The sequence below is a fragment of the Schistocerca piceifrons genome, chromosome 1, assembly GCF_021461385.2.
Source record: "Schistocerca piceifrons isolate TAMUIC-IGC-003096 chromosome 1, iqSchPice1.1, whole genome shotgun sequence".
In the NCBI taxonomy this organism is placed as follows: domain Eukaryota; kingdom Metazoa; phylum Arthropoda; class Insecta; order Orthoptera; family Acrididae; genus Schistocerca; species Schistocerca piceifrons.
Genome location: NC_060138.1, coordinates 1,212,199,627 through 1,212,343,805, shown reverse-complemented (window position 1 = coordinate 1,212,343,805; position 144,179 = coordinate 1,212,199,627).

The following is a 144,179-nucleotide window of genomic DNA, read 5'->3' as shown; positions in this document are numbered from 1 at the left end:
TTTGGGTGCATAGATCCTGATAAATCAGTACCCAGAACAACCACCTCTGGCAGTAATAACAGCCTTGATACGCCTGGGCATTGAATCAAACAGAGCTTGGATGACGTATAGAGGTACAGCTGCCCATGTAACTTCAACACGACACCACAGTTCATCAAGAGTAGTGACTGGCGTATTGTGACGAGCCAGTTGTTCGGCCACCATTGACCAGACGTTTTCAGTTGATGAGAGATCTGGAGAATGTGCTGGTCAGGGCAGCAGTCGAACATTTTCTGTATCCAGGAAGGCCCGTACAGGATCTGGAACACGCGGTCGTGCATTATCCTGCTGAAATGAAGGGTTTCGCACTGATCGAATGAAGGGTAGAGCCACGGGTCGTAACACATCTGAAATGTAACGTCCACTGTTCGAAGTGCCGTCAATACGAACAAGAGGTGACCGAGCGTGTAACCAATGACATCCCATACCATCACACCGGATTATACGCCAGTATGGCGATGACGAATACACGCTTCCTATCTGCATTCACCGTGATGTCGCCAATCACGGATGCGACCATCATGATGCTGTAAACAGAACCTGGATACATCCGAACAAATGACGTTTTGCCATTAGTGCACCCAGTTTCGACCTTGAGTACACCAAGACAGGCGCTCCTGTCTGTGATGCAGCGTCAAGGGTAACCGCAGCCACAGTCTCCGAGCTGATAGTCCATGCTGCTGCAAACGTCGTCGAACTGTTCGTGCAGATGGTTGTTGTGTTGCAAACGTCCCTATCTGTTGACTCAGGGATCGAGACGTGGCTGCACGATCCGTTACAGCCATGAGGATAAGATGCCTGTCATCTCGACTGCTAGTGATACGAGGCCGTTGGGATCCAGCACGGCGTTCCGTATTACCCTCCTGAACCCACCGATTCCATATTCTGCTAACAGTCACTGGATCTCGAGCAGTGCGGGCAGCAATGTCGCGATACGATAAAACGCAATCGCGATAGGCTACAATCCGACCTTTATCAAAGTCGGAAACGTGATGGTACGCATTTCTCGTCCTTACACGAGGCATCACAACAACGTTGCACCAGGCAACGCCGGTCAACTGCTGTTTGTCTATGAGAAATGGATTGAAAACTTTCCTCATGTCAGCACGTTGCAGGTGTCGCCACCGGCGCCAACATTGTGTGAATGCTCTGAAAAGCTAATAATTTGCATGTCACAGCATCTTCTTCCTGTCGGTTAAATTTAGCGTCTGTAGCACGTCATATTCGTGGTGTAGCAATTTTAATGGCCAGTAGTGTATATATACGGTACAAAGCCATCCTCCATCGTAAAGAATGTGCAGGAAGTTTGAATCACGTATCTTTTTTTGGTGTGGAGTAAGGAACAAGACGTTCTCCTTTTAGCGCCTGCACCACAGCCCCTCGAGAGGAGATGACGCGGTGAATGGGAGGTGCGCTGAGGAAGTGTTGGGACGGCGCGCTATTACGCAGCACAGCTGGCGATGCCGCCTGCTCCATACACAGGGCGCTCTTTGGGCGCCTCGCTTCCCCTCTCCTCCACCAGGAGCGCTGCTGCGCTGTACCCACACCGTGCATTCAGCAGGCGGGCGCTCCTATCAGCTGCCCTGAAAGCCCGCTGCCAGCAATAGCACGGACCAGACCTCTCAGCCTCTAATGTCGTCCAGCATCCTCCACCCAACACGAACCACACTTCTCTTTCTCTGCACGTACTAACACTTGACGGTGGTCACTCCCCACCTGGCCAAGAAGTACACAGGTGGAAACAAAGGAAAAGTTAATCACCCAACTTTATTATTACCGCACAAAAATTGGAGACCTGACAGGTATTAATCCAAGAAATGTTAATGTACTCACGTCAGTGCTAGATGTGCCATTCCAGTTTGTAAGCATATCAGGAAACTCATCGAGGAAACAGGAGTTAGGCAACGGATTCCACAACACGAAAACTCTTTTCACTGTGCAAAGAAGAACTTTCCATAAACTGGGAAAAAAGACCAACGAATACATTTTGATGGAAGGTATCTGAAAAACCCTCATTTTGCTATGAACTTTGCATGGGGGCTTAATTAAAAAGTAAAGGACTAATATTAATGAATAAATACTATAATTTTTGTAGCTGGGTGACCAGTTACGAAGCCTCTTAACCGGTTGGCCCTGGCTACTATTAGCACGCAATCTGATTGCATAAAATAAAAATAAATAATAACAAGGAATTTCCATTAACACAATTGATTAATTAAGTCCCCTGCAACTATAAAAGCTACGAAACAACAAAGCACAAGTGTAACTGTAGTGTGTGGTAGTGTGACTCAGTACGACAAAATATTTTAAACACCATTTACAATGAACTAATTGAAAAACCAGAAATACTATAATTGCACATAGAAACCAGATTACAAGTCTAATAAATGAACACGAGCCAGATGCTTTGTTGACTGTACCTGTGAGCAAGAGGGATTGCCATTAAAGAAAACTGTAATACCTCTTTACGTCATTATATATTGACGAAAATATTCCATTACACCTGCATCATAAATCAAAAGCCCATCTCCTTCCTCAAATATATTCTGACAACTGCCACTTCTTCCATCTATACACTCGACTAACCGAACAGCGTCTACTCTCTCGCCCAACAGAACAACAACTGCACTCGACATCCTCTGAACTGCTACTGCCCAGTGGAGGCGGCGGAATAATAATCTTTGGCGTAATCTCTGGCGCTGTGACTCAGTGTAGCCACCTTTCAACTTGTCATGCTAGCGTCTTCTACAGACGAACTACAACGACTGGAATAATAGTAATAATTCTGGAGAAATGTGTAAGCAACGAACGCAGGAAACTATTGTAAAGATTTTGGTGATAGTCATAGAACCAGTTGATGAGTTCCTGTGTTCATGGCAGTTGAAGAGAACGACAGGAAGGAAAAGGAAAACATAGAAAGAAGAGAAAAAATGCACATATTCATTTCTCATACTGAACTGCGTTTTCATAATTACGCTTGTGTGAATTTGAAAGCTTGTGCTGGATTTCTATTACGTTTTGAGTAGCGATATTGAGCACTGGTAAGAGTTAATTATTGGCCAGTCGAGGGACTCATATTGGGAAAGACAAACAAGCAAACGGATCAGTGAACAATCTGCACTGGATATGTAATTATGAACGTGAAGAAAATTAAATGGGACTGAGTGAAACATGTATCCACGAGAGTGGATGGTAGACAGACGAGGGAAGTTCTTTACTGAATTCGAAGAAGTAATGTCTGAAATATGAACTAGAATACACATGGGTAAATGAGCCATAGAAAAGGTTAAACGTTTGTTCGCAGCTGAAAGAACACAAATGGAACTACGAAATGGGTTCGACGAGAGTTTTGATTGTTGTGTTACATGGCATGAAATCAAGGGAAGTCACTAGGGAAAAAGGTTCAAATGGTTCAAGTGGCTCTGAGCACTATGGGACTTAACTTCTGAGGTCATCAGCCCCCTAGAACTTAGAACTACTGAAACCTAAATAACCTAAGGACATCACACACATCCATGCATGAGGCAGGATTCGAACCTGCGACCGTAGCGGTATCGCGGTTCCAGACTGTACGGCCTAGAGCCGCTCGGCCACTCCGGCCGGCGTGAAGAAGGAAAATAGTTACAGATTCGAAATGTGATAGTGGAAAAAATTTCTTATAGTGACTTGGGCTGACAAAGTGACAAGGGAAGAACACATTTTAAATCTACAAGACGAAAGTAAACTAGTGAAAACATAAATAATGCGTAAACCATATTGGCTGTGACGCGTACTGTGAAAAAAACTGTCTATAAAGAATAGTCATTGAAGGAAAGATTGCGGGAAAAGAGGAGAGAAAGAGAACTTGAAATGATGGATAGTAGCAAGTTGAGGGAAAGACTCAGCACGGAACAAAGTCAAGAGTTCCCGTCGATACCTGCCCTAAAGCAGGTGCACCAGAGTTGATTATATACAGAGAGTATATACCAGTTGCCCCATATGCTCGATTCTTTAAAGGGTCGACCTCCCTTGTACAAACCACGTTCAAAGTCTGGTGGAAGTGGCTAAGTGTTCTCATTATGATACACTGTATGAGTATAGTCTGGATAATTTCCACTTCACGTATCTCAACGTTTATGACGTTATATCACCTAAACAAAGTGTCATACAGTGATACACTGGAGAGCCTAATACCGTGTGGGGCCCCTGCAAGCACACAGAAATGCCGCAACACAATGTGGCATGGACTTGACTAATGTCTGAATTAGTGGCGGAGGGTCGAATCCTGCAAGGCTGTCCATAACTCCGTCAGAGTACCAGAGGATGGAGATCTCTTCTGAAAAGCACATTGCAAGGCATCCCCGATACTCTAAATAATGTTCATGTCTGGGGAGTTTGGTGGACTGCGGAAGTGTTTAAACTCAGAAGAGAGTTCGTGGAGCCACTCTGTAGCATTTCCATATTTGAGGGGTGTCACATTGTCATGCTGGAATTGTTCAAGGACAACGGAATGCACAACGGACATGAATGGATGTAGTTCATCAGACAGGATGCTTATGTACATGTCAACTGTCAGAGAAGTACCTGGGGTCCCATATCACTCCAAATGCACACGCTGTGGGGCGGCGGGTGGGCTGATTGTTATTCAAATGTTCGCATTATTTATTTAATGCTGTTGTTTGCCGTTCTCAACATTGGCTCTCTAACTACGATACTGGCAACCAGAAAGTGATTAGCAAAACGTGAAGCCTGTAATTAGAATTCCTAGTGCCCACTTCATCTGAGAAATACATTTATAGCTACAGCTTATAGCTCTGAGGAATTAGGAGATTGTCTGGGATTCATAATCAAAAACCATTCTCTCTAAAATGTCTACTATGTTCTGAAAGTCACAGACCGAAAAGAATCTACACAATCCAACTAACAGGGCAGTTCAGAGTCTAATGCGCTGATGCAACTATAACTGTTTAAATTAAATGTTTAAGTTAACGTTCGCCATAATTTGATGATAATGTTCATCAAACGCCACACTAAATAATGGTAGAATGTGTCCCACGACGGCACGTGAAAATACGACATACGCAAACTGAAGATAGATCATTAAAGTCATCCCAGAATTAACACTTCACTCGAAAACGATTTCAGGGTTATGTGTATGCATAGTAACTTATTACGGCATCCAAGGCTGTTGATAGCAATGATACAGACGCGACGCGATTCCCAGCACAGGTGGTGCGCTAATCAGCGTCTGGAGAGAACTGGGGCCTTTTCCTCTCACGCAGTGTTCTTACATATAAAGCTACGGTGCGGACGGCTAAGGGAACGCCTGATCAAATTTGCTCTCCCGACTAGCAGCTGGGCTAGTAATGCACCACTTTAAGTTATCGAATAAATCATTGCTTCCTTTGCTGATGGCCGATGAAGCTCTCAATTTAAATGTGCAATCAGCACACAGGTAAGTTATCATAATAAAAGTCTGACGTGGCTAAGTCAAATACTTTGGGACAGAGAATTAATTTAATTACATTACACATAGTAGACAAGCTCTGAACTTGCCCTTTGGAGATACGCTATCGCTATAGTTTTATAGTTATTCAGTTGAAACTTCTCACATCTTTATGATTATAGCGGATCTCCCTTCTTCTTAAATTTAAACATCCTAGCCTTATTTATTCGCCTACTTAATCTACCTTGCTTCCTTAATTTCTAAGACCAAAACCTGAAAATCATGAATTTCAACTAAAATTTTAATTTGTAAGATCCAGAATACTGTTTCTACTAAATTATTATGCAAAAGGGGTCTAAAAACAATTTTTTAAGTTTCTAACTCTTTTCTGTCGCGCCAATAATTTTTACAGAAAAACGTTCAAATTTCGAAAATGGTTAAAGTTATTGAACTGATATTCAACATATAATGATTTATTATTACTTCTGACATGCTAGAAACGTTTCAGGTTATTTACTTGATTTTTAAAGTACTGTGCAACATTTATGACGTCAGAGCTAGTTACAGTGGACTAGGCTGGCACACAATGGAAAGACTGATGTGAATTTTATAAGGCGTGAGTATGCTGCTTCCGTTCATCACCCTCTACTTAATTTTTTTTAATGTAAATGGGAAAAAAATTAATTACAAAAAGGGAAGCAAGAGTACAGCTTAACTCCCTATGAAAAATTAAAATTTAAATGTAAACATATAGAAATATTAAAAGAAAACTTATTACCTATTTCAATTATTTAAATTGCTGGCATTTTCAATGCCTCTTAAGCAACAATATCACTCAAAATTTAAGCAAAATCAATGAAACAATTTGGCATACATATTGCCTTAGACAGACAAACACATAAAATTATGAAAATTTTAAATCCATTAAATACATTTTTACATACACAAATTCAAAGAAATAACGCAGTTATTCATGATACATACACAGGTAATTATATCTTAGCAGTCTTTTCTAAACCCGAAAGAAAATTTCACAAATCATGACAATTTCATTTTTACATACGTGTTTGTAGCCGCTTTGACTAGCGTTTTACACTTCCATTCACAAGGGTAGAGGAGGGGAAGTTGCTATGGTGTGCGTCCTTCACGTTCACTTCTAAATTACATGGGGTAAGGGAGGGGTCACTGTGAGTTGTGTCCAAGTCACTCCACGCTTTCACGCAGCTACCAGGCTGCCATTATCTGGTTTGTCCTGTAGAACAAACAAAAAGAGTGCCTCAGACTCTGTTCACTTCATATCTAAGGGTGGGTCACAATGAAATGGGGATATATACATTTTATCTTTCAATATGTTACTGGAACAAAGTTAACAGAACTTTTTCAATTTTACTGTCATGGTTAGTTAACTGTCATAAAATCGGTAAACAAATGGCTCAAAGTGCCGTTAGTCACGTACTAGAGAAAAATTATGCTCAAGGCATACAATCATAAATCCTATTTAATTTCAATTTATTATTTCTGGGCCGGAACACTGAACCAATGCTCGGTACATTCTTGACACATTTGTATTTTATTTATTTAGCTGACTCATCTTTGATTACCTTATTCTTAGAGATAGTATGAGTATATTTGATTAGTAGGTGTCTTCTCAGCTTCTTTGTACATGTGAGTAAGTTGTGGTAATAGTACAGCTCTGAGTGTTCAAAACACACTACGCTTAGTTGACTACTAAATCCACTTATTGGTCCTCTGCTGCTGTGTCAGTTCCACATCTGCAATTATGTACTTACTTCTTCGAAGTCTATTTCTGCTGAGCTATAAATAATGTTTCACGTCTGCCATTATGTTACTCAATTATGTTGCTACTGTATGTACTTATTTAACACCTACTCTATTAACATTTAACGCATAGGAAAGCACATTTGTTTCATATCTATAGTGTATTGCAGCTGATCAGTTTGCTCACGTGGCAATCCATTTCCACTCGATTGGATGCTGAAACCACAGGTAGTCTCTCTCGACCTAACACTAAAGTGCATTAAGTAATTACGGACGAACGTAATGCTAAAGTCCTTAAACCTATAGGACACCATGAGCTGCTCTGTCTCATCTAACATAAGGGTACCTATGGTCGCATTCACGCCTCCAACTCATAACCTCAATACATGTAGGTGTGTCCTGTCACACACTACACCAAAATAACGGCCAGCTCCAACCTTATAAATATTTCAAAGACGTGTCCTTCACGTCTCAACCACAAACACTGTTCAATTTTATTACACTGCCATTCCTTGCTACACAAAGTGAGTTCATTCTTACAACTTATCTGCATATTTTTCATACCACTAAGCAATCTCTTTTACTATTAATTAGTTAGCTCTACATCATACAATAGGTTTCACTGCCACTTCAGATCCTGCTTGTACACGAATTTGTATATCTTTTTAAATTACTGTTGGTGGACCATTTCCAATAAAACAACAACTTTGTACTTATAATATTACCAGGGTTCTATACATACTTGTTACTCAAATATATTTGTATCTTAATTACGTCATACTTCTCTATTGTTTATGTCACTGTTAGGTTTGTCACATTAGGTATTTTCTTCACTAATCGGTGGATAGAATGGTTACAGAACTCATGGCTTGAGAGCCATAACTGAAAATTTTTGTATTGCAAAGAAGGAGTCGAAACTTTGGTGGATAGGAAAGATGAAGAATGAGTAACACCTGAAAAGGATAGAAGATCTCACACAGCTGGGACTGCACAGCTGCCACAAAGTGTAGAGGTTACGGAACAACCTCCTCCCTAAGGAATTCCTTAGTTTATTATTGGCTTGATAACCATAACGGAAAATTTAATGTGTTGGGAAGAAGAGGTCGAAATTTTAGGTAGATAGAAAAGATGAAGAGTGAGTGAGATCTGAAATGTGAAAGAAGATCTCACACAGCTGGGACTGTACAGCTGCCACACTGTGTAGAGGTTACAGAACAACCTCCTCCCTACAGAAATCATTCACTACCTATGAACTTCTTTAGGTCGATCACGTTCCTGAGACCTAATATCTTTTTACTCTTAGGGTACTGTAGCCTATATGCATTGGCGTGTGGTTTTCCTACGATCCTGAAAGGTCCTTGGTATACGAACATGAATTTCTTTGTTTCTGCATTTATTTTCTTTGATTTTTCCTTGGTTTTGACAAGGACTAACTGACCTATTTCAAAACTGGTGGGTACAGCTTTTGCGTCATGACGCTTCTTCCTTTCTAATGTGTTTAGCTTACTTTTACTAAGATTAACACTTTCGTCCCAATATCTCCTATTTTTCAGAACTCGTATAGGCAGCTCCCAAGTTTCATCATTAGTTACTACATGTTTATCAAAAAAAGGTACCGTAATCACCCCAGTTATTGCCAAGACCAATTTTAACTGGCTTCTTTCAAAGTCAACAACACTCTGATATTTCGACAAAAAATCTATGCCAATTAAAACCTCAATACTGAGATTATTTACTATTAAGCATGGATGATCAATTAAATTACCATTAATGTTAAAGGGCAGCAAAGCTTCTTGTTTTACCGTTTTTGACACCTTGCCAGTGGCACCAATTATTCTTAGTCCTGACACCCTCATTACTGTAAGCTTGTCTTTACCAGGTAATGCATCAAAGAAGGACTGAGATATCGCACTCACCTCACTTCCACTGTCTAAGAGACAATGTACATTGATACCCAACATATTCACTATTATTATAGGGTGGCTTATTATAGTTTGTACAAGTGGTTCCACAAACTCATCCAATAGTTCCTTTTGGATTTGTCTCCAACTAAAGTGATCGACATCTGTCTTCATTACATTTAGGTCAAAGTATGTAGGGGTTTCCTGAATTACATTTTCAGCTGCCTTTTCCAGTCGGTCTATTAATTTCAAATCGAAACACCGCACGACTTCATTACATTTAGTTTGCTGAACATGACCCAAATTACTGTAGTCTGAGCGATTCTGCGCCTCCAGACCGGGCATAACACTAGTTACAGCTAAACCACTTGCACCATTATCGTCGGGTTCCTTCTCAAGTGACAACTGGTCACAGCTACTGGGTTCATCGACCCACAACAGACTAGCCTCTACATTCTCACTTACCTTCTGTCCTAAATCTATTAGTACAGTATCAACATCCTGCACAGGCACTTTAGATAAGAGCACATCATCCTCATCGTAAATATAAGCACGAATCTCTTCTGCTTCTTCACCTGACAATTCAGTATTTTGTAGCTCTTCCCTACCGTTACACTGCCGCGCCTTCTCTTTCTCTTCCCACTTAGAAAGCTTCTCTAACACGGTATCTATCAAATACTGTGAGTGATCTAATATTTCTGCTTTATCCTTAGATGCTACCGACTCCTCATCCACATGTTCAGACTGAGTATTCTGATCTGTCTTGTCAATTACTGTAACTACTGGCTTAGGAAAGGAAAAGTAACCGCCTGGTGAGCGCCAGTGTCCTCATAGACGGGAACTAGCTTTCCTGCCTCGGCCTACTACTGTTTCCTTTATTTCCATTATAGTTAACTGGCACAGCATTGCTTTCCACACTGTTGTTTACCTGCATAATTTTGTTCGGAACAAAATTACTATCATTTGGATGCCATTGTTGGTTCTGATAATTATTTCTCCAATTCCTACCTCTCTTAGGATGGCGAACACCTACTGTTCTGATGTTTATATTGCCATTCTGCTCGTTCTTAAAATTACTACTAGTGTTATTGCCATTTCTGTTATTACGTGCTTGCTCCTCATTGGCAGCAACACGCTCTACACGTTCCAAATATTCAATGAAACGATCAAGATTGTCTCTAGGGGCAGATATAATTCTAGTTTGCCAATACCACGGCAGTTCGGCTTCAAGACCTAGTATTATCATTTCAGGTGTTAGCTTTTCGACCAAATGTGACAAACGTGAAATCCATGACCTAGCAAACTCTTTAATAGATTCCTTGCCTGCATTGAAGCGTTTTCCATTTCAAAATTCTCTCAACACTTCATTTTGCTTATTACTAGGCCAATACTCATTAATGAAAGCTGTTTTAAATTCCGCTAATGTTTTACACTTCAACATAACATCAGCTGACCAACGCATGGCGTCACCTGCTAAATGGCTTCTAATAAATGAGATTTTCTCTCGTTCAAACCAAGTTGGTGGAATCAATCTTCAAAATCGTTCCAGAAATCTAGCGGGTGGATATTTTTATCTGGATCGAACAGCAAGAACTGCCGACATCCGATAAATGCGGCGTTTGCAGCTACAACTTGTTGTATACTACCATTACCAGAAGTTACTGAAGCTACTTTACTCTCAATGTTAGCAACGTTAGTACAAATATTTTCTACTTTCATTTCAACATTATCTACTCTTTGCACAATATGAGTAGTATCAATTTTGATTGCATCTACTTCTGCTTGACATATGTTTACTTTTATATTAACATCTTTAAACCTATCTGAGCACAGTTCAGATTCCGCCTCGATCTTTTATGTTAACTTGTGCTCTAGCTTCGCATTTTCCATTTGGAAGTCTCTGCGAACTTCAGCAACTTCGGATTTTACTGTTTTATACATTTCAGAAAATTGTTGAGCAACCTTTTTCTTAATATCTTCACGATTATAATCAATTTTATAATTCAAACCGTCCAGATCCTCTTTCAACTTATTGCAACCAGCCTTGAAGGTATCGTCCATTACCTCCAATTGTTTATCAAAACTAGTTTGGCTGGCCACAATCTCATACTTCATTTCAGCTGTCATTTTAGGATTACTGGTAGCTATTGCTTGTAATATAACATTTAAATCAATAGCCCCAGTATCTTTGGGTTCTTCACTAGCTGGTTTTTTATCACACTCCGGTGACGAAAAACAGGCTCCAATACAGAATCATCAAAACGACATGAAACATCTGATTGATCAGTCATATCTAACTTATCCTTTTTAAACTCTTCCAATCTGATGACTGTTTCGTTTTAAACTCATCAGATAAACTATCAACCAATAAATTAACAATTTCTAATATCTGCTTTACTACAGGGCTCTCTATTATTGAATCATTGCCCCTTTTCACACTACTGTCAGGCGAAAATACTTCATATTTCACTTTAACATTACTATTTTCATGCATACTTACACTTGAACCGTTGTTTGGATTTACAGTTTCCTCAACAGACATAGGCTCTGATTTAAGTTTAACCTTAGTTTCGTCTGGCGGTTCCATCGCCGACAGTCTTTTAGTGCAGGTTAGTAAAATTTTTAACAGCTTTTCACTTAACTTAGTTCCTTCTGCACGACGTATGGCGTTGCCGGAGCTGCGTACCAGGATTACTGATGTGACACGGTGCGTTGAACTGCAGACGGCACTTCGACGGCTGCTGTGTGTTTGCGTGGCCCGCAACTGCAGGCACAGCTCCGGTTGCTGCGGTGGACAACTGCGGTGAGGCGAAACTGGCTTCTCGCGATGCCGGCAGCGCCGCTAGACTCAGTGCCAGCTCCATCAATCCAGATGCATTGTTAATCCAATTGCGTCGTCCACATGCACACGTAACACTAACACTGTTCTATTACTCAGTTGTGTGTCGCATTTCACTCCCGAATCCGAATATTTAAAAATCACTTTCACTTTTACTCAGTATGTTTCTTTCCTGGCCGATGCACCATACGTGGGGCGGCGGGTGGGCTAATTGTTATTCAAATGTTCCTATTATTTATTTAATGCTGTTGTTTGCCGTTCTCAACACTGGCTCTCTAACTACAATATGGTCAACCAGAAAGTGATTAGCAAAATGTGAAGCCTGTAATTAGAATTCCTAGAGCCCACTTCATCTGAGAAATACATTTATAGCTATAGCTTATAGCTCTGAGGAATTAGGAGATTGTCTGGGATTCATAATCAAACACCATTCTCTCTAAAATGTTCACTACATTCTGACAGTCACAGACCAAAAAGAATCCACACAATCCAACTACCAGAGCAGTTCAGAGTCTAATGCGCTGATGCAACTAAAACTGTTCAAGTTAAATGTTTAAGCTAATGCTCGCCATAATTTGATGATAATGTTCATCAAACGCCACGCTAAATAATGGTAGAATGCTGTCCCACGATGGCACGTGAAAATACGACGTACGCAAACTGAAGATAGATCATTAAAGTCATCCCAGAATTAACACTTCACTCGAAAACGATTTCGTGGTTACGCGTATCCCTAGTAACTTATTACGGCATCCGAGGCTGTTGATAGCAATGATACCGACGCGACGCAACTCCCGGCACAGATGGTGCACTAATCAGCGTCTGGAGAGAACTGGGGCCTTTTCCTCTTGTGCAGCATTCTTATATATAAAGCCGCGGTGCGGACGGCTAAGGGAACGCCTGATCAAATTTGCTCTCCCGATTAGCCGCTGGGCTAGTAATGCACCACTTTAAGTTATCGAATAAATCATTGCTTCCTTTCCTGATGGCCAATGAAGCTCTCAATTTAAATATGCAATCAGCACACAGGTAAGTAATCATAATAAAAGTCTGACGTGGTTAAGTCAAATATTTTGGGCGAGAGAATTAATTTAATTACATTACACGCAGTAGACAAGCTCTGAACTTGCCCTTTGGAGATACGCTATCGCTATAGTTTAATAGCTACTCAGTTGAAACTTCTCACATCTTTATGATTATAGCGGATCTCCCTTCCACTTAATTTTAAACATCTTAGCCTTATTTATTCGCCTACTTAATCTACCTTGCTTCCTTAATTTCTAAGACCTAAACCTGAAAATCATGAATTTCAACTAAAATTTTAATTTGTAAGATCCAGAATACTGTTTCTACTAAATTATTATGCAAAAGGAATCTAAAAATAAATTTTTAAGTTTCTAGCTCTTTTCCGTTGCGCCAATGATTTTTACAGAAAAACGTCCAAATTTCGAAAATGGTTAAAGTTATTGAACTGATATTCAACACATATTGATTTAGTATTACTTCTGACATGCTAGAAACGTTTCAGGTTATTTACTTGATTTTTAAGGTATTGCGCAACATTGATGACGTCAGAGCTAGTTACAGCGGACTAGGCTGGCACATAATGGAAAGACTGATGTGAATTTTATAAGGCGTGAGCATGTTGCTTTCCTACAATGCTCCACACCATTACAGAGCCTCCACCAGCTTGAACGGTACCCTGCAGACATTCAGGTTCCATGGATTCATGAGGTTGTCTCCATATCCGTACACATCCATCCACCCGATACAATTTGAAATGAGACTCGTCCAACCAGGAAACGTGTTTCTAGTCATCAACAGTCCAATGTCGGTGTTGACGTGCCCAGACGAGGTGTAAAGCTTTGTGTTGTGTAGTGATAAAGGGTACTCGAATGGGCCTTCGTCTCCGAAAGCCCAGATCGGTGATGTTCCTTGAATGGTTCGCACGCTGACACTTGTTAAGGGCCCAGCATTGAAACCTCCAGCAATTTGCGGAAGGGTTGCACTTCTATCGCGTTGAAAGATTCTCTTCAGTCGTCGTCGTCCTGTTCTCGCAGGATCCTTTCCCGGCCACAGCGATGTCGGAGATTTCATGTTTTATCGGATTCCTTATATTCACGGTAGGCTCGTGAAGTGGCCGTACGGGAAAACCCCCACCTCATCGCTACCTCCAATCGCTCGTGCGCCGACAATAACACCATGCTCATACTCACTTAAATCTTGATAACCTGTCATTGTATCAGCAGTAACCGATCTAGCAACTGCGCCAGACACTTGTTGTCTTATGTAGGCGTTGCCGACAGCAGCGGTGTATTCTGCCTGTTTACATATATCTCTGTATTTGAATACGCATACCTATACCAGTTTCTTTGGCGCTTCAGTGTACAGTTTTGCAAGCACATTCAGTGGCTTATGTCAATACCATCTGAAAGATATGTTCCATATAGAATTAGAAGAAATTAAGCTAAATGTCACTTCTTACGCTGAGGATTTACAGCACGAACAGCGAAAATGAAGTTGCTGTACATCGTCCATTGGCCGACTACGTTACGCTTCCAGAACAACACCTTCGCAATGCGGGTTGCTTACTCTTGGTCCGCAGGCGTATCTCCACCAGAGACTACAAACAGCCCAAGGGCATCGCGTGTTGCAGATGCGAAACTGTGTACAGGCAATCTATTGATACACAGTCTGTTACAGACTCCACCAGGCGCATCGGGCATGCTTCCGAGCAGCGCGAGCATCAGAAAATCGGTAGCGCTAGTGTCGAGGAAACAAAACAAGTACGTTCTCACGACAAGTGGCCGCGGACGTGCTTCCGCCCGCTGGTTACGTGCGGCGAAGCGTAACCTCCAGCGGCAGCATTCAATTACTCAGACCCGGGTCAGCAGACGGATAAACCTCGTGGCTCGACAATCGGAACTCGCGGAGAGCGGACTGGACGTTCGGCTGGACAACGCACCGCTTCCCTACTGCTTCACGGTACCCCACCCGCAGCGCCCGTCACGGACGCCGCTCTGCAGCCACTCTTGATTAGGGTTCCCTCGGAATTGGTACCACGCTGTCAAACTTTGTTTCTGTTATTCTGAAGCGATGACGTTAATTTTTATTACAGCTAAACTTTATTGTGAACTTGCGCCCTGAAAAAAAAAGGTTTCTTTATTTCCTGGAAATCGTCATTCACTGTAGCGTGTAAGAACCACTCGAGCCTTAACATTAATAAGTAAAATTTTCCCTTTCATTATTGGTACAGTCAATAAGGGCATGTACCAAGATAAGGGACACCAACAGTCAGACAGGAAGGGCTTGGAAACTTATTCAACATCGCTTGTTACTTAGCAATTTTTATCACCAATTTATTGAACGTCTAAACTCTTAACTAACATGTTACAATGAAATGATAATTAAATCAAGACCGTAAGCTGTCGACAGGCCTTGATATACATCAACGGCGACAGCTGAAAATGTGTGCCCCGACCGGAAATTGAACCCGGGATCTCCTGCTCACATGGCAGACACACTATCCATATGAGCACCGAGGGCACAGAGGATAGCGCGACTGCAGTGTCTTATCCCTTGCACGCTCCCAGTGAGGCCTACAAACCCAAATTAATGTCCACACACTACGTTCGTAGTGCTCTTGCCCACTGCACTCATTACTCGCGGCAGACAATCTTACCGTGTCCCGTAAGAGTTCGGGCAATGGGTGTGCATCCAGCACAGAAGAAGAAGGTCAATGGCTGGTTAGCCTTAACTATATGAATATGGTATCTTTTGTTTCGGACATGTCCGAAAGAACAGATACCATCTTCATATAGCATTTTACAAGGTCCAAGCGTAAATGTCTATTCTTTAGAACAAAATAAACATTAAAGAACGCCAAGGATAAATGTGTCTTTTCTTTAGCACCACTAAACTTCAAGGAAAACAATTTAACTCGAGCCTCACTAATGTTTAGTCATGCTTCAAGATTTTCCTGTCGCAAGAAGGAAGTATCTCAAACACGAATAAATCACAACTGGTCGGGTCGAAGTCTGCTCGTGGCGAAAGCCTGGAGGCGACACAGTAAACTCAGAGCTAGACCTCGGGCATCAGACTCCGGCCCCAACGTGACAAGCAAATAGAAATGCGGGCGCTGCAAAATTCAAAATTACTAAGTCATTAAACATAGAAAGCATTAAACACGCCTTAACAAATGGAAAATTTGGCCTCAGAAAATAGTCCCCACAAACTGCAAGGACCTAACAATAAACCTTTGGCCCTCACTAATGATACCACACTTACGGCAAATACGAAAGTGTGTGGTGCTAAATTCAAAATTATTAAAACATTAAACACTGAAAAGATTAAAGCCACCTTAACAAATGTAAAGATAGACCTCAAAAAGTAATCCCCACAAGCTGCAAGGATACAATCATAAACCTCTGACCCTCATCAAAGATACCACAATCAAGGAAAATGCACATGCGGGCACAGCAAAATTCAGAAGTTAGTAAAGCATATTATCTAATATTAAAACGATCTTAATAAATGAGAAAACATCCTTTAGAAACTAACCTTCACAAGCCACCAAACTCCTTAACCATCGCTATGTGAACTCTTCTAGGCTAACCAGATGTTGTTGTGGTCTTCAGACCTGAGACTGGTTTGATGCAGCCCTCCATACTACTCTATCCTGTGCAAGCTTCTTCATCTCCCAGTACCTACTGCAACCTACATCCTTCTGAATCTGCTTAGTGTATTTATGTCGTGGTCTCCCTCTACAAATTTTACCCTCCACGCTGCCCTCCAGTACTAAATTGGTGATCCCTTGATGCCCCGGAACGTGTCCTACCAGCCGATCCCTTCTTCTAGTCAAGTTGTGCCACAAACTTCTCTTCTTCCCAATTCTATTCAGTACCTCCTCATTAGTTATGTGATCTACCCACCTAATCTTCAGCATTCTTCTGTACCACCACATTTCGAAAGCTTCTATTCTCTTCTTGTCCAAACTATTTATCGTCCAAGTTTCACTTCGGTACATGGCTACACTCCATACAAATACTTTCAGAAACAACTTCCTGACACTTAAACCTATACTCGATGTTAACAAATTTCTCTTCTTCAGAAACGCTTTCCTTGCCATTGCCAGTCTACATTTTATATCCTTTCTACTTCGACCATCATCAGTTATTTTGCTTCCCAAATAGCAAAACTACTTTACTACTTTAAGTGTCTCATTTCCTAATCTAATTCCCTCAGCATCACCCGAGTTAACTCGACTACATTTCTTTATCCTCATTTTACTTTTGTTGATGTTCATCTTATATCCTCCTTTCAAGACACTGTCCATTCCGTTCAACGGTTCTTCCAAGTCCTTTGCTGTCTCTGACAGAATTACAATGTCATCGGCGAATCTTAAAGTTTTTATTTCTACTCCATGGATTTTTAATACCTACTCTGAATTTTTCTTTTGTTTCCTTTACTGCTTGCTAACTAGATAGTCTAGACAAATTTTAGGCGCTTCAATTATCTTTAGAAAACTGCTGCTGGAACAGTTCAGCCAGAAACAGAGCAGATGTTGAAACCTTCATAGCATTAAACAGAATCTACTACTGACCATTGGATAAGGTGGCTGTGGAACATGAACGCAGGTTATGCTACTAAGTGCAAATAAGTTGGCTGGCACAAGGCAGAGCGGGCTGTTCTTCTTAATCGAACATATCTGAAAGATAAGATCTCACTTACAGCAGAGCCCGGCACGCTAGGTCTTAAAATTGAAAGCCAAGTACAGTTATTTAACCGTAACTTACAACTGGGCGGCCACAGTTTTAGTAAGAGCAACAAACTCTAATAGGCAAACTAGTTGTTGTACGGGAGAGACCTGAGGAAATGCTGGCGATTCGTTTAGCAAAGAACCATTCCATCACTGTGTGGCCGTATGACTGCTAACTTCAGACCACACAGGAATGTAGGCAGCCAGCAAGCTGCCCCAACACAAAATTCTGCCCATGACACGGACAAGTTTTTCGAGATCGTCAACAGTGACAGAAATGTAAATTAAATAGCAAACATATGTACATATTCCAGGCCACTGATGACGCCTTTCAGAAATTAAAGGGGAAACGTGTATGGCACTAAAATTGTGTTTTATTCAGTTGCTGTCAGACGGTCCATAAGCAAAAATTATCAATTTACCGTAATAAAAGTTTTTCGAGAATTCTCTCAACGATGCTGACTTCTGAGTAAATGGTGGCCAGCCGGGGGCTCTGTTCAAAGCAGGAACCCAAGAAAGATAAGGCCTGTTGCTGCCCGGGCAGCAATAACACTGACAAGCAGACCACGACAACAGCCAAACTGCTCCGACCCAGGTCGGCTCTCAGTACTTCTTTAAAAGTGCTTGCGTCGGAAGTACTGTCCATACCACCAGAAGAAACAACTACACTGGCCCCTGCACTCTCATGTCCAGACTCTGCTCAGTCAAAGATCCTGTCATGAGCGAGGACAACAACCTACTGGTTACTGATTTATTTTGGTAGGATGCATCGGCGAAAAAGAATTTCGGAAAGGTGCGAAATTATGAGTAAGTTAGAATCTGGGCCGTGGTAGCTTGTTCCACTGCCCAGTATCGATAGCTTCTAGCTGGCGTCTCAGCAGGTGGCACGTGATACTTTCTTGTGAGGTTCCCGCTGCCCCGGCTATGGTTCGAAAACGGCTGCGAGAGTGGCGTCGACAGAGGTCAGAGCAGGCAGCTTACGTGCGGTCTTAGCACAATGTGGACCTGTGGGCAGCGTCAGCGCTTGGAGCAACAGACGCGCGGTGGAGATGGGCACGACGCCATTTCCGGGTCGTCGTTCACTCTTCTTCGCCAGGACTGGGTGGAAGGCAAAAGGATTGGTTCATCTACATCTACTTTTATACTCAGCAAGCCACCCAACCGTGTGCGACGGAGGGCACTTTACGTGCCACTGTCGTTACCTCCCTTTCCTGTCCCAGTCGCGTATGGTTCGCGGGAAGAACGACTGCCGGAAAGCCTCCGTGCACGCTCGAATCTCTCTAATTTTACACTCGTGATCTCCTCGGGAGGTATAAGTAGGGGGAAGCAATATATTCGATACCTCATCCAGAAACGCACCCTCTCGAAACCTGGACAGCAAGCTACACCGCAATGCAGAGCGCCTCTCTTGCAGAGTCTGCCACTTGAGTTTGCAAAACATCTCCGTAACGCTATCACGCGTACCAAATAACCCCGTGACGAAACGCGCCGCTCTTCTTTGGAGCTTCTCTATCTCCTCTGTCAACCCGACCTGGTACGGATCCCACACTGATAAGCAATACTCAAGTATAGGTCGAACGAGTGTTTTGTAAGCCATCTCCTTTGTTGATGGACTACATTTTCTAAGGACTCTCCCAATGAATCTCAACCTGGCACCCACCTTACCAACAATTATTTTTATATGATCATTCCACTTCAAATCGTTCCGTACGCATACTCCCAGAAGTTTTACAGAAGTAACTGCTACCAGTGTTTGTTCTGCTATCATATAATCATACAATACTACTGTGTATTCGCAATACATTACATTTGTCTATGTTAAGGGTCAATTGCCACTCCCTGCACCAAGTGCCTATCCGCTGAAGATCTTCCCGCATTTCACTGCAATTTTCTAATGCTGCAACTTCTCTGTATCATCCGCATCATCCGCATCATCCGCGAAAAGCCGCATGGAACTTCCGAAACTATCTACTAGGTCATTTATATACAGGATGAGTCACCTAACATTACCGCTGGATATATTTCGTAAACCACATCAAATACTGACGAATAGATTCCACAGACCGAACGTGAAGAGAGGGGCTAGTGTAATTGGTTAATGCAAACCATAAAAAAATGCACGGAAGTATGTTTTTTAACACAAACCTGCGTTTTTTAAATGGAACCCCGTTAGTTTTGTTAGCACATCTGAACACATAAACAAATACGTAATCAGTGACGTTTGTTGCATTGTAAAATGTTAATTACATCCAGAGATATTGTAACCTAAAGTTGGCACTTGAGTACCACTCCTCCGCTGTTCGATCGCGTGTATCGGAGAGCACCGAATTACGTAGGGATCCAAAGGGAACGGTGATGGACCTTAGGTACAGAAGAGACTGGAACAGCACATTACGTCCACATGCTAACACCTTTTTATTGGCCTTTTTCACTGACGCACATGTTCATTACCATGAGGGGTGAGGCATACGTACACACGTGGTTTCCGTTTTGAATTACGGTGTGGAATAGAGTGTGTCCCGACATGTCAGGCCAATAGATGTTCAATGTGGTGGCCATCATTCGCTGCACACAATTGCAATCTCTGGCGTAATGAATGTCGTACACGCCGCAGTACAACTGGTGTAATGTCGCCGCAGGGTGCCAAAATACGTTGTTCCATATCCTCTGGGGTTATAGGCACATCACGGTACACATTCTCCTTTAACGTACCCCAGAGAAAGAAGTCCAGAGGTGTAAGATCAGGAGAACGGGCTGGCCAATTTATGCCCGTGTTTGTAACAACACGAAACTGAACGTCGGAGGTTTCAAGCGTCAACTTTAGGTTACAATATCTCCGGATGCAATTAACATTTTACAATGCATGTTCAGATATGCTAACAAAACTAACGTGGTTCCATTTAAAAAACGTAGGTTTGTGTTAAAAAACATACTTCCGTGCATTTTTGTATGGTTTATATTAAACAATTACACTAGCCCCTCTCCTCAAGTTCGGTCTGTGGAATCGGTTCGTCAGTATTTGATGTGGTTTACGAAATGTATCCAGCGGTAACGTTAGGTGACTCACCCTGTATATTGTGAAAAGCAATGGTGCCACAACACTCCCCCGTGCTACGCCAGAGGTTACTTTAACGTCTGTAGACGTCTCTACATTGAGAACAACATGCTGTGTTCTGTTTCCTAAAAACTCTTCAATCCAGCCACACAGCTGGTCTGTTATTCCGTAGGCTCTTACTTTGTTTATCGGGCAACAGTGAGGAACTTTATCGAACGCCTTCCGGAAGTCGAGGAAAATGGCATATACCTAAGAGCTTCTATCTGATATTTTCTGGGTCTCATGAACAAATAAAGAGAGTTGGGTCTCACACGATCGCTGTTTCCGGAATCCATGTTGACTCCTACAGAGTAGATTCTGGGTTTACAGAAGTGACATGATACACGAGCAAAAAACATGTTCTAAAATTCTACAACAGATCGACGTCAGAGATGTAGGCCTACAGTTTTGCGCATCTGCTCGACGACCCTTCTTGAAAACTGGAACTACCTGTGCTCTTTTCCAATCATTTGGAACCTTCTGTTCCTCTAGAGACTTGCGGTACACGGCTGTTAGAAGGGGGGCAAGTTCTTTCACGTACTCTGTGTCGAATGGAATTGGTATCCCGTCAGATCCTGTGGACATTCCTCTGTTGAGTGATTTCTGTTGCTTTACTATTCCTTGGACACTTATTTCGTTGTCAGCCATTTTTTCGTTCTTGCGTGGATTTAGAAGGAACTGCAGTGCGGTCTTCCTCTTTGAAACAACTTTGGAAAAAGGTGTTTAGTATTTCATCTTTGTGCGTGTCATCCTCTGTTTCAATGCCATTGTAATGTTGCTACATGAATTTGCTATGCTGATCAGTGCTAATAGCCAATGAAAGCGGGTTAAAAGCTGTGAGCTGTCTGGGGAGAAGTTAACCGTGCATTACTGCGCAACTGTTTCACCAGGTAACTAGTCTAGGTTTACCACATTACCAATCAGACTAACATTGATTATAATCTTTTACAGTCATACAACAACCGGTAATATATCTATATATAAAAAGGAGAATTTAAATAAAAAGAAAGAAATCAGTTTACATTTGGAAATTTATTTTAAGATTGTTCTTTAAAATTTCAGCATATTATACGTGAGTTATAACTGAGCTGGTGCCTTGTTTAAGGATTGTAAAAATGTGAGATTTTAATCTTACGGAACACATCAAATATGGAGCCAAGATTGGGAGACAGCATACAACCCTGCATTCACAAAACAACACCCAAAGAACGTTGAAACATAAGCAAGAAGAAATTAACCACAACCTACAGATTCAGTTTTCACCCAGAGAAGTTACGTTCGTAACACAATCCTGTCCGTCATGTAATTACCACACACTGGTATACTAAATTCATATTAACTCTTTGTGAAATCTTCCCAAAAAGAATAGCTGAAGGCAACTTTGATGATTACACCACATGCTCCACGTGGTCAACTTGGTTTACACAAAGCGTATAACTCCACAGTAATTTTGATAATTAAAATAAATTCGATCGAAAAGCAATTGACAAAAGAAAAACCTTGAACTGGTTACTAACGTCTTACTATTAACCTGATGGGTCAAACAGTTATATAAGCACGTGGTACTGGTCTCGCAAAGTACACTCCACGTGGGTTGAACATAAAGAAAAGCATAAAGAAAAGTTGCTATATTGTAAAATATTGTCAAGACGAGACGTTATAGTCGCACAAGCATTCACATTTAAGATTGATGAACTTAGTTAGAGTTACTGATCAACACGTGGTTCCACTTTACTCACAAAGTAATGACAAAGCAACTACCGCAAAATAATCTGAACTTCACACGAGAATTACACTACGCTGCAATTTAAGATAACCTTAGATATTTTAGAGCTAAACCCGAAATAAAGATGATTAAATTTTCAGTTAGGTTGAACTTAACAAATCCATTGTCCTATGGACTTAGCAGACACGCGCTTAGCCGGAGATCTTACCACTTCAGACTCTCGCCACGGTCCCCCAGCAACTGCCTACTGCCGAGCGTGCTTCCTGAGGGTGGCTCACAAAGACAAACGGAAGTGGCCAGAGGGGCAGCTTCCTATACCAACATGACAACGGAAGGACAGAACCATACTAAGGATAGAAACCTCTTTGCTTTTAGGAAGCGTAGCTACCTGTTCCGTCGTTGGTCCTACTGTTCTCTAGCAGACAGGCTTGTCTGCTACCCTCAAGCATGCAACTACAAATACATTTGCTCATTCATACTCTCACACAGAAGGGAAGGGGGATGACATTATCTTATCGTATACAGTATATAAAAGAAAGCGGATGTAGGTTCCGTATGAGACTGTGTGACATGAATTACATATAAACTGTGTTTTAAAGTGTAGTAGTGTGACAGATCGAACTTGTTTATGAGTAAAAGTAACACGTTCCACTACTCAATCTCCTCCCAGATAGTCAGAAACGCCACAGTAAATTTAGGAGAGGAATTTACTCCATAAATGACAACAGATTCAAGAAATTAAACATGAAAGGAATCCAACAGAGACCTTTCATAACCCCAACGCTCCGGGAAAAGACTGTGCAGGGAATTTTCTGGCCATGCTAGGACATTCCCAAGCAGGCTTCTCACACCCTACTTAAACCAAAAATGTAAAAAAAAAAGGCAAAAGGTCACCAGCTACTTGCTAAAACACAATAATTTCAACAAATCTTTAAAATCTACCAATTTCAAGGAGGAAACAAAAAAAAACAATCTGTGACACCTATTTAAAAGATATTGTAGACCTAATTCGGTCAGCAAGTAAAAACAATGGTTCCTGTGTCATTAATAAGAAAACAATTTCTGGTTGTTACCCTTATGGAGTTCACTAGTATTTGCTCATTGCAAGAGCCAACTGATCACAGGAAAATTTATGACTGTTTATTAACAAGTAAAATTTATGAAAATAGCAAAGATGCCACAGCAATTAAAAAAAAATCAAATAACATCGGTATTATAAAGCAGAACATTACAATGCACAATCCGCAAAAGCAAAAAAATGATAAGAGAAAAAACATGTTTTACAAAGTGGTTATCGCAAAAAAATTCTATATCGTATAAAACTAGTAATTTGTAGAATTAAAATAACTATGTGGCACAATTTAATCACTCTCCTATATTTCAATTAGCTAGCAAACAATGAGCACTGTGTCATTATACTGAAACTTAAATAATTATGTGATTGTTACCCTTAAGGGGTTCCTCACAATAAATATGCCCCATGCAAAGGCTAATCGATCACAGTCCAATGAGAATGAATAGCAATCTGACTGATAAACTATGCAATGCCACATGAATGAATTTACGAAACAAAATAACACAAATCTAATACATCACACAAGAACAAACATTGATCAATAAAACAGTACACTAGTCAACATCTAAAAAAAAACACCAATAAATAAAACACCTTGCAAAATACAAGAGTCAAAGTCTAAAAAGAACAATAAATAAAACACCTGCAAAATACGAGAGTCAAAGTCTAAAAAAAATAATAAATAGAACACCTGCAAAATACAAGAGTCAAAGTCTAAAAAAAAACAAAAATAGAACGCCTGCAAAATACAAGAGTTAGTCTAATAAACACCAATAAATCGAATCCCTGCAAAACACACGAGTCAAAGTTTCTGTGACAGAAACACGTATATGCATTGAACTAAGAACCGTATAATCACTGTTCACTGATACACTCACTAGTTCCACTGTTCCGAGGCACAGTATAAGGGGTGGGGGAGGGGGTTCGTCGCCGCAGCTGTCAGTAGGGATTTTTGTCCATCTGTTGCGTGCAATCCCACCGTCTCTGCCCTCTCATGAAGTTTCTCTTGGTGGTCTGTGTCACGTACATCTCGATTTGGTTCCATGTTTGTGTTGTCAAATTCGTGCGGTATCCTCGATTGACACGCCAGGTTGATATTCCTGGACAAGGATGACACTTAATGGCTCCTCTTTTGTGCCACCCTTAGCGACCAGAGAACATCGAACCATGATTTACTGTCGCTTGACAGTGGGCATCCGTCAGGAGATGTTGATAGGCGTCGTTGAAGTCTGCCAGTTTCTCTGGACAGTATGTGTCAAAAGGCTCCACGCCCTTTGTGTTGTTACATTCTTGAGTTATCCTCAATTGACTCGCCGGTTTGATATTCCTGGGCAAGGACGACACTTAATGGCTCCTCTTTTGTGCCACCCTTAGCGACCAGAGAACATCGAACCATGATTTACTGTCGCTTGACAGTAGGCATCCGTCAGGAAATGTCGATAGGCGTCGTTGAAGTCTGCCAGTTTCTCTGGACAGTACCTGTCAAAAGGCTCCACGCCCCTTGTGTTGTTTCTCCGCGGCCGTCTCGTCACGGTCGCGTGCGTGTGGTGCGTTGCCAGCAGATGGATTTCCGCGCGGTGGACCGCTCGCCCATCTCAGGTCGTCGCCTTCAGGCAGGGTCGCACGGGGCGGCCGCCCATTAGCTCCAGGTGCAAGGGAAAGTGTTTGCCGCATGCCCTTCTTTTGTGGTCGACCGCGCTCCCGAAGTGGCCCGGTTGACAACGTCCCCCGCTGGGAAACCCGCCAGTTTACAACTAGTCCGGCTGCTCCCGCTGTCTCGTAAGAGTTTAGCCGGTTCGCTTTCACGTTCTCAACTGCATTCACAGAAAAATTTTTTATCGTAGTTATGTGATTACACAATGTCATACATAATACCACTTAGTATTGTCTTTCACAATTTTTAAGAACGAAGTGAGACTTTATTTTTATAAAAAAAAAATTATTAGATGAATCGACAATATAAAATAAAGTTTAAATGACTTGACAATGTAAAAAAATAAAAGTGAAATGACTTTACAATGTAAAAAAAAAATAAAAAATTAAATGAACTGACAATATAATATTTAAATCCACATCCCTAATGTGGTTCACTTACGTTTTAATAAATCCAATGCTACTGATTAATTCACTAAAATGAATAGGATTATGCCTTGTGCAAGTATAGGTCAGGACAGCACAGGGTTCACATGTTATTTACACACACATACATGCACACCTGTTGTCTATTCTACAAACTAACTACCCATAAACATGCATTACTCAATATTCTACTTCTATCCACTACTAGTTAAGCCAATAAGGTACTTCAATGCTATTTCAACACCGTGTATATACCACTACAACATTGTTCTAATTCGTCCTCTTCTTGACGCTCGCGGCATACGTCTTGTCACATGATAAATATGGAGAAACTTTCCTTAAACATACACAGTAAAAAGAACAATGGTTATTTACACACCAAAACATTTATACCAGTTCGCACACCTGAAAAGAGACTCGCAATTATACATTTATCATACTCATATATTCACACATAAAACAGTAAGAAAATTTCATCTAAAATTACGTTATCACAAGATTTAATCACACAGATGGCTCTGAGAACGGTAAAAATGTCTGCACTATACAGGTTGTACTACATTTTCTTACCCATTTTGCTGCGATTTCGTTCCTTCTTTAAGTTACCTCTCGCTTCCAAATCAGTCATTTCGCCTGTGGTGGTTATTCTGGATTCATTTCTCATGAATGGCAAAATTGTGGTCACCTCTATTCTGTAAAACAGTATCATCTTAACATATTGAACTTACAACAGACACAAAAGATCCGAATCCTTCTGAAGTTTAAATGACAAATGTTTTGCTTCATCCTTATTACCTTAAACCAAGCTTTCCTTTGTTCCCATAATCAAAATTATTTACTCTTCCTCTACATTCAAGTGGGAAATTTCCTCAGTACAAATCATATAGGCTGCAGTGCATCCCGCACCAGCAAAAACAGTAAACTGTAATGCTCACAGCATCAGCAAAACACATAAACGTCGCTTTTCTAGGACAAGTATTAACGCAGAATAAGTTTTCCAGGCTTTGGCTCAACATCAATCATGACTACAGAAAGGATCCATATTTCTGTACCATTCTCCATTTGCTGAAAAACTGCTCGTATTGACTGCCATTTTAATATTTCAGAGCCACGTAAATTACACAAACCACAATTCTTCTTTCACCTTGAAGGGAATCAATATACTTACGAAATCCACAGACAGCACTTTACGTACTCAGCTATAAAGAACAAAAAATACATATATCATCAATATTAACATATCATCGCATATTGGGAAGCCAATGGTTAAACAATCGTATTATCGCGTCCTGTTTTCAAGATTCCAGATTTACTCATTCCTTTCTCAGAGATCTCCTGTCTTAAAATATTCATATAGCACGCATACTATAGTAAGAGATCCTCATTTATACTGACAGATATAGAATAGTAATAGATAGATAGTAGCACTGAAAGCAGAAAATCGGAAACAAGGCTACTAACAGCTGGGGACCTGGGTTTGCCAGACCCATAATACCCACAGATCGGATATTCCCCTGAGTTTTTGCATTAATTCAACACAGATCTTGCTTCCCTCAGGAGCGACTCTTTTCAATTTACACAAAAAAAAACATAAACAGCATTTCACTCGTTCACAAGGAAACCTTTTATCTTTACGTTTGAATCAAACTAAATCCTAATTGCACAAGGAAAGAAAACAAATTAACAACATCACTTCAATCAATCACATAAAAACATCTTTATCATTAATTTTTACCAACCTATTATTCAAAATGCATGTCACAAACTTAAACTAATCAATTCTTTCTCCTCACCGTCCTCTCTACTTCTCACTGTCCTTTCTACTCATTTGCCATGTCACTCATTTGTTCCGACTGGGCGCCTTCTGCGCTGATCATTTATCATTGTCGGTTTTGTTCATTTCCATTTGCTGGATTATGTCTAGGGTTGGCCGGCCGAATTTCAACATCATGAGGTGCTCCGCCTACAGTCCTATTCCCACCGTATTAATCGTAGTATCGATTCTGGTTGCCGTACCTGTAGCGTTCACGATCTTGTCCACGTCCTCGATCATTTCTGTTGTTCCACCTGTGTTCGCGACTGTTACCCCAGTTTCTATACGGCCGGTCCCGATTATTGTTCCGTTCGCGTCGCGACGACCAGTCACGCCGTTGATTAGTACTACGGCCACGACTGCGATCGCGCTGCTGTGCCCCGTAATAACTTTGTGCCTGATTAGGCGGGCATTCTGCTGTATTATATTCCAACTCTTGGAGAAGTGTTTTAAACGTTTCCACGTCCTCTTTGCATCGTCCCGCAAGAATGACGTGCCGCAAGTGCATCGGCAATTTGGTGATGCATATCCTAATTACACTCCTGGAAGTTGAAATAAGAACACCGTGAATTCATTGTCCCAGGAAGGGGAAACTTTATTGACACATTCCTGGGGTCAGATACATCACATGATCACACTGACAGAACCACAGGCACATAGACACAGGCAACAGAGCATGCACAATGTCGGCAATAGTACAGTGTATATCCACCTTTCGCAGCAATGCAGGCTGCTATTCTCCCATGGAGACGATCGTAGAGATGCTGGATGTAGTCCTGTGGAACGGCTTGCCATGCCATTTCAACCTGGCGCCTCAGTTGGACCAGCGTTCGTGCTGGACGTGCAGACCGCGTGGGACGACGCTTCATCCACTCCCAAACATGCTCAATGGGGGACAGATCCGGAGATCTTGCTGGCCAGGGTAGTTGACTTACACCTTCTAGAGCACGTTGGGTGGCACGGGATACATGCGGACGTGCATTGTCCTGTTGGAACAGCAAGTTCCCTTGCCGGTCTAGGAATGGTAGAACGATGGGTTCGATGACGGTTTGGATGTACCGTGCACTATTCAGTGTCCCCTCGACGATCACCAGTGGTGTACGGCCAGTGTAGGAGATCGCTCCCCACACCATGATGCCGGGTGTTGGCCCTGTGTGCCTCGGTCGTATGCAGTCCTGATTGTGGCGCTCACCTGCACGGCGCCAAACACGCATACGACCATCATTGGCACCAAGGCAGAAGCGACTCTCATCGCTGAAGACGACACGTCTCCATTCGTCCCTCCATTCACGCCTGTCGCGACACCACTGGAGGCGGGCTGCACGATGTTGGGGCGTGAGCGGAAGACGGCCTAACGGTGTGCGGGACCGTAGCCCAGCTTCATGGAGACGGTTTCGAATGGTCCTCGCCGATACCCCAGGAGCAACAGTGTCCCTAATTTGCTGGGAAGTGGCGGTGCGGTCCCCTACGGCACTGCGTAGGATCCTACGGTCTTGGCGTGCATCCGTGCGTCGCTGCGGTCCGGTCCCAGGTCGACGGGCACGTGCACCTTCCACTGACCACTGGCGACAACATCGATGTACTGTGGAGACCTCACGCCCCACGTGTTGAGCAATTCGGCGGTACGTCCACCCGGCCTCCCGCATGCCCTCTATACGCCCTCGCTCAAAGTCCGTCAACTGCACACACGGTTCACGTCCACGCTGTCGCGGCATGCTACCAGTGTTAAAGACTGCGATGGAGCTCCGTATGCCACGGCAAACTGGCTGACACTGACGGCGGCGGTGCACAAATGCTGCGCAGCTAGCGCCATTCGACGGCCAACACCGCGGTTCCTGGTGTGTCCGCTGTGCCGTGCGTGTGATCATTGCTTGTACAGCCCTCTCGCAGTGTCCGGAGCAAGTATGGTGGGTCTGACACACCGGTGTCTATGTGTTCTTTTTTCCATTTCCAGGAGTGTAGTTCCGCAGGCCCGTATGGGTCGCATAAAAATTGATTTTCCTGCAGCATGTGGTCGAATAGGCGTGCAGGGCTGCCGAAACGAGACTGGTTCAGCTCGTGAATCGCTAAACTGTTGTCCGCTATTGTGTTGCTAACGGACGTGGGACAATGCGTTTCCGCCTATTGGACCCTCGAGAGTACCGGCTGGTGTTTCCTTTGGCATTCTTCTCTCAGCACTTGGAAATTCCTAAGTAGATGTTCTTCGCTCTCTTTAGATTCGGCATCGCCACTCCGCTTGCCCTGTTCTACGGCTTGCAGACGGTCATCGATTTGTTCAAATGTACGGCCTAATTCTTGGATCGATTTTTCTGATTTCTGCATCATTTGTTCGCCTAGCTCTCGGATCGATTTTTCTGATTTATGCGTCATTTGTTCGCCTAGCTCGCGGATCGATTTTTCAAATTTATGCGTCATTTGTTCGCCTAGCTCGCGGATCGATTTTTCAAATTTCTGTGCGTTTTCTTTATTTTGTTGCAATAAGGCTTTCATGAGTTCTGCCAAATCATTTTGGTTAGTAGGAGGCAAATTAATTTGTGGCTCTGATGTAAGCCCGTTCGTGCTGTTCTGCATTTCGTCTGAAGTATTTCCCATTGCATTTTCGGAACCGCCCGATGCGTTAACATTCGAAATCAAATTATCCCCTTGGTTCATGTTGCTTAAGTTGTCGGACCGCTTACTTTTAGTTTGATTACGTGTCTGCATTAGTTCAATTTATACCTAGTACGCAACACACTAATCACAGTAAATGTATCCCCCAAAAATTTCTACAGTTACACGAAAGGTACCCAACCTAGTACTCACTTTTTCACACGCAAAACAAATTTTTATCTTTGATCGAAACAGTGGAATTTACAAGCGAGAAAAAAAAAACCACACACACATATAAAACACACAAATATAGAAAACAAAACAACAAGACAAACAACACAACGCCGCTCAACAACGCAGTGAATCTTTAGAAAGTCTCCTCAGAAACAACGCAGAAGTTGTTTGAGCGCTGTAGGGAAAAAAAATTAAGATTATACAACGCTTGCAATCTAACGTCTCAGAGATTCCAGAGTCTAGCGGAATCACAGAACAGGGTCGCCATGTGTAATGTTGCTACATGAATTTGCTATGCTGATCAGTGCTAATAGCCAATGAAAGCGGGTTAAAAGCTGTGAGCTGTCTGGGGAGAAGTTAACCGTGCATTACTGCGCAACTGTTTCACCAGGTAACTAGTCTAGGTTTACCACATTACCAATCAGACTAACATTGATTATAATCTTTTACAGTCATACAACAACCGGTAATATATCTATATATAAAAAGGAGAATTTAAATCAAAAGAAAGAAATCAGTTTACATTTGGAAATTTATTTTAAGATTGTTCTTTGAAATTTCAGCATATTATACGTGAGTTATAACTGAGCTGGTGCCTTGTTTAAGGATTGTAAAAATGTGAGATTTTAATCTTACGGAACACATCAAATATGGAGCCAAGATTGGGAGACAGCATACAACCCTGCATTCACAAAACAACACCCAAAGAACGTTGAAACATAAGCAAGAAGAAATTAACCACAACCAACAGATTCAGTTTTCACCCAAAGAAATTACGTTCGTAACACAATCCTGTCCGTCATGTAATTACCACACACTGGTATACTAAATTGATATTAACTCTTTGTGAAATCTTCCCAAAAAGAATAGCTGAAGGCTACTTTGATGATTACACCACATGCTCCACGTGGTCAACTTGGTTTACAGAAAGCGTATAACTCCACAGTAATTTTGATAATTAAAATAAATTCGATCGAAAAGCAATTGACAAAAGAAAAACCTTGAACTGGTTACTAACGTCTTACTATTAACCTGATGGGTCAAACAGTTATATAAGCACGTGGTACTGGTCTCGCAAAGTACACTCCACGTGGGTTGAACATAAAGAAAAGCATAAAGAAAAGTTGCTATATTGTAAAATATTGTCAAGACGAGACGTTATAGTCGCACAAGCATTCACATTTAAGATTGATGAACTTAGTTAGAGTTACTGATCAACACGTGGATCCACTTTACTCACAAAGTAATGACAAAGCAACTACCGCAAAATAATCTGAACTTCACACGAGAATTACACTACGCTGCAATTTAAGATAACCTTAGATATTTTAGAGCTAAACCCGAATTAAAGATGATTAAATTTTCAGTTAGGTTGAACTTAACAAATCCATTGACCTATGGACTTAGCAGACACGCGCTTAGCCGGAGATCTTACCACTTCAGACGCTCGCCACGGTCCCCCAGCAACTGCCTACTGCCGAGCCTGCTTCCTGAGGGTGGCTCACAAAGACAAACGGAAGTGGCCAGAGGGGCAGCTTCCTATACCAACATGACAACGGACGGACAGAACCATACTAAGGATAGAAACCTCTTTGCTTTTAGGAAGCGTAGCTACCTGTTCCGACGTTGGTCCTACTGTTCTCTAGCCGACAGGATTGTCTGCTACCCTCAAACATGCAACTACAAATACATTTGCTCATTCATACTCTCATACAGAAGGGAAGGGGGATGACATTATCTTATCATATACAGTATATAAAAGAAAGCGGATGTAGGTTCCGTATGAGACTGTTTGACATGAATTACATATAAACTGTGTTTTAAAGTGTAGTAGTGTGACAGATCGAACTTGTTTATGTGTAAAAGTAACACGTTCCACTACTCAATCTCCTCCCAGATAGTCAGAAACGCCACAGTAAATTTAGGAGAGGAATTTACTCCATAAATAACAACAGATTTAAGACTGGCAGGGTCGCCATGTGTAATGTTGCTACATGAATTTGCTATGCTGATCAGTGCTAATAGCCAATGAAAGCGGGTTAAAAGCTGTGAGCTGTCTGGGGAGAAGTTAACCGTGCATTACTGCGCAACTGTTTCACCAGGTAACTAGTCTAGGTTTACCACATTACCAATCAGACTAACATTGATTATAATCTTTTACAGTCATACAACAACCGGTAATATATCTATATATAAAAAGGAGAATTTAAATAAAAAGAAAGAAATCAGTTTACATTTGGAAATTTATTTTAAGATTGTTCTTTGAAATTTCAGCATATTATACATGAGTTATAACTGAGCTGGTGCCTTGTTTAATGATTGTAAAAATGTGAGATTTTAATCTTACAGAACACATCAAATATGGAGCCAAGATTGGGAGACAGCATACAACCCTGCATTCACAAAACAACACCCAAAAAACGTTGAAACATAAGCAAGAAGAAATTAACCACAACCAACAGATTCAGTTTTCACCCAAAGAAATTACGTTCGCAACACAATCCTGTCCGTCATGTAATTACCACACACTGGTATACTAAATTGATATTAACTCTTTGTGAAATCTTCCCAAAAAGAATAGCTGAAGGCTACTTTGATGATTACACCACATGCTCCACGTGGTCAACTTGGTTTACAGAAAGCGTATAACTCCACAGTAATTTTGATAATTAAAATAAATTCGATCGAAAAGCAATTGACAAAAGAAAAACCTTGAACTGGTTACTAACGTCTTACTATTAACCTGATGGGTCAAACAGTTATATAAGCACGTGGTACTGGTCTCGCAAAGTACACTCCACGTGGGTTGAACATAAAGAAAAGCATAAAGAAAAGTTGCTATATTGTAAAATATTGTCAAGACGAGACGTTATAGTCGCACAAGCATTCACATTTAAGATTGATGAACTTAGTTAGAGTTACTGATCAACACGTGGATCCACTTTACTCACAAAGTAATGACAAAGCAACTACCGCAAAATAATCTGAACTTCACACGAGAATTAAACTACGCTGCAATTTAAGATAACCTTAGATATTTTAGAGCTAAACCCGAATTAAAGATGATTAAATTTTCAGTCAGGTTGAACTTAAAAAATCCATTGTCCTATGGACTTAGCAGACACGCGCTTAGCCGGAGATCTTACCACTTCAGACGCTCGCCACGGTCCCCCAGCAACTGCCTACTGCCAAGCGTGCTTCCTGAGGGTGGCTCACAAAGACAAACGGAAGTGGCCAGAGGGGCAGCTTCCTATACCAACATGACAACGGACGGACAGAACCATACTAAGGATAGAAACCTCTTTGCTTTTAGGAAGCGTAGCTACCTGTTCCGACGTTGGTCCTACTGTTCTCTAGCAGACAGGCTTGTCTGCTACCCTGAAGCATGCAACTACAAATACATTTGCTCATTCATACTCTCACACAGATGGGAAGGGGGATGACATTATTTTATCATATACAGTATATAAAAGAAAGCGGATGTAGGTTCCGTATGAGACTGTGTGACATGAATTACATATAAACTGTGTTTTAAAGTGTAGTAGTGTGACAGATCGAACTTGTTTATGTGTAAAAGTAACACGTTCCACTACTCAATCTCCTCCCAGATAGTCAGAAACGCCACAGTAAATTTAGGAGAGGAATTTACTCCATAAATGACAACAGATTTAAGACTGGCAGGGTCGCCATGTGTAATGTTGCTACATGAATTTGCTATGCTGATCAGTGCTAATAGCCAATGAAAGCGGGTTAAAAGCTGTGAGCTGTCTGGGGAGAAGTTAACCGTGCATTACTGCGCAACTGTTTCACCAGGTAACTAGTCTAGGTTTACCACATTACCAATCAGACTAACATTGATTATAATCTTTTACAGTCATACAACAACCGGTAATATATCTATATATAAAAAGGAGAATTTAAATCAAAAGAAAGAAATCAGTTTACATTTGTAAATTTATTTTAAGATTGTTCTTTGAAATTTCAGCATATTATACGTGAGTTATAACTGAGCAGGTGCCTTGTTTAAGGATTGTAAAAATGTGAGATTTTAATCTTACGGAACACATCAAATATGGAGCCAAGATTGGGAGACAGCATACAACCCTGCATTCACAAAACAACACCCAAAGAACGTTGAAACATAAGCAAGAAGAAATTAACCACAACCAACAGATTCAGTTTTCACCCAAAGAAATTACGTTCGCAACACAATCCTGTCCGTCATGTAATTACCACACACTGGTATACTAAATTGATATTAACTCTTTGTGAAATCTTCCCAAAAAGAATAGCTGAAGGCTACTTTGATGATTACACCACATGCTCCACGTGGTCAACTTGGTTTACAGAAAGCGTATAACTCCACAGTAATTTTGATAATTAAAATAAATTCGATCGAAAAGCAATTGACAAAAGAAAAACCTTGAACTGGTTACTAACGTCTTACTATTAACCTGATGGGTCAAACAGTTATATAAGCACGTGGTACTGGTCTCGCAAAGTACACTCCACGTGGGTTGAACATAAAGAAAAGCATAAGAAAAGTTGCTATATTGTAAAATATTGTCAAGACGAGACGTTATAGTCGCACAAGCATTCACATTTAAGATTGATGAACTTAGTTAGAGTTACTGATCAACACGTGGATCCACTTTACTCACAAAGTAATGACAAAGCAACTACCGCAAAATAATCTGAACTTCACACGAGAATTACACTACGCTGCAATTTAAGATAACCTTAGATATTTTAGAGCTAAACCCGAAATAAAGATGATTAAATTTTCAGTTAGGTTGAACTTAACAAATCCATTGTCCTATGGACTTAGCAGACACGCGCTTAGCCGGAGATCTTACCACTTCAGACGCTCGCCACGGTCCCCCAGCAACTGCCTACTGCCGAGCTTGCTTCCTGAGGGTGGCTCACAAAGACAAACGGAAGTGGCCAGAGGGGCAGCTTCCTATACCAACATGACAACGGACGGACAGAACCATACTAAGGATAGAAACCTCTTTGCTTTTAGGAAGCGTAGCTACCTGTTCCGACGTTGGTCCTACTGTTCTCTAGCAGACAGGCTTGTCTGCTACCCTCAAGCATGCAACTACAAATACATTTGCTCATTCATACTCTCACACAGAAGGGAAGGGGGATGACATTATCTTATCATATACAGTATATAAAAGAAAGCGGATGTAGGTTCCGTATGAGACTGTGTGACATGAATTACATATAAACTGTGTTTTAAAGTGTAGTAGTGTGACAGATCGAACTTCTTTATGTGTAAAAGTAACACGTTCCACTACTCAATCTCCTCCCAGATAGTCAGAAACGCCACAGTAAATTTAGGAGAGGAATTTACTCCATAAATGACAACAGATTTAAGAAATTAAACATGAAAGGAATCCAACAGAGACCTTTCACCATTATCATCCCGGAGTGTCTGGATATGATGTTTCGATCCACTTACTGATTTAACGTAAGAGCATAACTTCCTAGGAATTTCTGTCAAGTCGGTACATAGAATTTTATCTCTTTGACATCGTTCAGCTTCTGTTTGTCTGAGAGGTTTTGGCTGCGTTTAAATTTGCAGTGCAGCTCTCTTCGCTTTTGCAGTAGTTTGCTAACTTTGTTGTTGAACCACGGTGGGATTTTCCCGTCCCTCACAGTTTTAGTCGCGTATGCCTTTCGTATCTGGTTGTTGAGCTCTGTGCACCGATTCCTCCCTCCACAATCTGTTTGAGCAGATGTCCGTGTTTATGTTTATTGACTTGTAATGCACGCCTTTGTTATTTGCCTCTAAGTTATTCTGTGGACCAGTTTATTACAATACCGGTTCTGTGTGTTTTTGTAGGGGCTGTGTTAAACTGCTGACGAGCGTTTTCTGTAAATGTATGCCAAGTGAGCCGTGTGGGGCCGCGTTCATGCCGCTTGTTCTTTGGCATTTTGTCACATCGAGTGGCGTCTTGTTTCTTCCTTATTTTCTGGTGTCAAGAAGTTGCTGGCTTGCCTCCTTGAGTGGCAGCAGCAGCTATTATCGATACTAGTACTGTCGTACTATCTTTGGTGTGACAGTTAGTATTTCTGAATGGTGGTGCTGTATGTGGCAGTCAGTCGGTTGTGACGGAGCAGCGAGCAAGTCTCCGCAGCGCACCGCCAGGGCCCCTATTCTGTATCGTTCATACCGATCAGCGTAGTTGGTTCGTTTCGGTAGTGACGTCATTTTCGGTTCTTTATCGAAATATCCTATTCAGTAAGCTTCTGAGTCCTGTTACCGAACTGTCCTCCCACCGATTTTACGACAATTCTACATCTACATCTACATCCATACTCCGCAAGCCACCTGATGGTGTGTGGCGGAAGGTACCTTGCGTACCTCTATCGGTTCTCCCTTCTGTTCCAGTCTCGTATTGTTTATGGAAAGAAGGATTGTCGGTATGCTTCTGTGTGGACTCTAATCTCTCTGATTTTATCTTCATGGTCTCTTCGCGAGATATACGTAGGAGGCAGCAATATACTACTTGACTCTTCGGTAAAGGTATGTTCTCGAAACTTTAACAAAAGCCCGTACCGAGCTACTGAGCATCTCTCCTGCAATTGTACTGAGAGGTTTTGGATTTCGGTGTGGCCCTGTCGATCGGTGAGTTGTAGTTTATGTACAGCTATAATTTGTTATTTTAAACATATTTAGCGCTTTTAGCTTTGGACGTAGTGATTGTGTTACTAAAGAATCAGCAGAGGATGCATCAGGTTGGAAAGTGAGTCCATAACAGACTATTTTCTTTTGTTAGAAATATGGTTAAGTAATTACTGTGAATGATTACATCCAAACAGAAAAAGTTTTCGGGCAATATTCTCTCAAAATACGTGTTATTTTAATGCAAATAAGAGTTTAAAGATCATTAAATAGCAAGACATCGGCTCTGCTTACGTATATTACATGAGTGTGAACTGACTTTACTAGTGACTTTGTGTACTTTCTTCCACAAATGGTTTAGTTAGTAACTATCGAAACGTGTTTACAACTTTCAAATAACAATAGAAAGCAATTATGTGAAGCCTGATATTGGAAACCTTCCAAATTATTACGCGTTTCTGACTTATGCAGCATCGTTTGGAAACGAAGTCAGCCTACGTTCCTCCGCAATAGTTCAAGAATTCAGCCACACGTAATTGTTGTTCAGCATAGCCAAGTGGTTAGCGTGGGGGATGGCTACACGTAACGAAACGGGTTCGCGCATGGATGGCTGCAAAAAAATTTTTTCTCTTCATATAGAGTGTTTCAAAAATGACCGGTATATTTGAAACGGCAATAAAAACTAAACGAGCAGCGATAGAAATACACCGTTTGTTGCAATATGCGTGGGACAACAGTACATTTTCAGGTAGACAAACTTTCGAAATTACAGTAGTTACAATTTTCAACAACAGATGGCGCTGCGGTCTGGGAAACTCTATAGTACGATATTTTCCACATATCCACCATGCGTAGCAATAATATGGCGTAGTCTCTGAATGAAATTACCCGAAACCTTTGACAACGTGTCTGGCGGAATGGCTTCACATGCAGATGAGATGTACTGCTTCAGCTGTTCAATTGTTTCTGGATTCTGGCGGTACACCTGGTCTTTCAAGTGTCCCCACAGAAAGAAGTCACAGGGGTTCATGTCTGGCGAATAGGGAGGCCAATCCACGCCGCCTCCTGCATGTTACGGATAGCCCAAAGCAATCACACGATCATCGAAATATTCATTCAGGAAATTAAAGACGTCGGCCGTGCGATGTGGCCGGGCACCATCTTGCATAAACCACGAGGTGTTCGCAGTGTCGTCTAAGGCAGTTTGTACCGCCACAAATTCACGAAGAATGTCCAGATAGCGTGATGCAGTAATCGTTTCGGATCTGAAAAATGGGCCAATGATTCCTTTGGAAGAAATGGCGGCCCAGACCAGTACTTTTTGAGGATGCAGGGACGATGGGACTGCAACATGGGGCTTTTAGGTTCCCCATATGCGCCAGTTCTGTTTATTGACGAAGCCGTCCAGGGAAAAAATAAGCTTCGTCAGTAAACCAAATGCTGCCCACATGCATATCGCCGTCATCAATCCTGTGCACTATATCGTTAGCGAATATCTCTCGTGCAGCAATGATAGCGGCGCTGAGGGGTTGCCGCGTTTGAATTTTGTATGGATAGAGGTGTAAACTCGGGCGCATGAGAAGATACGTGGACGTTGGCGTCATTTGGACCGCAGCTGCAACATGGCGAACGGAAACCCGAGGCCGCTGTTGGATCACCTGCTGCACTAGCTGCGCGTTGCCCTCTGTGGTTGCCGTACGTGGTCGCCCTACCTTTCCAGCACGTTCATCCGTCACGTTCCCAGTCCGTTGAAATTTTTCAAACAGATCCTTTATTGTATCGCTTTTCGGTCCTTTGGTTACATTAAACCTCCGTTGAAAACTTCGTCTTGTTGCAACAACACTGTGTTCTTGGCGGTGGAACTCCAACACCAGAAAAATCCTCTGTTCTAAGGAATAAACCATGTTGTCTACAGCACACTTGCACGTTGTAAACAGCACACGCTTACAGCAGAAAGAGGACGTACAGAATAGCGCACCCACAGACTGCGTTGTCTTCTATATCTTTCACATCACTTGCAGCTCCATCGGTTGTTGAAAATTGTAACTACTGTAATTTCGAAAGTTTGTCTGCCTGAAAATGTACTGTTGTCCCACGCATATTGCAACAAACGGTGTATTTCTATCGCTGCTCGTTTAGTTTTAATTGCCGTTTCAAATATACCGGTCATTTTTGAAACACCCTGTATATGCAACACGTTAGGAGACATTGTTATTCGTGTATTTTCTGCAATATTACTTACATGTAAGAACGCACTTCCTCAGTAATGATTTCGTGATTTCTGTGTGTTTAAAATACGAAATATGAAATTGTTGGAGATGAAATTGCTGTGAGTGAAACAACCGACAGAGACCTTTACATTTTTTCTTGTCAGAAATAATTCACCATTTTTTCCGAATATGTAGTGATTTCCGAGTGTGCGGTTAGACAGGAATCTAAGGGCACAAATTGCTGGGAACGTAACTAGGAGCAGTTATCTTCATAATCGTGCTTGTCACAAGTCTTTATCTGCGATCGAATCCTCAACAACATTAGACAGAGATGAATGATCTCCGCTGTAAGATTTTTAGACTGTAGCAACATATACGAAACATTTTCATTCATGAGATGCATGTTATTAACGTCGACGAACTGCAGGAGCTCTCGAAAACGCGTTTTTTCAACTTTATTTTTAAGACGGAAATCGTTGACCTATCATATAGGGATTTGGGCTACTTAGTCATTTGGAGCGAGTTATAACCACATTCTGTTAATCTTCTTATTCTTTTAGCACAGGCTACAAATACTGGCCAAAACTGTTCAATAATAAGTGCCTCTCCGTACCCAGGGTTATGGTTTTTCTTTCAAATAAAATACCCTTAAACGACAATCACAATAGCAGTCCATAACACTCTTTGTGTGTCACTGAACTGTGAACCTACTAACCTCATTTTCGTCCGACATTTCCGCTGCTATTTTAGCAACACTTCGTACTGCGAAAACCCACGCTACTGCGAAGAATAGCGCGCCTGTGTCGTCTGCTGGGCGCTTTGTGTTCGTGGCGCTGTTTGAACTGCAGTGCGCATGCGCGGATCTGCGGCCACTTGCTTTTGATTGGCTTGCGCGACGTGAACCGACAACAGCGCTTCGGTTCTCTAGACCCGAACGGTATCGCTACCGAAATGTTTACTGAATAATGATGGGACTCTAATTCGAGTACTAGATCGTTCGGTGCTCTTGAGTACCGAAACGATCGGCACAACCGCGGAAAGATACAGAATAGGGCCCCAGGCCGGGACCACTGGCTGCGTACACGTGCTGTCGGATCGTGTGGCGCTAGCTGCGAGAGCGGCAAAGTTCGTTGCCCACCAAACCTGGTCACTTAATTTGAGCGAACAGTTAACCTGTTATGAAATCTCAACTATTGTGACACCTCTTCGTTCATTTGCTGGTTGTTGCCCGCTTGGCCGTTCGGGCTAGCAGCATGGTATGATGTGTTGGAGTCGGCGAAATCTTGTAGCCGTCTTTCTATGATGTGATTAATTATTAAATTGACCGTTAATTACCAGTGAAGTACACCAGCGGTATTTTCAGCCCTGTGGCCATTAACGCCCCAGTTACCTTCCCTGGTCATTAGAGTAGTTTTCCGGCAATGTGCCTCTCCTCGTCGTATTCGTGTTGTCTGGCACGGCGTGTAGCTCGACAGCCATTAAGTTGTTTGGTTCATATTTTCCTTAGAGAGGTTATTGTTCCCCTGGCTGTTTTTAGGGGCCAATTTCTGAAGATGCAGTGCTGTTCGTATCCTCATCCACGGCCGATATTTTCCATCGTTGTGCCTTTGGTCGAACGGAAGGGAATTGGTTAAATTGTTGATCGGTCGTTGGGCTGCCCCTATTTTGGGCTGCCATCCGATTATTTAACTTCAACTCTTGGCTGCGTGTCTTACCTAGCCTTAAGTTTGAGCTACCTTCTCAGGCCGAACCTTGGAACTCATCTCATTGTGATTTTCATCTTGGTTCGAAGTATTGTGCGAGGCCTTCGGCTGCCTATTAAATCAATTCTTTTAAATTTTACATAAAGGCCTTCAGCCATGTTAAATTAAGGTTTTGATGATTACTTTTATTTTACTACAAAAATTTTACCTAATAATTGGTTCCATCTGAAATTGTTTGTAATCCAGGCCCTAAGCAGTTAGTTGTTCGGTGTGTTATGTGTGGCCTTCAGCTGAGGATTTACGTGAACCCCTTTTAATAAGGCCTTCAGCAGTGTGTATTCTTTAAAGGAAAATTTTTTATAAGAAGGAAGAGGTTTATTTTAAATTGTTTGTCTGACCTATCGTTCAGGACTTCAGCCGTTGTTTCAAATTTGTTTGTGGGCCTTCAGCCGTGCAATAAGTTAATATCTCTTTAATTAGGTTTTCGGCCGTTCTGATGTAAGTTTAAAAGGAAATAGCTTGGTTAGTAAAATTGTTTATTAATGTGTTCTAATTATCTTGTCCTTCAGACATGTGGTGTAGGCCTTGAGCCACTAATTGTTTCAATTGCATGGTTTTCTTTTTTTTAAATTTTTGACCTTCTACATTAAATTGCTTTTGATTTCTAAGCAAGGCCTTCAGCTGTTTTGTTTTTGGTGCGGTTTTGGGCGTTCAGCCCAGAAAGCATCTCAAGTTTCCTTTAACTAGGCCTTCCGCCGTATTGTTGATTGCGGTTTTTAAAGCAATGTGTAAATAAATGTTTCATTGAAAAATAAAGTTGTGTGTTTGATTGTGCAACTCACAGTAATTGTTTACGTCTCCATCCACAGCTGTAACCTTATCCTGTGCGCTCTCTGAGTACCTACCAACCAGGTTTCACCATGGTTAGTGTTATTATGACTGTGTAATGTGCTGAGTTTTCACTCTTAATTATTTACTTTTTTAAAATTTTTTCTGTTTGTTTTTAAATTGTTTTACACCAGAAAATAAACTGCTTCTGAATTTTAATATTTGTTTTCACCATTTTTAAAAAACTTGCGTCCTCTCTCGTTTCAGTATTATCTATGCCTTTACGTTTTGTGTGTTATGACCTCTAGTTAATGTAAGACCTTTGGGAGTAATTGTTTATATTACTTCCTCGAAGAATTTACAGCTCTTTTGAGTAGTTCTCTTTTACACCTTACATTTTCAGCGAAGCGTATTTCCCTGGGTGAATCACATTACTGGAAAGGTTCTGTAAGTGCAAACATGCTGAAACAATAACGTTCACTTGTAGTGTAATTCAGTGAGACATTTACGTGCGGTCTTTGTTAACAGCATCTACAAAGTTGCTGGGAGAGCGTTCCTTGGTGGCTTCTTGTCGTATAGGACTGGCGTTCTTGCGGCCGTGTGGACGGTTCTCGAGTATTTTCTAACACGGCACGCTATTTGCTTGCAGTAGTGCGTCCTGCATCTGTGCTCAAGTTGAGTAAGTTATGTTCTCTGACTTGCGCTATAAATAAAATTTTGCTGTCGGCAAAGAGGCCTTTGATTAACTGGCTTCGCACAGAAATCATACTGTGATCTTACTCTAAATTTAATTGTAAATCATTTGGCGCACACCTGTTGGGACAGCTGTAAAGACTAACAAATTCTGGTTTCATATTAGCTAATGTGTTGGGTTTCAACTCGCTAGAAGAAATTTATCTATAAATCACTTTTAATTATTTTTATTGGCTGGTTTATTAAAAAATTTTAAATTCAATTTTTTAAATGCCAATATCATTGAAGTCTTATTTTCTTGCACATTGTTCGAGGTAATTATTATTGTAATTGGGTGATTATGTCATTGAGCATTTTGAACGATTTCAAGTCTGTAAATTGAAAATGCAAGATAACTTAGAATTTTACTACTTCTTTCTCTTACAGAAACCTAGTGTTACTCCAAAAAATAAATTTTTGTTGTCGAATTGACAAATAATGTTAGTTAAATGGGCCTAGTCCTTCCATGTCGTTACCCTTATCATGGTAAATCCCGATTTCAGGAGTCACTAAGTGTTCTCATTTACATATACTGGGTAATAACGAAAACCAGTGTAATTTACATGCCTTGAGTAACCCTTCATCAAGATTTTATATATGTTCCGAGACTTTCGGAAACTGTACAGAAAATTGGAATAGAGATCAAGATAAACTACATTTCCACCCTTTTTATTGCTCATAAAAACCACACGTTACATGTTGTACCACCATACAACGAGACCTTCAAAGGTGGTGGTCCAGATTGGTGTACAACCGCTACCTCTAATACCCAGTAGCACGTCCTCTTGCATTGATGCATGCCTGTATTCGTCGTGGCATACTATCCACAAATTCATCAAGGCACTGTTGGTCCAGGCTGTCACGCTCCTCATAGGCGATTCGGCGAAGATCCCTTAGAGTGGTTGGTGGATCACGTCGTACATAAACAGCATTTTTCCATCTATCCCAGGCGTGTCGATAGGGTTCATGTCTGGAGAGCATGCTGCCGACTCTAGTCGAGCGATGTCGTTATCCTGAAGGACGTCATTCACAAGATGCGCGCGATGTGGGCGCGAATTGTCGTCCATGAAGATGAATGCCTTGCCAATATGTTGCCGATATGGTTGCAATGTCGGTCGGAGGATGGTATTCATATATCGTACAGTCGTTACGGCACCTTCCATGACCACCAGCGGCGTACGTAGGCCCCACATAATGCCACCACAAAACAGCAGGGAACCTCCACCTTGCTGCACTCGCTGCACAGTGTGTCTAAGGCGTTCATCCTGACCGGGTTGCTTCTAAACGCATCTCCGACGTTTGTCTGGTTGAATTCATAATCTACACTCATCGGTGAAGAGAACGTGATGCCAATCCTGAGCGGTCCATTCGGCATGTTGTTGGGCACATCTGTACCACGCAGCATGATGTCGTGGTTGCGAAGAAGGGCCTCAGCATGGACATCGGAAGTGAAGTTGCTCATCATGCAGCCTATTGCGCACATTTGGAATCGTAACACGTCGTCCTGTGGCTGCACGAAAAGCATTATTCAACATGGCGGCGTTGCTGTCAGGGTTCCTCCGAGCCATAATCCGTAGCAAAGCTTTACGCCTCGCCCGGGCCCGTTAATGCCGACATTGGACTGTTGATGATTGGAAACATGTTGCCTGGTCGGACTAGTCTCGTTTCAAATTGTGTCGAGCGGATGGACATGTGCAGGTATGGAGACAACCTCAAGAATCCATGGACCCTTCATGTCAACAGGAGACTGTTCAAGAGGGTGGAGCCTCTGTAATGCTGTGGGGTCTGTTAGTTGGAGTGCTAGATACGACTCTGACGGGTGAAAAGTACGTAAGCACCCTTTCTGATCACCTGCATCCATGCATGTCCTTTGTGCCTTCCGACGGACTTGGGCAATTCCAACAAAACAATGCGACACCCCACAAGTCCAGAATAGCTACAGTGTGGTTCTAGGAACACTCTTCATTGTTTAAACACTTCTGGTTGTAATCTCCCCTCTCCTTTCTAATTATAGATATTGCGCGCAATAAGTATTCTTTTATGAAAAATTTGAGAGGAGCGAATATTACAATTAACTTTCTAGTTTACTTAGCTCTTCGTGTACATTTGACTCCAGTTCTTGTTGTCTAGGGGTCTGATTCTTGAAGATAAAATTTCCACATTTTAGATCCTCGAGGACGAATTGATCTAAATAAACCTGAAGATCGTTGTTGCAGAATATTTGTTGTTACTTAATACATTTTGTCACATTTTAGTATATCATACAATATTTTGAGTTTTCACATTAACAAAGACGAAATTACGTTGTTCGCCCAAAATACAAGTATACGCCCGATCACATTAGAAGCATGCTTACTACTACTTCACTCTACTTGAATTTCCACATTCCAAAGGTCTTACAGTTTTTCTTGACAAATGAATTTCTATTAATTTCGATTACTATTTCATAAATGAATCCAAAAATAAACATAGTAAACAGTACTAGATTGCGTAATTAATACCAGAAATTTTAAGTGTCCCAAAAATTTCCTAATTTCAAATGATTTAAAAAAAATTGTAATTGTGCATTCAAAACTAGAACTTATCGATTGTAACATTGAAAATAAAGTACTTCCTATTCATAAATTGTAATATAAAATATTGTGTACAAAATTATTTGAATTATTTCAAAAAGGCAGCTGAGATAGTATTCATCTGTCCAAAATTCGAAAAATAATACTGGTGTCGACAACGACTGTTGAGCTAAAGTAGTGCTATAGCAGGATATCTCGTTACACGCTGGACACCAGACTCCCCAGACATGAACATTATTTACGGGATCCTTGTAATGTGCAGTTCAGAAGTGACTTCCACCCCCTCGTAGTGTAACAGATTTAAAGGACAGCGCTGCAGGATTAATGGTGTCACTTCCATCCAGAACTACTTCAGACACAGGTATATGCCATGCCACGCCGTACTGCGGCACCGCTGTGTGCTCGCGGGAGCCTTATACTATATGAGGCAGTTTGCCAGTTTCTTTGGCTCTTCAGTGTACAATTCTGCTTTCAGTCAAGTATAAAATTTTAGTTATCTGAACAGCTGAAACGAGATGCAAATCTTTGCACCACATAGATAATTCATGAAGGCATAACTGAATATTTGTGAATCTTGTCACAGACTGAACTCCATAAGAGTTAACTAGGTCATTTGCGACGTCGCGTGTCAAGCATAGTCGCCTACTTAACGCCTTAACATTTAGTAGAACTACGAAATACTTCTACGGATCGGAGCGTGGAATGTCAGATCCCTTAATCGGGCAGGTGCATTAGAGAATTTAAAAAGGGAAATGGATAGGTTAAAGTTAGATATAGTGGGAATTAGTGAAATACGGTGGAAGGAGGAACAAGACATCTGGTCAGGTGACTACAGGGTCATAAACACAAAATCAAATAGGGGTAATGCAGGAGTAGGTTTAATAATGAATAGGAAAATAGGAATGCGGGTAAGCTACTACAAACAGGATAGGGAAAGCATTATTGTGGCCAAGATAGATACGAAGCCCACGCCTACTACAGTAGTACAACTTTATTTGCCAACCAGCTCTGCAGATGACGAAGAACTTGGAGAAACGTATGATGAAATAAAAGAAATTATTCAGTTTGTGAAGGGAGACGAAATTTTAATAGTCGTAAGTGACTGGAATTCGGCTGTAGGAAAGGGGAGGGAAGGAAACATAAGAGGTGAATATGGATTGGGGGTAAGATATGAAAGAGGAAGCCGCCTGGTAGAATTTTGCACAGAGCACAACTTAATCATAGCTAACACTTGGTTCAAGAATCATGAAAGAAGATTGTATACATGGAAGAACCCTGGAGATTCTAAAAGGTATCAGATAGATTATATAATGGTAAGACAGAGATTTAGGAGCCAGGTTTTAAATTGTAAGACATTTCCAGGGGCAGATGTGGACTCTGACCAAAATCTATTGGTTATGACCTGTAGATTAAAACTGAATAAACTGCAAAAAGGTGGGAATTTAAGGAGATGGGACCTGGATAAACTGACTAAACCAGAGGTTGTACAGAGTTTCAGGGAGAGCATAAGGGAACAATTGACAGTAATGGGGGAAAGAAATACAGTAGAAGAAGAATGGGTAGCTTTGAGGGATGAAGTAGTGAAGGCAGCAGAGGATCAAGTAGGTAAAATGACAAGGGCTAGTAGAAATCCTTGGGTGACAGAAGAAATACTGAATTTAATTGATGAAAGGAGAAAATATAAAAATGCAGTAAATGATGCAGGCAAAAAGGAATACAAACGTCTCAAAAATGAGATCGACAGGAAGTGCAAAATGGCTAAGCAGGCATGGCTAGAGGACAAATGTAAGGATGTAGAGGCTTGTCTCACTAGGGGTAAGATAGATACAGCCTACAGGAAAATTAAAGAGACCTTCAGAGGAAAGAGAACTAACCACTTCTATGAATATCAAAATCTCAGATGGAAATCCAGTTCTAAGCAAAGAAGGGAAAGCAGAAAGGTGGAAGGAGTATGTAGAGGGTCTATACAAGGGCGATGTACTTGAGGACAATATTATGGAAATGGAAGTGGATGTAGATTAAGATGAAATGAGAGATATGATACTGCGTGAAGAGTTTGACAGAGCACTGAAAGACCTGAGTCGAAACAAGGCCCCAGGAGTAGACAACATTCCATTAGAACTACTGACAGCCTTGGGTGAGCCAGTCCTGACGAAACTCTACCATCTGGTGAGTAAGATGTATGAAACAGGCGAAATACCATCAGACTTCAAGAAGAATATAATAATTCCAATCGCAAAGAAAGCAGGTGTTGACAGATGTGAAAATTACCGAACTATCAGTTTAATAAGTCACGGCTGCAAAATACTAACGCGGATTCTTTACAGACGAATGGAAAAACTAGTAGAAGCCGACGTCGGGGAAGATCAGTTTGGATTCCGTAGAAATGTTGGGAAACGTGAGGCAATACTGACCCTATGACTTATCCCTTGAAGCTAGATTAAGGAAAGGCAAACCTACATTTCTAGCATTTGAAGGCTTAGAGAAAGCTTTTGACAATGTTGACTGGAATACGCTCATTCAAATTCTGAAGGTGGCAGGGGTAAAATACAGGGAGCGAAAGGCTATTTACAATTTGTACAGAAACCAGATGGCAGTTATAAGAGTGGAGGGGTATGAAAGGGAACCAGAGGTTGGGAAGGGAGTGAGACAGGGTTGTAGTCTCTCCCCAATGTTGTTCAATCTATATATTGAGCAAGCAGTAAAGGAAACAAAAGAAAAATTCGGAGTAGGTATTAAAATGCATGGAGAAGAAATAAAAACTTTGAGGTTCGCCGCTGACATTATAATTCTGTCAGAGGCAGCAAAGGACTTGGAAGAGCGGTTGAATGGAATGGATAGTGTCTTGAAAGGAGGGTATAAGATGAACATCAACAAAAGCAAATGAGGATAATGGAATGTAGTCGAATTAAGTCGCGTGATGCTGACGGAATTAGATTAGGAAATGAGACACTTAAAGTAGTAAAAGAGTTTTGCTATTTGGAGAGCAAAATAAGTGATTATTGTCGAAGTAGAGAGGATATAAAATGTAAACTGGCAATGGCAAGGAAAGCATTTCTGAAGAAGAGAAATTTGTTAACATCGAGTATAGACTTAAGTGTCAGTAAGTCGTTTCTGAAAGTATTTGTATGGAGTATAGCCATGTATGGAAGTGAAACATGGACGATAAATAGTTTGGACAAGAAGAGAATAGAAGCTTTTGAATTGTGGAGCTACAGAAGAATGCTGAAGATTAGATTGGTAGATCATATAACTAATGAGGAAGTATTGAATAGGATTGGGCGAGAAGTTTGTGACACAACTTGACTAGAAGAAGGGATCGGTTGGTAGGACATGTGTTGAGGCATCAAGGGATCACCAATTTAGTATTGGAGGGCAGCGTGGAGGGTAAAAATCGTAGAGGGAGACCAAGAGATGAATACACTAAGCAGATTCAGAAGGATGTAGGTTGCAGTAGGTACTGGGAGATGAAGCAGCTTGCACAGGATAGAGTAGCATGGAGAGCTGCATCAAACCAGTCTCAGGACTGATGACCACAACAACAACAACAACGAAATAGTGGTTAGTTGTGTAAATTACACGCATAGTGTGATCCGTCCGATGTGTATGTCTCATAAAAGCGTGTAAAAAAAGTAAGGCCCGTAATATCACTGAGGCGTACACGTAGTCTGTTTGCTGTTTGGTACTTGGAAATAATTTATTCGGCATTACTACAATTCAGTACATTCTGCTGGCAGAAAATAATCTTAACAAAAATGTGAACTTGCAACTAATGTTGACACACCAAATGTCATGCTGTTTTTGAACTTAGTTCAGTATTTTTTTTCTTTTGACACCAAATTACATACCGAGCGAGGTGGCGCAGTGGTTAGCAGTTAGCACAGTGGACTCACATTCGGGAGGACGACGGTTCAATCCCACGCCCGGCCGTCGTGATCTAGGTTTTCCTTGATATCCCTAAATCGCGCCAGGCAAATGGCGGAATGGTTCTTTTGAAAGGGCACGCCGTCTCCCTTCCCCGTTCTTCCTTAACCTGATAAGACCGATGACCTCACTGTTTGGTCTCCTCCCCTCCCATACTACAAAATCCAACCAAATGTCATGATTACCTCCATGAATGCGTCTAAAAGACACTATTTCTGCAGAAAATAAAAAAAATAAATATTTAATTTGCCAATCTGCGATAGCACGTGTGCAACTTCTAGATAACATTGACACATTTACTAGGTAATAAAGTTTTTGTTACTGAAAGAAATTAATTCCTGATTTTCAGTTAACATAACACCAATATATGCGTAATGAGGTTGAGAACCACAGGCTGTAGCCGTAGAACCCTGATCGTTAACTACCGAAACATCCGCAACACTATGACCGAGATTGAAGGGCTCGTAAATAACAGTACATCTCACATAATAATAGGTACAGAAAGCTGATTAAACCACTAAACTGACAGTACTAAGACTTTTTTTTGATAATAAATGAAAAGGAATGTGTGATGAGACATGTAGATGATGTAATTGTAGCAATAGACAAGAAAGTCATCTCCACCAAGATAGAAATTTGCAGCTGCATGTGGCATCGTTCTGCAAGACTGAGTACCTCCGATGGGCACTAACCTGACACGGATTCTTCGTCTAATACAAGACTCACTGTCTAATGTAACCAATAACTTTAGAGAAATTAAATTTCACTTTACGAAGTTGCAACATTACACTGTAATCATTGGAGAAGACTTGTATCATCCGACAATAAATTGTGCTAATTACAATTGTCTTTGTGGTGCTCGGATCAAAGCATCCTGCCAAACGTTACTGAATATCCCTGTGCCAACTACCTAGAACAGCTAGTTCCATAACCCACTCGTGATGGGAATATTCTGGATATAACGGCAATGGTTAAAAAGACTCTTTGAGGATGTCCATATTGAAAATGGTGTCAGTGACTGTGAGGCAGTTGCAGCAACTATGATCACAAAAGCACAAAGGGCAACTAAAGGAAATAGAAATTTTTATATGTTCAGTAAACTAGATAAACTGTCAGTACCGTACTATTTCAATGACGGACCCGAATATATCAGAACAGGACGGGAGCACGTAGATGTAGGCATACTATGGCTCATGTTTAAAAAAAAGCTGACCATGCATTCGTTAGATAGGTACCTATTACAAGATTTCACGACAGGATGGAAACTTCATGGTATAGGGTTAGTGTACAGAACTGATAAAGGAAAGGATAATACTCAATAATATATGTAAAACATAGAACAGGGCTCTACACAGTTGGTGAATGAATCGGGTCAGGCTGTGAAAAGGAACTTCGGCGAGTACTGTAGAACAATATTATCGAAATATCGCTCACAAAACCTGATAAAATATGGGTCTTACAGAAAGGCTGTTACTGGCACTGATGGACGAGGGAAGGAATGATGTTAAGTTTGTCAGACTAAAAGCAGAAATGCTTATCTCCATTTTCAAACAGCCGTTTACAGCGGAAGGCTGAGCAATGTTTAATACTCGTGCAACTACAGAGATCAGTCAGTGGCGTTGAGAAACAGCTGAGATCGTTAAAGTCAAGCAAAGCTCCAGTGCCTGATGGAATCCATATCAGATTCTATGCCGAATATCCGCCAATGTTAACACTTATTTTATCCATAATATACAGAAAATCTCACGGACAAGAAACTGTGCCAAATGATAGGACGCAAGTACAGATCAAACACCTCCACAAGAAGGGCAGCACAAGCGAACCGCAAAACCACTGTCCAATATCACTGACAGAGTCTCGTTGTTATATAGTCTTATTAAATGTTGTCAACTGAAATTTAAGGCGGTACTTTGAAGAGATTGAAGTCCTTCATGAAAACCTACATAGACTCGGTAAACAGCGATCACGTGCTACACAAATAGTCTGTAAACGACGAGCTGAAAGCCAAGGAACCACGCATTCACCTAGATGAACTGTTTCTTGACTTCCGATAGCCATTTGACTCAGTACAACACACACGCATCGGTCTCGTAGAGATGGCGAGGACACACCGCGCAGAGAGGCAGTTAATCAATCATTCTTGCGCCCCATATGTAAATGGGACGAGGAAGAGCGCCAGTACGTGGTACGACGGGAAGTATACCCATCCATGCACTTTACAGTGGTTTGCACAGTCTTGTTCTTCTGTAGTGGTCAATCCAAGGATTGGTTTGCAACAGCTACAAAGGCAGCTTGTCTCCATTCTGTGCATCTTTCAGTTTTTCTCTACATTTCTTTATAGGTGTTACATCCCACATCTTTCACGATTTGATCCATGTACCTCAGTCGTCGTCTTCCTCTTGGTCTTTTTCCCTCGGCATATCCCTCTATGATTGTGTTCAGTAGTCCTTTATGTCTTAATAGATGGCCTGTAAATTGCACTCTTCTTTTAACAATGGAACTCCAGAAGCTTCTCTTCTCACCTGCTCTTTCCAGAACCACTTCGTTTGTGACCTTGTTGATCCATTTTATTTTTAGCATGCGTCTATAGCACCACATTTCAAAAGAATTTAGCTTCTGCTGTTCCTCTGTCCCGAGAGTCCATGTTTCACACACATAGCATGCCACACTCCACATATATGATTTCAAAAATCTTTTCCTGGTTTCAAGGCTGATGCTCTTACATGTTAATATGTTTTTCTTCTTGTTAAAAGCAGCCTTTGCTTGAGCTATTCTACTTCTCACTTCTGCCTTGCTCCTTCCATCCCTGGTAATATTACTGCCCAGATAAGTAAATTTATCAACTTGTTCAAGCAGTTCATTGCCTACATGAACTTGGACTTTCACTTGATCTTCTCTGTCGCATGTCATTACTTTTGTTTTTGCTTTATTAATTCTCATATTATATTCTTGGCCGGCCGCGGTGGCCGTGCGGTTCTGGCGCTGCAGTCCGGAACCGCTGGGCTGCTACGGTCGCAGGTTCGAATCCTGCCTCGGGCTTGGGTGTGTGTGATGTCCGTAGGTTAGTTAGGCTTAAGTAGTTCTAAGTTCTTGGGGACTTATGACCTAAGATGTTGAGTCCCATAGTGCTCAGAGCCATATTATGTTCTTACCCATAACTTTACCCATTCTATTCAGTAGGACTACAAGATCGTCTTCACTTTCAGCCAGGACAGCTATATCATCGGCATATCTTATCATATCTATTCATTGGCCATGAATTACTACACCTGTCTGTGAATTTTCCCTTACTTTTTCCAGCGCCTCTTCAATGTGTACGTTAAAGATAACAGGGGATAGTGCCCAACCTTGGCGGACACCATTCCGTATCTGCACCTCTTCTTGTTTTGTCCGTCCAGGGATAACTGCTGTCTCGTTTTTGTACAGGTTTCATATCATTTTTCTATCTTTATGGCCTATTCCTACTTTTTTGAGTACCTCAAACATCTTATCCCATTTAATATTATCAAAGGCTTTCTCTACATCTACGAAAGCTATGTATGTTTTCTGGTTCTCATCTAGTCGTTTCTCTATTATTAGTTTTAGAGCAAATATTGCTTCTCTGGTTCCTCTATCTTTCCGGAATCCAAACTGGTCTTCGGAGAGTGTAGCTTCGACTTTTTGTTCTATGCGTTTTAGGACAATTGAGGTTAATATTTTAGAGGCGTGAGTAACTAGGCTGAGTGTTCTATAATTTTCACATCCTGTAGCATTTGCCTTCTTTGGAATGAGGACCATAATGTTTTTCTCAAAGTCTGTAGGAATTTTACCCTGCTCGTACATGTTGAAAACAAGATTATGCAACTCCTGATTCAGTTTTGCTCCTCCAGATTTCAGAAGTTCGGCTGGGATATTGTCTATACCAGGCGATTTGCTGTTTTTCAATTTTTTCAGAGCTAGTTCAAACTCTACCTTTAATATAGGTTCACCTATGTTGCGTGCATCTACTTCTGTTTCTTCTTCCATGATGTTTTCAGACAGGTCTGCTCCGCTGTACAGTTTTCCTATATATTGTTTCCATCTTCTTGCAACTTCATCATCGTCATCCAACATATTGCCATTTTCATCCATCACAGCCCTACATTTGTTTCTTCTGTCTCCAAAGCAATGTCTCACACATTTGTAGGCCTTGTCGATATTTCCCTTGCTCATGTTGTCCTCAACTGAAATACAGAGATCATCAAGGTATTTTTCTCTTGCTTGTTTTGCCTCTCTGTTGATTCTGTTTTTCAGACTCTTGTATTTCTCTTGGTCTTCCTTCTTCTCAGAATTTTTTAATTTCTTTCTTTCTTCCATCATATTTAGTAGGTCATTAGTGATCCATTCCTTCCTTTTCTCTGTCCTTTCTTTTCCTATTACTTCTTCTGCTGCTTCTAAAACACCAGTTTTTATTTTTTCCCAGCTGCTTTGCACAGTATAGGTATAGATATCGATGGAGATGTATAGCTGGGTCCGTTATTCATAAATTTCATTCCAGAGACCATCTGTTTCATTCTATTGAGATTTGTTACTTATATTCCTTTTTCATTCAATAAACTTATAGTAAGGATGTATTCCTAGATGGTCAACCTATCGGAAAAAGAAATGAAGAAAAAAGGAGAGACGTGGTTCCATTCAATCGTTATTCCATAAATTAAAAATGATTTACTCATAACCATACGAAACGATTCGAGTATATGCGATTGTAGCGAGACATTACGAAACTCTGGCAGACCCCTCCTTTAGATCCCGACCGAGTTCTTCCCTCATAGCCTGTCCATCTCTACTTTTAACTTTAGATAGACTCCGCTTGTTAACGAGTATAACAGAAACGTGTCTTCATGACGTCATGTGTCAACAATGAGTTCGGGCACAAATCCAAGCGAACCGTTGCGTAGCATCAATCTCATTGACAAAGCTTCCGAAGAAAGAGTCGATTTCGAAGTGTGCTTTCTAGGAAGTCTGTTTCGCATCCTTTGGGCTGTGAGACAAAGTTGAGAAGAAGTGAGGAGGTAGGTGATCACCGTCTTTTAAATTATTCTGCAGCTGCACACGACGGATAAGAGACTGGAAGACAAATATTTTGTTTTTTGTCTACTTTCGCGAAGTAATGCAACCGTGCAAGCCGAGAGGAGCAGAAATTCATTTGCTTTTTCCTGAGAGCTTTCTACATAACTGTAGTTTCAACTTGTCGTCTTCTGGCTGACGGCAGTAATTGTCCCTATTGAAGTTAGGTTTTATTTAGACAAACATACGTACTCTTTTCGTGCATTTCATGAGGCCACAGAAAAATTATTCTAACCATTCTTTGGAAGACCTAGAGAGAAATATGTGGTTCTCCTATTGAATTCTCCTCCATAAAATACATTCCATAGCAAATGAAGAGCATTTGTCTCGACATTTCATAACCTAGTCTGCGAATTCCATAAATGTGCTTCACAGAAAAATCTGATTTTGTCCTTGAGGTACAATACAAATCCGTAGCCTTATCTTACTTACTACAAATGTCGAATCTCATCAACTCAATTCTGATACTATTACTGTTCAGTGTTCAGCGTGTGAGTGAAGACATCTAGTAGCAACCACTGCCGTTAAGTAACTGGTTTCCGGAAATTCAGCAACGTTTTACGTAATTACGTTAAACTAACTTATCCTTTTAAAAACTAAAAAGAAAACTCAGGTTATTAACTTTTTTCCCCGTCATTTACGAATCCTTGTCTCTCTGTATCTAGCTGTAAAAAACTATTTCTTTTTCAGGTAGTGTGACAATTCTTCCAGAACAGTATTGAAGAATCTATAAAGCTGTCAGATAGTAACGTAGCTCGGTGAGTAATGCAAAACTGGAAATCAAAATTATTAATTTGGTTTTGAAAGTCTTCTATTGTCGATCAGTAAATAGAGTTCCAGATTAAATGTATGTCGATTGCTCGTTTCTGTGGTAATAATACAGGTTATAGTGGCACGACAACATAAATGTTTGGTATCTGGGAACTCCAGTTACCAGAAACAGAATGTGAAATTTGGTATGAACAAAAAAACAGAGCAGATACTGATGTGCTACAAAGATGTGTTACCGTGTGGGGAGCAAAATGCGACAAAGCATGTTATGATGTGTAGGCAGGTCGGTAATTTCGATAAGGGATTAGCATCTGTACAAGTCCCGTTCGTCTATAAACTGGAACATCTGTTGCCAAATAATGTTTTGTGAATCTTCAGTTTGTAAATTTATGGAAGGTATTGAGAATGTGGAATGGAATGGCAGAATTGGTGCAACTCGTATTAGTTTCAATCACAATACAGAAGGAACTTCACATCTACAACAAACATATGTAGGCTGTGTTGATTTGGGCAGCAATGATGCCATTAATGAAAAAAAAGTCTACCTCTTATTTTACTTAAGATTGTACATGAGCACTTGATCTGATGACTCTTAACATTAATTTTCATTTTACTTTAAATTTTTTCAAGCACTACATAACTGAACACTAAATGCTACGCCATTTTTTTAAATCTTTCCCAAATACACGTCTCTAAAGTGTTACTTGGACGTGGTGCTTTTCATTCATGATTTTGTTTCGATTTTTGATTCCCATGTTAAGTAATTTAGTGTTGTGATAAGTGGATGTCAGCACTGGAACGGTTTTGTTCGATGTGCTGTTTGAATTGATGAGGTTAGGGAAATAGATAGAAAGACTGGTTACTTTCGGGAGTAGTGTACAACATTACTATTACTTTTAACTTTCACATAGCAATTTTAACCATTAAATAACTAAATCAAATGTGTGATGACTTGAATGTTGGGTGAAAGATATTACAGAACAACGAAAGCGATTACCTTCATCTCTGTTTCACTATCACTAGCTGAGATTATTCCTCAATTGGCATATTCTGCCCCACATTCCATATGTTCTGTTTAACATCACTGTTTGCTAAGTGAATGCCTTGAACTGCTCATAGTCGAATTAGGAGTACAGTTCACTGAACTCGTGGAAAACGATTTGTTCTCATTACGTTAGAAGGTTTCACAAATAAATTGCAGATACAAAATGAAATAAAGTGATTGAAGAATTTAAGTTAACCTTAAGGGTGATCAGTCATCACCATGACTACACTTATCACTACCCCAACATTCTTCAAAAATTTTGCAGATTAATTTGATTTGACTTGGTAGCAAGCTTTTGCGAAAAATAATTAAATGTACAGTGTCCACGATGTATCATTAACGTTGTAGTGTACCGTTAAGCTATTTAGTAACTCCATTATTCTCAATAATTCTTTGCTTCCTACAAATATTTGTTTTCTTTTAACAATAAATCAGTCTTTTGCTCAGTTTAATTGATGTATCAATGTGAAATACAGCATCACGTAATATTAATTTTTTTATGATTGTGATAAGGGCTGGCGTATGTTACATATGGTGCAGTGTACCATATGAGACTGAATTGTTTCTTCAGGCCAAATCTCCTTGTCAGTAAGGCAGATATCACATGAGTATTTTAGTCTCAGTGAACACTGTAGCTACTAAAGCCTGCTTGTTTCACGTTTCCAGATGTTTTCGCGAGTGAAGCCGCTGCTCAGCTCCCCAGCTACCAACCAGGGGAACCCCAGGCTGGCCGATGAGCCGCCAACACCTGCGCCTCTTCGTCGCCTTCGGTCACCTCGACCAAAGCCGGATGAGAAGAAGGTGGAGTCCACCACCACCGACTGCGAAGAGGTCGCCGCTGACAAACCACAGCTTCAGCCTATTCATGTAAGCACCGGGAACCTGTTTGCAAAACATTAGACAAGAATAACTGTCAGTATTCTAAGAACAAAGAAATGAATTCCAACAATGTTATGCAGACATATTTATTAACATGACTTTTTCTCTTCACAGTTTGGTCCGAGACCAAGAATTGTGCATTTTGACTTGTCTGACGTTGGAGATGAAGAGGAGGAAGTCTCTGGCTCGTACTATCCTCCTGGAGTTCCAGTTCCACCCAGTCGGCTGCAGATCTTTGCCAACAGACCGCGCAGACGGAAGATTATCCGAGAGCCACCGTCGCAGGAAGTGCAGACTGCGATGGCACATCTAAGAGCTGAGGTACAAGCAATGGTATGTTAAATGCTCAGCATGACATAAATACAAACGTAGATTCCTTTTTTACTATTTTTACGTCAGACACTCGTAATGAATAAAAATACATTGTTTGAAGATGGGTGGAAACGAAAAAAGATCGTCTTCAGAGCGATCTAAAAAGGAGTGAGGCTGCATTTGAATTAGAACCTTACTTTACGTTGTAACACTTGTGCTAATTCATTGAATGGGATGGTTTTGGACAGATCATATCGCCAATACAAAAATTCAGCTAAGTCAGTGTCATGTTCTATCTTTGTTTTTTTTCAGTACTTGCAAAACATAGTCACCCCGTTGTCAGACGTTTGTAGGCTGTAATACTTTAAGTGCTAGATATAGTACTGCTCAGGCAAGCAGCTTAGTAAAAATAATTCTTTTTGTCATTTGCAGGAGAGCCCGCCACCTTCAACACGGATTGGGCTTCTAGTGAAGAGTCTAGGCGACCTGCATCGAAACAAGAGAGATTACCGGCGGAACCATGGATTGACAGAGAGACCAGGTTCATCATTCGAATGAAGGGAAGACTCGCACCTGTTCGCGAGACCGTGAGAAGATTTCTGCATCCAAAGAAGAATGCGGACAAGAGGCAGCTGCCCACAGGCATAGACTCAACTCTGCGCGATTACTTTCTTCATTGTGAACACCCTGACCCTAATTACCCGCCGATTATTCCATTAACGCCACAGCTACTTGAGACCGCACTGTGACGGGACTGTAGAAATCAGTCTGGTTTGGCTTGAAATAAAACACCTCAAAGCCTGTTTAATTGTGTTTTTATTACATAGTTAATTTTTAAATTCTTTCTACACACAGAATACTCTGGTGAAAGGGAAAAATGATCGGTGGAGTGAAGACTGAGTATGTATTTTTCGCGTAAAAGCACTGATCTAACTTGCTTGGAAGGAAATTCATCAGATTTAAACTGGCAATAGCGGAAGATGAATTGGAGCCATTGCCACTGCAGTTCACTAAGTTTGTGAATGGCTCAAATCAGTTTAATCTGGTCAAACTCGACAAATCAGGAAACAGTTTTAGAGACACTACAGTTCAGCCAGATTTAACGTAGAAGTTCCAACCGCTCAGATATTTGTAAACCGTGGATAGGCAAGCCAGTGTTCACATTCAGTCGGACAAATAAGGAAAAGTAAAAGTCATTGCTAGCTGTAGACTGAAAGAAAGGATGAGAGGCTACTTCTCATAGGCAGTTTTGATTAGACACAATGATTTAATGAAGGGCTTTCTGGGTATTCAACAATTTATAACCGAATGCTTTAAAGTCAAGCCCATGGCTTTGCAATTTAACTTGTGATATAAGGCACGTGGCGAAGAATATTCATAAGGACGAATACCTAATGATTATTTTGTATACAAGCAATTTTTAGGGTATAACATTAACCGTGGAATTTAGGGTTGACATCAGGAACATCCCTGAGAATGGTTCATACACTAAGTCTAATACTGTGTCATTTTTAAGAAATACAATAGTCTTTAGAGCCTCGCGATTCTTTCAACCAACTGTGCCGGTCACGTATATGCGTGATTGATGGATCGCAACTCACAATTTTGCACAACATACGACATGGTCAACAACTGAATGTTTTCTTTAAGAGATTACTTCGTTACTAATTCCCAGATGCAGTCTGCGGGACAGAATTCTATCAGCAAATCCCAGTGATTTCCAATAATTTCAGTAAATGTTAAATACTTCCGAAAAACAGAGCTATCAAGTGACTATAAACACAGCAGCAGTATTTAAGCGGAGATCTACAATAGAGCGTTTGGACAATAGAAAAATTATAACATTAGGGAATTTACAGCTATTTATAACAATACTATTAAAGATTAACAAATCGTATCATACAAGGAAACTGAAAAATTAAATGATATTTCTGCATATGTGCTTGGCTGCCATAATGCAATTCCTTTTGGTGGTGAGAGACATTGCAGAGATACCTAGGTGGATTCAGGTTAATTTCATGTTGCTGTAGACGTCACAAGAGGAAAGACAGGTAATATGTGGAATAAGGTGCCACGATTGACGTAAAGGAGTACAGTATTAAACAGCTCTTTCAGTGCTGTGCTTCAGTGAGAGTGCTGGGAACACAGAACGTAATGTTTTTGTGACTGTATAGGCTCCAACAGGGAAATGTTTTATACTTCATTTAACTATTACAGAGGATACAAGTTAGAAAGTGGTAATAACAGCGAAGTTATCCAAATATGTGTGGATTTCGATATTAATTTAACGTAGAGCAGAAAAGATTGATGGAAACTGGATACACTGATTACCAGTTTTGATATGTTCCAACTAAGGCGTCCCCAGGACTCGTGGAAGAATACTGTGACTCATAAATAGTTTCTAAATTCCGCTGTGTTTCAGGAAAAATGTGAGCTCTCTAATAACTGGTTGACCTGTCCATTAATGCCAATCGACAGCAATAAATATTTCACATTAGAAAGATTTATTTAAGTAAGATCAGTTTCAATATATTCGTAGTTTTGCTTTACTAATGCTCAGAAACTGCCACTCACTGTAACGCACCTAATTTTAATGATATTTCTAATAAATGACTACAATTAGGTTCTCACTTCTATACGCCACCCTTCGTAAAATTTGCAGTGTGTCAATTACGTATACTTCCTGGAAGACTAATACATGTAGCTGTAACTCTCTTTTGAAATAGCGCAGAAAAGAATGTGACTTCCTGTTAGAAACCTTGACATCCATTCTGAAAATCATCTTTTAACAACAGGTCAGTTGGCCTTCTTAACAAAGGAATCACTTTCTGTTTTAAAAATGCAGACCTAGTACTGTTAAACAAACGATCTCTTTGATCTTGCTGTGTGTAATAGATATTCTACTAGGAAAACCATAATGGTTTGGAGTTGAAAACAGTCTACTTCTACGGACGGTGTCATATCATAATTACATTAAGAAAATGATCTCAGAGTGGCAAATGATACGACAACTATCAACCGAAATTCAGAGTAGTGAATTATTAAATGTGGTACCACACAAGATACATTACTTAGCTTCAAAAAAAAAAAATGGTTCAAATGGCTCTGAGCACTATGGGACGCAACTGCTGTGGTCATAAGTCCCCTAGAACTTAGAACTACTTAAACCTAACTAACCTAAGGACATCACACACATCCATGCCCGAGGCAGGATTCGAACCTGCGACCGTAGCGGTCGTGCGGTTCCCGACTGTAGCGCCTCTCCTGACCTTGACCATAAACCATTTTTCAAGAAAATATCTCTTCAAAACCTGTGACACGTTCTGATGACACACGTGTAGCGGTAAATACCCAAAAAGAACCGTAACAGGCTAGAAATAAGTTCACAGTGAAACATTAATCCCATATGTTTCAATGACTTACTTTGCGTTATTCCATAATTGCTTATAGATCCGAGAAGTAGTAGTCAATGGACACACGCTACACGGAACTTCAAGTTTATAGTTCAAAGGTATTGTAAGCTTATTGTTTGCTTATTGACACATAGTAGCACGAGTTTTCTTAAGGATGCAAGCGCAGATGCTAAGAACGATGGTTTTTAATCCTTTAAAAACCAATACAAGCACCGTATCATAATTCCGTGTGGCAGTAAAAATGCATTTAATTTTAGTGTACATATAAAGTTAACGCAAATGCCGTGAATGATGGCAGCTGCTTCATTGTTACAACGGTCCGCCACAGAACACGTAAAACGCAAGACAGTCGGTTATCCAGAAGCATTCTCAGAGAAAACATATACGTTTCTGTTATAACTGTTGCTCCACAAGCCAACATGAAAAATTTGTAGCTGGGGATATGAACGACGAGTTAAAATACCGATTGGAAGATTGTCAAAATGAGATGTAAGACGTCGTCAAGAGTCAGGGAGCAGTAGCCGACCGCGATACACGCAGCAACATGGAAGTAACCGATTTCGTGACTTTTACGAGTTCCTAAGCTGGAGTGAATTTTGTAATATCTGTGTGCTTTAATAGTTTAGTTTCTTGTGTTTCTGCGTGTTTATTTAATATCAAATAGCCACAGTTCTCGCGTTTTCGTTCCAAATCAGGGGCGAATTATTTAGTTTCACCTGAGTGCTTCGGTAGTTAGGTTTTCGAATCTCTGCGTGTTAATCTAATTTATTTGACACAGTTCCTGCGTTTTGGTCAGGGTCTACAGTACAGTTTCGCAGTACATGCCGATAGACCGTTTATCTGCATAGTTTAGTTTTCCACGGTCTTTAGTATGGACAGGGACTGCGATTGTTGCGTGCGGATGCTAGCCGAGTTGGTGACACTTCGCTCTCAACTTCAGGCTGTGATGGCTTCGATTACACAGCTTGAGGCTGCAGTGGATGGCGTGACCGCTCAATGTCATTCAATACGATGACGACGACACCCCTCGATCGACGTTTACACACGTGGTGTCACTCGCCTTCATACATGGCAGTGGACGTTTGAAAATTCGTGACGCTAGCTCAATGGTCGTCAATTGATTTAAATGTATTTCCCGGCTGACTCTTAATTCAATTACTGCCACGAGGGTGAGGAGAAAAAACACATCCTGGTGGTACCAGCATTATGTGTATTTAGATGTTCGATTAATCTGAATGGTTGGCAATGTTCCAGCGATTCTATTCGAACTGTATGCTGATGTACCGACAAGGACCATTTTCGCAGATAAACATGCAAGTACGTAATAGATGTTCAGTTTCTCACTATAGTTCGTCGCTCTCACACATTATACATCTGCTGTAAGAACAATTTCATGCAATTACATTTTTGGTGTCCCAATATTGGTTGGCTAAATATTATGACGATACGTTGCACACAACTTCCACAGATATTGTTTATCATGTATTCAAGACTACGTAATGAAGCCAAAATCGTGGGTAAAATTGAAATGTAGTTTGTTTATTAACACTTCTCTTTTCACTAATTAAATACGAAATATGAATCGGGATTGGAGGTGATGATTCTATCCTTCTTTTTTTAGTATTTTAGGTCCCCGTTAATTAATATCTGGTAGTTAATAAGCGAACTACTTTTTATGCTGGCGCGTTGTTTGTATCAGTTACCCCCGCAACCGTCCAAAGATAAGATTCTATTAATGTTCCTCACACACGCGTTTATCCATTTTATAAAATGCAGAATTACGTAAACTATAGCTTTCCGTTGCGCACAACTTGCGTGGGTTCCACAACCATAATAGTTTCCCAAGAGTATTTCTCCCAGCTAACACAAAGTTCGAATTATGTTGTCGGATTCGTTTTCACTCCACCCGACGGTAAACGTCTCTGATCACTTCGTCACACGTAATGTATTTTAAACATGCTTGAAGAGTCTTTAAATAATCTCCTTAACGAATTTCGCAGTCGCGTACCACTTTTTCATCGACTAGCCCGATCGCGATAACTGAAGGTAGAGGACTCAATAATGTGTTACATGTTCTTTTATATGTATTAAAAAACAAACGCGCCCCTATATCTTTCTGTCCCGCTTGATCTTTGCTACTTTGCTTTTTATTACTTTTCATTATATTGCTTCTTAGTAATACTGTGCAGTATTACTTTCCCCTTTTTAACTCCGTCTATTTATCCCCCATTTTAATTAATATTATGCTAATTGACACGCCTGCCCGCAAAGTACCGTTATAATGGGCACCACTGTCGTGGGTCGGCCGTGGGGATCCAACGGATGTCCAGCAAGGCTGAGTCCTCCGATACGCCCTCACCGGTGGCCAACCCAGTTACTGCTCGCACTGAGGTTCACCCCTCACCTGTGGTCGAGTGGAAGGTCGCCCCGGGGCGTAGCAGGCGGCGAAAGACTTCCCAGGCTGCCGTACGTAACGCCTCTCAGGTTTGTCTGACAAATAGGTTCCAGGTGCTGTCTGTGGCAGACACTGTCGCTGAGCCACATGCTGTCTCCTGTCCTGTTTCAGAGGAAACCATTCAGCCTGCAAGATCCGGACAATTACAGAGGGTGGGATTATTGATACTTGGGAACTCCAACATTAGGCGCGTTATGGGGCCCCTTAGGGACATGGGTGCCAAGAAGGGAAAGGAAATCAATGTGCCTCCCGTGTGCATAACGGGTGGAGTCATTCCAGATGTGGAACGGGTCCTCCCGGATGCCATGAAGAGCACAGGGTGCAGCAAACTGCAGGTGGTTGCTCACGTCGGTACCAATGATGTGTGTCGCTTTAAATCAGAAGAGATTCTCTCTGGTTTGGAGCGGCTAACAGAAGTGGTAAGGGCTGCCAGTCTTGCTTGCAAGATGAAAAGAGCTGACCATTTGCAGCATAGTCGACAGGACCGATTGCGGACCTCTGGTACAGAGCCGAGTGGAGGGTCTGAATCAGAGACTCAGACGGTTCTGCGACCGTGTAGGTTGCTGAATAGATCGGGTGTCCACTATACGCAGGAGGTGGCTACACGGGTAGCAGGGGCTGTGTGGCGTGGACTGGGTGGTTTTTTAGGTTAGGGGGTCTCGGGAAAACACAAGAAGGGCGTCAGCCACAAAGGGCGCAGGCCTAACAGAAAAAGAACGTAGATACTGGAACCATCGATATAACAGTTGTAAATGGTCGTAGCTATGTAGGGAGCGTACCAGAGCTCCAAGCGCTGATAGGAAGCACTGATTCTGGAATCGTTATAGGCACTGAAGGCTGGCTAGAGCCGGAGGTAAGCTTTGCGATGAACCTAACGGTGTCCCGAGAGGATAGGTTAAACACGGTTAGCGGTGGCGTGTTTGTTGCTGTTAGAAGTAGTTTATCTTGTCGCGAAACTGAAGTAGATAGTTCCTGTGCGTTAGTATGGGCAGCTGGTGCTCTTGACCTTTTACATAATTCGCAAATAACTTGCTGAAGTGCAATTTAAGATTTACAGTATCTCCTATTTAATATGCAAATGCCAAACTCAAGTGTATTGTAGTTTAAAGTATTGTAAAATTCAGCCATCAAAAATATTTATCGTAAAGTTACATCTCCCAATGAATGGGTTGTGACATTTTATATTTTTAGATTCGGGTCAATAATAAGCTATTTTCCTATGTTAAAAATACGTTTGGGACTGTTGTTATTCTGATTGATTATACACTCCTGGAAATTGAAATAAGACCACCGTGAATTCATTGTCCCAGGAAGGGGAAACTTTATTGACACATTCCTGGGCTCAGATACATCACATGATCACACTGACAGAACCACAGGCACATAGACACAGGCAACAGAGCATGCACAATGTCGGCACTAGTACAGTGTATATCCACCTTTCGCAGCAATGCAGGCTGCTATTCTCCCATGGAGACGATCGTAGAGATGCTGGATGTAGTCCTGTGGAACGGCTTGCCATGCCATTTCCACCTGGCGCCTCAGTTGGACCAGCGTTCGTGCTGGACGTGCAGACCGCGTGAGACGACGCTTCATCCAGTCCCAAACATGCTCAATGGGGGACAGATCCGGAGATCTTGCTGGCCAGGGTAGTTGACTTACACCTTCTAGAGCACGTTGGGTGGCACGGGATACATGCGGACGTGCATTGTCCTGTTGGAACAGCAAGTTCCCTTGCCGGTCTAGGAATGGTAGAACGATGGGTTCGATGACGGTTTGGATGTACCGTGCACTATTCAGTGTCCCCTCGACGATCACCAGTGGTGTACGGCCAGTGTAGGAGATCGCTCCCCACACCATGATGCCGGGTGTTGGCCCTGTGTGCCTCGGTCGTATGCAGTCCTGATTGTGGCGCTCACCTGCACGGCGCCAAACACGCATACGACCATCATTGGCACCAAGGCAGAAGCGACTCTCATCGCTGAAGACGACACGTCTCCATTCGTCCCTCCATTCACGCCTGTCGCGACACCACTGGAGGCGGGCTGCACGATGTTGGGGCGTGAGCGGAAGACGGCCTAACGGTGTGCGGGACAATAGCGCAGCTTCATGGAGAGGGTTGCGAATGGTCCTCGCCGATACCCCAGGAGCAACAGTGTCCCTAATTTGCTGGGAAGTGGCGGTGCGGTCCCCTACGGCACTGCGTAGGATCCTACGGTCTTGGCGTGCATCCGTGCGTCGCTGCGGTCCGGTCCCAGGTCGACGGGCACGTGCACCTTCCGCCGACCACTGGCGACAACATCGATGTACTGTGGAGACCTCACGCCCCACGTGTTGAGCAATTCGGCGGTACGTCCACCCTGCCTCCCGCATGCCCACTATACGCCCTCGCTCAAAGTCCGTCAACTGCACATACGGTTCACGTCCACGCTGTCGCGGCATGCTACCAGTGTTAAAGACTGCGATGGAGCTCCGTATGCCACGGCAAACTGGCTGACACTGACGGCGGCGGTGCACAAATGCTGCGCAGCTAGCGCCATTCGACGGCCAACACCGCGGTTCCTGGTGTGTCCGCTGTGCCGTGCGTGTGATCATTGCTTGTACAGCCCTCTCGCAGTGTCCGGAGCAAGTATGGTCGGTCTGACACACCGGTGTCAATGTGTTCTTTTTTCCATTTCCAGGAGTGTAGGATCCAAATAGCATTTACGGTCAATATTTAAATAAAATATCTTATTTTTTGTAACTGGAGCTTAAAATTCATTAAATATCAAGACCTGGTCACGTGATCGAAAACGCTCTGTTAATTTCTGATGGTCTGGTGGCGTCACAGGATAGAAGTAAGACGAAGTAATACTTGTGTTGTAATAGCGTTAGCCGAAGTTACAGGGCTTTTACGTTCTTATACTGCAAGCTGTTTAGCTACTTACTGATGGAAAACATAGTTACAACTTTTAAGTAACAATAGAAATGAATTTTGTGAACGGCGATAGCGGAAGCCTTGCCAAAGTTGATGTGTTTATGCTCCGACCATTTAGATCAGCGATATGTGCAACGAGGGACGTTCTTTTCCCTGCTCCATGAAATTTCATTAAACTCGCTCAAAACTAAGGAACTGTAGAACTTTTGCTAATGGGTCCATATATTATAGCAAGACTGTCGACTATCACTCATGAGTTACGACACAAAGCACGAATTATTCTTGGTGAACTTAAACTTGGCGCTGATTTCCTGTGAAGAAGGCACTCAGCAGACATACTGCATCCGTGACGCAACGGACAGCGCATTCGGCTGCAGTATAAGAGGTTACATGTCCGAATCCTGGAAGGCTCATGTATTTTTAAAAGTCTTACAAGAAATACGAAAATAGCGTTAGCAAGAACTGATTGTAGCACTTGTTTCGACTGTGGGATGTATTATACATATCTTCATATCAGCCTTAGTCTGAGAAACGGACAACACAGGATAAATGCATTCACTTTCCGAACAAAAGATTCACTTTTTGGGAAACTTTTCTAGTAGTGAAGATAGAACCATCTGCCCACGGTAGAAGGTGGTGTAGGATGATGAGGTTATATGCAGAGATATAAAGCGTGTTAAACACTCAGGTGACACAAGCGTAAGGGATGAAATGTTTGTGAGGGTAAAGTAAAGTTAGCGTCTGGACAGACTTACATAAAGACGAAGTAAGATGATGAAACTGCCAAAGTTTAAACAATAAGGAGCCTAGCTACACAGTAAGAAGGTAAAAAGAAGACATAGTTTCTGTTCCGGCGTAACGACAAGCGCCAACACGAAGATAAAAAACAATACAACAGGGAAGGCAGTGAGACGACGTCAGCCAGTAGCACGGTAATAGGACACCACCACGACAGGAGCGCCCTCTATACGAAGAGAATAAAAGCGACGCGCTGCCTAGCCTCGGGCGCACTAGAAGACGCACTAGAAGAGCAGTGACTTACGAACTTGTGTGATACGCTTACATGGAAATTGTATATCGAAGGACATTGATTATTTGCAAGTCGCCAGGTGCTTCAAAGTTAAGTACTGAAAATTCAATTCATTGTTATGAATTCCATTAACAAGATTTGCTTGTATGTAGTCTACCTATCCAAGAAAACAGCTTCTTAGGCACCCTCTAAGACATGCGTGGGCAGGATACTACATTGGCGATGAGGATTTACAAACAAAACTCGCTCCTCGCGGCCATGGAATTTTCTCTTGTCTTTTCCTTGCAGGGGTGATTACTTGCTTTACCAGTCTCTTCTGCTAATCAGTGTGTCCAGGTGGGCGATGCAGAAATTTTATTTTTTTGTACTTATTTTTCTTGCTTCCCTTGTCTGTTTGTTGCATTTGTCTCTTACAAAATGCCCCCCCCTCACCTCCCCCCCCCCCCCCCCCCCTCTGCTCAGGCGCCAAAGCTGCAAGTGTTAGATGCGACACAGCTAATGCAGATGTTTCAATTCCAGATGCAAGCAAATCTCTACCCTGCTGAACATGGTGCAGCAGATACTAGCCGACGCTACGTGCTCGATGAAACAAGCACCACCTACAGAAACACCTTCAGCTATACCACATTTTCGACACTTTCGTGAACAAGGAGAGGATTGGCTCGAATGGTTGCAGCAGTTCAAAGCACACTTACTTGCTCACAATGTACCAGGTATTGTGAAACATCCCTATCTATTATGAACAGTATCAAGAGCAGTGTTCTGCATCATAAACAAACTTTTTCCTAAAGCCACATTCTTAGGAAGAGGTTGTAGCTTCGCTAAGTAACTATTATGACCAACAACTGAATGTGGCAGCAGCTAGGTATCAATTATTTAACTGCAAAAACCGGTCAGAACAAACTTATCGTGAGTGGGTAACTGTAACAGTTGTGATACTAAATGTAACACTTCTGTCACTAAATGTAACTGTGTTTTCTCTTTTGATGCTGTCAATTGTCAGGATGAGCATTCTAAAGCATTCTGTCAGGGTGAAAATATTAAATAAATTAACTTTTCTCTCTTAACAACATGTGGGCAGGGTGGGTTCTTCCTTGGCTCAGGTATGAGGTAGAATGAAACAGCATTTTTACATAAGATAACTTTTATTGAAAGTTTCGTGCAACTGTATCTTACTGGATGTTCTGGTTCGGAGAGCGGCAGCTGTGTCGTTTGCGTAGCCTTCTGCTGCGGCAGCGGCGGCGGCGGCGTCTGATTACGCGTAGCGGTGTGTATCTCGTGTCGCCGTCTCTCCCAGCTGACTGGAGTCGCGCAGCGTGAGGTGGCCCGTTTAATTATTGCGAGCGAAGTCGTGCATCGGATGGTGATACCTTGGATTTGGCGTCCCTTTGTTTCTCTTCTCTAAGCGGCCGCGTGTGTTGTGCGTCGGCCAGCGGAGCGGCGCGGCGGGGGGAAGGCCGGTGTCCCGGACTCGAACAACGGACTCCCGCTTGCCAGTCTTCGGCTATCAGATCTTCATCCCAGCTCACAGGTGACTGCTGATGTGAGGCCGTCTCCTTCCCGTCCTCACGAGTCACCCGGGTACATAAAGATCAGACTTCAAATACCTTTTAACTTCTGTCTTCTGGCGCTGAGGCTGCTGCTTGCTATTCCATTACAGCGGCGGACTTGGTGCGTCTGTGCATGATGTAGTCTCTTCTTGCATGACGGTCTTCAGCACCGAAACTGACTTAAAACAACTGCTACGCTTCTTCACTTCTTCGTCTTCTTCGTCACTCGTCTCCATCTTCGTCTGTCGTCTCTTTCTTCGTCTCCGTCTCCGTCTCCGTCTCCGTCTCCGTCTTCGTCTGTCGGGCCCACTGCGCCTCGCGTATTTATTCACTTCAGTTCACTGGAGGTGAACGACTTCACGGCCATTGCCTCTTCTGTCACGTTGAAGAGCTTCTCGAAGAATCTTCTTAACGTCGGTCATTGGCTCTTGGAATGTAGCCGAGGGCCGTTGATCGCATGTGACGACTGAGAAACACGTGAGCCGGTCATTGCCTCTTCTGTCACGTTGAAAAGCTTCTCGAAGAATCTTCTTAACGTCGGTCATTGTCTCTTGGGATGTAGGCGAGGGCCTTTGCTCACATGTGACAACTGAGAAACACGTGAGCTGGTCGGGCGATGCCCTGACGGCTGAATCGACAGCGCCCGCTTATGTGGAACTTGCTGACTTCACGGTCATTGTCTCTTCTGTTCTGCTGTTCTGCCTGCTGAATGCCAGTATGTAACTCTCTAAACTAAACCAAGTTTTTCATTTATATTCTAATTTCTACATCACTTTGATTTCACTAATTTATTTACTTAAGTACCACTCAACAGGTATTGTGAAACATCCCTATCTATTATGAACAGTATCAAGAGCAGTGTTCTGCATCATTAACAAACTTTTTTCTAAAGCCACCCCGAGTGAACATTCTTAGGAAGAGGTTGTAGCTTCGCTAAGTAACTATTATGAAAAACAAGTGAATGTGGCAGCAGGTAGGTATCAATTTTTAACTGCAAAAACCGATCAGAAAAAAACTTATCGTGAGTGGGTAACAGAGTTTCCGGGTATGACAAGGAAATGCAAATTCAAATGTGCTTGTGGTGCTTTATATTCAGATCTTATGTGGCATGATGCGATTGTGCACGGTGTACCTGATATCAAACTCAGAGAATAGATATTGAAACAGTCCGAGCCATCATTTCAGCAGGTAGCGCAAATGCTACACTACTGGCCATTAAAATCGCTACATCACGAATATGACGTGCAACAGACGCCAAATTTAACCGACAGGAAGAAGATACTGTTATATGCAAATGATTAGCTTTTCAGAGCATTCACACAAGGTTGGTGCCGCTGGCGACACCTACAACGTGCTGACATGAGGAAAGTTTACAGCCGATATCTCATACACAAACATCAGTTGACCGGCGTTGCCTGGTGAAACTTTGTTGTGATGCCTCATGTAAGGAGGAGAAATGCGCACCATCACGTTTCCAAATTTGATAAAGGTCGGATTGTAGCCTTTCGCGATTGCGGATTATCCTATCGCGACATTGCTGCTCGCGTTGGTCGAGATCCAATGACTGTTAACAGAATATGGAATCGGTGGGTTCAGGAGGGTAATATGGAACGCCGTGCTGGATCCCAATGGCCTCGTATCACTAGCAGTCGAGATGACAGCCATCTTATCCGCATGGCTGTAACGGCAGCCACGTCGCGATCCCTGAGTCAACAGATGGGGAAGTTTGCAAGACAACAACCATCTGCACAAATAGTTCGACGACGTTTGCAGCAGCATGGACTATCAGCTCGGAGACCTTGGCTGCGGTTACCCTTGACGCTGCATCACAAACAGGAGCGCCTGCGATGATATACTCAACTACGAACCTGGGTGCACGAATGGCCAAACGTCATTTTTCGGATAAATCCAGGTTCTGTTTACAGCATCATGATGGTCGCATCCGTGTTTGGCGACATCGCGGTGAACGCACATGGGGAACGTGTATTCGTCATCGCCATACTGGCGTATCACCCGGCGTGATGGTATGGGGTGCCATTGGTTACACGTCTCGGCCACCGCTTGTTCGCATTGACGGCACTTTGAACAGTGGACGTTTCATTTTCAGATGTGTTACTACCCGTGGATCCACCCTTCATTCGATCCCTGCGAATCCCTACATTTCAGCAGGATAATGCACGACCGCATGTTGCAGGTCCTGTACGGGCCTTTCTGGATACAGAAAATGTTCGATTGCTGCCCCGGCCAGCACATTCTCCAGATCTCTCACCAATTGAAAGCGTCTGGTCAATGGTGGCCGAGCAACTGGCTCGTCACAATACGCCAATCGCTACTCTTGATGAACTGTGGTATCGTGTTCAAGCTACATGGGCAGCTGTACCTGTACACGCCATCCAAGCTCTGTTTGACTCAATTCCAAGGCGTATCATGCCGTTATTACGGCCAGAGGTGGTTGTTCTGGGTACTGATTTCTCAGGACCTATGCACTCAAATTGCGTGAAAATGTAATCACATGTCAGTTCTAGCATAATATATTTGTCCAATGAATACCTGTTTATCATCTGCATTTCTTCATGGTGTAACAATTTTAATGCCCTGTAGTGTAGATCAGTACGATCCAGGCGCCCTGTCAGCCAATCAAACTGACCAGCCGGCTATTTGTCAGGTTGAGTCGCTTGTTTCCTACTGGCCCATTCAGTGACACCATGGGCTCGACACCCTGAGGAAGCAACGCTTCACACCAATTAAGCAATTCGCAAAACAGGTTACTATGCAGGCGAACAGAATTAAGTCTTGCCCTCAGTGTTACTGATGGCACAAACGCCAAGACTGCCCTTCTGGCAAGGTCAGTGTTGCACCTGTGGTAGGAAAGGACATATATAATCCGTATGTTTGTAATGGAACAAACATAGGAATTCGGCCCACTCACAAATTCGAGTCACGAGGCACATGTCATTAATGCAGTATATTCTAAGCCTGCAACAGGCATTCGCAAAACTGCCACGCGAGCAGTTTCTTCAGCAATACGCCAGTCAAACAAACTTTTTGTTCATTTCTTATTTGTGGGAAATGTGGAAAATTTCACTTGGACACAGGTGCCTCTGTCACATTGCTAAATCGTCACACATATGAACTGTTACGTTCCCCATGCCCGTCTAAAACTAGCATACAACTGACGACTTATAATGGACAAGACATTCCCGATCTCGGAAAATGTACATACCGTGCCATGTATCGTTCGCATAAACGAACAGTGACCGTTACGCTGCTAGAATCACTTGATTGTGAGAACATATTTAGTCTTCATTCTTTTGATTTGTTTGGTTTTAACATTCAGGACAATGTGTTGTCAGTGTCTGCATTCAATGTACAAGACAGTGTAGCTAGCTTGCTAAAAGAATTCCCGGAACTCTTTTCTTAAGGTTTCAGCAAAGCTAACAAGTTTTTTGCGCATATTACTCTGAAAGACAATGCTCATCAGAGATTTTGCCAGTCTAGAACTGTTCCCATTGCATTATGGGACAATGTCGCCGCTGAACTTAAAGAATTTCAAGACAGCAGTGCTATTGCGCCCATACAAGTTAGTGAATGGGCAAGTCCACTGGTTTTGCTCCCAAAACCTTCAGGTCGCATTCGCCTCTCTGTTGACTTTATAGCCGGCCGTGGTGGCCGAGCGGTTCTAGGCGCTCAGTTCGGAACCGCGCGACTGCTACGGTCGCAGGTTCGAATCCTGCCTCGGGCATGGATTTGGGTGATGTCCTTAGGTTAGTTAGGTTTAAGTAGTTTTAAGTTCTAGGGGACTGATGACCACAGATGTTAAGTCCCATAGTGCTCAGAGCCATTTATTGTTGTTGGCTTTATATCTACAGACAACCCACAAACTGTGATTGGTACTTGTCCGTTGCCACGCCCAGAGGATCTCATGGATTTACGCGCTGGATGCTACTTTCCAAAAACTGATTTGCGCGACACGTATCTTCAAATACTGCACGATGAAGAATCTACAAAAGTTTGTGGCGTAAATACTTTTTTGGGTTTGTTTAAATATTTGCGTTTGCCTTTTGGCAGTGCTTCCGCACCCGCCATTTTTCAAGTGTTGGGAACAGCTGACTGCGCATGTACCAAACTGTTCAAACTATTTGGACGATATTGTAGTAGCAGGCCGTACACCTGAAGAACATATTGCCGATTTGCGCATTTTTCGTGTGTTATCTTATGCAGGACTAAAGTGTAAACTGGACAAGTGTGATATTTTTTAACCTGAGATGCAGTATCTTTGTCATGTCACACACAGTCAAGATGTACATCGTCTTCAGTCGCATTTGTTAGCCATCCGAGATTTGCCAATTCTTCGCAGTGTCACGGAATTTCACTCAGTCTTAGGGAAAATGAACTACTATATTCGGTTCATACCGAATTCTACCCAAATCGCGGCTCCATTGCATCACTTGCGTTGAAAGAATGTCCCCTTTGTTTGGACACATGACTGCCAAGTAGCTTTTCAAAAACTTAAAGATGCATTGCTTAATGATCGATGTTTAGTTGACTTCGATACTAACAAACCAGTTGTATTGCAAGTTGACGATTCTTCTTACGGAATCGGTACAGTGCGCAGAATTGGTGATAAAGACAGGCCTATGGCTTTCGCATCAAAAGTGTTGTCCAAAGCTCAATGAAACTATTCACGAATTGAGAAAGAGACTGACTATTGCGTGTGGTGTCACCAAATTCCACCACTATTTGTAGGGCAGAAAATTCTACTTAGCCACGGATCACAAGCCTTTACAGTCCTTGTTTCATCCGACGAAACCGGTACCTGTACGAACTGCCCAGAAATTGGAAAGGTGAGTTTCGTTGTAGTCTCAATACCACCACGAGATTTTGTATCGTCTGATGGCTCAACATGGTAATGCAGACAGAATTTCACGTCTTCCGATTGGCCCTGACAGAGACTTTGACGCTTCTGCTGCATCTTTTTGTCACATCGATGATCAGGACTCTGAATTGCTTCAGTCTTTTCCTCTGAACTACAAGAAAATTGCACAGGTCACGGAAGCTGGCCCAGATCTGAACATTTTGCTCAAATACATTCGCACATCTTGGCCTCACTCACTGAATAGCATTAAGAACTCTGCAGTGCGCTGATACTTTGCACGTCGGCATAGCCTCGCTGTACAGGAAGATGTAATACTTGTTCAGATTGACAGTGGACAGTCACGCTTGTTGATCCCTAAAGCTTTGCAAAAAGAAGCGTTGCAGTTACTTCACCAAGGACATTGGGGAATTGTTTGTACGAAACAATTAGCGCGTCGACATTGTATAGGGTGATTCAAAAAGAATTCCACAACTTTAAAAATGTGTATTTAATGAAAGAAACATAATATAACCTTCTGTTATACATCATTACAAAGAGTATTTAAAAAGGTTTTTTTTCACTCAAAAACAAGTTCAGAGATGTTCAATATGGCCCCCTCCAGACACTAGAGCAATATCAACCCGATACTCCAACTCGTTCCACACTCTCTGTAGCATATCAGGCGTAACAGTTTGGATAACTGCTGTTATTTCTCGTTTCAAATCATCAATGGTGGCTGGGAGAGGTGGCCGAAACACCATATCCTTAACATACCCCCATAAGAAAAAATCTCAGGGGGTAAGATCAGGGCTTCTTGGAGGCCGTCCAGAACTTTTCCCTTTGCACAAACACCCATTCTCTGCAAACTGTTTATACCAACGTTTAATACACCACCTATCAGGAGGTTTAACACCATACTTCGTTCGAAATGCACGCAGAACAACTGTCGTCGATTCACTTCTGCCCTACTCAATAACACAAAAAGCTTTCTGTTGAGCGGTCGCCATCTTAGCATCAACTGACGCTGACGCCTAGTCAACAGCGCCTCAAGCGAACAAATGTACAACTAAATGAAATTTTATAGCTCCCTTAATTCGCCGACAGATAGTGCTTAGCTCTGCCTTTTGTCGTTGCAGAGTTTTAAATTCCTAAAGTTGTGGTATTCTTTTTGAATCACCCTGTACTTGGCACGGAATGGACGCCCAAATAGAACAGATGTCATCACGATGTCACGCATGTGCGGAAAATCAGTCTGCTCTGCCACAAAAATTCCCTGCTTGCCGTAAGTCGCAATCACTATGACAACGTATGCACATAGACTTTGTGAGACCTTTTTGGAACACTCGTTGGTTGATTGTGATTGACTCGTTCATCATGTTTCCTCCTGCTATGCCATTGAATTCGACAATGTAACGTACCATAATTCAAGTGTTGTCCTCTATTTTTTGCCTCGGAGGTTTACCTGAAGTAATAGTGTCAGACGACGGACCTCAAATCACGCCAAATGAATTCGAAACATTCTGCGAACGCAATGGCACAAAGCATCTAACACGACACTGCGGCACGAACTCATGGAGACGGAGCTTTCGCCTCCTCCGCCTCCTCTCGTCCTACCGATGGAGTTGGACCCACCCATACCGCAGCAGTCGCCGCCTTCTTCATCCGGTTCATGCCATCACGAGGGGACGCATACCCTTCTGGTTGTTTTTCGGGGGACGTTTCCACCAAAGCGAAGGCCGGATTGCAGGGTACGGCAGAAAACTTGACGCCATCTCTCTAAGGCTTTTGACTGTCTGAAGCACGAAATTCTTCTAGATAAGCTTAAGTATTGTGGTATGAGAGGGACAGTGCGCAAACGGTTTAGTTTCCATTTAACTGGAAGAATGCGAATGTTGAAATTAACAATACATATAGTCTGTAAAACTCAACAGAGTCCTCTAACTGGAGAGATATCGAGAACAAGTGTCCCATAGGGTTCAGTCATGGGTCCCATATTCTTCTTGACATTTATTAATGAATTGACCCTCTATATTCATGAATATGCAAAACTAGTTCTGTTCACTGATGATACAACTTTAGTAATCACACACAACAAACAAGAATTAGGTGAGAAAACTATAAACAATGTCTTTGAAAAAATTATGAAGTGGTTCTTTGCAAATGGACTCTCACTATATTTTGAGAAAACACAGTATATACAATTATGTACAGTAAATGGTATAACACCATTGATAAATATAGACTTTGAGCAGAAGTCTAAGGTAGAATATTCAAAATTTCTGGGTGTATATAGTGATGAAAAATCGAATTACAAGAAACACGTTGATGATCTGCTGAAACAGTTAGTTGCAGCTACTTACGCTATTAGGTGAATTGCAAATTTTGGTGAAAAACATATCATTAAATAAGCCTACTATGCCTGTGTTTATTGACTACTTTCAAGTGGTATCGTATTTTGGGTTAATTCATCATTAAGAGAAAAAGTATTCATTGCTCAGAAGCGTGTAATCAGAACAATAGCTCGAGCCCACACGATATCACCTTGCAGACATTTATTTAAAGAACGCGAGATATTCAAAGTACCTTCGCAATGCATATATTCACTTACGAAATTCGTTACTGGTAACCCATCACAATTCAATAATAATAGCAAAGTGCATAGCTACAACACTAGAAGAAAGGATGAGCTTCACTATTCTGGGTTAAATAAAAAGGGGGGAAATCGCTGCCGCAAAAATCTTTGGTCATTTTCCAAATACACTCCTGGAAATGGAAAAAAGAACACATTGACACCGGTGTGTCAGACCCACCATACTTGCTCCGGACACTGCGAGAGGGCTGTACAAGCAATGATCACACGCACGGCACAGCGGACACACCAGGAACCGCGGTGTTGGCCGTCGAATGGCGCTAGCTGCGCAGCATTTGTGCACCGCCGCCTTCAGTGTCAGCCAGTTTGCCGTGGCATACGGAGCTCCATCGCAGTCTTTAACACTGGTAGCATGCCGCGACAGCGTGGACGTGAACCGTATGTGCAGTTGACGGACTTTGAGCGAGGGCGTATAGTGGGCATGCGGGAGGCAGGGTGGACGTACCGCCGAATTGCTCAACACGTGGGGCGTGAGGTCTCCACAGTACATCGATGTTGTCGCCAGTGGTCGGCGGAAGGTGCACGTGCCCGTCGACCTGGGACCGGACCGCAGCGACGCACGGATGCACGCCAAGACCGTACGATCCTACGCAGTGCCGTAGGGGACCGCACCGCCACTTCCCAGCAAATTAGGGACACTGTTGCTCCTGGGGTATCGGCGAGGACCATTCGCAACCGTCTCCATGAAGCTGGGCTACGGTCCCGCACACCGTTAGGCCGTCTTCCGCTCACGCACCAACATCTTGCAGCCCGCCTCCAGTGGTGTCGCGACAGGCGTGAATGGAGGGACGAATGGAGACGTGTCGTCTTCAGCGATGAGAGTCGCTTCTGCCTTGGTGCCAATGATGGTCGTATGCGTGTTTGGCGCCGTGCAGGTGAGCGCCACAATCAGGACTGCATACGACCGAGGCACACAGGGCCAACACCCGGCATCATGGTGTGGGGAGCGATCTCCTACACTGGCCGTACACCACTGGTGATCGTCGAGGGGACACTGAATAGTGCACGGTACATCAAAACCGTCATCGAACCCATCGTTCTACCATTCCTAGACCGGCAAGGGAACTTGCTGTTCCAACAGGACAATGCACGTCCGCATGTATCCCGTGCCACCCAACGTGTTCTAGAAGGTGTAAGTCAACTACCCTGGCCAGCAAGATCTCCGGATCTGTCCCCCATTGAGCATGTTTGGGACTGGATGAAGCGTCGTCTCACGCGGTCTGCACGTCCAGCACGAACGCTGGTCCAACTGAGGCGCCAGGTGGAAATGGCATGGCAAGCCGTTCCACAGGACTACATCCAGCATCTCTACGATCGTCTCCATGGGAGAATAGCAGCCTGCATTGCTGCGAAAGGTGGATATACACTGTACTAGTGCCAACATTGTGCATGCTCTGTTGCCTGTGTCTATGTGCCTGTGGTTCTGTCAGTGTGATCATGTGATGTATCTGACCCCAGGAATGTGTCAATAAAGTTTCCCTTTCCTGGGACAAGGAATTCACGGTGTTCTTATTTCAATTTCCAGGAGTGTAGATTGAAAAGTCAGAGACAGCCAGCCAACATTGAAAAACAAATTAAAATAATTACTGAATGACATCTCCTAATCAATAGATGAATTTTTAGATATGAAGTGGCAACTGTAATTATATACATATATATTTTGTGTAATGAAAACTTACGTTAATCTGTGACTTTCCACATCATTATGAAATGTCGTATTCATGACCTATGGGACAAGTATTAATGTAATGTAACAAAATTTGACGATATGCCTCAAAACGAAAATGGAATCGGTTACAAATGACAGACGAATCTCACTACGACGGCTGTGGTTTTAGATGCACATTATACCTCCAAACCTTATGGTTTGGTTTGCTCACTACATCATCCACACTGTTCAATGCATATGACTGGAACAATTCGGCAGTGAACATTTGTGGCACTTTTAGTTAAGTAAGTTAACCCAGCATGGCTAGGTCGTACTACAACCTGTGCCCAAAAGCCGCATAAAAAACAAAATGTCATCGGTTTATAACTGTTGTGGGACTAGGGCAAGACATTTTCAATATGGTGTCCAAGGTTTTTGGCCAAAATTTGAAATCGGGAAACAGCATGTTCCACAACAGATCGGAGTGTCTCATTGTTGATGATCAGAATGCGTTTCATAATGCGTGTCTTCAGCTACGTTCCTAATTGGAGCACTGAATACAACAGCTTTCAGATAATGCCACAGCCAGAAGTCACGCGGATTAAGATCAGGTGATGTGGCGGTCAGGCTGTAGGGAAATGATGACTGACAATTCTAGCATTTCCACAATGCCTCTGCAGCAGCCGTTTCATTGGCTGTGCAATGCGCGAAGGAGCGCCACCTTGCAGAAAAATGATCCTACAGACACATCTACACTGTTGAAGAGTTGGAATGACGACGGAGCGTGTTTACCAGTGATAGTAACTGACCAGCAGGACTCATCTCTTCAGAAAAATTCGGTCCTACGATAAACGATGACGTCAGTACGCGCCACACAGTAACCTATGCTGAATTAAGCGGCACTGGTTGACGTGCGTGCAGATTATCCATTGCCCGTATTCTGCAATTCTGCTTATTGACATGTCCATGGAGATAGTTACGGGCTTCGTCTGTCCGCAGAATGTTCCAGGGCGATTCATTGTCCACTTACATGAGAGCGGGAAATTGTAGAGCGAACGTTTGTCTTGCTGACACGTCAGCAGGAAGCACCTCTTGAATATGGATGATTTTGTAATGTTTCATAGCATTTTTTGCACAGTGCTCGCATGTCCAAAGTTTAGATTAGATTAGGGATTAGATTAGATTAAGGCAGTTTCCCGCGCACTCTATGTTTGCAGAGCACCGCTCGACCCGTCGTGAACTGCTGTGGCCACGTTTTAGATAGACGGCGGATTAACCGCTTCCCATTTCAAAAGAACCTGTCTATTCTAATTTTATAATTATTTCCTCCAGACCTTTACCAGACATCGGACCAATGCCTTTTTTCATACACTTCAGTGTGTGGTGTGTGGTGTAATTGAGTGTGTTGCGTTATACAAGTTCAGCAAGATTACAATAAAACCAATTACTTATTAGTAATGTAATATGAGGGTTTATTTAATCACTGCTTTCCCGCCAAATGATCGTTATTTTGTTAAAGAAATCTCTACCTGGGAACGTGTAGCAATGTTGTCTGTCAACCAATATAAATGCCACTATGTTCATTCACAAAAGTAATCATTTATAACTAGCAAACAAGTTAAATGTATGATACGTCGTCTGAACTAAACAAGAGTAATGATTTTTAGTAATTTCAGTGCTGTTGTTTAAAAGACTCTTCACTACCTGCAGATCGTTTACGAATCCAATGCTACTGTGATTCGAGGTAGCAACACTTTTCTTTAAGCAAAATGAACAGTTTTGTCACACAATACCAAACATACACAACGCTAATGTACTTTCCTGTCAAAATATATCATAAGAGTTGTTACGAAATAACCAGCCTTCATACATCAGCAGATAAGAATTTATATATAAGATGCTGTTTTCATTCATAGAAGTTCATGTATTCATAGTCTTACTGGAATTTATTACCTCAGAGTGGGTCCTCGGCCACCAGTACACAATTATTATCGCAATTAAGACCAAGAACATTTATGTCAGTATAGAAAATGAATTTAAAACTACCGCTGCAATATTTCACTAAGATGGCGCTTAACATAAGACAATTAAGATTCTGGTTCAGGCTGTAGTTTACTCCTAATAAATAATATTTATACTAAATCTTTTTGGACCTTCACTATATGCATTAATATTTGAAAATATTTCTCAATGTTAATGGATTAATATTCACCATCTACTATTAAAATGCGCTGTAGATAAATAGCGCTCTTTCGTAGCTGATCATAAAAGTTTAACATTTATATAGGACGAGAATTACAATGAAGTAAAACTCGAAACAAAGAATATTCATTTCAGTAACATATAAACCCTATTTTCAAATATTGGTTAGCAACATAATAGACCTGTGTGTTTCGAGACATAAATCACATCCTATCTGTACAACCGAACAAGATGAGGCATTTTTCTGCAAAAATCATAGATAAAAAAAGGTTGAGATTTTGATTATCTGTTTATATGGGTATTGTCAGGAATAATTTTTTACAAAGTATTAATCTGTGTCGTTGACAATCATTATTTATTATTTTATTAACGATGAAGTCCTTTTCATCAGTGTTACGAGAATAGGATCAACTTTCAATCACATTCGACATACAATGGTACACACGAATATTATTTCGAATAAAATGTAGGCGTGGATATTAGAACTGTCCGGAAATTCTGCAGGGCTACTGGCCCACAGTCACCGTTCTTCTAAAAGAACTTTCTCGGCAGCGTACGATTCTTCCCGCGGACTGTCATGTTGGGCGTCTCGCACTCAAATTGAGAAACAGCCGTGTGCCGCACGGCTAATGTTGTGCTTATTCTGGCGCTTACAGCACCGCCTATTGGTCATTTTTTTGCAGTGATGTTTCCCCCTGCGACAATAACATGTTGTTCCAATTTGACTTCATGCTGAGCAGTGGTTCTCTGTCTACAGCGTTTTGAAACGATCTTTAACTATGCAAATCCTGTGCACGTACAGGGAGACACAAAATAACGGGAATGTTTGAAATGAGTAGTGGCAGCCATGGCCAGGTCGCAGCACTGCGGGTTCGTGACAGATAGCGAGTAAACAGTCCGCCATTTCAGTAATCAGGGGAACGGACAACACCATGCCTTAGCCATAAAAATGTTTTATAAAAACAATGGTAGCGACGCAGAGGGAGTTCCGAGGTTTTTATAGTTTAGGACGTCATACTGCCGTTCAGTGGAAACACGCGATAAAATGTTGGATTAATAACTTTGAAGAGACTGGATCTGCCCTCAAGAAGGAACCAACAGGACGACCAAGAAGTGTGCATTCTCCAGTGAACATTAATGTTATATGCGAGTCTGTCTTACGGAGCCCACGGCGTTCAATTCGTAAGCAAGCAGCAGTGGTTGGAATGTCCTGGGAGTGCGTTCGCAGAATTCTTCATCTTGGTTTAAAATTTCATCCGTACAAATTGCAGATGGATCAACAATTGAAGAACAACAGTCACCGGTTACGATTAGGATTCTATGAACAAATGACAACAAAAATAAACAATGACGATGAATTTCTAAACAAGTTTTGGCTGTCAAAAAATATGGTTCACATGGCTCTGAGCACCATGGGACGTAACATATGAGGTCATCAGTCACCTAGACTTAGGAACTACTTAAACCTAACTAACCTAAGGACATCATACACATCCATGCGCGAGGCAGGAATTGAACTTGCAACCGTAGCAGCAGAGCGTTTCCGGACTGAAGAACCAAGAACCGCTCAGCCACAACGGCCTGCTGTGGATGTCAGATGAGGCACATTTTCATCTCACAGGTTATGTGGATAAACGGAACTACCGTCACTGGGCAAACACAATTCCTAATGACTTTCATGGGCGCCCTTTACACGCTAGTGATTCATCACATGGGATTATTGGACCGCATTTTTTCGCAGAGCAACAGGGAATCACAAAAACTGTCGATTCCGATCGTCACGTGGAAATGTTACGAACTTTCGTTACCCCTACATTGAACAACTTTCCAAACGTTCAAGAAGCCTGGTTTTAACAGGACGGAGCGACATCACACACTACACGACAATCAATGACATATTTGCGAAATTGTTTGGCCACCGAGTGATCTCACGATTTGGTAACATTCCCTGGCCCCCTATATCGCCAGATTTATGAGTTTGTGATTTCTTCTCTTTGGGGATATCTCAAGAGCAAAGTCTACACGACTCGACCAAGAACCCTGGATGAGTTAAAACAGAGAATTCGGGATGCAATTCACGGCACCCCAGCTGAGAAGTTGCAGCGGTCAATGAGGAATCGGAACAACAGATTTCACGAATGTATTCGCACAGGAGGATGCCATCTAAATCGCGTAATTTCTAAAAAAATGATAAATGCCATAAATGCTTCGTAAATGGAAAAGTTGTAAGGTTTCAGTTACTATGAATCCAATTTCTTTCCTTCAACACTTCTACTTTTATTGGATTGTTGAAATGTCCCCCTTTTCCTGCATCACCCTGTATTATCTCCTTGAGTGAAATGTATCATGTTTCGCTACCATAAAAAGGAGGACAAGGCTACGGATCTCGGATCCAAATATCCACGGTGAGCCGTGTGCGACTCGTGTTCACGACGTTTATTACTTGACATTTTGTCTTTGCGTTACTGCACTCCCGTTTCTTATTCAATTTACTGGCGTCACTAAGTTGCTGGCTTGCCTTCCCGTGAGTGGCAGCAGCAACGCTATCGATAAGAGCACTGTCGTACTATCTTTGAAGCGACCGCAGAGTATATGCGGGTCGTGGTGTGCGGTGAGTTGAGCGCCAGTGAGGTCGTGACAGCCAGTACTCGCCCGACCACTACGCACACACACGCACAGTCCGACGGAAGGAGACTTGAGCGGCGACGACCGTTGGTTGGTCGTTCGGTCGGTCGTCTCACGGGTGACGTGTATTTAGTCTTCCGGTCACTTCTGGGCCCCTTCAAGTGGTTATCTTGCGGGACGTGGGTCGGTTCCTTGCTTTTGTGGAGAAGTCGAATGGCCAATGGCGAAGCGTTCCCTCTGCATGGTTGGGTCCGAGCCAACGTCCCTGGGTCGGCGTGACTCTGAAGGGAGTCGGGACAGAGCACCAGAGAGGTCCGGACAGCCAGTACTCGCCCAACCATTTCTGGGCTCCCTCAGTTTGTCATCTTGCGGTACGTGGGTCGGTTCCTTTCTTGTGCAGAGATGTCGGTTGACCAATGGGCAAGTGTTCCCTCTGCATGTCCGGACAGCCGTGACTCGTCTGGCCGTTGGTGACACAGATGACTTGAGTGGGGACGATCTCGGATCGTCGTTTGGTCGGTCGTCTCACTGGACGACGTGTATTTGGTGTGTGTCGACTTGTGATACCTCCGAGTTGTTCCACAGCGACAGGTTTTGGTATTGTTCGAGTTGTTTGTGGAAGTGTTTCACGGAACCGTGTGTAGCTTGTGTGGTTTTGACTGAGCAGTTATTTTAATGCTGTCTGCGTGCTGGATTGAGTCAGTCGGTTGGGACGGAGCAGTAAGCAAGACTCCGCGGCGCGCGGCCATACCGGAGCCGCTGGCAGTGTGCACGCGCTGTCAGATCGTGAGGCGCTAGGTGCGACAGCTGCAGCTTCGTTGCCCACCGAACCTGGACGCTGAAGTTGAGTGATCAGTTAATCTGTTACCATACCTTAACTACTGTGACACTTCTTTGTTCATTTGCGGGTTGTTGCCGCCTTGGCCGTTCAGGCTAACAGCATCGAATGACGTGTTGAAGTAAGAAAAATCGTGCATCCCTCTTCCTATCATGTCCATTATAATTATCCGGGCTGTTATGCCGTGGTCGGTTGATGAATTCTGAGGTGATTCCCAACGTTTCGTCTCCGACTGCGGGAGACATCTTCAAGGGGGTCCGTAGCTTGATGGAAGGTCCAACACACACACTGGCTCGCTACTGACTGCCGCTAAATTCCGTGTCCGCGCGCCCCCGCGCCGCGACGTGACGTCACGTGTTTTGAAAACGTCAGTGCAACTGTCGCCGTCGATCGCCGTTGCCATCACCCAGTAGTGGACGAGTGGTACACATCTTCTTTAACACCGGCATCCATATACCGTTTAATTTGACGCCCTCCTCCTTTCGGTTGAAATTATTTGGGTGTTTAGCGATTTCGATTGCCTCCCTGTAGAGCCTTTCGTAGTATCCGCTCGTGGCCGCTAGTACTTGCGTCTCCTCGAAACGAATATTGTGGTTCCCTGGCTGGAAAGCATGCTCCGCAACAGCTGATCGTTCCGTTTCTCCTCTTCTACAATTTCCCTTGTGCTCTTCCAAAAGTTTAGAAACAGTTCTTTTGGTGGTACCCACATAAACATCACCACAGCTGCATGGGATCCTATACACTCCAGATTTTTCCAATGGCTTGCGAGCGTCCTTGGCAGGCCTAAGGTATTCCTGTATCTTCCTGGTGGGCTTCTAATTACGGTAATCTTCCGCTTCGTCAAGATCCTCCCTATTCTTTCCGTTACATTTTTAACAAACGGCAGGAAAACCTTAGATTTTGCAGTAGCCTGTACGTCAGTATGATTTCTGCGTGGCTGCCTCAACGGACGTTTTATTTCGGCGGACGAATATCCGTTCTTCGTTAGTGCATTGTGGAGATGTTCCATCTCAGCGTCGAGCAACTCAGGTTCACAAACATTTCTAGCTCTGTCCGCTAACGTCTTGATAACACTCCGCTTCTGTTGTGGGTGGTGGTTCGAATCCCGGTGCAAATAATGGTCCGTGTGCGTGGGTTTGCGGTACACTGAGTGGCCCAAACTACCATTTTCGTTTCTAAACACAAGCTCATCGAGGAAATGTAGTTTGCCGTCTACCTCCTCCTCGATAGTAAACTGAATTCTTGAGTTTATACTGTTCAGATGTTCGTGGAACCGGCTTAGTTCCTCCCTACCATGTCTCCACAACACAAACGTGTCATCCACGTATCGGAACCATACATTTGGTTTCTTGCTGGCAGTACCTAATGCCTGTTCTTCGAATTTCTCCATAGAGAAGTTTGCAATTACGGGACTTAGGGGGCTTCCCATAGCCACGCCATCCGTTTGCTCATAAAACTGTTCATTCCACTTGAAGTATGTGGTCGTCAAACAACACTTAAACAGCTCTAAAATATCGGCAGGAAAAATTCGATCCAGCTGTTCCAATACATCATTAAGTGGAACCATGGTGAACAGCGATACCACATCGAAGCTGACCAATATGTCCTCCGGCTGGACCACTATGCCATTCAATCTGCTGATGAAATGTATCGAATTCTTTATATACGAGTCCGAACGGCCCACATGTGGTTTTAACAGCGTAGTCAAAAACGAGTAGGTGGGCGAACCAATGGCACTTAGTATCGGTCTTAACGGAACATTTTCTTTATGAATTTTGGGCAATCCATAAGGCCTCGGTGGTAGCGCAACGGAGTCGGAGACGAAACGTTGGGAATCACCTCAGAATTCATCAACCGACCACGGCATAACAGCCCGGATAATTATAATGGACATGATATTTCCGGCCGTGAAAGTTTACATTTTAGTATCCCTCTTCCTATGTTGTGACTAATTGTTAAATTAACTGTTACATCAGTGACGTGCACGAGTGGTATTTTCTGCCCTGTGGCCGTTAACGCTCCCGTTACCTGCCCTGGTTGTTATCGTTGTTTATAGGCGGTTTGCTTTTTCCACGTCGTGTTGTTGCTGTCTAGCGCTGCGTGTAGTTCGACAGCCCTTTCAGTTGTTTGGTTCATATTTGCTTAGAGTAGTTATAGTCCCCCTGGCAGCTTTTAGACGCCAATTTCTGGAGGCGTAGTGCTCATCGTTGTGCTGTTGGCCGCAAGGGAATTGGATAAATTCTTGGTTTCTCCTTGGGCCGTCCCTAGGTTGGGTTGCCATCCGATTACCTAACTTCACCTCTTGGCTGTCTGTCCCCGGTAGCTGAGTGGTCAGCGCGACAGAACGTCAATCCTAAGGGCCCGGGTTCGATTCCCTGCTGGGTCAGAGATTTAATCCGGTCAGGGACTGGATGTTGTGTTGTCCTAATCATCATATCATCATCATTTCATCCCGACGCGCAAGTCGCCGAAGTGGCGACAAGTAGAAAGTCTTGCACCCGGCGGACGGTCTACCCGACGGGAGGCCCTAGTCACAAAAAAAAAAAAAAAAAAAAAAAAAAAAAAAAAAAAAAAAAAAAAAAAAAAAAAAAACCTCTTGGCTGCCTGTCTCACCTCAACTTATGTTTGAACTACCTTCCCAGGTCGACCCTTGAAACACTTCTGAGCAGCACTTGTTCTGTTTGTTTTAAATTTTGATTTTCATTTTACCTGAAGTATTGTGCAAGGCCTTTGACCGTGTATTAATTCAGATTTTTTTTTTTAATTTTACATAAAGGCCTTCAGCCGTGTTAAATTAAATTTTTTTGCATTGATTGTTTTAGAAAAAAAATTGTTTTTATTCTTAGCAAATGTTCTACCTGTAATTTATTGTAATCCAGGCCCTAAATCGTTAGTTGTTCCATGTGTTATGTGTGGCCATCAGCCGAGGATTTGCGTGAACCCCTTAATAAGGTTCAAGTGGTTCAAATGGCTCTGAGCACTATGGGACTCAACTGCTGAGGTCATAAGTCCCCTAGAACTTAGAACTACTTAAATCTAACTAACCTAAGGACAACACACACATCCATGCCCGAGGCAGGGTTTGAACCTGCGACCGTAGCGGTCGCGCGGTTCCAGACTGCAGCGCCAGAACCGCTCGGCCACCAGCGGCCGGCCTTAATAAGGCCTTCAGGCGTGTGTATACTCTATAGGAAAATCCTGTGCGCTCTCTGGTTACCTACCAACCAGGTTCCACGCCGTTTGAGTCCTGTAACGATCGCTTAACGTTTTAGCCGAGCGCTGTGCAACTATGGCAGTGAATAGCCCCGTGCATTTTCTGAGGGTCGTTTGTTTCGCCTCATACGTCGGCGACGACTCCGGAACAGCGAAGCGGCGACACGGGAAGGGAAGAAAGGAGAGGAAAGAGGAGCAGATACTCGCGGCTGTATATCGACTGCGGCGCCTCTCGACCTTTCGACCTCTGGCGGCGCGCGACTCGAGAGCTCCGGCCGAGTGGAGAGCGCTCCAGGCCGGTGCCAGGCAGACGACGAGTGTTTGCTGCTGTCTGGAGTCCGTCGCACCGCATCGCGTCGCGCAGCGCTCACTCTTCCCGTCTGAGTCTCAGACGCAAAACGGCGCCGCGTCCCCAGCAGACGACGCTCCTTACCTGACCCGTATAGATCTCCTTCCGGTCTTCTTTTCGTCTCATTCTTTCTTCCGTTTTCATATTGTCTATCTTTCTTTAACTATATGAACTCAACATCTAAACGCCATTACAGGTGATCGGATTTAGGTTATAATATGTGCTGTAGGCTTCTCCACCAGACATCACGGCGCCTAGAGTATCAGCAACCAAACTGACAGCCTGCAGCCGCGGGTTGCCCGACGCGCAGGCACACCGAAGCACTATATAACCGACAGGCAATATTGATGAACGGCCACAGTAACAAGCACAACAACAACACCACCGCAAAGACACCAGCGGCCACCAGTGGCCACTACCGGCCCACATAAACATAAGGAAGAGGTCGCTGCAGATCCCGGAACTATTTTCACACGTCAAACCACGTGATGGAAAATAGTTCCGAGGTACTCATCCGCTGAAGCGCTATAAAGGTCGGCACTCGTGCGTACGTCGGCAGTTCATCGACCGCCAGCAGACGAGGATAGCTGACGCCCCGGCAGCCCGGCTTGGATCTTCTCGCTGATCTCTGGATTAGGATTGGTATATCGGAGAAGTCTCTGGTGGAAACTAGTAGGAAATATATTTCAGTTGTTTTCTCTCTTATTCTTGTATGTAGTTGTGATTCGAAGACGGACCACTGTTTGTGTTGGTGTTACACTTGGAGAATTTGTTTTGGTTAATTGAACAGTCCAATAAATTGATTTCGGACTTTGATCGTTGGTTTTTTCTGCTTACGCAGACATATCAGTATGTCCGATATGCCTGTCATCATTGGCGATGATAAGGCGCAGACGAATAGCGACTTTCTGCATGACCCCCTTAAGGTGAAGATACATCGATGCTGTCGATGATGTCCTGAATGGCTGTTCTCAGCTGAGTAACAGTTTTTGGGTTGTCTTTAACATACCACCACAAAAAGGAGACGCATGTGTTCAGATCCGGAGAATGCGGCGGCCAATCGAGGCCCATTCCAGTCGCCTCTGGGTAACCCAGAGCCACAATGCTGTCCCAGAGTGCTTCTCCAGGACATGACTGTTCTCCTCCGAGGGGTCGAGCTCCGTCTTGCATGAATCACATCTTCTCGAGTGACAACCACAGGTGGAAGCATAAGCGGCCAAAGAAACTACTAGCTACGGCATAGCCACCTACGGCAAGCTAACATACACCAACAAGCGACAAACGTCGGCAAAGCCCTGCATATCAGCAACACTGACTGGTAATTACCAGCAGCTATTAGAACCGACCAACAGGCCACAGCAGGGACACCGACGAGCTCGCCCACTGACGCACTAACAATTCGCTAACATCACCCTACACTGTGCATCCGATACATGACCTATCGGACACAAAAACGATGATGAACCCAACTGTTGCAGGTTGCTGACGCTGATTGAGAGTTCAACACCGGCATCCAGTGGCAGCCGCCGAGCAACAGGACTGCACAACGTCAAAGGTATCGACATGCGTGATACCCACTACTAACACAGCTTACCCTTGCACGACCTTTCGCAGGCAGCAAGACACCCGCTACTGCTCTTACCACCCGGCCTAACTACGGCAGAGGTTTTTTTCCCTTGGCTCTTGCCTTGGCATTTTTTTCCCTGTGCCCTTCATACCGTTACCCTTAGTTCGACGTCGACCCAATATATCTCTAGATGAACGCGTATAATGGTTAACGTTTGCTAGACGTACGCAGACATCGCAGTACCCACATCCTGCGACACCTCACTCTAGTGAAAAATAACCCTTATGCAGAGATGGCAGTAGACGTTTTGAGTTGGTCATCATGCCGGTGTGGGCGTGGAGGGGCTCTACCTCTATATATATATTTTTATAAATGTCTTGTCGAAATCATGGTCACTTTGCCTAATGGGGATGGAATCATTTTCCAAAACCTATACGTACCTTTCGGTAGCCACGGCACCGATTATTCCGTGACTGGACATTGCACACCACACAGTCACCCGTTGACGGTGAAGAGACTTCTCGATCGCGAAGTACGGATTCTCAGTCCCCTAAGTGCTCCAATATTTCTTATTGACGGACCCATCCAAATGAAAGTGACCTTCGTCGATAAACCAACCCGTACATGGGCATACTAACTCCCATCATGCACCGCGGTCAACCGTGCAGTTTGAAGTCCTAACGCAAACAGTTCTGAAGTTATGACGATTTTATGTAGTTCAATAACAGTCACTCTCCAAGTAACGTTATGTCAGCTGCTGTGGGCGACCTGAATTGTTATTCTGAAATAACAGCTACGCCCAAATCCCTTGTAACCTTTTAAATTGTTTACCGGTTTCTACAGATCTGTGCTCTCATCATAGGATTTTGTAACAAGTTCATGGTCTCTACGAACTATGTGATTCACAAGTCTGTAAAGATCGCAAGTTTCTGTTATTGCGTTACATGGCAGCACATCACCTTCCAGTCCAACGAGGAAGGTATGCGTTGTTCTGCTGCTCGCTGACATTAACAGTGAAGTGGGCTGGTGAACCGCCGTGTTGAAACAACATCGTTCTGCCGACGACAAGGGGTACAGCCTTTGAGAACTGTGGCAGCAAGTTGAAAATACATGTATTGAGACTGGTGGTCGTCGCATTCAACAAGTACTATGAGTTTCGTTGTTATGATGTGTTCGCTACGTATGTCCGTACACAAAAAATATGCATTTCCGATCGTTGGTTCCGTATCTCATTATAATCGGGTGTGGACACACTAATCACCAAAATGGCTCTGAGCACTATGGGACTTAACATCTGAGGTCATCAGTCCCATAGAACTTTGAACTACTTAAACCTAACTAACCTAAGGACATCACACACATCTATGCCCGAGGCAGGATTCGAACCTGCGGCAGTAGCGGTCGCTCGGTTCCAGACTGAAGTACCTAGAACGTCTCGGTCACTCTGGCCTGCCCACTATCACCTGTTTCAAACTAACCCCAAAATATTTGAGATATGCTGTACAGTACATGGTGGAGCAAATCATGACAGCATCCAATAAGAACAGAATAATAATAAAACTTTTCAAAAAGAAAATATCTCTCTATGATATGTAAACAACATGACGTTGTCATAGATGGAAATACTATCGAGGCATGTAAAATTATAAATATCTCTTATAATCTCAGATCAGGATTCCGATAAACCAGAAGACAACAGAAGCTAAACAAGCAGTCCATTGTCGAATTCCATCCTTTGGTCCGATTAAATGAAGAGAAAATAAAAAATGTTGTATGAATCAATATTACTTAAACATTTCTTTATATGGAGCGGAATCCTGTTGAATGAGAAAGCAAGGTACTAGAAGACTTGCAGTCGTGTAAATGGATTTTTGAGGAGTTGTAAAACTTCAGAGCAAGAGTAGATCGTGTAGTGGTGTTGTGACAATTCTAGATTTACTTCTGGAGTAGGCTTAGCAGATACTACAACATACACAAAATATTAGATTGCTTCAATGAAACTTAAACAAATTAGAGTACTTAACATGGAAACACTTCACGTCCACAGCAGTGTTACTAAGTATATGTTACTGTCTCTGAAGGATAGATCTTATCACTTGGTTCTACACAGAATGATGTCATATCTCTATGCACGATTGACTATAAACTTCCATAGACAGTTTTGGTTTCTAATACTCCTTGCACTGCTGGATCTGAAGTAATACGATGCCGTCGTAGGAAGCGTTGCTTTCTAACGTACGTACCAATCCAGCGGCATTGGCGCATTGATCCTCTTGAGGGCACGTCTGCGCCAACATCTCCCATCCGTTGCTCCGTGAGGCAGCGACTGTTATTTGTGGTTCTAGCGTGAGGTACCATGTTTCATATGAGACCTCGTTCTTCGGGATCCACCACTGACCCTAAATTAAAAAAAAATCAGGAAGTGAAAGGAAAGTTCCACATATATCACCGAATAGATGGAGAAACGGCGTTTGAAAGGTACCGGCATGTGAAAAAACTAGGAGATAAACAGTGACCGAAAAAATTATCTATGTTAGCAAGTGAAAAAGAGATACGCCCAGTGCAGAATGAAAAAAAAGTAGAAGAGGATATGTAACGAAAAAATCTCAGAGAATATTTGTACAATATTCGAAGTGCTACGGGTGGGTGGGGGGGGGGGGGGGGGGGAGAAGGTGCAGTCGTTCATCGTCAACTACACGCCACGATATTTCGACTGGACACTGGCCAGTCATTCACAGGTGAGCCATCGGAAACGGATGATGAAGACGTCTTCACTTCCTCAAAATATAGCATACACTGAATATTCGGGGCATGCATCAAAATTAAAAAACTGACAACTCTAGCCGGCCTCACTGGTCGAACCCCGGAAGTCAGTTGTCCTGTGCGTTACCGATCGCCACGGCATCGGCGCATTCTGTCGTCTTCCATTTGAGCAAATCGTGCAGATGGTAGGATTCCATGTGTTATCCAGCTAGTAGCCGCTCTCAAGGTTAATCAGATTTTCGGCACTGCGTATTTCGACGAAGTCTTTAATAACTGAGTCCCAAAAAGACACTGCTGTCACCAAAATTATTGTTTTATCTTACTCCTTGAATGACCGGTAGAAATGCGTTATTCGGCAAAAGCAGACTTACTTGGATGCAAAAGGCGAAACAGCGTTGATAAACAAAGCATTGTTCTACAGTGCGCTTGGTATGGCCCACCACACTGACCAGGTCTTTTTAAAGTCAAGTCCTCTGCAACACAAATTACCCTTCACTGATCCCAGCAGATCTGCAGTCTTAGATGATGGGCTTTCACCTGAAAATTGCGGGTGATTTTGCTATTTTACGTGAAACATTGCCAACAAAGGAATAACAGCTAAAAGTATTACCAGATTTCTCCCCTCTTGAGCAACTTTCTGGTTCTTGGTTTTAACTGATAGTACCATGCTAATCTGCTGCGTGGATTAACCATTTTGCCTGAAAAACATTTGTAAATAGACGTCGCAAAGTCCGAGATACCGATAGTTTGCCTAAAGGGCTCACGTACCTGTAACAGTGTTCAGGGAAAATATATAATCTGTCCAATAGATTATATAGGCTGTGCGAGTACTTACCCTGCCGCACTAGTTAGGTCCCGACTTGTATTTATGATCATCGGGTGATATCTCGATGGTCGTAAATACAAGTTGGGATGTGACTAACGGAGCAGGGTAAGTAGTCGCACAGTCTAGATAATAGTGCAGCCTTAATGACAGTTAGTCGTGAATCATACTAATTAAGATAAGGCTAAGTACACAGCTGACCACTTGCCGACCAGTTTGCATCATAAATTACAATGATTAATGTGAAGCAGATCACAAATTACAACCATTGGGAATATGACAACCATGAAGACTGCATCGGCCCACCCATCTACATCTACATCTACATGATCACTCTGCAATTCACATTTAAGTGCTTGGCAGAGGGTTCATCGAACCACAATAATACTATCTCCCTTCCATTCCACTCCCGAACAGCGCGCGGGAAAAACGAACATTTAAACCTTTCTGTTCGAGCTAACATTTCTCTTATTTTATTTTGATGATCATTCCTACCTATGTAGGTTGGGCTCAACAAAATATTTTAGCATTCAGAATAGAAAGTCGGTGACTGAAATTTCGCAAATAGATCTCGCCGCGACGAAAAACATCTTTGCTTTAATGACTTCCATCCCTACTCGCGTATCATATCTGCCACACTCTCTCCCCTATAACGTGATAATACAAAACGAGCTGCTCTTTTTTTGCACCCTTTTGATGTCCTCCGTCAATCCCACCTGGTAAGGATCCCACACCGCTCAGCAATATTCTACCAGAGGACGAACGAGTGTAGTGTAAGCTGTCTCTTTCCTGGACTTGTTGCTTCTTCTAAGTGTCCTGCCAATGAAACGCAACCTTTGGCTCTCCTTCCCCGCAATATTATCTATGTGGTCTTTCCAACTGAAGTTGTTCGTAATTTTTACACCTAAGTACTTAGTTGAATTGGAAGCCTCGATAATTGTACCATTTATCGAGTAATCGAATTCCAACGGATTTCTTTTGGAACTCATGTGGATCACCTCACACTTTTCGTTATTTAGCGTTAACTGCCACCTCCCCCACCATACAGCAATCTTTTCTAAATCGCTTTGCAGATGATACTGGTCTTCGGATGGGCTTACTAGACGGTAAATTACAGCATCATCTGCGAACAACCTAAGAGAACTGCTCAGATTGTCACCCAGGTCATTAACATAGATCAGGAACAGCAGAGGTCCCAGGACGCTTCCCTGGGGAACACCTGATATCACTTCAGTTTTACTCGATTATTTGCCGTCTATTACTACGAACTGCGACCTTCCTGACAGGAAATCACGAATCTAGTCGCACAACTGAGACGATACCCCATAGGCCCGCAGCTTTATTAGAAATCGCTTGTGAGGAACGGTGTCAAAGGCTTTCCGGAAATCCAGAAATACGGAATCAACTTGAGATCCCCTGTCGACAGCGGCCATTACTTCGTGCGAATAAAGAGCTAGCTGCGTTGCACAAGAACGATGTTTTCTGAAACCATGCTGGTTACCTACCACTAGATCGTTCCCTTCGAGGTGATTCATAATGTCTGAATACAGTATATGCTCCAAAACCCTACTGCAAACCGACGTCAATGATATAGGTCTGTATTTTGATGGATTACTCCTACTACCCTTCTTAAACACTGGTGCGACCTGCGCAATTTTCCAATCTGTAGGTACAGATCTATCGGTGAGCGAGCGGTTGTATATGATTGCTAAGTAGGGAGCTATTGTATCAGCGTAATCTGAAAGGATGATAATCGGTATACAATAAGGACCTGAAGACTTGCCCGTATCAAGCGATTTGAGTTGCTTCGCAACCCCTAAGGTATCTACTTCTAAGAAACTCATGCTAGCAGCTGTTCGTGTTTCAAATTCTGGAATATTCCATTCGTCTTCCAAGGTGAAAGAATTTCGGAAAACTCCGTTCAATAACTCCGCTTTAGCGGCACTGTCGTCGGTAACAGTACCATCGGAACTGCGCAGAGAAGGTATTGACTGCGTCTTGGTGTTTGTGTACTTTACATACGAGCAGAATTTCTTCGGATTTTCTACCAAATTTCGAGACAGTGTTTCGTTGTGGAACATATTAAAGACATCTCGCAACCATTAAGATAATGCCCATTTGAATCTATCGCCATGTATACCTCACCCATTTGTCCTAGAGCAAAGGGGATGTGGGGAAATGATGGGGTAAGAGGAGGTGGTGGGTGTGCGTGTATATAACGAGGGCTCGAAACCATACAGGCTGTGTCAGTTTGTGTCCGCCACCGATTTACATCTACATCTACATCCATACTCCGCAAGCCACCTGATGATGTATGGCGGAGGGTACCCTGAGTACCTCTATCGGTTCTCCCTTCTATTCCAGTCTCGTATTGTCCGTGGAAGGAAGGATTGTCGGTATGCCTCTGTGTGGGCTCTAATCTCTCTGATTTTATCCTCATGGTCTCTTCGCGAGATATACGTAGGAGGGAGCAATATACTACTTGACTCTTCGGTGAAGGTACGTTCTCGAAACTTTGACAAAAGCCCGTACCGAGCTACTGAGCGTCTCTCCTGCAGAGTCTTCCACTGGAGTTTATCTATCATCTCCGTAACGCTTTCGCGATTACTAAATGATCCTGTAACGAAGCGCACTGCTCTCCGTTGGATCTTCTCTATCTCTTCTATCAACCCTATCTGATACGGATCCCACACTGCTGAGCAGTATTCAAGCAGTGGGCGAACAAGCGTACTGTACCCTACTTACTTTGTTTTCGGATTGCATTTCCTTAGGATTCTTCCAATGAATCTCAGTCTGGTATCTGCTTTACCGACGATCAACTTTATATGATCATTCCATTTTAAATCGCTCCTAATGCGTACTCCTTGATAATTTATGGAATTAACGGCTTCCAGTTGCTGACCTGCTATTTTGTAGCTAAATGATAAGGGATCTATCCTATGTATTGGCAGCACATTACACTTGTCTACATTGAGTTGCAATTGCCATTGCCTGCACCATGCGTCAATTCGCTGCAGATCCTCCTGCATTTCAGTACAATTTTCCATTGTTACAACCTCTCGATACACCACAGCATCATCTGCAGAAAGCCTCAGCGAATTTAACGATGTCATCCACCAGGTCATTCATGTATATTGCGAACAGCAACAGTCCCATGACACTCCCCTGCGTCACACCTGAAATCACTCTTACTTTGGAAGACTTCCCTCCATTGAGAATGACATGCTGCGTTCTGTTATCTAGGAACTCCTCGATCCAATCACACAATTGGTCTGATAGTCCATATGCTCTTACTTTGTTCATTAAACGACTGTGGGGAACTGTATCGAACGCTTCGCGGAAGTCAAGAAACACGGCATCTACCTGTGAACCCATGTCTATGGCCCTCTGAGTCTCGTGGACGAATAGCGCTGAAAGAAGGGGGGCAAGTTCCTTCGCGTACTCTGTGTAAAATTGAACTGGTATCCCATCAGGTCCAGCGGCCTTTCCTCTTTTGAGCGATTTTAATTGTTTCTCTATCCCTCTGTCGTCTATTTCGATATCTACCATTTTGCCATCTGTGCGACAATCTAGAGAAGGAACTGCAGTGCAGTCTTCCTCTGTGAAACAGCTGTGGAAAAAGACATTTAGTATTTCGGCCTTTAGTCTGTCATCCTCTGTTTCAGTACCATTTTGGTCACAGAGTGTCTGGACATTTTGTTTTGATCCACCTACCGCTTTGACGTAACACCAAAATTTCTTAGGATTTTCTGCCAAGTCAGCACATAGAACTTTACTTTCGAATCCATTGAACGCCTCTCGCATAGCCCTCCTCACACTACATTTCGCTTCGCGTAATTTTTGTTTGTCTGCAAGGCTTTGGCTATGTTTATGTTTGCTGCGAAGTTCCCTTTGCTTCCGCAGCAGTTTTCTAACTGGGTTGTTGTACCACTGTGGCTCTTTTCCACCTCTTACGATCTTGCTTAGCACATACTCATCTAACGCATATTGTACGATGGCTTTGAACTTTGTCTACTGATCCTCAACACTATCTGTACTTGAGACAAAACTTTTATGTTGAGCCGTCAGGTACTCTGAAATCTGCTTTTTGTCACTTTTGCTAAACAGAAAAATCTTCCTACCTTTTTTAATATTTCTATTTGCGGCTGAAATCATCGATGCCGTAACCGCTTTATGATCGCTGATTCCCTGTTCTGCGTTAACTGTTTTAAATAGTTCGGGTCTGTTTGTCACCAGAAGGTCTAATATCGCCACGAGTCGGTTCTCTGTTTAACTGCTCAAGGTAGTTTTCAGATAAAGCGCTTAAAAAAATTTCACTAGATTCTTTGTCCCTGCCAACCGTTATGAACGTTTGAGTCTCCCAGTCTATATCCGGCAAATTAAAATCTCCACCCAGAACTATAACATGGTGGGGAAATCTACTCGAAATATTTTCCAAATTATCCTTCAGGTGCTCAGCCACAACAGCTGCTGAGCCAGGGAGCCTATAGTGACATTCAATTACCATGTCTGAGCCTGCTTTAACCGTCACCTTCACCCAAATCATTTCACATTTCGGATCTCCGTCAATTTCCTTCGATACTATTGCACTTCTTATCGCTATAAACACGCCTCCCCCTTCACTGTCCAATCTGTCTGTGCGGTATACATTCCAATCTGAGTTTAGGATTTCATTACTGTTTACGTCTGGTTTCAGCCAACTTTCTGTCCCTAGTACTATATGGGCGTTGTGACCGTTTAATAATGAGAGCAGCTCTGGGACCTTTCTATAGACGCTCCTGCAGTTTACGATTAGCACATTAATATTGTTATTTCCTGTTGCATTATGCTTACTCCTCCCTTGCCGCGTCTCAGGAGGCGTCTTGTCGGGCCCAAGGAGGGAATTCTCTAACCTAAAAAACCCCCATGTGCACTCCACACGTACTCCGCTACCCTGACCTATTCGGGGGGACCCTACATTTCTCCACCCGATAGCGGAGGTCGAGAAATTTGCACCCCAGATCTCCGCAGAATCGTCTGAGCCTCTGGTTTAAGCCTTCCACTCGGCTCCAAACCAGAGGACCGCAATCGGTTCTGAGAACGATACTACAAATATTTAGCTCTGATTCCACCCCGCGAGCGAGGCTTTCCGCCTTCACCAATTGCGCTAACCGCCTGTACGAACTGAGGATGACCTCTGAACCCAGACGGCAGGAGTCATTGGTGCCGACATGAGCAACAATTTGCAGTCGGGTGCACCCAGTGCTCTCTATCGCCGCCGGCAGGGCCTCCTCCACATCTCGGATGAGACCCCCCGGCAAGCAGACAGAGTGAACACTGGCCTTCTTCCCCGACCTTTCCGCTATTTCCCTAAGGGGTCCATCACCCGCCTAACGTTGGAGCTCCCGATAACTAATAAACCCCCCGTGTGCCTGCTCGGACCTTGCTGAAGGAGCAGCCACATGTCCACTCACAGGCAGAGCGGGCGATGCCACACGGCCAGCCTCCACATTGACCCTCCGCCTCGTGCGCCGCGAACGCCGCTGAACCCGCCACTCCCCTTGGGGAGAGGGTGGCCCAACCGCGCCCGGTACCCGCGAAGATGTCTTGGCAGCAGGGACAGTGGGTGAAGCATGTAACACCTGGGGTGTACCTTGCGACGCACCAGACTCCCCACTGCCGCTACACTCCGAGGCAGCAGCCTGAAGACGGCTGACCGCGGCCATCAACACGCTCAGCTGTTCGCGAACAGTGGCCAGCTCCTCCTTCGTCCGTACGCAGCAGTCACACGTCCTATCCATCCTAAGGAATCAATTTACTGAAGAGAGTTAATCAACTTTTAACTAGACAGCTAATTCACTAAAGGCGGCTGATTATTGACTAAACTGTGATTGCCAGCCACTTCTTGTAGAAAACAATGAAAATAGTACTACCTGTCTCTGGACTGTATTGAAAGCAAACACTAGCACTACTGGCACTATGGTTGACTAAAGGGACTCTCTCTGACTGTATCCAAAACAAACACGAAATCTATGGAACACTATTAATAGCACTCGACAATTAAAGCTTCCTAAAAGCAAAAACACACGGAAGAAGAAGTGACAAATAAGAAAAATACAGTTAATACTTAAATTAAGGTAGCTCGCTGCACAGCAGACGTGAAGCAGACGGCGATTTACTTTCACAATAATCAATTTGTTATCTGTTGAAAACTATGAGTATGCTTGAAACACTTACGCACAAAGCGCACACAGTCACAGATGAGATAGTTTGCCTAAATAGTTGGTCCTCCTAAAGACAAAGGCAGTGTCCAGAGAAAATGGATAATTTACCTGCCAGGTTAACAGAGCACTCTCCGTTAAAAACAATAACAAGGAAGTATTTAAAGAGAACAATAAGTCATCAAAATCCCTAGTTTTTCTTCTTCCATTTTTTCGCAACATTTCGTATAAAGTAGCACTAATTGAAACGCGTCAGGCTGTAGGCAGCCTCGTATTGCATTCTTATTTTCTTAGCGCACAACGACCGGTATTACATGCGTGAGTGCGTGATGATTGTAGAGGATCTTCCTTAATTTCTCTTAATTCTAAAATGCATATAAAATTTGTGAAAAACAGTGTAGATCGCAATGGTTATTTTATTGAAAATGACCGGTTTCGGCTAGTCTTACGCCATCTTCAGAAAAGCACTATAAATGATAAAAATCGTGCTAGTTACATATAGACGTCTGTGAATTAAAGAAGTTAATAGCTATTAACATCGAAGAGTCGTTACCCATCAGTTGAAGCTGATGTCCAAAACTATCAGTAGACCTTAGTTGCTGAAACTGTTGCTGTTGGATTGGTATCAATTCCGTCATATTGACCTGGTGACGGAGTCTTTCTGCTGTATGACGTCAACGTCAACAGATGAAGAAAGATTTACGCAAATTACATATCATTTAAAGATAAAGTTTATCTAAAACTGAATAATTATAAAAGAGTAGTGCCTATAGAACAGAACAAATTGTTAAAAATAGCGAGATACCGTAATAAGATGATTTAAAAATTATTGCTCTTATTTCTTGTAGTACCATCTGGCAGAAATTATTTATTTAACCAGTATAATATATCTACAGCATCGGCTATTTAATCAATAGAATTGTGTATAGAATAAACAAATGGATTTGCGTAAAATAGTTACGTACGACCAATTATACAATAATGATACGGTTGTAAACAATACGAAATTTAGTAGAACATCGGCACCTTCTTCTGGCCTGAATTTGCTATGTACGGACGTCGTTGCCATAGACACGGCGTAGTAAGACGTATATCACGGACGCCATGTGTAACCATAACGACTGACGTCGATCACAGCTGCCAGAGATAATCAGGATGACGTGTTCCAAAGAGGCACCAGTGCCACATTTTATGTACGTTTCCAGCAAAAAGCTAGTCATACTCGTAATACAGACAAGTTTTACCAAAGAACAATAGTACTTGCAAGCCAATAAACCGTTATTCGTGGTGAAATTACCTCAACATTTAAAATCTGATTATAGAATAGCTTCTGGTCATATAATAAAATTGGAATGCTATTCATATTCTTTTATACAGAACTACTTTTTCACAAAAATCAATGTACTTGGAAGCTCATAAGCCATTAATTATTGTCGATAAATTACGCCAGCTCATAAAAATATGACGATAAAAAGAGTGACGAATTATTTTTGTAATGCACAAAGATTTCTAATTCTTCCAGAGTGTTCTGGGATATTCCAAAAGGCTAGTTAGTATAAATTACTTTATTTTAAGTCACTGACTTCTTTATATAACTAGCGCAGTTCCTATGCTTTACAGTGTTATTAAGAAGAGTGCCTAACACTAGGCCGAAATAGGTCATTTTAAATAAAATATCCATTGCAGTCAAGACTGCCATTCACTAATTTCATGTAACTTACAAGATCGCTGTTCTAGGAAAATACTACCAATAATTTTAAAATGCATGTTGAACTCACTCTTCTGGTAGTCAGCGCAGAGTGAAAGTATGGCCCGTGCAGTGTCCACTTGCTTCAGCTTGCCCTCAGGGAGTGAAGCGAGCCGTTGTGGCCGAGCGCTTCTTGGCGCTTCAGTCCGGAACCGCGTGACTGCTACGGTCGCAGGATCGAATCCTACCTCGTGCATGGATGTGTGTGATGTCCTTAGGTTAGTTAGGTTTAAGTAGTTCTAAGCTCTAAGGTGGCAAGGGTAAATATCCCCGATGTTATTCAATCTGTATATTGAGCAAGCAGTAAAGGAAACAAAAGAAATATTCGGAGTAGGTATTAAAATCCATGGAGAAGAAATAAAAACTTTAAGGCTCGCCGATGACATTGTAATTCTGTCAGAGACAGCAAAGGACATGGAAGAGCAATTGAAAGGAATGGACAGTATCTTAAATGGACGATATAAGATGAACATCTACAAAAGCTAAACGAGGATAATGGAATGTAGTCGAATTAAGTCGGGTGATGCTGAGGGGATTAGATTAGGAAATGAGACACTTAAAGTGGTAAATGAGTTTCGCTATTTGGGGAGCAAAATAACTGATGATGGTCGAAGTAGAGAAGATATAAAATAGAAGCTGCATTGGCAAGGAGAGCGTTTCTGAAGAAGAGAAATTTGTTGACATTGAGTATAGATTTAAGTGTCAGGAAGTCGTTTCTGAAAGTATTTGTACGGAGTGTAGCTATGTATGGAAGTGAAACGTGGACGATAAATAGTTTAGACAAGAAGAGAGTAGAAGCTTTCGAAATGTGGTGCTACAGAAGAATGCTCAAGATTAGATGGGTAGATCACATAACTAATGAGGAGGTATTGAATACTATTCGGGAGGAGAGTAGTTTGTGGCACAACTTGACTAGTAGAAGGGACCGGTTGGTAGGACATGTTCTGAGACATCGAGGGGTCACCAATTTAGTACTGGAGGGCAGCGTGCAGGGTAAAAATCGTAGAGGGAGACCAAGACATTTATACACTAAGCAGATTCAGAAGGATGTAGGCTGCAATAAGTACTGGGAGATGAAGAAGCTTGCACAGGATAGGGTAACATTGAGAGCTGCATCAAACCAGTCGCAGGACTGAAGACCACAACTACAACAACAACAAAGCTCTAAGGGACTGATGGCCTCAGATGTTAAGTTCCATAGCGCTAAGAGCGATTTGAACCATTTTTAGGCGACCGACCGGATGTAGATGCCGGGTGCTAAACACAGTCCGCCGTATCCACTGGGAGTAGCCGCTCGCTGTCGAATTCACTGAGGCAGAGGGTGGGGTGCGTCTTTGACAAGATTAGCAATCCAGAATGAGATTTTCACTCTGCAGCGGAGTGTGCGCTGATATGAAACTTCCTGGCAGATTAAAACTGTGTGGCCGACCGAGACTCGAACTCGGACCTTTGCCTTTCGCGGACAAGTGCTCTGTCAACTCAGCTACCCAAACACGACTCACGCCCCGTCCTCGCAGCTTTACTTCTGCCAGTACCTAGTCTCCTACCTTCCAAACTTCACAGAAGTTCTCCTGCGAACCTTGCAGAACTAGCACTCCTGAAAGAAAGGATATTGCGGAGACATGGCTTAGCCACAGCCTGGGGGATAATGACAGAATGAGATTTACACTCTGCTCTCTGCAGCCTCAGTGAATGCGACACCTCGAGGATGAAAACAGTGGCATGCTGAGTTCAGTTAACTCGCCCAGACCTTGACATAGTGCCGAATATGTACAGGGAGTTTCCTCCACAGGAATGGCTGCCGGCGCCGCCACCGTAAACATTAAGAAGGTGAAGTTACAGAAAGTTTTGGCGGGACACCCTTTGATAGTTCATGACTCGGAATATTTGGGAGCTACAATTTTCCATTCGTTGCCACTGACACGTTTTAGGACGAAGAGGTGGCACAGATAGCCGTTCGCAATCTTTCGAAAAGCCATTCCGAACCATACAATACAAAGTTGTTAAGAGCTTTCGGATTTGAGAAATGAAGTACGCAACCTCATAGGTGGAAAGCCAAGTATCAGACACTTCTTCGCCGGAAGCCCTACAGAGGACACTTCATCATGGAAACTCCAACGTCTCGTGGAGGAGAGAGCAGATTCCTCTGCCGTCAGTGGTAGAGGGAGAAACGCACTTGGAGAGGAGCAGTCGATTCACGAGTAAATGAACCGTTCTGTGCCAGCGTCCATCTCTGCCTAATTAGTTCTAAGTTCTAGCGACTGATGGCCTCAGAGCCATTTGAATCATTTGAACCTTGAGGAGCCATTGATTCTTATTTGTTCTGAGTATTCACTGAATTCGGAACCTATAAATGTAGGTGATTCGCTGACAGTAGCCATACTCAGCAACTATTGACGTTTAATGCACCTATGTTCGAGGGGTAGAGTCTTTGGTTGGAAGTTTGTCTCCAGCAGAGTGCAGTGCAAATGTGTTATTTGTGTCATCGCCGCGGAGTGAACGCATGTGTTTGTTTACTCAGTACTTGGCTTAAGCATATACTAGCTGAGGCAAATAAAAGTGGCTCGGACGAGTTGATACCATTGGACATGAATGTATGCATTGATCGGTACGCGAGGCCGGCGCTGCCGTCGACATGCCGAGGTGCGTGCACCCGTCCAGTGCCCTGAAGAGACGATGGAAAATGGTCTTGCCCTGCGTTTAACGGCGTGGGGGGAGCACAATGACGCCACACAAGTTACACCTACAGGACCCTCGCCGGTGACGCCAGCAGTTTAGGAACGGTTCCGGCCGTGGTTTCTGGGGTTGCCAGTGGTAACGAAGCAGGATGACACACAACAGGCATTTTCAACCTAATGAATAACTTGGCACCCGCAGTTCGACGACAGGCTTACCGTGTCGCCACCATTAACTTCAATAGTATTGGAACGATGGTGAAGATCCATCTGCTTCTAGAGATGCTTCCTGCGTCTGATATAGACTTTGCCTCATTACAAGAACTGCATCTCGCTTCACTCCTCGACTTATAAGGTTGTGCGACATGTATGACACTGGGTGATCAGTGCGGCCATGCCGCGCGGGATTAGCCGAGCGGTCTAGGGCGCTGCAGTCATGGACTGTGCGGCTGGTCCCGGCGGAGGTTCGAGTCCTCCCTCGGGCATGGGTGTGTGTGTTTGTCCTTAGGATAATTTAGGTTAGGCAGTGTGTAAGCTTAGGGACTGATGACCTTAGCAGTTAAGTCCCATAAGATTTCACACACATTTTTTGAGTACAGCCATACTAGTGCGTGACGCTATTGCCGTCGAAGATACTTCCTCTCCACCAAGAGGTACACGGCGCTGGTTACACGTATTATTAACGTGTATTCTCCATTGGGAACCGCGAGGGATCGCTGTTCTACTCAGGAAATCATCCCCTTCTTTCTTGTTCGCTACGATCAATATATAAGGGATGTTCAGAAGGAAACGCGCCGGAGTCTGAAATGCGCAAACTGGTAATACCGTGGCGCGTGTAACGAGGTGTGGTTCCAACCAGAGCGTGGATGTTGACGGCCCATCGCTAGAGGGCACGCGTGCACGTCACGTGACTATACAGAGCTAGCACCAGTATGCATCAATCGTCCAACGCTGCCAGTCACATAGCAAACAGTCACATGGGGGCTTCAAAAGAAGAGCAAAGAGGTGTTGTTCGTTTTCTGACAGCGGAAGGAATAGGAGAAACGGACGTTCATCGACGAATGTCGCTAGTGTACGGCGAACACTACATGTCTCTTGCAAGGGTCAAGGCGTGGCACATGTGCTTCAGGGAAGGATGGTTGTTAGCCGATGATGCACGTTCTGGAGCACCACACTCCATTACGAATTACCTCGTCCAGCTGGTGGATGCACTCATTACCGAGGACCGGTGAGTGACATCGAAAGCCATAGCTGCCGTGGTCGGATTGAGCGTTGGAAGTGTTCACGTCATCATGAAGGAACGACTGCACATGCGCAAAGTGTGTCCCCAATGGGTGCCCCACAATCTTCAACCATACCAGGAAGTATGTCGAATGATCCACTGTCTTGCTCATCGGCAGCGCTATTCTCGGGAAGGGAATGCGTTCCTGGCACGTGTGGTGGCTGGAGATGAGTCACAGTGTCATCAATTTGAACCAGAATCAAAACGATGAAGTCTCCAGTGGAACCATCAAGGATCACCACCACCACCAAAAAAGCCAAGGCCATCCACAAGAGTGCAGGAAAGATTATGCCGGTATTCTTCTTTGACCAAGATGGCCCGCTGCTGATCCTGCAGCATGGGACAACAATGAATGCCCAGCGTTACTCACAAACCTTGACCACCCTTCGCCAAGCGATCAAATCGAAACGACCAGGCAATCTCACCAGTGGGGTAACTCTACTCCACGACAATTCAAAGCCTCATACGGCCAACACAATCGCCGCACTCCTGCAGAAATTCAAATGGGAGGTGCTCAGCCACCCTTTATGCAGTCCGGACCTGTCTCTGTGTGATTACGTCATTTATGATCTCCTTGAAAGGCTCTGAGGAGCAAACGATTCACGTGGGACGACATCGTCCAGCTGTACGTTCGGAACTGGTTAACATCGCACCCCTGGGAATTTTATGAGACAGCCATCACCGCCTTATGTCACAATGGGACAAGTGTCTCAACAGCCAGGGTCAGTACTTCTAACATACAGTACTCATTTCTGTAATTATGCTTCGGCTCGATTCTTTTTGAACGCCCCTTATATCCTCGGCGGCGATTTTAACTGTGTGCTCCGCCCAATAAACCAGGTCACACACTTTTCGACTTGTTAAGAACTTCGGATACTGGTGCGATACCTGCATTCCGTCAGTACTAGGGGAAAGTTCAAGGTGACCATATCTTACTAGTCACTCTGCCAGTCGCCTTGATCGTGTGCCAAGAGTGTTGGACACCGACCATAGTGTCTTCAGACGCATGGTCACCCTCCAGCGCAGGGGTGGTATGAGGAAGATAAATGTGACACACCTCCATGATCCAGAACACCGTCAGATTATCGCCACCGCGTTCGCAGACAGAGAAACACGTCTTTCACGTTGCACTTCGACTCTCGCATGGTGGATGGACTGTGCAAAACCAGCGTTCCGGCGAGTGCTAATAGAATATGGAAAGGACGTTGCTGCATGGTCGTGAACTCGCATCCCAACCGACAGACGGCAGGCCCCCAAATTAAAGCCAAAGTATTGTCTCTTACATGACGAAAATTGGAAGGGGTCATCTTTCGGTCGTGGCGTCAAGACCCAGCGAGCGGCGAAATTCCATTTATGCACCACATCGAGCTTGACACCATCAAGGCCGGCAAAAGTTAATCATGGACTTGATTTTGCCGGATGGTCGATCCTCAACCACCCAGGCAGTCATTGGAAGTGTTCGCAGATCATTACTGACGTTTTTACCATGACGAGACTATAGAGGAGGGGGACAATAACGGCGTATTGCAGCACGTGTCCTACACCCTCAACGGCACAGCAGCACCGTCGCTGTTAGCGGAGATTTCGCAGGATGACATTGAGGGATGTGCTAGATGAAGGAGCACTGAACAAGTCGCATGAGCCAGACGGACTGTCGCTCGAATTACATCGGTCTTTCCACACCCTGATGATGCAACTTTGGTTCAATATGCACCAAGAGCTGATGTCTCCCGGTTCTTGCGTGCCATCTGCCTTCGTTGATGGCCTACTCAACCCGGTACTTTAGCCTTCAAGAGGTCGGCCGACCGAGGATTATGGCCCCATTACAATGTTAAATTCGGAGCACAAGATCTTTGACCGGCTCCTGGCTGCCCACGTAAAGAAGGTCCTACCACTAATTCTTTCAACGAAGCAAACGGCACAAGGAGGAGAGACCAACACACAAACAGCCAATGGCAAATTTCGGGATTCGACAGTTCTCGCCACAGCCTGTCGCCTTCGTGCTGCTATGATCCGAATTGTCTTCGACCATGCTTTTTTTATGTCAATCCAAGGCCGCATGGGCTTTCCATCTGACTCTCTCGTGCCTAATTTTGCGCCTCCTTCGCGGAGCATCATCTCATGCACTGTTAAATGGCCTCACTATGGGTCTCTTGCCAATCCGACGTTCGATTCGCCAACAATGCCCAGTCTTCACGACTTTTCACGCGATCGCACTGGAACCGTTCATAGAAAGTCTTACACGTCAGGTTCTCCCAATGCCGACAGTGACGGCACGCAGGCTAAAGGCGGCATTTGTATACTACCCCACTGCTGGATTCCTGTTTAACGACCGCTACCACACCCTCAAACTCCCTCCGCGTGAAGGTGGACTGGGACTTATAAATGTACGAAAGCGGACTGCAGCCTTATATTTGTGCACAATGGTGAAACTGAAGATTCGCCGTCGGCCGCAGTAGCCGAGCGGTTCTAGGCGCCTCAGTCCGGAACCGCGCGACTGCTACGGTCGCAGGTTCGAATCCTGCCTCGGGCATGGATGTGTGTGCCGTCCTTAGGTTAGTTAGGTTTAAGTAGTTCTAAGTTCTAGGGGACTGATGACCTCAGATGTTGAGTCCCATAGTGCTCAGAGCCATTTGAACCAACCACAGTTGAGGTGTACCGGGCAGAAGACGACCCCAGTAGTGGGCCTTAAGACGAAGCCAAATGGTTGTCGACTTGGAAGATAGGAAGCGCGCGTGGGTCGGCGTGCAGGATTAGTTTTTCATCGTTATTTAAATTTTGTTTTGACCGTGTGGTCGTTTAGTCAATACAACTGTAGAAGTTTCAGTTCTCTTATTATTCTTTGATGCATTTCAGTTCACTCGCGTGTTGTAAGATAGACGCAAGAAGTAAATGCGATTTTTTTAATGTATTTCATGTTTGGATTATTCATGTTATTTAATTTGTTTAATGTGTCTTCCTGCTAACAGAAACAATTTGTATAACAATTATATCACAAATTCTGGAGTTGAAGAACAAAACAAATAAATCAATAAAAATAAAATAACAAAAGGACAAGAATTAATAAATGAAAATAAAAGTGGACGGAGCGTTCAGAGACGGGATGGGAGAAGCATCGCGGCCAGGCCTCGGGTTTCGACGCCTGCACACCCTGCCTCCATCGGCCTGTGGCTGACCGCTCTAAAACAGAAAATAAATAAAAAAGCCGTTAATGTGGGTAAAAAAAGAAAGAAGGAATAAAAATAAGTGATCAGAGCGTAAGAAAAATGTCTGTAGAGCACTAAAAAGATAAAAAGACAGGAAAAAATATTTAAAAAAAAATGTCGGTCGAGCACTTGCTTGCGAAAGGCGAAAATAGTCAGTTACGAAAATGTCCTCAGTTCCTGGTTCGAACACCACTATTGCCTAAAAATTCATCAGAAACGGCAGTCGAAGACTTCAGGCATAAGAAATCAACGGCCTTGTCAAAGACGGAGCAGGAGCGGAGCCAACCTCTTGTCCATGTGGTGGGAAACTGCCCCTAAAGGCGGAAGAATCATCAACTGTCAACGGCATAAGTTTGTAGAGCGCAATAGAAACCACTGCATCTAACACAGATATGGTGTATCCGCATATGATACACGAATGAAAGAGATATTTATTGAACAGGTTTTGGGATATGCCAACGTATGTGCTAAGGATATTGCATAGAAAGCACCAGCGCTACCTATTCTGGAGTAAGACTTGAGTCCATAACAAGTGGTTAGGGCAGCAGTTCAGTATTAAGTGCCATCCAACGAAATCTGTGATGCAAATGTCTTGACAGGCCGGAATATCCAACACGAAAGTGTAACACAGTTGATCGGGGAACTAAATGAGAATTTTTGGGAATAGGCGAAGTTGTTACAATGACACACTGTTGAATATACTGTAAAGAATATCGAAATACCTGCCCTTCCAGCGTAGTATACGTCGCGTAGAGATCGGGAGAGAGAGAGATGAATGAGACTGGCGTGGATACAGAGGACAACAGAAAGTAACTTTTCCTTCGATAAATACGGGAATGGAGTACTACAGACATTCTGTAATGATACATCTACATCTACACACAATCTCTTCAAATCACTGTCTGGTACATGGCAAAGGGTACTTCCGATTGTACTAGTAACTGGGGTATCTCCCCGTTTCGTTCACATAAGAAGCGCGGAAAGATAGGTTCATTAAATGCCTTTGTGCGCACTGCTATTAAACTAATCTTGTCCTCGCAATCTATACGGGACTAACGCGTTAGGAGTGTAGTATATTCCCAGATTCATTATGTAAAGCTTGTTCTTGAAACTTTGTATACAGGCTTTCTCGTGATAATTTGCGTCGACCTTCAAGTGTCTGCCAGTCCAGTTCCTTCATAATCTCCGTGGCACTCTCGCAGTACGTGGGGAACCTTCCTAGCAACAGTGGCTAGTTAAGAGAGAGAGATGGACTTCCCCTAAAATTCCGTCAACCCCTGAGAACAAGCCAAGGGCGCGCCGCCGCACATTCTTGTAGCTGACGTAGTTATGCAGCTACGCAACATAAAATGTTGATATTCCTATAGTTATATTTGTTGATAGAATGGTGTAGACCTATGTAGAAGTAAGGAATATAGCGTTTGAGCGTCATCACAAATATTTTCTCACACTCGCCATTTTACGAAATTACATATATCGGGTTTTAAAAATATACAGGTGAAATTTTGAGAATGTAGATGTATAAATATAATGCAGAAATGTTTTATAAAGTTACCTCCAATAATTTTGGAGTTTTTAAGGGAAATGTAAACGTTAGATTAAAACAAAAATCAAAATAAAAGCGGATTATTCACTATTTAAGTGTAAGCGAGAACATAGAGATCACCGCAGCGTATTCTTTATAGGAAATGATTAAGAATTCAGAAAAAGATTTTAGACATGTAACAAGAGTAAATTGATGACAGAATTGACAGTTCAGAGAGTAAATATCAATTAAAATTCCACGCAAAAAATGGCTCCACCATTATTTATTAAGGTTTAAAAATGAAATTATAATGAAAGTTTCCGCAAATAATAGATTTATTCTAGCCAAACTGGCAGTTTAGTGTGTGAAGAACAGGGATTATTCTCCACTCAGTATTATTAATCTTAGTCACTACAGAATTTCACCAGAGGTTCTGTCCTCATCCTACAGATTAACACATGTACGTATGACACTGGTCACCGCGCCTCACACATACACAGCTCGTGCTGGGCTCCCGAAAACTCTTGTTGTTGCAAAGTCTGTGGTGAAATCCATGCACGGAGATTCTTGTCACTACGTGGCGCAGTTCGTATCCTCCCTGCGTCATACACGGTTTGTCATGCTGTCTGTAACATAGAAATCCTTCCATTTCTTGCGCTTCTTCTCATGTAGTTCCGTCAGTAAGTCCTGGTGGGCTGTCGTCACCAGCAGTAAGTGCTTCAGTTCAAATGGTTTTGAGCACTATGGGACTTAACTTCTGAGGTCATCAGTCCCCTAGAACTTAGAACTACTAAAATCTAACCAACCTTAGGACATCACACACATCCATGCCCGAGGCAGGATTCGAACCTGCGACCGTAGCGGTCGCGCGGTTCTAGACTGTAGCGCCTAGAACCGCTCAGCCACTCCGGCCGGCGTGCTTCAGTCGCAGCTCTTCTATGAAGAAGTGCTCTCTGGCCAATACATACAGAAGCCGCGAGAGTGTGTTTGTCGAGAGACATAGCACCCTTTTTAAGTAAGTAGCCTTCAGCGTCTTTTTTTTCGTGATCTGTCTTCTTCAGATGAATCCATATGTTTTCCAGTCTGTAATTTGCAACAGGTTCACCTTTGAGTTCAAACAGTCGTAGGGCTGTTTCCAGGCAGGCTTTACCTGTCGACTTGACATCATTTGTGGCTCTCGCTACTGCGCTGGTTCTGTAGTTTATGTGGCGTGTGAACACTGTTCCCTGCGACTGAACAGTAATTCCTAGGTACGTAAAACTGGTGACTGACTATAGTGGTGCCTCTACACCGTAGAAAGTGCCGGGTCTCCCTCCTCTTCTGAAGGTCATGGAGACTGTCTTCTCTTCATTCAAGGATAGGTCGCTTTTCGTTCCCAGTACACTAACTGGTTGAATGTTTCCTGCAGATCATCCTCAGAAACTGAGGATAATGCCATGTCGTCTGCATACATAAGTAGATTTACATTATCGGGTTTTATTGTCTCAATAATGTCCGTCGTAGCTAAGATGAATACTAAGGTGCTCAGCGGGTCACCTTGCAACACTCCAACTGTTTGCTGTATCAGGCTGGACTTACACACACCATCATGTATTTCCACCCGGTTGTTAGTGAGATCGTCTCTAATGACTGGCAACAGGTAATGTCTTGAACCTAAGGTGGTTTACAGTTTCTTCATTAGAATGGATGTATTGATAGGGTCGATCGCCTTGGTGTAGTCTATGAAAATTGTATGAAGCTTTCCCCCTCGGTTCACTAAGGCCATTCCTATAACGGTTTTGGAGACAGTGTACAGCTTGTGTCATTGATCTCCCACATCTGAAACCGAACTGTGAATCGGGGAGTTTCTCATCGATGATATCTCTAAGACCCTTGCACAGTAATGTTGTAAAGATCTTGAGAAGGGTGCGCTCTAAAGCAATGTCCCTGTCACGCATTTGGGTCAGCCGTGCTACCTTTTCCCTTGTACAGCGTTATAACCTCTGAATGTTTCCACTGATCCGTTACAATTCATCTTTCAGGCACTCACTGAAGAGCGCTGTAGTACAGGGAGCGTAGTTTTCAGGTGCTCGTTATAGATGTTGTCTGGGCCACATGCTTTATTGTTCTTCCTGCTCATAATTATGTGGATTATTTCATCTTCTGTGAAAAATTCAATCTGCTGCGTAGGGGCTGGAGTCGCCGTGTGGCTTCTTGACGGCGGGCGTGTGCCGTTAGCCTGAAGGATTGATCTTAAATGTCTTTCCCACACTTCCATTGGGATGTTCTCTGGGAAATTTAGGTTGCTTCGGCTGAAGAGCCTTGTATGGTTTCTGTCTCGCTGATTCTATTTGACGTTTTCCCTCTTCCTCCCTATTACTCAAATATGGACCTACAGCAGGACAAATCAGGGAGTCGTTAAAATCATAGCTTGGCAAGTAATTAGTAATTTAGTATGCTGAGAGGTCCCTTTTCGAATACTGACGCAGGTGCGCAGGCATTTTAGAGGCAGTAGATCTGTTTCGCGTTCCGTCTCTGATCGCACCGGGATTGTAGGAGGACACGTGATATTACATACTTTCAGGGATGATGGCGAAGGGTAAATGTTTCAATTTGAGGTATGTATGTATGTATGTATGTACGCAATAAACAGGGGACTTAGAAACGACAGAGATGCTTCATCCTGCTGTAGCCATCAGTGGTTCACAACCCCACGACAGGCCACAGCAGTCCACCCACCCCACCGCCGCCCCACACTGATCCCACGGTTGTTGTGAGGTTCGGCCCCCAGTCGACCCCACCCTCCCCACCCCTCCCACAGCCCACACCCCTTGAACGTCTCGTACCACCAGACGAGTGTAGCCCCAAATGCTTGCGTGGTAGAAGAATTATGGTGTATGCGTACATGGAAACGGGTTTGCCCAGCAATCGCCTACACAGTGTAGCTCAGGCGGAATAAGGGGAAGCAGCCCGCATTCGCCGAGGTAGATGGAAAACCGCCTTAAAAACCATCCACAAGCTGGCCGACACACCAGACCACGACACTAATCCGCCGGGTGGATTCGTGCTGGGGACCCGCTCTCCGCCGGCCGGAGTGGCCGTGTGGTTCTAGGCGCTACAATCTGGACCGCTGCGGTCGCAGGTTCGAATTCTGCCTGGAGCATGAATCTGTGTGATGCCCTTAGGTTAGTTGAGTTTATGTAGTTCTAGGAGACTGATGACCTCTGAAAATGAGTCCCATAGTGCTCAGAGCCATTTTTGAACCCGCACTCCTTCCCGCTCGGGAAGCAGCGCGCTACACCGCGAGGATAGCCGGGCGGGAATTTGAGGTAATGCACCCGAGTCCAGAGACGACCGGGGCGAAAGATATAAGTGAAAATCGTTTTCAGTTTCCTTGACACTGTACCTCTTCTACTCTCTACTCTTTGCTTTCCATATTTTTGAAGGAGGAAAAATGGACAAGAACAAGTACAAACGTCTAGTAATCATGAGTTCTAAAATGGATACCTTAAAACCTAAGGGCACTTGTCCACCTTCCATACTGTGGAACTCATGTCTTCTACCACGGGCTATTTGGAATATTTTTCTAGTACGCAGTATGAACCAAAACAAGAAAAAATGTCTACTAAACAAGGGTTCTAAGATACACCACTGGACATTAAAATTCCTACACCAAGAAGAAACACAGATGATAAACGGATATTCATTGGACAAATATATTACACTAGAACTGACATGTTACATTTTCACGCAATTTGGGTGCATAGATGCTGAGAAATCAGAACCCAGAACAACCACCTCTGGCCGTAATAACGGCCTTGATACGCCTGAGCATTCAGTCAAACAGAGCTTGGATGGCGTGTAGAGGTACAGCTGCCCATGCAGCTTCAACACGGTACCACAGTTCATCAAGAGTAGTGACTGGCGTATTGTGACGTACCAGTTGCTCGGCCACCAGTGACCAGACGTTTTAAATTGGTGAGACATCTGGAGAATGTGCTGGCCAGGGCAGTAGTCGAACATTTTATGTATCCAGAAAGGCCCGTACATGACCTGCAACATGCGCTCGTGCATTATCCTGCTAAAATGTAGGGTTTCACAGGGATCGAATGAAGGGTAGAGCCACGGGTCGTAACACATCTGAAATGTAACGTCCACTGTTCAAAGTGCCGTCAATGCGAACAAGAGGTGACCGGGACGTGTAACCAATGGCATCCCATACCATCACACCGGGTGATATGCCAGTATGGCGATGACGAATACACGCTTCCAATGTGCGTTCACAGCGATGTCGTCAAACACGGATGCGACCATCATGATGCTATAAAAAGAATATGGATTCATCAGAAAAAATGACGTTTTGCCATTCGTGCATCCAGGTTCTTCGTTGAGTACACAATCGCAGGCGCTCTTGTCTGTGATGCAGCGTCAAGGGTAACCGCAGCCATGGTCTCCGAGCTGATAGTCCATGCTGCTGCAAACGTCGTCGAACTGTTCGTGCAGATGATCGTTGTCGTGCAAACTTCTGTTGACTCAGTGATCGAGACGTGGCTGCACGATCCGTTACAGCCATGCGGATAAGATGCCTGTCATCTCGACTGCTAGTGATACGAGGCCGTTGGGATCCAGCACGGCGTTCCGTATTACCCTCCTGAACCCACCGATTCCATATTCTGCTAACAGTCATTGGATCTCGACCAACGCGAGCAGCAATGTCGCAATACGATAAACCGCAATCGCGATAGGCTACAATCCGACCTTAATCAAAGTCGGAAACGTGATGGTAGGCATTTCTCCTCCTTACACCAGGCATCACAACAATGTTTTACCAGGCAGCGCCAGTCAACTGCTGTTCGTGTATGAGAAATCGGTTGGAAAGTTTCCTCATGTCAGCTCGTTGTAGGTGTCGCTACCGGCGCCAACCTTGCGTGAATGCTCTGGGAAGCTAATCATTTGCATATCACAGCATCTTCTTCCTGTCGGTTAAATTTCGCGTCTGTAGCACGTCATCTTCTTGGTGTAGCAGTTTTAATGGCCAGGTGTGTACATACATTAAGAGCTATGAGCACATGGTCATCATCGCTACTGTGAATAATCTCTTCTACTGACCAAATACTCATAGCTCTCATGGTATACATGTTAGAGAGCATATTTACCCGACACTTTTTCTTGCTTTCATCCACATTACCTACTCCAAAAATTCCGAAACCAAAGAGGTTGCAGTAGAAGAGACCTATTTCGCAGTATCTAAGCTGAACAAGTACCCCAATCTCTTAAGGCATACACTTTAGAATCCATGTTTACTAGCCTTTTTCCGTGTTTTTGTCCACGCTACTGCCTCTGAAAGTCGCCTCCCCTATAGTCTCAACAACAGCAGTACCAGACATTTATTGCACTGTCAGATGTATCACAAAGATTTCCGACTCTGTCGGTTCTGGAGCATAGTCCCGTACCTAGAAAGACACATTTACCCTACATCATCCCTGCAAGTTTGTCGTCACGGAATGCCCCTGTATAAGGAACTCCTGAGCTGACTTGTGGATTCATTGGCGCTAAGGCTTTTGTCAACTGTCTATATAGCCGTTAGTAGCAAGTCAGTGCCGACCTTCGCGATTTTGTGTGTTGTGCAGTTAAGAGGCAACCGAGAACACGAGCACTGGATGGCTGTTTACGGACACAGTTTGGTCGCGAATATTTTCCCCTCTCGTTTCGGGCCTGGTTCAGCAAGTGTAATCCAGTTTAAAATAAAAAAGGCAGTCTATGTTGTAGGATGGAAATTGAACTATCGCTTGGACTGTAAATAATTAAATACCTTTTCCGATTGCCGTCTGGCATGGTTTGGCGAGTGGAGTATTAAAACTTACCACTTTCAGGCGAGCTAAAACGTTCCTTGAATTACTCTAACAATTTGTCACTGAAAAGGAATCTATGGACAATGGTCAACTGAGCACATGTAGATTCTAAACTGTTCCAAGTGATGATGAGCGTAGAAGAAATTCTATGATTTACGGAAAATTATTTGTGTGTAACTATTGCGATTTGAATATAATACACGATTAGTGCCAACAGTGAACTAGCTTTTTGTCGTTACTTCCTCACTCTCTTTAAAGCGTTGAGTACGAATGTATTTTTCAGCCTCGACAAGCTGAAATGTATGTAAGCGGTATGTTGTTGTGGTCTTCAGTCCTGAGACTGGTTTGATGCAGCTCTCCATGCCATACAGTAAAGCTGCATGCCCTCGGGAAAAACTATGGCTGTAGTTTCCACTTGCTTTCAGCCATTCGCAGTACCAGCACAGCAAGGCCGTTTTGGTTATTGTTACAAGGCCAGATCAGTCAATCATCCAGACTGTTGCCCCTGCAACTACTGAAAAGGCTGCTGCCCCTCTTCAGGAACCACACGTTTGTCTGGCCTCTCAACAGATACCCCTCCGTTGTGGTTGCACCTACGGTACGGCTATCTGTATCGCTGAGGCACGCAAGCCTCCCCACTAACGGCAAGGTCCATGGTTCATGGGCGGTATGAAGATTACAAGTAACACGATTAGGACCACTTCCTGGTTGGTCATTTATGTAATTTAAAGGCCCTCTCTGGCGTGACTGAACTTTCATTCTAGTTAACTGACGCACGCGCAAAATACAACAAGACATCTGTCACCTCACAATAGGACAAAGGAACCTGTAACCGTCCATTAAATTTCGGGCATGCAGTCGCGCAAATAATTTTCTTTTTATTCACTTCTTTGCGCGGTGGAGCGGCTGCATGCCAGAAATTTAATGGACAGTTTATTACGCCGCGAGAAGTTAAAAATGCACAAACCTATAACCGTTCGATCTGCCTTTCTCAGTAAACATTGATTGATTCTGTACGCATAGTTTTTTCGTTTTGCAAGTGCAGAATTTTAGGTTTCCAAAATATTTAAACCAAATTACCAATCTCTGTACCACTTTGATACGATATTCGACTGAATATTTGTGCTGCTTTAGTGGTATACGCCATCCATCACAAATGTGAGCAGTGACTCGGGGAGTATTAACAAATGCTGGGTAGGCAGAGCGTTGAGTCATTACTAGATCTTCATACTAATTTCGTCCACAGACTGAAATATATCGAGGGAGAAATTGAAACGTCCACTTAGAAAAATTATAAATGACTGTGCTTAAACTGACACACAATATTTTTAGCGCAACGCAATCCCTACAAAAGAATGGCCCTGACTCATAATAACCTATTCCTTTCGTGAATCACTTACCTCACAAAAATCTTCATTACTCGAACAACTGCAATACAGCGAGCGCCAATACTGCCAGCTAAATAGAAGATTCTAACTACTGAAGTCACTAACTACTGATAGGCATAGTTAGAAAATGAAAGATTTTGATAAAGAACAAACAATGTATTTACCTTAATAGTGTTCAAAAGTCATTATATATATATATATATATATATATATATATATATATATATATATATATATAAATCAATTCATGACATCCAGTCTTACAAATTTACTGTCTCTGATGGACACACGTCTAGATCATCCACTCTCAAAATTTTGTCATCTCTCTCCCCACATCCTCCAATCCACCTCTGCTGCCGGCTTATCTCCAACCGTGCAACACTACGCGCTGTTAACAGCCAACTGCCCACTACAATAGAGAATATTTCAACAATGCCAACCAGCCACAGACTGCACACAGCACAGCCAGTGATTTTCATACAGAGCGCTAGGTGACGTTACCAACATAGAAACCTAAACAGCCTAATTACAAAATTTACGGGAAGATATTGCTACTGGTCAGAACAGAAGATGGTTCATGAAGAGTGCTTGCGAATTAAGTACTAAACATCAGTTCTTTCAGGAGTCAGGAGAGGAAAGACTACAAGATCTTGGAGAAAATTTCTCACCGTGGAGTTGACGTCAATGCATTTCATTAGCAATAGCTTAATCATCTACAAGATTCATTCATAGTCTGCGGCTGTGGTGACGCACCACATTCGGTCAAAATTTCCTTTCAGTTAAATGCCTTCGTTCACATTATGTTTTGCAAATAACTTTAGATTTATCGAAGAAAGAATTTCTTATCCAGATTATACAAATATCACAGGTAATTGACTAAGTTTCTGCTGGATAACATTTTGATAAGGGAACAATAGTTCCACACACGGTATTGTGAGTAAGGAGTGTGTCACAGTGTGGCAATATATCAACATTTTAATTAAGTTTACAAAAATATTTTCTGTTTCTTATGCTGGTACAATGCGAAACGACATGTCAAATGCCACTTACTCAATACTTTTCTTTATGTGGCTTTTTTCAGTAGAAATTCCTTTCATACAAACTGACGGAAAAAATCACAGCACCACAAAATAATTAATGTAGGGTAATGAAATGTTGGGAACACATTTGTCTAGGTAACATATTTAAGAGATTAACATTGCAGGATAACAGATTAATGTAAGCACGAGATGAGCCACTGCAAATGTGAAACGCTGGTATTTTAATAACCAAAGTAAATGCTAGAACATTGATTGCCAGCATGGTTGCGTGCATTGTGTTGAACTGGTTCAAATGGCTCTGAGCACTATGGGACTTAACTTCTAAGGTCATCAGTCCCCTACAACGTAGAATTACTTAAACCTAAGGACATCACTCACACCCATGCCCGAGGCAGGATTCGAACCTGCGACCGTAGCGGTCGCGCGGGTCCAGACTGTAGCGCCTAGAACCTCTCGGCCACCTCGGCCGGCTGTTGAACAGGTGCCGGATGTCAGTTTGTGGGCTGGAGTTCCACTCCTGTTCCACTTCGTCTGTCAGTACAGGAACGGTTAACGCTGTATGTGAATGACGCTAGAGTTCACCTCCAATGATTTTCCATATGTGCTCGACTGCAAAAAGATCTGGTGATCGAGCACGCCAAGGCAACATAATAACACCCTGTTGAGCATGTATGATTATGACAGTTGTATCTGGAGAAGCGTTGTCGTATTTTTTTTTTTTAAAAAAAAAAAAAAAAACCGCCCTGGAATGCAGTTCAGCACAAAAGGTCGAATCACCAGATCGACGTAAAGAATGGAAATCAGGGTGCGTGGCATAACCACGAGAGAGTTCGTGCTGTCAGATGAAATCGTATCCCAGATTATAGCTCCACGTCTAGGTGTTGATAATGGCGTCTTTGTCGCCTTAAAATCATTATTGACTAACATGAATTCACCACGGCTAATCCCGAAGGTAACTAACGCACACGACCGCCACGACGTGCGTTTAAAGCGCTAGCGCCACTCTTACGTGACTTGCGTGGAATTTGAATTGGCATAATCTTCAAGATTAGAAACACGCCAACCAACTTTCGTTTATGTCACACAGCTCCTTCTTGGTGTTGCGAAATTTTTCGTCGGTGTATTTACTTTGTGCACGGACAGAATAAAGTTACAGGGTTCCTTTACGTTGAAGGCAGCAGTATGTGTGTCCACCGCTCGAATGCTAGAATATCCTGTCGACATAAGATTCTTTATCTTAAGAATTCCGTAAGTTTATAATAATACTTCTTTCCTAATACCTTTACGTTGTCAATCCATTTTAGGTCGGTCCTACGTATTTTACGACTGTTAATGCTTCAACTGCATTTTCCGAAATAGCACAATAAACAGTAATAGACCTATTAACGAGCAAAACGAACATTTATTTACTTTGAGTATCAACCGCCAGTTCCTACACCAATCATCGACCGACTGCAGGTCTTTCTGCATTTCGCAGCAATCTTCTGGACTTGAAATATTCATATAAAGTACAGCATCACTGGGACATAAACCTTGGAGCTTATTGGAAACAGTAGCGGTTCTATAACCCAACTACCCTCGAAATTACATTTGCACCTATCGATTTCGTTGCTCTAAGAACGACATATCCAGTGCTATCTGCAAGGAATCGGATCACATCATAAGACAGTACCGTACTTCTCGATAGATGATTAAGAGCGTATGAACTAGCAGACTGCCAGCCTAGAAAGTACGGAACGTTTTACGTGAAGAACTAACTGGAAAAGATTTTTGGAGAATGGGTGTCGACTTTGATGGATGAGGACCAAAATCAGTTGCGAACACTCATCGTTCATCCCCGCAGGAATAAAGGCTAACTCGGTTTTGTCGGCGTCGTCGTCGTCGCCATCTTCTTGTGCTAAGCCCTCGTGCATGTCCGCTTTTTCGTCTGCAAATGTCTCTCCTTCCGTTCAGATTCTAATTCAGAATTTTTTGTGTAGTCTTTCATCTGGAACTGGGTGTATGTTTTTGTACCTATCTCTGTGCCCAGTTATTTCCTCAATAGGCTATACGCTGCATTCTTAACATACGATTTCATTTATAATTAGATTTCTGCTTGTACTGCCTTCGCCTCTCTTCAGGAATTTTCATTGCTGGCTTAATTTTTCTGTCCTCTTTCTTGCTTGAGTACCACAGTAATGGGATCACCACAGCGTTATAAAATTACTTTTCGTATTTGCAACTATATGCTCGTTTTTCCACAAGTACCTTCTAAATTTATGCAGCTTTCCATCTTATATCATTATCATAGTCATAACTCGTGCCGCAAGCCCAATATTTTGAAACGTGAAGCCAGTTACATTATTTCATTGTTAGTTACGGCCATTAACTGGCAGCTGACTGCTCCAGGAATGGAGTCGTTTTAAATTCTGGAGGGATCACTTTCAGGTATTCACAGTCCTCACGAAGACTATCTGGATGGATCTATATTTTAAAAAATACAAAACATTTATACCCTCAACTACGTGTATGGAATGTTCCCTGGGATCCAGGACAAATTATTGTAATCTACTGTCTTACTGGGAAGGTGTTCTGCACGAACTGGACGAGGAACTAAATACAGAGAAGGCCTGGATCGCAATCGCAAAACAAAAATCACGATTGACTTCCCTCGATGATGAGAAAATTTATATCGAGATGTGGCTGCTGCAACACTAATGCAATTCACAGAATTTGGCACCTTCTTTGTTCTACCTATTTCCAAATCCTATAAAAGTTTGTCGCAGGGAAAAGCCTTGAACCTAATAAAAAATTTCTTCACATCTTTCTTTTACGTATCTGTAGATCATCAACTACTTCTAGAGTTTGGTCCAATACTGAACTACATCTCTAGCTCATTTTAAAGCTGCCCATAGCTTTTCAAGGGTAGTCTGGATCTAAGGAGCAAGAACTTCAGAATATACTTCATGTCACTGAGCGATCACAGTCACGAAGGAAGCATTCCTTATTCTCCAGGTCCCATCTTGCGAGGTATATATCTACTTGTAGCTGCTGGAGCACTCCCCTAGTCTTCTAGTAGGTTCATCTTCTTTATCTAGGTACCAGCTTCGAATTAGATGTTAAGTTGTAACATGAGAGTGTTCTTTGATTTTAGTCGTATCCTCAGCTCCATACATGGCTTGTACGGCTGGATCAAGACCATCTGCATAAAAGAAGTGTTAGACAATCCGTAGAACCTGCTCGTCGTTGGTAAACGGGGTTAAAGGTTTTCATGGTAATGGACAGCATTGTCGGAAGCTTTTCTTTTGATTTTTCCATTTTCTGTTTTCTGTCACCAAACCAAACATAGATTGTTTTCTTTTATTTAAACCTACATGTAGCTCAGAAGGGTTACGGAAATCATTCATGACTTTTTTCCTTACCTTCATTAAACACAGTTCAGCTGTTTTAGCACCGTCAGCCGATATGGAAGCCCCTATTATTGCTATAGCTTTCGGCTGTCACTAATCATCAACAAAAAGAAACTTTTCTGTAGCACTATCTGTGTAGATACAGGTTATCACATCGCATCTCACATTACATAATGTCAAATCACGAACCTGACTAGATGATGATGATAATGATGTTTGGTTTGTGGGGCGTCCAACTGTGCGGTCATCAGCGCCCGTATAGAGTCTTAATTCTTTTCACAGTCCAATTTCTTACACACTACAATCCAGTCACTGTCACAAATCATCATGATGATAAAATGATGAGGACAACACAAACACTCCGTCCCCGGGAGAAAGAAAATCCCCAACCCGGCCGGGAATCGAACCCGGGATGCCATGATCCACAGACAGCAACGCTAGCCACTACACCATGAGCTGCGGACAATCTTACAATAGAAGTAAGTACTTAGAATTTAAACGTTATTCACTGTACTGAGTTATGTTGTTCGTATCTTAAAAGTTATGAAGACTCTTGTATGTACCCACATGGACAATGAAATTTAAAAACTTCTTTTCCCTGATGTTAATAAAAAAAAAATTCAGACGGGTGTCAAATGCTAAGGGACCAAACTGCTGAGGTCATCGATCCCTAGACTTACACACTACTTAAACTAACCACACACACACACACACACACACACACACACACACACACACACACACACCCATGCCCGAGGGAAGACTCGAACCTCCGGCAGGATGGGCCGCGCAATCCCTGACATGGCGCCCTAAACCGCGTGGCCACTCCTCGCGGCGACAATAGTAAAAAGCGAAATTGATAGTGGTAATAGTCTAGAGTTTTTTATGCCTGCTGATTAATGATACTATTTTCGACAAGTGGACCAAATAAATTTGTGTGTCACAGAGAGATTATTACCTTGCATTTTCACTTTGGCTAAGAAATATGGGAATTGAAAATGAGAGTTTGCTTTTCCATAGAAAAATGTGATTACAGTTCCACTAGACTGTGTACATAGTCGTATGGGTGAAAAACGGCACAAAAATTCTACACGTTTTCAACAATATGGCTCTGAAGTCGTAATTATTGTATTAATAAGAAACAAAATTCAGCTGCACATGTATTTTTATCCAAACAAGACTTTGCCAGCATGCAACGCAGCACCGATTGCATGCCACAGCGTTCGCTTAGCTGCTGGATGGGGTGGGTAACTTAATTTCTCCTCCTATAAAACAGCATGTGGAGTGTAGCTGGCTTTAAGCGACAGCCGACCTTCTGAGTTTATAGTGCCGCTGAAACAACAACGGAGCTGTTGCCTGTAGCACCCACTGGGGTGGAACTGGCTTTGCTTTCCTGTACCATATAGATTTGCTTCTTTCTGAATGATGGAGTAATACTGTACATGTTAACCTTTTCGCACGTATTTACCTTTTTTGAATTTAACAGCATACTTATCAATCTATTGGGTTTGTGCTCTGATCTGTTTCATAGTTGCAATTTATCGAAGTACACTTGCGTCCTAATTACGCTTTACGCATCAAATTTTAAAAAGCAGCATCGTTGGAAAACACTATTATGTGAAATAGCTGTTTCTTGTTTATTATTATATTGCGACTTAAATATTTGAAGCTCATGAGTTACAAAATTTTGTTGCCTTCCCGCGTCCTGGTGCCACAAATACAAAGAACTGCCTTTTCTTACGGACTACTGTTAGGTACCAAAGACGACAGCTTCAGTGAGTTGATAAAATCACAACAAACATAGTGGCTACAAAATTGGTGCTGGCTTATACAGAAAATACTAAGATCGAACAAAAAATTTCTGGTTTCAAGATAGCTGATGAACTGCTCACACTCTCATGAACTTTATAAAAGTATATTTGTGATAAGTTAAAGAAAATTTCAGACGCCTTTTTTAATACTGTTATTCATTTTCAAAATATAGCGGACTAGTTTTGTAGAAACAAGTGGGACTTAAATGTATTGGATGAACGTATGAAACTCCACTTGCGCTGTTGAACGATTCACAAACATAGTATACAAATACATTTATTCTTATTGGATGCTGTGTATCGACTTGAGCAGTTACGAACATTTAACACTTCGGACTGTTATGTAATTCTGTCCCCGCCCCAACTTACAAAGGCGCTTTAGCGGTATCCCATCTATTTCTGTATCGATTCACACTCGTGGTAGCAAAGAGTGATTCCTTACAGTGGTTTATCAGAAGAATTCTAAGGAAATAGCTTTTACAAAATTGTTGAGGCTTTCGTGGCCACTTGTTGACAAACTGCCTACTGGCTTCTGTCTCGGGTCTTCGGCCGACGTTCATCTAATGATTTTTCTGACGTTTCGCCAGCACGAGTGGCTGGCATTGTCGAAGCTTCACCCTCCATTGCCGGGGGTGAACTGGAGCCGAGCTCGCGGCCGCAGACTATATGTACCTGGCGCGCCAACGTCCGAGGGCTTCTCCGCGGTCATTTCCGGTGCGGTTCTCCTCTTGCTACCTGCGACGGTCGTTCGCTGCAGTACGGGAAGCCAGGATCCGTTTACCTTAAGGCTTTCCTCTTTCTTGTTGAAACTGTTCGCGTGTTTTTGTATTTCTACAGCTTCTCTAAACAAGCGCGTGTGATAGTGCTTCTCTACAGCCAGAACTTCCGTGTCGGCGAATTTTATTACGTGGTCGGTCTCATTCAGTGCGTGCTCTGCCACGGCCGATTTCTCCACCTGCCCCAACCGGCACTGTCGCTTATGCTCTTTGATCCTGGTGTTAATGGATCGTCCAGTCATTCCGACATAAACTTTTCCGCATGTGCATGGTATACGGTATATTCCCGACATTGCAAGTAGGTCTCTTTTCTCCTTCGCCGATCTAAGACACTCTTTGATCTTCCTTGTCGGTTTGAAAATCGTGTTATATCGGCGAAGGAGAAAAGAGACCCACTTGCAATGTCGGGAATATACCGTATACCACGCACATGCGGAAAAGTGTATGTCAGAATGACTGGACGATCCATTAACACCAGGATCAAAGAGCATAAGCGACATTGCAGGTTGGGGCAGGTGGAGAAATCGGCCGTGGCAGAGCACGCACTCAATGAGACCGACCACGTAATAAAATTCGCCGACACGGAAGTTCTGGCTGTAGAGAAGCACTATCACACGCGCTTGTTCTGAGAAGCTGTGGAAATACAAAAACACGCGAACAGTTTGAACAAGAAGGAGGAAAGCCTTAAGGTAAACGGATCCTGGCTTCCCTTGCTGCAGCGAACGACCGCCGCAGGTAGTAAGATGAGAACCGCACCGGAAATGACCGCGGAGAAGCACTCGGAGGTTGGCGCGCCAGGTTCATATAGTCTGCGGCCGCGAGCTCGGCTCCAGTTCACCACCGGCAATGGAGGGTGAAGCTTCGACAATGCCAGCCACTCGTGCTGGCGAAACGTCAGAAAAATCATTAGATGAACGTCGGCCGAAGAACCCGAGACAGAAGCCAGTAGGCAGTTTGAAATAGCTTTTAATTTACACACGAAGAGGTCATCCAACTAAAGCTTTTTCGACCGATTCCTGTGCATAGCTCGTCATTCTGGAAAATTCACTATCTTGGATTTGGTCCATCAAAAGAACGAAAGTCACAATAACAGAAACTGAGATGGGCGGTAGCAGTATAGAAAATCAAATGAAGCTGTTCAAGTGAAGAAACTCATCTGGACTCAACGAGACACGTAAAAGATTCTATGTACATGTACATTATGTGAAATAACTCGCATTCTAACAAGCAATAGTTCATCACGGTACGCTGGAGCAAAAAATTCAGTACATAGCGATGGCAGAAACGTTGCAGGTCATTACCCTCTTCAAAAAATGGTTCAGATGGCTCTGAGCACTATGAGACTTAACATCTGAGGTTATCAGTCCCCTAAACTTAGAGCTACTTAAACTTAACAAATCTAAGGACATCACACACATCGATGTCCGAGGCAGGATTCGAACCAGCGACCGTAGCAGTCGCGCGGTTCCGGACTTAAGCGCCTAGAACCTCTCGGCTAACGTGGCCGGCATTACCCTCTTCAAGAAGGGTCGCGAGACAAATGTACATATATACAGCCCCATATTTTCACTACAGTCTGATGTATAATTGTTCTACATGTTTTATGCTCTAGAGAACACATACAGTTTGAAATGAAAGTTTTCTCAGTGGCTGTCAATTCGGATTCTGCAAGCAACAAAATTATGAAATGCAACTCGCTGTGTTTGACCACAAAATGCAGAAGGTTGTAGGCACAGGCATTCACTTTAGTTGAGGCGTTCCTGAAGGCACTCAGTACAGTTGTTTATTTGATGAATAAAATACGACCTAGAAGAATATGCTACCAGTTTTGCAGCAGCATTTAAGGCTTCACAACACGTGGAGAATTCTTCTGGCAATGAAGAAATTTCTGGAGTGCCGCAATGGATTGTTAAAGGACCATTACCGTTCACAGTATTTATGAGAGCCGTCGCGTATGTCACTGTCAGTTCCGTGAGCCTGTTGACGGATAATTCCGTAATTCCGTTCCTTTCCGGAAAGTCACAACGCCGGAAAATTATAGCGAAATACAGGGAGCCTGTTGAGGATCATTTACTACTGCAGGGAATGGCTATTGACAGTCAATGTAAGTAAATGAAACGTATTACTGATAAACATGTGGAAATAGCCATTATTATTCGATTACACTATTAACAAGAAATCATTGGAAGCAGCAACAACCATACAATGTTTGAAGTAACATGAAATGGCGAACCACATTTAACTAATTATGAGAAACATGGATGTAAGGCTGAGATTCATTGGCAGAATCCTAAGTTGTCGTTATTCACTAAGAAAAGTGTACATTTCTAACTTTCGTTTCACCGCTTTCTGATGCATGCTCCTCGTCCTACTAAGATTTAAGGTAGGAAATATGGTAGATCTGAAAAAAAGTAGCACGTTTCGGGATCGTTTAGTTTGCGCGAGTGCGTTACACAGATGCTCAAACTCCTATGACAGACGTTGCACGAGAAGTGTTGCGCATCACGAAGAAATTTACTTACGAAACTCTGAGCACTCAGGTTGCATGAAAGCTCAGGTGGCACAATACTTCATCCCGCATACGTATCACTATATCAACACGACAATAAAATAACGTGCACCGCGTGTGGAGGATGGTAATGGAGACGGGTGTAAGTAGTGTATTCGGGTATGCTCTGGCACAGGGACAAGGAACGTAGGCAACCTGCACTACAAACTGTACTGCAAAGGGAACCACACAGTATTCAAAATGTTGCAATTTTGATCAGCAACCCGCTCCACACCCAAAGAAATCTCAGCGACTTACCCCAATCCTCATGAATAAATGGTGGAAAATACAAACAGAGTTGGAACAAAATGGTTCAAAGACATCCTTTATTCCCGTCATGCCTCTCCCAAGGTCAAGGTGAATTTCATGTCTTTTCTAATCTTTTCACCTCCTTCCAAGCCAACTGATGTCGGGAATTCTGAAATGGGGGATGTGGTATTGTTCTATTCGTTGCCGGATTTTTCCAAAATGACCGACACTATCACTTCATAACCAAACATGGAGGATCCAAGATGGCGGAAGGTCACCAATACATCGCATACGTGATGCATTAATCCACCCAAGGTCATAGCTACGGCGTCACTATTTACAAATGCGCCAACAGACGTAACTGTTCGTATCCTACAAGGGCATATCTCGACACACATATGCGACCTCGTTAAGTTACGGTTGTCTTCAACATACTTCAAATGGCAAAGAAAGTACTACGAGCAGACAGACGGCGCAGCAATGAGGTCTCCCCTATCTCCTTTAGCAGCTGACATATTGATAGAGGCCTCTGAAGAAACGGCACTTCGTTTCGCTGCTCTACACCCACGATGCTGATTCAGATACGTAGACGATACGTTTGCTACATGGCCTCATAGTGAAAAGGAGCTACACGGGTTTCACGAATAAATTAAATGCACACGAAGACACAGTTCACGTTCGGGGTAGAGAAGAATGACGCGATTTCATTCCTACGTGTGGAAGTATATAGCACGACGGAGGATACTCCAGGACACAATATACTGACGCTACACACCGGACAGGTGTTTTCACTCCCAAGTCAGCAACCACCCAGCGCAGAACAACTCAGTTATCAGTTCTTTGTCTATCTGCGCGCAACGCCTCAGTATTTCAGTTATTGTAAGGCCCCCGTGGGCACGTGATGAAAATCTTTCAGCAAATTAAGGGATGTGTTTCTCGTATTGTTTAAAAAATAAGATTATAATTGTCATTATCATTTTTAATTGTGTTTTAGGTGCCCGGTAGTTTATTTAAGTAGCTAACGTGAATTATGTAGAACAGGATTCTGTCCAATCAGTGAAGTATTATTTGGAAATTTGTGGTAAGGTCTCATGAGACCAAACTGCTGAGGTCATCGGTCCCTAAGCTTACACACTATTTAATCCAACTTAAACTAACTTACGCTAAGGACGACAGACACACATAGACAAACACATCCATGCCCGAGGGGTGACTTGAACCTCCGACGGGGGGAGCCGCGCGGACCGTGACAGCACAACCTGGACCGCGCGGCTGAAGTAATATTGTTGCTTTGGTTTTACATGTGGGTAGTCTTTGGGAAACAGAATAAACAGTGCAGATGTATGCATTGTGATACTTTTTATTTAATATTTTTTTTAATTTATTGTCAACTTCTGTTGTGCGATCAGCGCACAGTTGTGATCGAGCCGCAGGTTCATTTAATTAATTAACTGTTTGTAGTCGAGCCACCATTGTGTTGCACCGTTGACATTTTTTGACCACTATTTGTAGTTTTACGTATAGTGCAAATGTCATCATACATTGTGAATTAATTTCAAAATCTTAACTGTTTGTATGTATTTCGCAAGAATCGTGGTAACTGTCAATTGATGCATGATTGAATTGATATTAAATACAAATATTTGTTTGGAAATGAGAAATGAAGCATTAAGTTGGCCGCCCTTCACCGTGTTTTCCTTAAATTAATCCCGATCCTTGTTCTTGGTTTCGGCCACATCCGCTAATAGTTTGAAAAATTCGGGAGGAATGTTATATGTCTCCTCTGCATTATTTGTTTGCAAGTCTTCCAAAGCTCTATTATACTCTAATGCTGGATCCCCTACGTCTTCCACATCGACTCACAGTTCTTCATCTACACGTCATCAGAAAAATCCTCCCATTCGCAGAGACCATCGGTGAACTCTTTCCACATACCTGCTCCCCTGCGCTTCACTATGGAATTTCCATTTCATTCTTAATGTTGAAGTACTTGTTTTTAACTTAAGGGAATGGTGCTTTGACTGACGACCATTTCCTTTTCGATTTCTTCACATTTTTCCCGTAGCCATTTCGCCTTGGATACGCTACACTTCCTATTTATTTCATTTTTTACTTACTTATATTTCTGCATTGTTAAATTTATCTGAACATATTTGTGTTTTCCTCTTCCGCCAATCAACTGAAATATTTTTCAGTTATCCAAGGTTCCTTCGCTTTCACCTTCCGTATACTTACGTTTTCCTGCCCAACTACTGGGACTCCCCTTTGTAGGGGTATCCATTCTTCATCATCTGACCAACCTACAGTGGTATTAACTGACCCAATGAATACAGCCACAGAGAACTTAAACGCGCTTCATTCTTCGAGTCCAATATTCACCATTACTAAATTTTTATCCAGTTCTATATCTGCCCCTTGACACGTCTCACATTACAAATCTGCTTTCGAAATTGTCTGTATGACAATGAACCAGTATGCTGTATCTCCAGTCATTTTCCAAGAATACCTCCTCCTGCTCCTCCTGCGATTTTTGAGCAGTGTATCCTATTTTACTAGGTGAAATTAACTGTTAAATTCTATTAGTTTTTCTCCTCTCTAATTCCTGCTATCAAGCCCAAGTTCTCCAATAACTCTTTCTTATGTTACTCCTGCATTCCAGTTCCACTTCGGAATTACCCTTTGATTTTCCTCATACATTATCTCTACCTCCTCGTCTTCTGTTTGTAACGTCGACATATATGTACCCGAACTATTGTTACTGGCCTTTGTTTGCTGTCCATTCTGACGAAAATAATCCTGTCACTGATCTGTTTGCAGTAACTCACACTGTGTCCTACTTTCCTATTCATAACGGATCCTGCTCCCAATATTCAATATGCTGCTATATTCGTCTGACCATAAATTCTTGTCTTATTTCCTTTACACTCCACTGACTCACATTGTTTCTAAACTGAGCTTTTGTTTTTATTTCCCTTTGCAGGTTTTCTTGCTTGCATGCCACTTTCAAACTTCTGGCATTCTAGGCTCCTTATCGTACTACGTTACCCCTTAGTTGATTGTTCGGCCCTTTCCTCTCGGTTACTTCCCCCTTTGTAGTCATTCTCAGAGGTCAGAATGGGGGACTAATCCGGACTTTGTTGCCAACGGAGACATAATCATGACACTTACTCAATTACAGGCCGCATGTCCAGGGGATACTCACTGAGTATCTTTATTGCTTTGGTTTCCATTAACTTCTGCATCCCTATGAGGTTGGACATTACTGATTCTTTCGTATTTTAGGTATCGTTTCCCGAAGGCAAGCTGTTGCTTTGAAATTCTGTCCGTTTCTCCACCCTCCTTGAGGAAGCGTTCGTGGAACTGCTCGGCCGCCATTGCTGATGATTTTTGTTCGGAATTTAAGTAAGGGTAGCATTGGAACTCGAGATCCAGTACGACTGGATTACTAGTCAAAGTCGCTACACTAGACCGCTAGGCCATACCGTTGCTATTAAAGTGTATTAAAAATTAAGTGGACAGTGTAAGTTATGACGCTACATGCTGTGATCTTTAACTGTATATCTATGACTCGTCGCTGACGTCTTAGTCTCATATCACATTCACGCAATACTCTTCTTACCAATAGATCCGTCTAGTCTGAAAATTAATATACGAGGATCGTTCGATAAGTAATGCCCCACAGCTTTTTTTCTCAGAATATACTTATTGTTGAGAATCAGAATATGGTGACAATACACATCAACATGTCTTGTCCATGTCCTATTTTGCTACGTAGTCTCCATCACGTTCTATGGCCGTACGTTGTGGAAGAGCATGTATTCCGTGCTGGTAAAAGCTCTTGTCCTGCAGGCGTAGCCACGTTTTCACTGCGTGACAGACACTCTCTCCGTCTTCAAAGTGTGTGCCTCTTACCTTAGAGAATCTTTAAGCAGCCCAAAGAGATGGAAGTCCGAGGGTACGAGCATTGAACTGTAGGGTCAATGAAGCAATGATGTCCAACCCAATTTGGTGATGTGTTTCCGGATTCTCAGACTTGTGTGTGGGCGTGCATTATCGTGTAGGAGCAAGATTTCTGCTGGATTCTTGTCCGCTAGAACACGTCGGAAACGGTTCTTGAGTTTATTCAGAATTTGCACGTATGCCTCTGAACTGATGAGTGACCCTCTTGGCATCACATCCACGAGAATATGTCATCACAATCGCAGAAGACTGTCACCATGACTTTTCCTGCATAGGGGACTGTCTTGAATAACTTCTCTTGTAGTGAATGAGGATGATGCCACTCCATGGACTACCACTACCTTTGTGTTTCCGGCCTTTCGTCTCCCATAAAGACCCCTGACCGGAAGGCCTCTCCGTCGGTCTAAAAACGCACCAACAATTCTGATGAAATGGCGTTCATTGAATCTTATGGTCCACTGTGAGCATTCATGGAACCCATTGGGAACACCTTTTTGAACATTCGAGGTCTAGATCATTGCAGACGGACTCCCAATGCTGACCGACAACTGTAGTGCCGATTGTCGAGTTTTGATGCGCTGGTCAGCATAAATAGTGGCTTCCGCAAGACTCAGCATGTCTGGGGCAGTGGCTGTGACAGGACGTCCCGAGCGTGGCTGATAATGGAGCTCTGTTTCTGCATTTCCTGAGGCTATGACTTTCTTTACCCATCGCCCAACTGTACTCTTACCAACTGCAGCATCGTCATACACTGCACACAAGAATTCAATAACAGCACGCTGCTTATAACATGAGTCGTATGTACACGCCATTTTGACGCTCTACTACGGCTCTGCGATCTGCCAGAACGGTTCAAAACTTCACCTGCGCACAGATGAAACATCAAATGTGAAGCCGTTTATTAACGGCTTTTTAAAAACTTGTGGGGCATTACTTATTGAAGGACCCTCGTACGTAGTCTCCGGACGGCACAGTGTGAATAGCTTTAATGAATATTGTACGAGGGTTGTCCAGAAAGTAAGTTCCGATCGGTCGCGAAATGGAAACCACTGCGGAAATCCGGTAAAGCTTTGCACAGATGTGTTGGGCAGTGTGTCTGGTATGCCCATCGGTCGTGTCGCGTCGCTCTTTTCAGTTTTGAGTGAACAGTGAGAGCACGTAATGATGCGTAGGGAATAGAGTCTCCCGCCATGTATTAGGGCCCGGTTAGAGATCTCGCCTGTGTCACGCAGCCCACATAACACAACTGTCGAGCAGTTCCTTCCTCATGCCAAGTCTCGGCCGCACACTGCAGGGGCAATGAAGACGCTCCTGCAGCGTTTCCGATGAAAAGTGTTTGATCACCCACAATACAGTCCGTAATTGGATCCACCTGATTCTCATCTCTGCTCACAAGAACCCGTGGCTATGAATACAAAATTTTTCCACAGACAACGAGCGGCGGACCAGTGCAGATAAATGGCCGAAAGCACAGGCGGTTGCTTTCTATGACGAGGACAGTGGAAAGTTGATGCACCACTACGATGAAACTCGAAGTTGGAGAGGCGACTATGTAAAGAAGTAGGTGGAAGGTGTACGTAACTGTTGCAAATAAAATCTTTCTGGTTTTCACCGTGGTTTCCATTTCGCGACAGATCGGAACTTACTTTATGGACAACACTCGTAATTATTTTGAAATACATTTTCTTCAAACAACGTTGGCCAAATAAATACTGTAATTACACACGATTGGACGTCTTCAAGTTCTGTTCGGATTATGTCGAGCCCAGATTACTCGCAGCTAATGACCATATGCTTCGTAAAAAGGTAAAACAATTTCTGATACAATCACTGATTAGAGGTTAATATACAGTGTCATGAGTAACTAAAATTCAGTTTTTGTTCTGAAAAAAATGGTTCAAATAGCTCTGAGCTCTATGGGACTCAACATCGGAGGTCATCAGTCCCCTAGAACTTATAACTACTGAAATCTAACTAACCTAAGGACATCACACACATCCATGTCCACGGCAGGATTCGAACCTGCGACCGTAGCGGTCGCGTGGTTCCAGACTGAAGCGCCTAGAACCGCTCGGCCACAACGGCTGGCAACTCCACACAACTCGCATGTTTTTTTTCTGAGGGTGCTGAGTTCTAACTTCAGCTTGTTTGGCTTGCAGGGCGAAATTCGAAGACCAACAACTGGTGTATAGTGAGCTGAAGTATTCCAGTAAGTTTTTGACACAATTTTTGTTCCGAAGAGTTTGCTAATCAGCACGTATTCGCTTTAATGACTCGCTCTCGACTAAAAGATCGCAGACTTCGTTCCAGTTCAGACGGGCCTCTTAGGCAGAGCCAATTACAGGTTTTCGTTTCGACACGGGTAACAACAGCCGACAGAACTGTGGCAGCTGCTGTTGGCACTCAGCTGACACGGATTACATAGCGGGCTCTGGCGGGCGCTGATTGCAGCGAGTTTCCCTGCTCCGCTCCGTGACGAATGCCTGCTATTAATAACGGCCGCTATACTGTCGGTGTCTGCATGAATGGGGTGTGTCACGGCCATAGACCGACTGAATGCTGGCGCCGAGATTGCAGTCCATTGAAGGGCCGCGCGCCGATTGTTTCCCAGTAACGGGACATGGCCGGGGCGGTGTTGCCGATGCTTTAACGAAATTTGTCGAGCTGTGTTTGACGCGGTCTTGTCTGCCGTGCCACGCCCACACACAAATTCACGGTATCATTATAACATTAGTTTTCTCAACTGTCATCTCACACTGTATGTACCGAGATACACCAAGCAAGAAGAAAGGGTGACAGTCCGTTTCGTAATGCGTAAACATCTATTGTCTGCAGGGGAAGTCATCTCTGTGCCAGTTTTGGTGAAAGTATCCCATACTTTCCGCGGTTATGCTGTACATTTCACACGTTATTACCACTGGTCCCATTTCTATGGTTTAAACGACACTGGGGTTGTCACAATTCAGTCAGGAGTTTTGAAAAACCGTGAAATCGACTTTAATTACTTTCACGTTTCCTTGTTTTATGTGTGATCCACCTTACACCCACACCCCACTGGCTACAGAAAACCATCTTTTACAGACAGAAAGTCATACAACAACACTCCCTCAGTATTAATGATAAGGGTTAAGGAAAACCACCCCAGCTTTATTACTGCACATTTACTGTGTTACAAATTGTTTCCCTCATAGGACTTCTTCTGGCTACCAGGTTGTGCTAAAGTTATGACACAAATAGTCTGGCTCGCATATTAAATCGAAGACCGAATCCATAAACACGGATCATAAACATTTTGCCGATCGCCTGGTGGGATTTTTCCGAGCAGGGACGGCGTGCTGTGCAGAGTAAACGGTCCATAGAGGACCAGCTGTGACATGACTTGAGCACAACTCGGCAGCCAGAAGATATTTTCTTAACGAAACCAATCATAACACAATGGATGAGCAATAATACAGTTGGGTATTTTTCATTGATCATTAACATTAGTGTCAGCTATAGTGCTAAACATGATCAAGATTATTTCCGCAGTATCTTCTTTGGTACTTTGTGCTGTGTTGGTAGGGGTCTTTGCAGTGTACTGGACCGAATGAAATATCTTATCCTGATATAGACAGACAGCTTGAAAATGACTAATAATAAGATGAAAGGTATGTACACAGTGTAAGATCAGAGGAAAGTAATTGTAACATACATTACAATGGTTGCTGGGTTATCTTACAGCTGGACGCGTAGTTGTAACCACTGGTTACAGTGAGTCACGGAAAAACTGAGAAGAAACCCCCTGTTGAATAGAGCTGTGTGTCCGTATTAAGAAAAAGTATATGCAGGGTTAAATATTTCGCAATAGTAGCTGTCGTATGCTCTGATGGGAAACTCTGACTTCAGAGCAAGTGATTCGTCCGCCCGAAAATATGACTAATCATTTTAAGCGAAAGGAAACGCTATCGTATTATGTAATAAGTGATGTGAGATGGCCGCAGTGGTTTAGACAAAATCACCAGGCAGCAGTGGAGAAAGCCCACAGAATTTTGACTTTACTTGTGTGGCCCTTATCAATCCATAGGTTCTAAATATGTATACATGCTCATGATTAGTCTGCAATTCACATTTAAGTTATGAAACGTACCCTTTTGAAAAATTGTACAAGACTGTGCTTAAACAGACACACAATATTTTTTTAGCGCAACGCAATCTGACTTTCAAAAATCCCTACAAAAGAATGGCCCTGACTAACATTAACCAATACCTTTCAGAAATCACTTACCTCACAAAAATCTTCGTTACTCTAGCTACAGCAATACAGCGAGCGCCACTATTGCCAGCTAAATAAAAGATCCAAACTACTGAAGGCACTAACTACTGACAGGCATAGTTAGCAAATGAAAGATTTTGATAGAGAACAAACAATGTATTTACCATAATAGTCATAATATACACTCCTGGAAATGGAAAAAAGAACACATTGACACCGGTGTGTCAGACCCACCATACTTGCTCCGGACACTGCGAGAGGGCTGTACAAGCAATGATCACACGCACGGCACAGCGGACACACCAGGAACCGCGGTGTTGGCCGTCGAATGGCGCTAGCTGCGCAGCATTTGTGCACCGCCGCCGTCAGTGTCAGCCAGTTTGCCGTGGCATACGGAGCTCCATCGCAGTCTTTAACACTGGTAGCATGCAGCGACAGCGTGGACGTGAACCGTATGTGCAGTTGACGGACTTTGAGCGAGGGCGTACAGTGGGCATGCGGTAGGCCGGGTGGACGTACCGCCGAATTGCTCAACACGTGGGGCGTGAGGTCTCCACAGTACATCGATGTTGTCGCCAGTGGTCGGCGGAAGGTGCACGTGCCCGTCGACCTGGGACCGGACCGCAGCGACGCACGGATGCACGCCAAGACCGTAGGATCCTACGCAGTGCCGTAGGGGACCGCACCGCCACTTCCCAGCAAATTAGGGACACTGTTGCTCCTGGGGTATCGGCGAGGACCATTCGCAACCGTCTCCATGAAGCTGGGTCCCGCACGGTCCCGCACACCGTTAGGCCGTTTTCCGCTCACGCCCCAACATCGTGCAGCCCGCCTCCAGTGGTGTCGCGACAGGCGTGAAAGGAGGGACGAATGGAGACGTGTCGTCTTCAGCGATGAGAGTCGCTTCTGCCTTGGTGCCAATGATGGTCGTATGCGTGTTTGGCGCCGTGCAGGTGAGCGCCACAATCAGGACTGCATACGACCGAGGCACACAGGGCCAACACCCGGCAGCATGGTGTGGGGAGCGATCTCCTACACTGGCCGTATACCACTGGTGATCGTCGAGGGGACACTGAATAGTGCACGGTACATCCAAATCGTCATCGAACCCATCGTTCTACCATTCCTAGACTGGCAAGGGAACTTGCTGTTCCAACAGGACAATGCACGTCCGCATGTATCCCGTGCCACCCAACGTGCTCTAGAAGGTGTAAGCCAACTACCCTGGCCAGCAAGATCTCCGGATCTGTCCCCCATTGAGCATGTTTGGGACTGGATGAAGCGTCGTCTCACGCGGTCTGCACGTCCAGCACGAACGCTGGTCCAACTGAGGCGCCAGGTGGAAATGGCATGGCAAGCCGTTCCACAGGACTACATCCAGCATCTCTACGATCGTCTCCATGGGAGAATAGCAGCCTGCATTGCTGCGAAAGTTGGATATACACTGTACTAGTGTCGACATTGTGCATGCTCTGTTGCCTGTGTCTATGTGCCTGTGGTTCTGTCAGTGTGATCATGTGATGTATCTGACCCCAGGAATGTGTCAATAAAGTTTCCCCTTCCTGGGACAATGAATTCACGGTGTTCTTATTTCAATTTCCAGGAGTGTATATAGCAGTTCATGACAAATTTCAAAACTGCGCCATCTCTCTCCCTACATCCACCACTGCTGGCGGCTCACCTCCAGCTGCGCAACGCTACACGCTGTTCACATCCAGCTGCCGCTGCCCAACACTACAATGGTAGACAACAATGCAAACTACCCACAGACTGCACACAGCACAGCCAGCGATTTTTCATATAGAGCGCTACGTGGCGTTACCAATAAGAAAACATAAACCGCCTACTTACATAGCCGCCATGCTCCCCACAAGAAATTTTACAAATTGTTTTGGTCAGTGGCCAATAATGATTTGATAAAATTTTTCATAATTACAATAACAAAGATATCAAATGCACACACTTATTGATACAATGTTGGTCAAAAGCTAAAATTTTCTCATAGTCCATAAAGACAGTCCTCATCATGTGTCACAGTAAAATTGCAGTGTTTTTCTCAAAGTCTGAGCAGTAAAAGAAAATGCACACAGAAGTAGTGGATTTCCATGCAGTCTTGAAGAAGTAGTGTTGTCCTTCAAACGGAAAGACAGTGCTGACTCTTGACATGCAGACAGGTAATGGGCCACAACAGAGCAAACTCACAGCAGAGTCATTCGACGTTTTAAAGAATATTGGTAGGTAGGTCATCACAGAGTAGACCCACCTTGGTCCTGGTAGAGATTACGGTATTGGTGAGTCAGCAAAGGTGTAGACCCACTGTAGTCCTTGTAGAAATGGAATTGGTGGGTCATCAAAGATGCAGACCCACTGTAATCCTTGTAGAGACGGGCCAGCAGCCATCTGTTGCGACTGTGCAAGTGCACAATCACCATTGAGGATTCTTGCGGACAATATAGCAAGTCCATAAACCACCACTTGTGCATGTACAAAGTTTTTGGAATTGTCCTTAGAACCAGCAATGCTGTTATCCAGTCCCTTGCTGAATTATTAACACATGCAAACACTAACAGTCCCTACTTCTCACATATTGTCCATATACTATGACCAACAGAAACGCGTGCAGTGAAATGTGACTTACAAGTTAATAATATGATGAACTGGTGACAATTACAATTTTATAACTTAAGAATACAATAACAAAGGTACAAAATACATAATTAAAAACATAATAATACAGATAACATTTGTAGTAATACAGGCTTTACAAAAGAATAGAAATAAACATATACATCAGTGTTACAGGAATTATGACATAAGTTCATACATAAAAGATCAGAATAACTTTTGAAACATCAACTTCACACATGAGCATTAAAACAAAACAGAATAAATAATGTCTAAACATCTTTACAAAGTAAATTACATATTATTAATGCAAATTATATTTGAGGATAACAGTATTCCTCATCATAGTGAATGTAGCTTAGTATTAGAAGGGAAAAAAATTCTATGAAACAGTACACAGAGACAGGAAGAAAACAAATACACAAGGGTACACAAACACATAGTGGGATAACACAAAAGGAAAGAATAGGGTTTGTTTTACTACAGTATTTTGCAAACAAAACTTTCTTTACTTCTTGGAGATCTCCCTTCATTCATCATTATTCCCAAAAAGTCCTATCTATACCTGCTTTCTGTATTCTATTCATATTTCTTTCAAAATAATTGTTTCTCAGTGCACAGTACTCATTTTTGCCAGGTCTGTTTCTTATAGATTCTCAATGCATTTCTTCCAATTCATCGCAACTCATTCTCTTATATAGTCTACCCCCTCTTAAGCTAATTTAAATCTACTGAGCTCAGATGCTAAACTAAGGAACGAGGCAATGCAGCAGCACGAAACAATTAACACAAACAGCAATGAAAAAAAATGGAAATTGTCAAAGCAAGCTGCAGTAAATCTAAATTACCACGCAATGCAACATTACAACTAATATGAGCCAATCTGCAGCAACAAGAAAAATAAATCAGTAGTATAACTAGATTAACAGAGTAATACAAAGTGAAATTTAATAGCACTATGCCTGGCAAACAGCAGCAGCAAATGTATTAACTTATGTCTAAACATGACATATCTCAAGCAGAAAAAATATTACACTAAAGATAACAATGCAGATAAGGGAAATGTATAATTACATCTTAATGTCTATGTAATTAAAGTGGTGCACCACAACTTATTCTACAAAATAAATTACCAAGTACTTTGAAAGAAAATTATGAATGCAGTTCCTGTGAAGGTAAATGTCTTTTCGTGCTCCCTCATTTTTATGAAAAATTATTATTTACTCGAGCTGTAGACAGAAAATATTTATATTAGTACATCTATATAATTTTATTTTAACCAATGCTGCAGTGCAGCTAGAAACTAGATATCAAATGAAATAAGCAACTATGTACAAAGCAAAGCATAAGAACATCATTCAATAGCCATGTGGCATTTCATAAGAAGTAAAAAAATCTCTCATCTAGAAAGACAGTAGTCATAGTCAGGTGTGTAGACAAACTATTTCTTGTCATTTCATTAGGCATTTCAGTAAATATCAGAAAGTACGATATGTTTCCAAGTAATTAGCGTGTCGTATTTGCGATGCTTTCTACAAAGGAATGTCAGAAGCGAGGTTACTGGCATCCCTTTTTTTTTTACCTAATGGCTTTTTCTGCAGGCGGCTGGCCCAGCTGGGCGCCACAACGCATTACGTCAAGGTCACTTACCTTTCTTACTGAAATATTTTCGACAGCAGTTTCCGCTACAGTGGCAGTCTTATAAAAAATTTCACAGGTCAAGAATTTGCGTTACAAATCTGTAGAAACAAAATCCTGTAAATATAACAGTGTCCAAAAAATTTTTGCTGGCATTGTGATACATTCACGCATATACACACATTTCATAACTCTTAGAGTACGATTCCTGGTTTCCAACATCCTTTTTCACAAGTCAGAGTCCCTAACCACTACTCATTATTCCTTACCTTATTACACATATACATATTCGTCGACACTTCAATATTTCATCATAACAAATACGTAGCATAATCAAATTCCTCATATAGCATCAGCTTATTGATCATAAACATGCCTCAGTAGCATAATACACATCATCGTCATAAAAATATCATCATAACACCTCAGTCAAATCTCAAAAACGCCGTAGCTTTCTGCAATAATTTCAAAACCTAAAAAAAATTCTCTGCTCATTTCAATAGTGTCATCTACCTCAAACGTACTTTAAAAATCATGATCCCATACCAAATACATAATTCAAAGCTCACAATGTTACCGGAAAAATATTAACAGTTCACAAAGTACAGAGAAAATACAATTTCATAAGTGTGAAGTTATCCAACTGTGTAATTACCTAAACATCTGTCACTGATATAGTAAAATGATATAGTAAAATAAATGTTTGTCTCTCTCAGTTAAATGATCAGATAGCTGTGTAATTTATGTGTTAGAGAAATATGGTACCGATGTCTAAAGTTGTGTAAGCAAATACCATATTAGCTAGGGCTCCTTGTGCTTGCCAAACACAAGGTACACAAAGTAGGCGTGTACCCCCGTGAAGTTAAATGCAATTATACCCTCAGATGTTACAGATTACAGCAATGGAATGAAATTTATCACGGAAAACTTTCTTTGTAATTCAAAAATCTTTAAAAATAAATGTTTTAAGTATAAAATTAATCACTCAAATACGTGTACTGTAGCGCTAAACTGTGCGTCTTGTTGCAACATAATCTCTGTGGAAGTGTTGTAGTTATCGTCCTCCAAAAGCTAAGTTCTGCAGAAGTCAATGTACTTACCTCATGATAAACAAAAGTGAAATGCTTTGCGTATAGATATCTTAGTTATTACGCTTATTGGCGTGATGAAGAGAGTACTGTACAGTAACGTATTGTTGTGCCACGAAAAAGGCTGTCTCATTGTTGCTATACTACAAAAGTTACTACTAAAACGTGTTTTACTTTCCAGAATAATGCAGAAAAACTTGCAGATATAAAACAGAAACACCCCAAAAGCAACATTGTAAATTGTCACTCATTAGTAGCGTCGTGATAAAACCGTGTAGTTGTCACATAAACTAACCACTGTGTCGTCTGGTATCTCACAGAAAGTACTTTAAATCCAGAAGGTATTTTCAAGTAAACCAAAATGTTGCATTAAAATCTCATTAGCAGTACCAGTATATGTTCTAAGTATGTAAGCCTTATAGTCGTTATGTAATCGTGCAACAAACAAGCAAGAATGTACACACACAATAACACTGTGATGTCTGTTTACTACAACAATGCATTCGTAATTTCTGTCTAAATAAGTTATCTTGGTTCTTGACTGGATATTTAACTTCAAACATTGTTGCATGGTAACAGTTTCTAAGTCTGACAATGCATACTAGAAACGTGAAGTGAAAAGTTTTATGGCAATGACAAAGTTAAAAAGCAGATTATCTTTCAATAAACGGTTTTACATGTGAAATGTGGTGTAAACCTTTACTCTTCCTAGTACGCAGAGTTTCAGCTTCAACGCAATTATCATGTGGTATACGTCGGATTCTGTAAGGTCAATTATGAACTAGAAAGAATTTGTGAATCAAGTGTTTCTTCTTATGTGACAATGAATGAGCTTTAATGAGAACTTTCTGACCAATATATAATTTCTTTGCATTTGCTTTGCCGTGCACTTTTCTCCTTTTGTCTGCTGCAGATTTGATATTTTTAATAGCCAAATCAATTATGTCTTTGTGTCGAAGTTTACGTGTATTCGGGAAAGGTACAAGCTCTCTGATTCTGTTCGGTGGTTTTTCATTCTTCAGTACAAGAGTAGGTGGTAAAGTAGTGGAGTCATGAGGCATTTCATTCAGCACGTTTTGAAATAAGTGTAAATATCTATCCCAATGCTGATGCTTTCTGTGACAATAAAGTCTGCAAAGCTTATTGATTTCTTTCATAATCCGTTCGGAGGGGTTACAATGTGGTGAGTACAATGAAATAAAAACAGGTTTGATTTTATGGTTGCGAAGCATGCATGACCAAACAGCAGATCTGAATTGCAGTCCGTTATCTGAAATGACTTTAACAACGTGGCCGACTTCATGTAAGAAATTTTTAACAAAGGCGTTGGATACATATCGTCCAGTGGCTTTACGTAACGGAGTGAAAGAAACAAATTTTGAAGTAAGTTCAACAGCGACTAGAACGTACGAGAATCCATTCGATGTTCTGACAAGGGGTCCCAATAGATCAACTGCAGCAAATTCTTTTAATTTAGAAGGAATGATAGGAAACAACAGAGCACGATGTGAGACAGTAGATGGTTTCGCCTTTTGACAAAGTTTACAATTAGACAAGACTCTTCGAATTCTCTTTTCCATATTGTTAAAATAACAAGTCGTTCGAAGAATATGATAACATTTTCGTGGACCAAAATGTGCGTAGCTGAAATGAATGTACCAAATGAGCTTATTAACAAAATCGTCTGGAATGCAAAGTACCCATAGCTTGTCATCAACAGTGCAGCGTTTGAAGAATATGTTGTTTCTAACCAGGTAATAATGCCGAATCTGTGTGTGTGTCTTTTCATGCCATTTGCTTTTGATGTCTTTCCAAATCGGATCTTTATCTTGTTCATGAGCAATGTCCTTTAAAGATGTGGTGATGAAGTTTTCAAAGGCGACTTTCTGAATGTAAAGAATATTGAAATTTTTCTCGAGGTTGCCTTCTGTGTTACTTTTCTCAAGCCCAGCCGGTGCGCGTGACAGTGCGTCCGCAACAATGTTCTCCTTGCCGGGAATGTAGACTATTGTGAAGTGGAATTCTTGCAGAAACAATGCCCAACGTTTTAACCTGTAATGATTTAATTTTGAAGACATAAGAAATTGTAATGCATGATGATCACTGTATACTTTTACGTGCTTACCAGAAAGAATTGTTAAATGCCCAAACGATAGCTAAAGCTTCTAATTCAGTAACGGAATAATTTTTTTCAGATTTTGTTAGCACTCGGCTAGCAAAAGCAATGGTTTTCTGAACGGTAGTGTCATTTTCCATGGCTTCTTGAAATAAATGGGCACCAAGACCGACTTTAGAAGAATCCGTGCTAAGGCAGAAATCTTGTGACAGATCTGGATGAGCTAGTATTGGCGCGTTAAGTAGCGATTCTTTCAAAGAATTGAATTCCAACTGTGCTTGTTCGTCCCAGTTCCAAATAGTATTTTTTCCAGTGAGAGAACAAAGTTTTGGTGTAACAAGAATTTGCATATTCAGAAAACGACGGTAAAAATTTACGAGAACTAGAAAACTGCGGACTTGTTTTTTTGTGGATGGAACTGGAATGGCTCTGATTGCTTCTAACTTTTCAGGATCCGGCTGAATGCCTTCAGAAGAAATAATATGTCCCAAAAACCTCACCTTTGACCTGCCGAATTCAGACTTTTCCAAGTTAACTGTAATTCCAGATTCTGCAAAAATACGTAACAAACTGTTGAGGATGCGATTATGTTGTTCCCATGAGGCTTCTGCTATCAGAACATCGTCCACATATAAGGTGATGTGACGTTTTAAGAACTCAGGTAATATGGAATTTAGCCCGCGAATAAATGCTGCCGAAGAAATGTTCAAACCAAAAGGAAGTTTCCGAAACTGATAACAAATGCCGAAACAAAGGAAAGCTGTGTATTTTCTACATTCTGGATGAAGTTCGATCTGATAAAAGCTGGATCTGAGATCAATGGAAGACAACACTTTTACACCATTAAAATTTTGAAGAAGTTCTTCCAACGTTTGCGGCCTGTCTGTTTCAGGAATAATGATAGTATTGATTTGTCTCCAATCTAAGACAAACTTGATCGATCCATTTTTCTTCTCAACAACATGTAATGGATTGTTGTATGAGCTTACTGCAGGCTCAATAATGCCCTCGTCAAGCATAGATTGTATTTCTGTTCTAACATGGTCCCTGTAATGCGCCGGAATTACGTATGGTCTAACACAAAATTTAGTTTGCTCATGAACACGAAATTGGTATTGAAATCCCTTGATTGTTCCTGTTTTGTGAGTAAAAACTGTGGAATGTGCTTGTAAAAACTCCAAAAGGTCCTCCCTATCAGTGTCATTACAATTCTCAATTGTTTGAATTTTATTCTGAATTAACTCATTAGTATCAAATATGCCGTCGATATCATCCCTGTCAGTACTTGCAGAGTGAACGTTAGTGTCTAGTTCCGAATTGCTGTCGAACAGAAGGTAAAGCCGATTAATTTCCTCGTCATGGTTTGAGAGCCAATCTTCAAATTTCAAAGCTATTGACTTACCTTCATTCTCTAAACTTATTTCAGCATCGTGAAAGCTTAAGATTGTTTTGTATTCATTCAAAAAGTCTACTCCCAGTATCATTTCCGTCGACAATAATGGAACAATGAGAAAGTTCATAGAGAAGCTGTGGCTTTGACAAAAGAATTCTAAGTTGGTTTGTTGGCGTACATCTACACTTTTTCCAAAGACTGCACCTTGTAATTTAATCTTACGTAACGGAAGTGTGGGGCAATCATTCGATTTGTTGCATTTGCTAAAGGCTGTTTCACTAATTACTGACATGGGACTGCCAGAGTCAAGTACTGCCGTAAATTTTACGTCATTTACTGTAATGTGAATCACAGGATATGCAATGTTGTGATGTTTTACGTCGTGTTCTTGGAGTAAGATGTCCCTAATGTCTTCCATTTTTACGTAATTACTAGCTACGGCAGCTGCGTCGTTAGTTTCATACGTCCGTTTTGTGGCTGTCAGCGGTATGAGTCATTGCCTATTGTCTCTTCGTTGGCGCGCGTCGTTATTGGGGTTTGGAGACCTAACTTCTACAAATTCACTTTGTCGAGAGGGCCCTGCCCTGTTTAAATCCCGCCAGTTCTGATGCAATTCAGGTCTGTCGTTACGATCATATCGTCTGTCGTCATGTCGGTAGTTCCTGTAGTTTCTTTCTTGTTGGTTAAGTGGTGGAGAATTTCTCCCTGAATTGTAGCTGCGCGCTGGACCATTGCGCCTAAAGTTATTCTGTCTCCCGTAATAATAATTGTTTTGGTTCCCATATTGTCTGTTTCTCTGATTGTCTCTGTTATAGTCATTACCGTGGAGAGTTGATCTTTCCCTGTAATTATTAATACTCTGCCAACTGTTGTCATACGGGTGGTGTCTGTTTTGGTCACGATTTGTGTTGTGAGAATAGCCTTGTCGTGTCCAGTTATTATTTCTTTCTTCGCGGAAATGTGACGGATGTGATCTGTAACTGTTGTGTTCCTGTTTTCGCGTTCCGCGATTGTCAGTGTCAATTTTCAGTTCTTCTAAGTGCCCCTGAAAAGCTTCAATGTCGTCTTTGCAACGTCCTGCCAAAATAATATGTCGTAAATGTTCAGGTAATTTGAGCAAGCAAATGCGGATGAGTTCTGAGGGGCTGTATGGGTTTGACAGGTACTGATTCTTGTGCAACATGTCTTCAAAATATTTGACAAGACTGGAAAATTCAGATTGTTCAAAGTGTTTCATCATCATGATGCTATGTTTTACTCGGTCTTGTGTAGCTGCAGACCAATATGCTGAGAGGAACGCATGGTAAAATTCTCCTTCACTGTGACAATCGTGAATGACCGATCACATTCTTTCAGCTGGTTCATTCTCTAAGTAGCCACACATAAATTCTAATCTGTGCTCTAACGACCAGTTGGGAGGAAAACAATGAGAGAATTGATGGAGCCATGCTTGTGGATGAATGTCGTTGCCAGAATTCTTAAACGTTTTGAATTT